Source organism: Acartia tonsa, chromosome 13 (genome assembly GCF_053477335.1).
Source record: "Acartia tonsa isolate MP-2025a chromosome 13, ASM5347733v1, whole genome shotgun sequence".
NCBI lineage: Eukaryota > Metazoa > Arthropoda > Copepoda > Calanoida > Acartiidae > Acartia > Acartia tonsa.
In genome coordinates, this window is record NC_137272.1 from 22,622,805 (window position 1) to 22,764,534 (window position 141,730).

General features: G+C 33.3%; 13 protein-coding genes across 22 annotated transcripts in view; 9 read left to right on the forward strand and 4 right to left on the reverse strand.

Annotated features, from left to right (window-relative positions):
* Positions 1-891: 891 nt before the first annotated feature.
* Positions 892-10,699, forward strand: LOC145304124 (protein NipSnap-like). Of its 5 annotated transcripts, none has more exons than XR_013873990.1 (11): positions 892-2,068; positions 2,719-2,780; positions 3,033-3,125; positions 5,106-5,181; positions 6,089-6,156; positions 6,683-6,728; positions 7,677-7,735; positions 8,317-8,397; positions 8,901-8,966; positions 9,335-10,082; positions 10,214-10,699. XR_013873990.1 is itself a non-coding variant. In XM_080145882.1 (10 exons), exons 1-10 carry the CDS (start codon positions 1,955-1,957, stop codon positions 9,483-9,485), a joined length of 816 nt encoding a protein of 271 aa, XP_080002008.1. In that variant the 5' UTR covers positions 892-1,954; the 3' UTR covers positions 9,486-10,699. The 5 variants fall into 5 exon arrangements, 1 of the variants encoding a protein (XP_080002008.1); XR_013873991.1 differs by having other exon boundaries at positions 10,578-10,699; XR_013873992.1 differs by having other exon boundaries at positions 9,335-9,676; positions 9,870-10,699.
* A 3,226-nt stretch (positions 10,700-13,925) lies between these two features.
* LOC145304126 (uncharacterized) lies at positions 13,926-16,171 on the reverse strand. Its single transcript, XM_080145883.1, has 4 exons — positions 15,629-16,171; positions 15,186-15,352; positions 14,647-14,817; positions 13,926-14,288 (listed from the first exon to the last, which is right to left on the reverse strand). The coding sequence occupies exons 1-4, from the start codon at positions 16,169-16,171 to the stop codon at positions 14,081-14,083; spliced, it is 1,089 nt and encodes a 362-aa protein (XP_080002009.1). The 3' UTR covers positions 13,926-14,080.
* A 5,050-nt stretch (positions 16,172-21,221) lies between these two features.
* Positions 21,222-22,885, reverse strand: LOC145304127 (uncharacterized). Its single transcript, XM_080145884.1, has 4 exons — positions 22,749-22,885; positions 22,360-22,553; positions 21,914-22,090; positions 21,222-21,539 (listed from the first exon to the last, which is right to left on the reverse strand). Exons 2-4 carry the CDS (start codon positions 22,411-22,413, stop codon positions 21,222-21,224), a joined length of 549 nt encoding a protein of 182 aa, XP_080002010.1. The 5' UTR covers positions 22,414-22,553; positions 22,749-22,885.
* Positions 22,886-29,300: 6,415 nt separating this feature from the next.
* LOC145304128 (uncharacterized) lies at positions 29,301-38,049 on the forward strand. 6 transcript variants are annotated; one of them, XR_013873995.1, is made up of 17 exons: positions 29,301-29,433; positions 30,012-30,088; positions 30,600-30,665; positions 31,044-31,230; positions 31,683-31,805; positions 32,150-32,321; positions 32,522-32,712; positions 32,926-33,141; positions 33,472-34,170; positions 34,511-34,570; positions 34,886-34,930; positions 35,191-35,353; positions 35,537-35,610; positions 35,773-35,925; positions 36,371-36,442; positions 36,600-37,510; positions 37,935-38,049. XR_013873995.1 is itself a non-coding variant. In XM_080145889.1 (17 exons), exons 1-16 carry the CDS (start codon positions 29,350-29,352, stop codon positions 37,449-37,451), a joined length of 3,234 nt encoding a protein of 1,077 aa, XP_080002015.1. In that variant the 5' UTR covers positions 29,301-29,349; the 3' UTR covers positions 37,452-37,495; positions 37,892-38,049. The 6 variants fall into 6 exon arrangements, 4 of the variants coding, with proteins under 4 accessions (XP_080002015.1, XP_080002014.1, XP_080002011.1 ...); XR_013873994.1 differs by having other exon boundaries at positions 37,947-38,049; XM_080145889.1 differs by having other exon boundaries at positions 36,600-37,495; positions 37,892-38,049.
* Positions 38,050-38,970: 921 nt separating this feature from the next.
* eIF2Bgamma (eukaryotic translation initiation factor 2B subunit gamma) lies at positions 38,971-45,637 on the forward strand. Its single transcript, XM_080145892.1, has 8 exons — positions 38,971-39,083; positions 39,852-39,922; positions 40,360-40,487; positions 40,920-41,076; positions 41,424-41,503; positions 41,866-41,978; positions 42,886-43,047; positions 44,459-45,637. The coding sequence occupies exons 1-8, from the start codon at positions 38,983-38,985 to the stop codon at positions 44,922-44,924; spliced, it is 1,278 nt and encodes a 425-aa protein (XP_080002018.1). The 5' UTR covers positions 38,971-38,982; the 3' UTR covers positions 44,925-45,637.
* COX7AL2 (Cytochrome c oxidase subunit 7A-like 2) lies at positions 45,592-47,731 on the forward strand. Its single transcript, XM_080145894.1, has 3 exons — positions 45,592-45,725; positions 46,389-46,474; positions 47,226-47,731. Exons 1-3 carry the CDS (start codon positions 45,647-45,649, stop codon positions 47,319-47,321), a joined length of 261 nt encoding a protein of 86 aa, XP_080002020.1. The 5' UTR covers positions 45,592-45,646; the 3' UTR covers positions 47,322-47,731.
* Positions 47,661-55,919, forward strand: LOC145304132 (cytochrome c oxidase subunit 6B1-like). Its single transcript, XM_080145893.1, has 5 exons — positions 47,661-47,800; positions 52,591-52,663; positions 53,599-53,721; positions 54,256-54,310; positions 55,645-55,919. Exons 1-3 carry the CDS (start codon positions 47,661-47,663, stop codon positions 53,719-53,721), a joined length of 336 nt encoding a protein of 111 aa, XP_080002019.1. The 3' UTR covers positions 54,256-54,310; positions 55,645-55,919.
* LOC145304129 (WD and tetratricopeptide repeats protein 1-like) lies at positions 55,897-68,475 on the forward strand. Its single transcript, XM_080145890.1, has 20 exons — positions 55,897-56,050; positions 56,179-56,266; positions 56,717-56,790; positions 57,566-57,686; positions 58,065-58,144; positions 58,643-58,728; positions 59,053-59,202; positions 59,439-59,509; positions 59,991-60,198; positions 60,561-60,664; positions 60,942-61,048; positions 61,577-61,724; positions 62,761-62,849; positions 64,215-64,314; positions 64,633-64,777; positions 65,133-65,256; positions 65,459-65,557; positions 65,987-66,130; positions 66,631-66,698; positions 67,432-68,475. The coding sequence occupies exons 1-20, from the start codon at positions 56,000-56,002 to the stop codon at positions 67,481-67,483; spliced, it is 2,109 nt and encodes a 702-aa protein (XP_080002016.1). The 5' UTR covers positions 55,897-55,999; the 3' UTR covers positions 67,484-68,475.
* A 514-nt stretch (positions 68,476-68,989) lies between these two features.
* LOC145304130 (AP-4 complex subunit beta-1-like) lies at positions 68,990-76,154 on the forward strand. Its single transcript, XM_080145891.1, has 10 exons — positions 68,990-69,106; positions 69,362-69,445; positions 69,875-69,961; positions 70,220-70,405; positions 71,785-71,883; positions 72,308-72,420; positions 72,726-72,872; positions 74,636-74,747; positions 75,000-75,164; positions 75,350-76,154. Exons 1-10 carry the CDS (start codon positions 69,026-69,028, stop codon positions 75,902-75,904), a joined length of 1,629 nt encoding a protein of 542 aa, XP_080002017.1. The 5' UTR covers positions 68,990-69,025; the 3' UTR covers positions 75,905-76,154.
* Positions 76,105-77,542, forward strand: COX8 (Cytochrome c oxidase subunit 8). The gene is made up of 3 exons (XM_080145895.1): positions 76,105-76,244; positions 76,546-76,648; positions 77,346-77,542. Exons 1-3 carry the CDS (start codon positions 76,172-76,174, stop codon positions 77,365-77,367), a joined length of 198 nt encoding a protein of 65 aa, XP_080002021.1. The 5' UTR covers positions 76,105-76,171; the 3' UTR covers positions 77,368-77,542.
* A 1,755-nt stretch (positions 77,543-79,297) lies between these two features.
* LOC145304136 (3'-5' RNA helicase YTHDC2-like) lies at positions 79,298-106,965 on the forward strand. The gene is made up of 44 exons (XM_080145896.1): positions 79,298-79,438; positions 80,576-80,638; positions 81,285-81,337; positions 81,804-81,873; positions 82,473-82,519; positions 82,798-82,912; positions 83,602-83,703; positions 84,204-84,359; positions 84,956-85,062; positions 85,453-85,558; positions 86,000-86,105; positions 86,437-86,515; positions 87,004-87,160; positions 88,117-88,195; positions 88,516-88,658; positions 89,209-89,320; positions 89,548-89,618; positions 89,968-90,048; positions 90,479-90,530; positions 91,693-91,809; positions 92,368-92,484; positions 92,748-92,799; positions 93,807-93,904; positions 94,063-94,118; positions 94,353-94,422; positions 94,689-94,776; positions 95,124-95,160; positions 95,261-95,332; positions 95,983-96,075; positions 96,553-96,609; positions 97,162-97,241; positions 97,632-97,735; positions 98,198-98,308; positions 99,531-99,598; positions 100,263-100,342; positions 100,832-100,900; positions 101,317-101,366; positions 101,954-102,044; positions 103,601-103,696; positions 103,971-104,061; positions 104,178-104,246; positions 104,923-105,051; positions 105,226-105,297; positions 106,232-106,965. Exons 1-44 carry the CDS (start codon positions 79,313-79,315, stop codon positions 106,277-106,279), a joined length of 3,840 nt encoding a protein of 1,279 aa, XP_080002022.1. The 5' UTR covers positions 79,298-79,312; the 3' UTR covers positions 106,280-106,965.
* A 3,194-nt stretch (positions 106,966-110,159) lies between these two features.
* Positions 110,160-117,973, reverse strand: LOC145304137 (uncharacterized). The gene is made up of 7 exons (XM_080145897.1): positions 117,889-117,973; positions 117,542-117,586; positions 117,114-117,270; positions 112,627-112,811; positions 112,084-112,163; positions 111,544-111,712; positions 110,160-111,412 (listed from the first exon to the last, which is right to left on the reverse strand). The coding sequence occupies exons 1-7, from the start codon at positions 117,904-117,906 to the stop codon at positions 110,543-110,545; spliced, it is 1,524 nt and encodes a 507-aa protein (XP_080002023.1). The 5' UTR covers positions 117,907-117,973; the 3' UTR covers positions 110,160-110,542.
* Positions 117,974-132,938: 14,965 nt separating this feature from the next.
* LOC145335206 (gastric triacylglycerol lipase-like) overlaps positions 132,939-141,730 on the reverse strand; it is a 17,503-nt gene continuing 8,711 nt past the window's right edge. Inside the window, exons 2-14 of the mRNA XM_080180940.1 lie at positions 139,097-139,203; positions 138,743-138,837; positions 138,414-138,515; positions 138,189-138,253; positions 137,913-138,016; positions 137,557-137,650; positions 137,035-137,130; positions 136,793-136,843; positions 136,365-136,458; positions 136,034-136,112; positions 135,066-135,132; positions 133,546-133,658; positions 132,939-133,005 (exon numbers count right to left, since the gene is read on the reverse strand). Of these exons, the coding sequence (XP_080037066.1) occupies positions 132,939-133,005; positions 133,546-133,658; positions 135,066-135,132; positions 136,034-136,112; positions 136,365-136,458; positions 136,793-136,843; positions 137,035-137,130; positions 137,557-137,650; positions 137,913-138,016; positions 138,189-138,253; positions 138,414-138,515; positions 138,743-138,837; positions 139,097-139,203 (1,134 nt within the window). The remainder of the gene's footprint in view (positions 133,006-133,545; positions 133,659-135,065; positions 135,133-136,033; positions 136,113-136,364; positions 136,459-136,792; positions 136,844-137,034; positions 137,131-137,556; positions 137,651-137,912; positions 138,017-138,188; positions 138,254-138,413; positions 138,516-138,742; positions 138,838-139,096; positions 139,204-141,730) is intronic.

Here is a 141,730-nt window from a genome sequence, read left to right on the forward strand (position 1 = left end):
TAGATGCATAGGATAATTATATCATACAAAAAGTTGTTGTCAAAAAAGTTAAAAATCAACACATTATTAACGTGCGTACGAACGGACCGAACCTATTTATAGAAGAGCTTCGTTTTTACATTCATGATAAATGTAATAAAATTCACAAAAAGCCTGACTTCTTTTATAATTTGCTTCAAACAAAATGATACCCAATAATATAATATAAGGTTTCGTGATTCTTAGAATTTTATAGTTTTAAATGTTGCAATATTAAGCCGCGAGATGTCGACACTATTGTTAATGACAGCTGAATTTCAACAGCTTGCACGGCCAACTAAATTTTGTAGCCAAATGTAATTATTAGATACCAAAATTATAAAAATAATTTACAAAAAATGAAAACTAATCAATTTTAATTAATTTTAATTCTTTAACCTTTTTCTTGGAAAATCCGATATTTTATAAAGAAAATATTATTTATCTGATTCGTCATGCTTTGGCAGTAAATTGAAATATTTCAAAAGTTTGATCTTAAAATATTATAAGCTGCTTAAAAAAAATTAAATTCGTAAAAATTCATGTAGATTAAGGGAATATTCAACATTTTAAAATCATTATGTTTTTATTCCCTTAAAAGTTTTATATAAACAAATTGATTTTTAAGGACCCGACTCTTTCTTTTGCGATTGCGCGTTTTGTATAGGGTTGCCAAAAATATATCAACACTTCTATAAAAATAAAAAATTTAAACCTACTTTTTATAAAAGAAAATTTATACCTACGTATTTGAAAATTATAAAAAAAAGTTTTAAAATTTTAAAATTATGTAAATAATATTGAGTTTTGACAACCATGTAAAGTGAAAGGTGTAGGGCTGGCTAGGCCAAGCTGCGACAGCTAACCACATTCTATTTTAATAACCCGTGCTGCGTACTTGTCATGGCGTTCTTTTGTAAAAAAAATATTCTTTTGTTCTTATTTAATTTAGTTTATGATGGCTAATGTGTGTTATTCTGTCGATAAAATGTTGAAACAAGTGAATATTTATTAACTGATTTATATATATTGTAAATATGTTTGAAATAAATGATATTTATTTGTGTTTTTCATATAAAACTTAAGAAATTGTCGATGTAAACGTTTTTGATGATACAATGCTTGAATCATGATGATTTTACCAAATTTCATCACTTTTTAAAATTTCATATTCTTTATTACAGTTGTACAAGTAATTATTTCACTAAAAAAAACAGACCGTGATGCTTTAAAATTTAGCAAGTCCTTTTTTTATAGTCTAAAACAGTGGCGTGCGTTAGAGGGGTTTCTAATTCGCCCCTAATGCAAGATTTTCTCCCTCTACTCCACCCCCTTTCTCCTGGTAAATCACTGTGAACGCCATCAGCTATATTCCATCAGGTTCATATATTTGTAAAGTTTTGATATTTCCTCGTTTTTTTCAGCTATTCAATAAATAAGCTTTATATTGAGTTTTAGCTAACTAGGTGGCGTTTTTTCTATTTGTAGTCAAAATTTCTTAAGGACTTTCAATAAAACCCATTTGAATTGAAAATTAATTATAATGTTCATTACTCCAACTAACGTAATAAATGAACATGAAAATATTGCTCAAATTTAACATTAATGAGAAGCTTCTATTTTTTTGTTATAAAGGTGTGGTATTTTTTGGGGGATTATATTTATCAAGTAGCTTATCTATGTCCCCTTTTCGTAACCTGCCTGTAGTTCCTATTCAGAGAATTATATAGTCGTTTAAGTGACGACTGAATGTGGACAGAATGATACTGTGTACCTACTATATCTCTTTATGACATCTATAGTGATATAATTGGATATTTTTAAAAACAATCCCATCAAAATATATGACATTAAATACCCTTCTTGGAACTTACCTACCTTTTGTCATAATGCTTAGTTTAGAAATCTTTTTCTAAAGATTTTGTTTTTCAGAATAATGTCGTGTAGACTAATAGGCAGACCTTTATTAATATGTAAATATTCTACTTCTGCAGCAGCTAGCAGAAATATTTCAACATCTACAAAATTGCCAGCATGGTTTTTCTCAAAGGTAAGAGATATTTCTTATGTGAATGATGGGAAGAGATAGCTTAGGTCATGGAAAGAAAACGAATTTGCTGGTTTAGTCGCATTTTCACGATATCTTTTGAAAGGTTATATTAAGTTAGGTAATTGTTAATGATTGCCTCGCAGGGTTAGAGCAAAAATAGGAGAAAAGCTACTGTGAAAATGCGACAAAACCCGAAACTTTGTTTTCTTTCCACGATTCATTTGTTAGTGTTGTTAGTTCTATTTAATAAAATTGACATAGAATTGAAAGTACACGATCCGGCAAAGAACCCCCCCCCCCCCCCCCCCCCTACTCTACCTCGTTTGAAATTAATTGTAAATTATGGGTGGGTGGTAGTTTTTCTTCAGTTAGATTATATCTTAAGTCAGGTTAGGGCCCCCGCAAGTTAATCATCGGATAACCCTTCCCAACCATTATATTTAAATTATTTGATAAATAGGGAGGGGGGAAGGGTTAATCGTTTGAGGGTAAGCACAATTTATTTTAAGCAAAACAAATTCCGCTCCACCGTACCCGGAATTAATTTTTACAACTTAGTACCTACCTCAGCTCAAAAATCTTGTAATTAAGTAATCTTCTGATTAAATCTTTTAATAAACTTTGCATTAAAAGCTTCTTTTTGTATTAAGGAGAAAGAAAGGAGTGCGGGACACTCTACATTAATTTCAAAAGACAATTCTGTTTATGAAATAGGAAAGCGATATTTTAGCAACGTATTAGCATTAGCCTAAAGTATTTCCTTAATATTTAGTTGAAACGTTCATTAATTTGTACAAAGTTTGTGGTCATGACTATGTTGGTTATTACGTCCATAAACTAATTCTGTATTTTCAAAATATAAATACCTACCTAATGTAAAGTAATCAAACATTTCAATTTTCTTCATGGTAACTACCCTTTTCCTTTATTTGTGAAACCTAAAATAATCGCTGTTCTAACTAACAGTCTCTGAACGAGTAGTACCTAAAGACTGGCAAAGTTATTTAAATCAAAAAGAAGATTTGATTAGCTGTATAAATTCTTCTCCTGACATCAAGTAGGTAGAAACATTTTATTTTATATATTATGATTTGTTGTCATATTATGTTTAACTTTACAAGATGTTCGTAGATTTTTTATATGATATCCAAATTCAAAGTAGATCATATGCATTTGTTTGTGTCTTGTAATGCCTAACCCTACGACTGGGGGACCTATTTCTTCGGTGCCTTAACCCTTCTAAGCTAATAGTAACTAATATAATCTGATCTAATGTATTTCAATTTACTAGAATTTAGTGGGGGGGGGGGGGGGGGTTCTATGTTCCACATGGCACTATGAGGAAAACCTACCGTATTTTTATCGCCGAATTGGACTTATGTTAAAATATCTTAGTTTGTCTGCATAAATCTGCGGATTTTGCAATCGCAAACCTCCCATTGTAACTATTGAATTACGAGTCTCCATATATGTCGAATTTAAATATCTTAGTTAATAAAATTGACAAAAGGTGAATAATGCAAAAGTCTTATCATAATACAAGCTTGTGATAAGACACTTGTCAAAAGATAAGAAGTTGCTGAATACTTTTCAATAACAGTTTATTTAAGTAATTTTCTCTATAAAGTGAAATAATAGTACCAATATGTCAGTGAAGCTACTCTATGTTAAATGTATTTATGTCCTACTTCAGTAATGTTTGATTAGCAATAGTTTTAAATGGCTGGGACATTAGGACAAACGCCAAGTATATCCAATATTTTGACAATAAAGTAAAACTTTGTTTCTTGTCTTACCATGTAAAAAATAGGATCATGGAATGAAAACAAAGGTGCGGGTTTTTGTCAATGTAGCTTTTCTCTTATTTCTAGCCTTACGGGACCGTCATTAAAATTTACCTAACCTAACGTAGAATAACCTATTAAAGGCAACTGTGAAAATACGACGTAACCCGCTACTTAGTTTTCTTTTTTGATCCAAAAATATTTTATTGTTTGTTGTATTGCTCATGAACATAAATATTCTTAGTTATTCAAAAATTTCAATTATTGTCATGGGAACGAAAGTGTTAAGTTTGTTCAATTTATTCACTGCTTTCTTTTTAACCTCGGGATGCACTATTATTTGGTGTGTGTGGACATTCCTAAATTGTATTTCTTTTTAAGTATTACAAGATTTGTGTTAGTTTTCAAAGAAAAACTGCTGATATTTTGTGTAAATATTATGATCACTTAGCATAGCTACTATATCCTTCTGTCCGTCAAGCACCCTTTTTATCTTCATTTACTTCGCATTGCTACTTTTAGATGTTTATTATTCTTGTTCGAAATTCAACTTTTTAAAAGTCGCTTTGTCTCAATAGCTACTTTATAAAAAAAATTTAATTTACAAGACTTTTCTGTGGGGTCAAATGTTACTTCATTGGAGACACCTGACATAAATAAAAAATATGCTTTCCATTAACTTTTAAGTAATGACTATAGAATAAAATCCTTATCCTTATTAATTTGGGATACCTGCCCTTTAAGGATTATAATATTTAGGTCTGAGCATATTTCTAGATGGATTACTGCACGGCTGACGGCTCAGCCGTTTTGCCATTTTTTGGCTATCTAAAGAGCAAATTAGTCACAAAACCTATCTCCACAATACTTTTTGTTGCTCAAAAACCTTATCAAACGGTTCTAGCCGGTAGCTGTTGGTGCTAAAAATTTAAAAAATAGTTATTGCTATCATTTAACATGAATTAAACCAAGTGTGTTTTAAAAAGCTGATTCTTACGTAATTAATGATGAATTTGCCCTGAAAATGGGCAATAATAAACCCGGCTAAACGGCTGAGCCGCCAGCGCTTACTTTTCCAACTTTTTGTTCGATTTAGGGAAAAAGACCTACCAAGGATTACTCATGAAAAATTTCAGATCAAAATTCGAATTCTAAGTGCCATTTAATCATTGATTACGAGATGGTTGCATTCCCCCCCCCCCCCCCATATTACTTAATTGGGACACCTGTCATAAAAGTAATATTATATTTAGAGCCGAACACAAAGCCAGTTGGAACATTGTTACTGGTGGCGAACTTTTCACAGCTGTACATCTCTTTAGATATGACGTAAGCATTTTTCTTACTCTTTTTAAAAGCAAAGCTTTTCTATAATTAGGGTCGGTCCGTCCGTACGTCCGAGATAGATAGCTTTTATTCGTTAATTTAGGCATGTTAGAATTGTCCTATCGATTTCAAACTTTGCATGATGATTCCTGTAGTAGTTGGGTACGATTTAGAAAGCGTAGCAACTCTATAATCATTACCAGAATGTCCGTACGTCCATTTTAAACATGTTGATTTTTCTACTTTTTTAACAACAAATTTTCAAGTGTTTTAATTATCCGTTTGATCTGATTTATGGTATATTGATTCCTGGGACAACAATGAACAACATTATAAGCGAAGCAACTCTATAATTAAGTCAAAAAATGTAAGTATGTCCATAAACAGTATCCTGTTTTTAAGCAGTTTTTCAACAAATTTACCTACAATTTTGGTTCGACATTTATACATTTATGTTCCGATATTTCAGTTCAGATACTATACAAGTGTTAATGTCCGTTTGTCCTACCGTTTCAGTGCTTCGCTTTTATGGATGTTGTCATCCTTGTTTTAGTAACGGCTCAACATAAACCAAACTAAAATTAAATGACGTATAGTATGTTTTTTAAATTATATTTTGTGGCAACATTTATTCAAAATTGTTCATTTTACTGTATAATATTCAACTGTTATTTCATTAAAAGTTTATTTTAGCGTTAATACTCATTCTTATGGCCAGTTGTTGTATTATCTTAGGAGTTAAATTTTGCCTAATTATGCCAATTTTCCATTGGATAATATTTTTTAAAGGGACTAGTTATGAATGAGTGTTAAACTTACAAGCTACTTAGTATTTATTTTTAAAAATACTGTTGTCATTTTATGAAGTTTTTACATTTTTTTGTAAAATAAACTAAACTTTTTTTGACAGGGCTGGAATGATATTGACAGCACTCGTGCTGCAGTTAAGAATAATCAACAATATCTCAACTTAGATAGGTACATTATTTAAGTAATAGACTTTTGGGATGAAGACGAAATTAAAGAGTTTTTGATAACTAAATAAAGGCTGCCAATGGCAAAGTGACCGGCCCAACCCAGGTATAAGGTATAACCAACAAATGTAATAAATCTAAAATAATATTTCTGGGGCAATTGGAGAGGTCGTCAATTTTACGATGTGTTGCCCCCAAACGACAGCTGAAAACCATTTATAGGTCTCGTGATTTTTTTCCCGAATTAAGTTCGTTATTGGTATAAGCTGGGTCCAACCCCCTAAGGTCTTTCTTTCATCAACACGTTGAATCAAAACAACAGGGCCTGCATTATTCCAAATATGACACATAAACACTCGACACAAAAACTTAAATCCAATATAAATGTAAGGGAAATTATAAATAAGTTTATCTAAAATAATTCAAAATTGCCTAAAATTTGATAAAATGTGCAGGAGTGAATGTATATAATGTTGTATATTCATTAAAACAACTAAAATACAAAGTAAAAATGTAATTTAATTTTGTAGATCTGGCTTTCCCTTCATAACTTCTAAGAAAATCGAGCTTACAAAGGTATTACTAAATAGTTTTATTATTATTCGCTTAAAGAGGGAGAGGTCATTTTCTAGTAAATCCCGTAAAGGTGTGTGTTATAAGGCCTAAAAATAGTAGTAGGACGATAAGGTGCTCTATATATTTGTATTTCCTATTGAATAGAACAATAGGGAAGAAATTTTTTTTTTTTTTTTGATAACCGTACCTGGAATATCTGAAATTTCTATCAAACGCTTTGTTTGGCTCAAACTGACACAAATAAAAAAAAATATAATTATAATAAATCAACCTGTAAAGAATGACTTCTTCCTTTGTTTAATGGTATAGATTGTTCTTAACCTTTACCTTGTACCTATAGAAAACATTATTATTATAATTATATTTTTTTTAATTTTTGTCAGTTTGAGCCAAACAAAGCGTTTGATAGAAATTTCGTATTTTTTTTAGATAATCCAGGTACGGTTATCAAAAAAAAAAAAAAAATTTCCCTATTGTTCTATTCAATAGAGAATACATATATCTAGAGCACCTTATCGTTCTACTACTATTTTTAGGCCTTATAACACACACCTTTACGGGATTTACTAGAAAATGACCTCTCCCTTTGTTAATTTAAATTATTTATTTATTTTAAAAGTAGCTAAAATTATAGCTTCTTATTTGACTTTGAAAATAGTACCTACTTGATTTATTAATTATAGGAAGCATTATTATATGTTGGGATTTTTTTTTACGCTGCGCTGGCGCTATCTTCCTTTTTGGGGCTTTTGCTACTCTGTTAAGCCCTAACCACCCTTATTTTGGAGGGCTAATTTTTTTTGTTTAGTTTATTACTGTAGGCAAGGTTATATAGGTTACTTGGTACATTGGGGTGAAAGCACCATACGTTTTATCCCACTGACAATATGTATAACGACCCTGATTATATACAAGATTTGCTTCTAAATGTGTAAAAATTAATTTTAGAATTTTTCCTTCTGGCCAAGTCCTGATGAAAGAATTGGTGATCATGTTTATGATATCAGGTCTGGCTTTACTTTTACTTCAGTAGCGTAGCTACTCTGTAAATTAATCATGTCCTTACGTCTATTGAGAAATATAATCGGATCGTTGTTAATAGACATTTTTAAAGACTTAATGTCAAAATTAATACTGCAAATTTTGACATACATTATGTTCTACACTTGTTAAACTAGAATTTTCTGCATTTAATTCTCATATGTTAAAAAAATATGTATAAAACTGATTGTAATATCAGTGCTTATTATTGAAATATGATATTAAAGGGTGTGCATTTACTTCCGGACATGTTACTTCAGAAACGTTTATTTTTTCTCAATTTTTTTGTATTTCGAGTTTAAAATGGCGGTTATATTAATATGCGGAAGTGAAAACACACTTAGAAAGTAAAATAATTTAATTTAATTAAAGTTTAGACTCTGTTACTTTTATATGGTAAGATTTCATTTTTTAAATTATTCTTAAAGTTGACGAAATGATCAATATTTAAAAAAGAAGTTTTAAATAAACCTGTTTGCTTCTTTTTATAAAGCTATTGTTTGTATTAGATCTTTGCTTCTTTTTATAAAGCTATTGTTTGTATTAGATCTTACAAGCTAACCCCTGGTTCTCTTTATGATTGGAGCAATTATTGGGCCAAAGGAATCAAACATCGTACAGCTGTCAGGTATTATGACAAGACTTATTTTCCAGAGAGGGAAGGGACATTGGGCTGTTAAGTCCCAAATACATTTTTCTTTTTCGTTAGCTCTACAATTTTGGGGATTTTTATTGAATTTTGATGGTTTGTTTTTTTTTTGTTTCAACGTTTCATCCTCTAATTGTAATCTAAAGAATGGGTAATTTTGTATAGCATCATTAGGTATGTATATTAATTTATTGGCCATTTTCCCTTTGGATGCCTGCTTATTTTCTCTTTTTTTTCATCAGTTTTCTGAGGTCATCAGAACACTTTTTTACTCTTGATTCCTTGAAAGCATTTAATTTCATAAAAAATAAATCTTAAAGAATTATAGCCTTTCTATACATCTACGAATAATAAATGTTTATAAGTGCTCTTTAAGGTTGCTAAAAAAAATTCATTTAAAAAATCTTCTAATGTAATCTTTTAAATCTCCCAATGTCAATTTTTAAAATCTATGAAATAATAAGAAAGATTTTGTGTTGTAGGAAAGATGTGCCTTATGCTGGATTATTTACCCAATTAGGCCAACTACATACCATCTACCATATTTGGTAATTATTTTTATTTCGCATTTAAAAAATTTATTGTATGTTTATTAATGTTAATCTGGTAATAACCCTTTAATTGCCATTGGAATACCAACCTCCTAATGTTATTAACTGTTCAGTAAACGTACATACATGCTGGTTAGATTATGTTAGATTAGGTACAAGAGAGCCCTATGGGTTACATCTCCCGCAGTGACTGAAGCAAGTTACAAGAAAAGGGGGGAGGTGGTGATTATTCACTTGTGATTAAAGGGGTATTACCTGATAAAACTTATGTTTTTTTAATTTAAAGCTATAAATTAAAAGAATTGGGTAAGACTTCGTTATCTTTAGTGCAATACACCAAAAAATAGTGATTTTGCTGCGTGCAGGTGCTATGAAAGTCTGGCTGACCGGAAGTCGTGTCGCGAGGGCACCTGGGAGCATCCGGAGTGGAATGAGGTCGTCGCCAACACCGTCCCCCTCGTCACACAGATGAATACTCAGATAGCAGAGCCCCTGCCATTCAGCCCTACTAAATAATCCAATATTTTAATCATATTCTAAAAAAACATCTGAATATTAAATCGTTTCAATTACAGTTATCTAGATCTTAAATTGCAAATGTTTGCAATTTTTAAAAATAAGTAGCGTTGATTAGCATTAAAACACCAGTTCTAGAACTAGACAATTTTAGAAGTTAATAAAAAGGCACTAAGTAATAAGCAATAAAGGTTTTCAATAACACTGAAATTTCATTGTATGACTTTCCATTTATTAGTCAACAGTTTTGGAGAAATCTTTTTTTTAGTCATAAATGCCATTTGGCGGATAAATCGAAAAAATATGGAATAATTTTTTTAATCTTGTTGAGTGATAATCTGGCAATTATACCTTGCAACCTTTATTTCTTAATAATAACACAAGTCAAAAGTGTTCATTATCCAAACAATAATATTCTTGCAGAATCTAAGTTATCTGATTTTTCATGTCTAACCATCTTCCAGAAAGATTAAGTTTTTATATATTTATACATTTTTACACAATTCTTTGCATTTTATTTCTATTTTCTATGTACCAACAAGTTTCAATAAATGCATTTTAGAGTTTTACATATCAATATTTGTTAAGCCTGCAATGGTTATTTGTTTTTATTTTTATATTTTAGTGAATTTTTGTGCTGGAAGTTTTAGCATAATAGTTTGTATAAGCTATTAAGGAATTTTTTAAGCACTGAGGATCTAAGAAATGTAAATTTTTATTTTATTAAGTTTGTGATCGAAACACAACCCGATGAAATACCCTGGTGATTTTATTTTTGTTATAAATGATTTTGAGTTGAGTGAATGGGAAGGATCAATAGGCATAGAGTTATCCGGAAAAGACATTTTAAGTAACTAGGACCCATGGAGTTTACTAGTTATGAGTACAGTAACCAGATTAAGTAATGTTAAAGATAGTCTTGATAATTGGAATTTTAAGGTGTTATGTGAAATCATTTGTTTTGGTGTATTTTTTCTTATATGGACTGGTTTTTGTATTTTTACATGTCAAATTCAATGGATCCATTGTTGAACATAACCTTAAGATGTCTAATCTAAAATATTATTATCTCTATGCATTTTTTGTCTACAGACTAACCGGTATGATATGTGTTTACTTAAATGTGATAGTTATCTTATTGTATGCAGATTTCAAGTGTTGTATTTTTGTACAATATCAAGAAAAAACTAAATTATTTGTTCTAAAATTACAAATTTTTCTTTTTTTTCGGTCGGTTTGGTGTAAAATTCAGAATTATAAATTCTATTCAACTATGATGCATTTTAAAAATTTATCCTAAAATTAAGATTTTCCTTTGTTTAAAATCCGTTTTCCTATAAATATTTCAGCTTCCCCCTGAATTCCGTAATTCTCAAAATAATTTTACCTTTATACATTTAAAATTCTATGTAGACTTGAGTAGGCAAGGCATCCTCATCTTTGATTTCAGCAGGAAATAAAAACATCCAACGCACATGGGAAGCAACTTGGAGATAAAGAGCCAACATATCAAACAGCTGTCCTCTAAAGTATCTGGTTGATGAGAAAAAATGTTCTCTAAAATTTGAAATATTTTGTACTGAAATAGGTTTTAAAAGATTATGTTAAGCCTGTTACAGTATTAAGATTTTAAATATTTGGATTACATTTTTTATTTTGTAGAAATGGAGAATTTTGGTTTCCAACATCCCGTTTTAAAAAACAAAAACACTCCCTTAAAAATATTAAGCTAATTTTTATACCAATTATGGTTGTTTCTTTTTTGTGTGCAAAGATTATATTCCTTAATACTTCATTTCTCTTAATTTGTTGATTGAAGCCATAAAAAGAAAATGTGCGAGAACCAAGATCCTGAAGCTGAATAAATCTGAAGGTGTAAAAATCCACCAATATCCAAAGTGAATTCTGAATTGTTGTGAAATTAGATGAACCGAATGTTAAAAATAAAAATATAGTATTTTAATATATACAATAACAAAGTGATGAAGTTTGTAGCCTCCCAAGAGATGTTGACAAAAAAAATAGAAAATAGTGAATAATTTTATTTTAGCTGTCTTGTAGACGTAGTCGCCCCCTCATAGCTCGATGGTAAGATATTCTGTAGTATTGGGATTTATATGTTAATTTTTTATTTTATCTAGTTAACATTCAAGATAGAGGTAAGATATAAACTAATCTAATATTGATGATAATAAAGATTTTCTATTATATTGTGTAAATAAAATTTTCAACATAAAAATGCCTATAAATGGCAGTTAATTTCGTTAACACCTGACCAATTTTAATAATCGATGTTTCTGTCAATTAGACCACAAATTTGATTTCAAGTAGGGGCACATTGGATCTTGTGTCGACGGTTGATTGGGCTCTTTTAGAAATGTAGATTCTGGAAATCGTACAGTTGCTAAGCTGTTGTCGAGGTGTAGGGTGGGTCGATTTTATTATTTCTCAATGATATTCGATTTTTCGTGAAATCACAAAATAGTTAGATTTTTACAAGTCTCAAATTAGGATGAATGGATTGGTCAATAGAGTATTTAACGGATTCGAAAGCTAATAAAGAGAAGTCTGAATCCATATAAGGATAGCTTTTAAACTCAAACTTTCTGCTCACTTTGTTACTGAAAATCTTGCATAACATGTCGGGGATCTTAAGGAATAAGACAATAATTAATAAATATTAAATAAAATTACTATTTCGAATTTTGATTATTTGTGGAGAAGTTTAAACTTGCAACTCGAGTATCCAAATTCATTATACTTGCTCTTGATTAAATGGGTTAATGATGCTAAAAGCTTTATCGAACTTTTTTTACAGTCATACCTTACATTCCCTTCCCTCTACTACTATGCAAAAACGATTATTAATGAGAAATGGGTTATATCGACCCACTCTAATGTGATGTTCGGCATTTTCTTAAAGGGTTGCTCTTTACTAACATTTTTCTAATTTATTTTTCAGATAATTTATTGCACGAGACATCGCTTGTACAGCTTTCTGTACCAAGTGACAATCTTAAATTTATTTTAAGATTTGGATGTCTAGAAATAGCTCGCAACTAAATTTTTTTCGATTGACTAGTGGCAACGTCCTATATTTAGCCTCTAGGGGCTTTGCAAATATTCGTTTTGGATTGGTATTTTTTTCCTGGAACGGGTGTGACCTAAACTTCTTTTAAACGTGTAATCGTCAACGAGATTAAAGTTGGGGTATTAAGGTGTAGGAAAGTCGCGCACCTCCTTTGTGCGCCAATTTTCTTTTTCAGGGACGATTTTAGTCATTTCAGTGGGTGGGTAGACTCCACGGGAGGGAGGGGGGGGGGGTCCACCCCCCTAGGACAAAATCTTTAGATTTTAAGAACAAGACTTGGTTCTGTTTTTATGGAAGCTTTACCTTGACCCTAGGATGGATTTAGGCTATTTTTTATCACTCCATCCGTACCCTGTTGAATTTAAAGCCCTCAGATTTATGGGGTCGCAGCCGCGCGCGCTAGTTTCAATATGTAGCTTATTATTTGTGTTGGTCAATTATGGGTATTTGTCCCGTTATTAGAACTAGTATAACCAGGTGTTCTGTCATTTTTGCAAATTTACTTGGAAGTCGACACACAACTTTCGTGTATTTTCGGATATAGGATGTTCGACGAGTAAGGCATACTCGTAAATTGTTAGTTTTTATGCCTGCATAAAAAATCTGCATGAGTATATTGACATTAGCTTGAAGCGCAGCCTCTCTATTGTTCACTTTTGCTTTTATTTATTAGTTTTATGTTTGTAGGTTACTCTTTTAGATTTTGGTGTTTCAGTCCAGATGCGATATTGTTTTTTTTGTATTAGTAGCGCTGCTTGTCATTAAGTGTTAACATCTCTTAGTCTGTCGCTTTATTTGATTTCGAACTAATTGCATTTCAATTTTCCCGAGGGGATGGTTTTATGATCAATCCTAACCCACACCTCTTTATAGCTTAAAACCATCACTTGAGACTTCACTGAAAAAAAATACGGAATGTTTACGTAATTTTTGGGTACAAGCACATAGATTTATTTAGGATATATATTTTTGTGTAGTGGTCCGTTGTCGTCCTTGTCGTTTTAAATTCAAGGTCATAATATTTTGTAACTTCATGTTATTCCATTAAAAACGTCTTATTTCGTTTCCTTATGCTACAATTAATATTTTTTATCGATCGATATTCCATAAATCACTAAAGAATCCGTCGAAAATAAGCTAAAAGAGTTTTAATATTGGGAAAATTCGAAGAATTCGATAAGTATTTAGGAACCAATCGAAATGAAACGAAGAAATTCGCGAGAATAATCGGATAAATAAAACCAGTTCGAAATCGAAAAATTTTATGGTAGGTAGTTATTAAAAATTTCTTTTTTCTTAAAAAAGAAAACATTTTTAAATAATCTGAAAAAATACTGAGAAAAGAACTAATATGCAATTTAAAAATTTCTGTTTTATTTAAGCATTTTTTTTAAAAAATGAAAAGCATAAATAAAAATAATACAAATGCATAATAACTTAGTTCGGCAGAGTTACTATGAAGGTTTGGGAAGACTCGATGGCTAAAAGATCTTCGCCGTTGGCTCTAACCTCCGGAACGTCTTGAGGGAGAGGATAGCCATCGTTGTTGAGAGGGCATCCTTGGGGGTCTAGATAACCCGAAGCTAACAAAATCTGGAAGATAAGAGCGCGGTTCAGAGGTGCTGAATGGGCTGAGGACCAAGAGGGAGTCGTCCGTGAAGCGATGGAATTGGAGGCTTGGTCTGTAAGGGCTGCTAAGGACCTGGGGACTGCTGTACTCGAGGATTTTAGCATAATTTTGGAGAAAATCTCAATAAGCGTTGTATCATCAATAGCTCGATAATGTTGAGCTGTAGCTATGGAGCGCCATCTGCCTAAGACTCGGATATGATCATCGCTCATACCTAATCGAAAGGCAGATGACACTCCTAAGCTTTTAGCTGATTTAGATGTGATTTTATGCTTAAGTCCTAAGTTACTATAAATTAAGTTTACATCCTTCATTAAGGTGGAAGCTGAAATTGCGTAACGTCCATCCGCGACTAGGATTCTAAAAAATATAATTACCGATAAAATTTGTGACAACTTAAAAAGAAAAAATGTATGAATGTATTATGCTTAAAAACTCGCCTAGAAGATTTCGAAGTGGTACCATTCCCTGTACGGGGCAGCAGATAGCTCGTATCCAGACAGGAAGTATCTGATGAATACAACCGGAGCCTATTGTAATACAGGACCAACAATGAATAAAGACAATATTCTGATCCATTGAAAATCACGTAACTGGTGGAGCCCTCAAATCTAGAAAAATAATGTTTATGTTTTTGTGTAAAAAACGACGATATTCTAAATGAAATGCAGAGTTGAAGAATGTATAATAAATTTGAAAAACGATTTTCTGGTATTTTCTGTAACACTTTTACGTAGAAAAAATAGGTATTGGTTAAGAAATTATTTGTAATTATAAATATTTTAAACTAAAACATTGAAAAACTTGAAAAAATTTGCAATAAGATAATTAGAAATTATTTTGCAATTATAATGTAATTTCTAATTTAATATTTAGTAAAAATAGATAGAAAAGAATGTCATATGAATATCTGAAAAAATTCTGGAAAGAATTTATGGAGAAAGAATTTAAGAAAGATTTTCTTGTTAAAAATAAGTACCTAGGGTCAGTCTTAGAAGATCTGAAGGTTACGCTCATGGCTGGCGTGTCTCCTAGTGTGGTAACCGCTAGATCACAGGCTCTTAATCTTAACAGGTCAGATATGCGCGCACACAAGCTGTACTGAAGGTGCTGGGCCACGATTGCTCGGAGGGTCACAATTGGAATCTTAAGAAAACAAAGTTTCTATTAGAAAAATAATATTAAAGAAAAATACAAAAGCGTAAAAAACTCCATGTTTTAAAATAGTTGGCCTAAAAAACTAAATTCGAATTTTAAGAAATAAGAATTCTATTGGAGATCAATGTGAATATTAGAAAAAACGTAAAAAACTCCGTAATATTAAATGTGGTTTGGTCCGACAACTTAAAAATAGCTAAATAATAAGTATGAATCGAAATTTATTCGAAAAAAGGATTTATTGATTCATATGAAATAAATTACCTGATCTGGATTTTTTAGAAAAGGTGTCACGTGCTTATCGATGGCCAAAGTCAGGTACTTTATGGGCAGTTTAGGCGCTTTCTTGGTCAAAGGCTGTTCTGCAGAGGCTCTTCTTGTGATTCCCTGATACATTCTTTCAATTTGGGGGGTCCAAGGGGATTTCATATCTAAAGCACTGGCTAAAAAATCTATTGCGCCTGCCAACCCGACTACGGCGGATTTTTTAGCTGCGGAATCCTCTAAGTATTCAATGTAGGCGGCTAAATCCTTTTTTGAAAAATTTAACAGAGATTTATTTCTGTTTTCGCAAAATATTTCAAAACGGCGTAATGTACGATTGTGGAGTAGCTGCGTGGACTTAGTTCTAGAAGACGCTGTCAATTTTATGTGGCGTTTCCTTTTTTCGGAAAGGTTGTATTTCTCTAAAACTGACGGAAAATACAGAGGGCCTCTTTTTTCTAGAGGTCTATTGTCTTTAAAGGTTTGTAACTGAGCATTAAACTTATGGTAATTTACAGTGGAATGTTTGAAAGACGTTCTCATTGTAAAGATGCTGAAAAAATTTTGTACAATTCATTAAAAAACATATTGATTAAAATTGTGGTAAAGGAATGGCATAGTCTTTACCGGTATGAATCAATAAAGCGAGAGTTTTAAACGTCTTATGACCGTTGAAAAGATTATTTGGCGTAGAAGCAATGTAGTAAGGATCCCAGAGCAAAAAATTTTTTACAAAAGAATTAAAATAAGATCCTTTAACAATACAATTCCAGAAAGGGTATGTCGGCCATAAGGGCAAAACTACCACTGCTGTTATATCCTCATATAATTTTAATTTATTAAAAACACGAGAAAGGAGAGAAATCGGTGGGTGGATGTAGTAGCATTCTGAACTGGTCAGGGAAACTGTGAAAAAATCAATATCAAAACAATTTAGTTGGGGGAAGGGGGAAATGAATTTCTCTACTTTACAATTCTTAGATGTTGCGAAACAGTCAATGGAAATTTTGATAGAAAAATAATTTTGAAGAAATTGAAAATCATTAGAACTAATCCCAAATTCATTTGAGGATTTAAAAAGCTTAGAGCCTAAATCTGCTAAAGTAATAAGTGAACTGTCTCGGGGCATCCATTTAGGTATAATACGAATTGCGTATTGGAATTCTAGAATTTTTAATTGAATTAATAATTTTTGAATAACTAAATTACGGCTTCCAATACGCAAAAAAGAGTAAAGGCACATGCTATCTGTTATCCAAATAACCAGCTGTCCTTTAAGGGTGGCGAAATAATTGCTATAATGTTCAAAAGCTTTAACTATACTTAAAAGTTCTCTATGGCCTGAAGATAATTCAGCCTCTTGTGGAGTAAATAAATAATCAGAGATAATCTTACAGTCTCCAGCTTTAAATGAAAAGGCTGAGTGGTCAGAAGCGTCTGACACAAAAATATTACAATGTTTATTTAAATCATTAGGATCAATGTTGTCAATCAAGAAAGATGTTTGATGGGGGGAAAAAACTTCTATTGTTTTGGATTCAGTACGAATTGGTTGCCCGTTTAAAGAAACAAAATGTTCTTTACAGAGGGACAGCTCTTGAAACATATCTGCATTGACAAACAAAGCTCCTTTCCAGCCATACTGTGAGGTGTAAACACCAAGGGCATGATTAGAGTTTCTTGCCACGACGCGAATAAAATCTCCATGACTAAAATATGCATGACATAATTTGCCTAGAAAGGAGGCTAACATAATAACATCTACAGGATCGTTAAAATCAAAAGCAGCTAAAATTTTATCAAGAAGAAATAAAACTTTCTGAATTTTAACAATGGGCAAAGAAATTATCATTTTACTACTATCAAGAATAAAACCTAAATATTGTATACGACGAACAGGTTCTAGTTGACATTTAGAAAGTTGAAAATGCCAACCTGCACATAGTAAAACTGATAGGACAAAGTGAGTACTAAGAAGACATTTAAAATAATTTACTTCGACAGTCAGGCCGTCATCAATATAGACACTCACGTCTATATTGTGACGGTGACAAAAATGTTTAACTGGGCGTATCAAGGCATCAACTAGAAATACGGCTGAGGCAACCCCGAAGGGAAGCCTCAAATATTTGTAAAAAGAATAGGAATTATCAGCATTTTTATAACAAAAACCAAAAAGTTCAGTAACGGCAGGATGTAGATGTACTTGATGGTACATGCCCCGCAAATCCCAAGATGTAAAAAATACATCCTGAGAAATGCGAGGCAGCACTGTCTTAATATCATTTAAAGAGACGTTCTCTGGCTGGAGAAGTAGATTAATGTGGCGAGATAAGTCGATGCACAATCTAAAAGCAGGAAATATTTCGAAAAAATTAAAAAAGGGGTGAAAAAAAATGAAAGAATTTTTTAAAAAATTTGAATTTGAACAAAATAAAAAATATTTGAGAGGTAGGCACTGGTCGCCGGAAGGGAAAAGCAGTTTTTTGAAACAGGCTCTCTGAGATTATTACAGATTCTGATATATACATATATAGACTAATGAAAAATGCAAAAAACAAAATCAAAAGCGTTCCTTCTTGGGAGAAAATGCGGGAAAAAGATTTTAGCTATTTTTAAACTAAAATTTACATTAGCAAGCCTGTAAAAAAATATTTAACATTTTAAACATGTCATTGCTCAGCACCTAGAAGTGGTAGAAAAATGTTACACATACCATTGTAAAGCTCATAACCTCTAGTTTTCATATTGGTATATAACGTTTTTGTACTATTATTAGTTTTTTAGCTATCCTCTGAAGTATACACAAGTTTTAAAATGCAGTTTTTTCTTGAGAATTTAAAGTTTGATACTTGTTACACAAACCTTTTTCAAATTATATTACTTAGCACCTATGAGTTATAATTATTATTAGTTATATAATTATTTTATGTAAGTAAAATTGTATATTTTGGGTACTTTCAATTTTAGCTTAATTAAAAGTTGTCTTTGAAATGTGTATAGTTTGTAGCAAGAACCAAGGAGGGAGGGGGGGAGTTTATACACTTATAGGAAATTAAATTAAATATAAGATTTTGCCCTGGATGTTTTTGGGCTTGTTTTTATAATTATTAACCTTTTTGTAAAATCTCTTATAAGATTAAATCTACCAGTAAAACTGTAAAAATTGAATTTTGGCACTTTTCTTCTAGGGGCTAGTGGGTTAAAACAGCTCCAAAACACTAAAATCTAAGGTCTGAGCTTTTTTTTGAGATATCAAGCCAATTTTTTTAATGTAAACCTTTTTTTTACATAATTAAGCTAAGTAGTAAGTAGGCACTAAAGATTTCATTTTGTCACTTTTCTTCTTGGGGTTAGTGGGATATAACACCCCCCAAAACACTAAAATTTAAGGCTTGAGCTTATTTTTAGAGATATCAAAATTTAAAATTTATTCTCATAATTGAGATAAGTAGCCACTAAAGATTTCATTTTGGCACTTTCCTTTTTGGGCTAGTGGGGTAAAACAACCCCTTAAACATTAAAATTATATCTCAGTATCATATTTTGCCCTGGCTGTTTGGACTTGTTGTTATAGTTATCAAATGATTCTCTTGAAAGAGTGTGCCTAATTGAAATCTATAGTGATTTGAAAAAAAAGTATTCATTAACAAAATCAGCCCTATATATTTAAAAATAAGCCCAGAACTTAAAGTTTTAGTAGTTTTTGGGGAAGTTTTACCCCACTAGTCCATAGAAGGAAAGTGCCAAACTTAAGTTTTACTGGTAGATTTAATCATATGAGAGATTTTACAATGATCAGGTTTATAACTATAACAACAGAGCAAAATTTTATACTGAGTAGAAACTCTCCTTCTCACCTTGGATCTTATAAGTTTACAATTGGGGGGGAGGTGTTTCACCCCACTATCCCCTAGAAAGAAAGTGTTAAAATGAAATCTTTAGTGGCTACTTATCTCAATTATGAGAATAAATTTTAAATTAAAAAAATCATCTTAATATCTCTAAAAATAAGCTAAAGCCTTAAATTTTAGTGTTTTAGGGGGTGTTATACCCCACTAACCCCAAGAAGGAAAGTGGCAAAATGAAATCTTTAGTGACTACCTCAATTATGTAAAAAAGGTTTACATTAAAAAAATTGGCTTGATATCTCAAAAAATATGCTCAGACCTTAGATTTTAGTGTTTTGGAGGCTGTTTTAACCCACTAGCCCCTAGAAGAAAAGTGCCAAAATTAAATTTTTAAAGTTTTTAAAGCCCAAAAACATCCAGGGCAAAATCTTATATTTTATTTCATTTCCTATAAGTGTATAAACTCCCCCCCCCCCTCCCTCCTTGGTTCTTACTACAAACTATACACATTTCAAAGACAATTTTTAATTAAGCTAAAATTGAAAGTACCCAAAATATACAATTTTACCTACATAAAATAATTATATAACTAATAATAATTATAACTCATTAGGTGCTAAGTAATATAATTTGAAAAGGTTTGTGTAACAAGTATCAAACTTTAAATTCTCAAGAAAAAACTGAATTTTTAAAACATGTGTATACTTCAGAGGATAGCTAAAAAACTAATAATAGTACAAAAACGTTATATACCAATATGAAAACTAGAGGTTATGAGCTTTACAATGGTATGTGTAACATTTTTCTACCACTTCTAGGTGCTGAGCAATGACATGTTTAAAATGTGTGTTTATTTTTTTACAGGCTTGCTAATGTGAATTTTAGGTTAATAATAGCTAAAATCTTTTTCCCGCATTTTCTCCCAAGAAGGAACGCTTTTGATTTTGTTTTTTGCATTTTTCATTAGTCTATATATGTATAAATCAGAATCTGTAATAATCTCAGAGAGCCTGTTTCAAAAAACTGCTTTTCCCTTCCGGCGACTAGTGTAGGGAAAAGAATTGAAAACGAAAAGAATATTTTATAAAAAGGGGGGTAGAAAAAGAGGGGAATCAAAAAAATTTGAAAAAGAAATTTAGGATAATATTTATGTGTCGAAAAATTTCCTGAGTTTAGTTGTGTTAGTTAAACTACATGTTCTGCTAGCTACCGTAAGAGGTGAACAACAATAAGGCTGATGATCGATTTGAGCAATAATACCTTTGTCTAGCAAAGATTGAATCTCTTGACGGACAAATTCTGGATTGCGGACAGCGCTATTGTTGTTCTTCTCGAAATACGGTAACACTGGAGATGTAAAAACTTAAAAAAGATAGATTATGGAGAATAATTGTAAAAAGAAAACAAAAAAATTTTTTGGAACAATTTCATATAAGAAATAAAATGTGAAAAGAATTATTCTCAATAATCTACCTGGTTGATATCCAAAGGTAAGTGTTTGCAAAACAAAAGATGGTGCATGGAGAATATTTTTATAGAAATTAATTGCTGTAAGTGAATGAATCGAATAAGCTGGCGAATAACTAGATAAAAAATCCGATTGAATATCATATAAACGTTTATAATGGTCATAATCTTCTGTGAAACAAAAATTTTTTAGAGAAGCGATATGAAAATTTGGAATGTCTGAGGTAGGTATCTGTAGGTTTAAATCTTGAATAGCGTAAAGCGGGGTGGACTCATTATTTGGGGTTGGCGGAAGGACAGTCTTCGACTTTATGACCTTCGCCGTTACATCCGTGACAGCGAAGAGATCCTCGACCTCGTCCTCGAGATCCTCTACCCCTAGGGTTTGAGCCTCCATTTGAGTTAAACCGGCCGTTAGAGAAGCCGCCACGTGCTCCTCTGCTATAGTCCCCTCGAAAGTCCGGCAGGGAATCCGAGATCCGTTGCTGCTGGGTGGTGAGGTAGCGTCTGTTACCTGCTAGCGCCACCCGGTTGGCGTGGCCGATGTTTTTCGAAAAAGCCAGTTCGATATACCCGATGGAGCTTTCAGCTATCTAGATAAAAATGAAAATCTTTATAATTTGGAAAAGATATGTTAATCTTTAGCTCAATGAAAAGAAATGTGTCGTAGGAATTATCTTTCCTGTAGATAAAAATAAATAAAACTTAAATGAACTGAAAAATAATGCAAATGTCACAGAATAATCTTATGAACCTTTTTTCTGTGGTGCGGGAGCTAATAAAACTGGTGTTAATCAAATGTTTGCACGTCTTCATTAAAAAAGCACATTTGAAAAAAATAAATGTCATAAATAAAAAACGATTCCTATTGATCGAATTTGTACGTAAGAAATAAGAAAAAACTAAAAATGGCATAGGTTTAGTTATTACAAAACGAAAAAGAAGAAAAATTTTATGAATTTCTTGCCTTTATTGCTTGATAGCAGGCTTGCAGTGACTGCTGTAGGTCATATAACAAGTTCTTGGGGGCTTTCAGCGCCACAAGACGCTTCGCAGCATCCTCGACATAATTCTTCGAACGGCAGGTGTCTCTTAAGACACATTTTAAAAATGTGAGAGAGACGTCATTCTTTTCATCCAAAGACTTAATAGAAAAAACTATTGTGAGATTTCCAAGAAAAGAATTTCAAATTTGAAAAAAGATAAACAAAAACTTAATATTTGAAGATAGCAAAAAATACTTAAATGTGGAAAAGAGAAAAAAAAAAATTTTTGTAAAGAAATGTAGAAAAGAAAATGCCCTTAACCCAAGATAACTGCCCTTTTTTTTGTTTAAATAGACTAAATAACCCCTACATATATTAAAAAATATATGTTTGACCAAAAAAATTTTTCAAAAAATGTTTTTCTTACGTTTAAATGTTCGAAGAGGCGTTCCCGTTCGGCATGTATGTCTGCTGTCGTCATGCCAATCCAAGCAGGTGGGTCTGACAGTATTTCAGCTGCTCGCCGGAGGCGACGTCTAGCTTTTCGGCCGCCTACTAGTTGGCTGCTACTGTCGGAATCGGAAGAGTGCTTCTTGCTCTTCTTCTTTTTCTTCTTCTTTCCTAAAGAAAGAATGTATGAAAGCATAATAATCCGAAGAATAACGTCAAATATTCAATCGGTGTTCATAGAAAACAAGAAATTTGTCTTTCAAATAATTGAACCAAAATAAATTTCTGTAATAATATCGGAAAATTTTCAAATAGTTCATACATGAGAGAAAGAAAGGATTTCCTTTTAAGTATTGAAAAAAGTACCTTTTCTTTTCCTTTTAGGTTCATCTGATTCCGAAGAACTCGACGATGACGAGAAAGAACTGGTAGAAGAGGAACTACTAGAGTAGCGTTTCTTCTTTTTTGACTTCTTACGTTTAGGAGAAAAATCATCTAAAAATAAAAAGATTTAAAAAGAATAAAATGGAAAAAGGTGTAAGGTAGTAAAAAAGAAAGAATAAAAAAGAGGGGGGGGGGGGGAAAATTAAAAAAGTTTGAGAAAGAAAAATGTTTGGAAAGGTAAAAAATTTGTTAAGAAGACAAAATTCATATGAACTTCAATTTCTAAATCAATGAATCAAAATCATGAGAACTAAGCATGAAATTTTACCTGAAGACACTGAAGCATGTCTGACAGGCATCTTAACTTTCTCAGATTCAATATGTGGAGCTGCTGACACTGAAGGTCGCGCTGGAGCTGCAGACTCTTGAGGTCGCGCTGTCATTTTCGGAGGCTGATTAATTTGTGGCACAAAACCTATCCCCGGCAAATATGAGCCCGCTGGGGGAAGGTTGTTTAACCCCAAGGGATCTTTAGGATCCTGGGGAATAATAGTTTGTGCGACCGATGACGGACCTGGAGCTACAACCGACGAGGGAGCTGAGGTATTGACTGGGGCTGAATAGGATCTAGCCGAATTTGTGGTTGGAACCACTGTGGATGCGGGGGGGGGGGGATTATTATCCTCATCTGAGGAGTTGTGTGAATGTCCTGTAGGAACAGGCATTTTTAGGTCTGAAGAGGAAATTTAAATTTAAAGAAAAAATTTAACAATAATGTTAAATTAAAGAAACATCCACGAAAAATTTCATGCAAAAATAATAACAAATAAAAACATGCTGTAATTTTTAACAATTCAGTATTTTGCAAGAAAAGAAAAATTGAAAAAGGAAAGAAATTTTAACTTATTTCAAGAAAATAGTGGTGAAACATTAATTGAAAGAAAAATAAGAATTGTTTGTAATAAGAAAGAAAAAGAAAAATTTTAGTAATTTAATTTAATCAAGAAGTGACAAGGTGTTGCGACATTCTGCTTCGAAATCTTTAAAAAACTGGCCAAAATTATCATAAACAGATTTTGCGGCGAAAAAATCGTCATCTAAAGTATGGTTAATTTCTTCTAATTGTTCTTTATAACAAGATGCACGATTAATCAACTCTCTAACTACTAAATGTTTATCAGTTTTACTTTGATAAACGACAAAATAATGCAGGTTTAAGCCTAAAATCTGCTTATAGGCAACTATATTTTGAGCATGGAATGACTTAACACTCCTGAGTTTATAGAACTCGAATGGTGTCATGATAAAAAACGTTGATCTGAAAAAATGTTAGAGACATGAATAGGTAAGTATGTCAGTTTAGAAAAAACAATATTAATATAAAAATACCGGAATTAAGAAAGCAGAAAAATAAAAAATTTCTAATAATAACTAAAGGGTTAGGGAGGGTGGGTGAAAACGTATTAAAAAGCGATGTAAGAGAGAGTACTAGCTCTATCGGTGTAATGAAAACGAATGAAAATATGAAAAACGTTTTGTATTAAAGTAAGTTTTAGGAGATTTCAACTCGTGTGCCGGCAGGCTATAAAAACGTGCGACGCGCAAATTTTCGAGAATGCTCCGTGATGTATTTCAGCAATCGATCAATAAAATAATATCAATATTCCTCATTAATTCAACAAAAAATGGCCATTTTGTAACTTCATGTTATTCCATTAAAAACGTCTTATTTCGTTTCCTTATGCTACAATTAATATTTTTTATCGATCGATATTCCATAAATCACTAAAGAATCCGTCGAAAATAAGCTAAAAGAGTTTTAATATTGGGAAAATTCGAAGAATTCGATAAGTATTTAGGAACCAATCTCCATTTACTATTTAAATTCTCTTGAATAATCCCCAAATGCAAATAAAATCCCCAACTGAAAATAGTAAATGAAAAAATACGTTGAAAAAACATATATATAATACACTAAAAACTAAAACTTACTGTTGAAAACGTATTAAAAAGCGATGTAAGAGAGAGTACTAGCTCTATCGGTGTAATGAAAACGAATGAAAATATGAAAAACGTTTTGTATTAAAGTAAGTTTTAGGAGATTTCAACTCGTGTGCCGGCAGGCTATAAAAACGTGCGACGCGCAAATTTTCGAGAATGCTCCGTGATGTATTTCAGCAATCGATCAATAAAATAATATCAATATTCCTCATTAATTCAACAAAAAATGGCCATTCTTGTGTTGTATTCTGGCTGTGCTGCTAGGGCCGTTTTAGCCAGGGAGGGAGGGGACATTAGGCTGTGGATTATACTAGTCCCCATAGTTTTCTTATTCGTTGGCTCAACAATTTTTCGGACTTTCAATTACTTTTGATTGGTTGGATTATTAAGCTGATAGTCCCTACGTTTCAACCGTTAATTGTAATTTACAGATAGGGTAATTTCATGTATTATCATTAGGGATGTACATCAATTTATTGGTAATATTCCTTTAGATTCCTGCGTTTTAGCTCGCCTATTTCGAGATCTAGATGATTTATTTCGCTGCGCCATTAGTCACGCTAGCGTCCTTGTTTTTAACTCCTATGTGGTCATCTCATTTTGAACTGGTTAATATTAATACTATACAAGGATGACAACATCCATAAAGTTAAGCTAAATAACTCTTTATTAAATCTGGTTTAATTTGATTAGTTTATTGATCACTAGCGGCTTCGCCCTTGGCCTCTAGGGGCTTTGCCCCAAGAGGTTATTTTTAAAAAATCATTTCGAAATTCGTAAAAGGACCAGGGAAATCTTAAGCAAATTAAAAATGGGATTTTATTGTTTTTGTGGAGGGGTTGGGGGTGTCCCATCCCCCACGAAAATAGGGACAGACATCAAGCTACTTTGTATTATGGATAGAGATTTTCAGCTTATTATATGATGCTTAATCGTCAAAGGAATTTCAGACCTGAAAAGTTTTATGACAATTTTAGAATGTCGAAATATACCCTGAAACCGTCGTAAAACTTCTATCAACAGTTTAATGCTTACCAAATTGTTTCGGTAATTTTGATTTAAAGATTAGAATCTATTCGACTATTCTAACATGCCTAAATTCAAAATTGATTATTTAGCTATACGTTACGGTCGAACGAACCGACCCTAATTTTTTATAGAATTGCTTTGCTTAGCACGGTGCGTGTGTTACGTTTTGGAGCGCGGACAAATCTAAAAAGGAGGCCGTATTTACGTGTGTGTGGACGTCTCCCATACCCTTTCTCATTCCCCCAATATCCCCACCTCTCAATTCTACTCTTTATCCCCTCTAATACCCACTTCCCCTTATACTTCCGTTGCTCTTTACCCCTCTCCCTTTTCGCTTTCTCTACTCTTATTTATCCCACATCCCTCCTTTTAGTTCCTTACTTCCCTTCTCATTTTCACTTTCATTTACGCTGTGCATTCACTTCCGCACTTAAATTTAATTACGATTATTAGAACTGCAATTTATCTATGATTATAGCCTTAGTGCACAAGTGTATTTGCTGCATTCTTATTAATGCCCTTATTAAAATTAAAATATATCTTATTTGGTTTCTATCGTGTCTTGCAAATAATGTAAAAATTTGCGGAAGTGAATGCACACTACATTTGTTGCAATTCTTAATATTCGAGTATAATATTCGAGTATTAATAGACTGATCACTTACAGAATTTTATTGGAGCCGGATTCTAAATATGTTAAGGTTTTATTTTGAGTTTACATCCGAACAGACTAAGCTTACAAAACTTTTAAAAAGAACTTTTTTCTAAAATTTATTTAAATAAGTTTATGAACAATAATTGGAATTAATAGAGCACTGAGATATCTAGTTTAACTCTGCAGTGTATTGATATTGTCCGTATTTACTATTTGGCTAATTTGCAGAAGAGCTTTAAAATAATTCGCTTACTTTTTTTTTCAAAGTTCACCTTAACTTAAAATGGTGAATGTACAACAAAAAATCCAAGTGTTGTTCATTCCATCTCCTGCTTATGTTAGATAAAAAAAATACTGAATAAAAATAAAAGCATATACCTATTGAGTTTAATTTTAATATTTTATTATATTAGCGAAGCTACTCTATATTGACTGTGGTCAGACCGTAGAATATTTGCAGTAACTTTGTACATGTTTAATTAATAAAATGTATATTAAAATTAATAAAATTTATATAAATATTTGGCAGAATGTCCTTCATTTTTTTGAGGGGGAAAACTTTTCTACATTAAGGTTCTGACAGGTCAATTAAATAGGGATGATGATTCCTGCTACAGACTGGTATTTAAACATTATCAGTAAGTCTACGTTCTTATTAAATATTACGATTTTTTAGTCTTCATTTTGTGTAAAGGTTAAAATTTTTTCTTCTATGTAGGTTTTAAATGATATTAAATATAATAAATGCGTTTTTTCTCTACTACTGAAGGTTTGTTTGTTTGACTGTCTTTTAATAAATTAAACTTCACTTTTATTGATATTGTACTATATGTTTAGTATGAAAAACTTTTCCATGTGTACTTAATTTTACTCTCAAAACTTTGCCATTGTCACTTTTAATCTTAATTGTCCACAAAAGCTCCCATAAACTATTCAATTGGTTATTGTATAAATAGCTTCAATACTAACGATTAATATAGTTTATCGTCTCTAGTCTCTAGGGCGTGTCGCTCCACCTCCCCTCTTGTCAAAAGATGTTGGGGTCACTTTTTTTAATCTGTTCACGAGATCTTCGCGGACATACATATTACATACATACATCCAGATAGATATCCTGTTACTTTAGAATATGAATCCCTATCAAATACTATGATGATGTATGTCCATTAAGATCTTGTAACAGCTATTCATATTACTAAGATTCGTGTTTTCGGGGACTTTAACTATCCTTATATTAAAGTAACATGTGTCTTTGTCTGTTTGTTTGTACCGGAGGATCTCGCTAACCGCTGAACCGGGTTCTCCTTAACAGGGTAGCTTAAAAGAGGTCCCGGTAAGGTTTATAACTATTTTTGGGGAGGGTACCACCACCCTCCCAAGAGAAATCGCCCCTAGAAAAAACTTACACCCCCTCCACCCCCCCAAAAAAAATTTTAATTGCAAAATCTAAAAAAAATAAATTGGGTTATCAAATTCGACTCTTCCCTCCCCTTCTCAAGTGCCCCTAGAGGCCTCTAGGGGGCGTAGCCGCTAGTTTTCTATTAAATTGTTTGGTAACATTTTATTAAAAAGTAACGCAGCTAGTAGTTTTCAATGACAATGATAAAGAAACAATATCAGTTGATCCCGTAACTCTTCCAGTAAAATAATAGTTATTTCTCCCATCGTATTATAAACAGCTTTCCGTGGATATAAAATACACAATTATAAGATTAAAACCAGTTTTTTTAGCCCTTTCCTATGGCATATGACTGTACATTTTATAAATTTGTAGAAAACTGGATATAATACGATGCTAGACATAATTATTCAGTATGACTGATAACCGGTTTAATCCACCGGATTTTAATCGGTTGCGAAGCAATACGGGAAAACAGTTTCCAAAACTTTTAACTAAATATACATATATAAATAACTTTTGTCAACATGATATTGTGCAATAAAATGCATCAACAATAATAGTAATACAACAAGCACAATGAAGAACCAAAGCAACAAAGTGAATGTTCAAAATCAAAGTAGAAACTGATCAAAGCACAAAGAAAATAGTGAATAGTTTTTATGTTTGAGTGAAAGAGAAAGTTGTTTTACTTTCCTACATTTTGAAGCGTAGCTACTCCATAGTTATATACGTCCGTTTTATACCATTAATAGATTTTTAAAATGTCATTCCATTTTATGGTTTTTCAAAATTGCTTGCTCAAAAATGATGATGCATTCAACGGGGATAATTAAAGTTTCGTCACAATGCAATGCAAAGCTACTCTATAGTGGTGTGTGTGTGTGTTTGTATACAACTTCAAATCTCTAGAACGGCAGAACTTCTAAAAGGTTTCAGGGAGGTTTTATGTTGTCATCAGTAGCACCTACCGCTGCTTTGTATGGCGTCTAACGCTATGTTATGTTACATGTATATAAAGTGCAACTGCTAATTCTTTTCACTACTTGCCAATGAATTTGGGATTTTAAGGGAAGTTTGTTATGGTCAAATTCATTTATGGAATGCACAATTCTTGAAGAGGGGGGTTTTGCCTTTATTGCCCCTTCTTTCTCGGGGGAGTGTTTGGCCTCTGTAGGCTAGTGTCATTGTAATATTTGTAGCGTAACTACTCACAAATTGTCCTCTCCGTACTTTTCCTATCTGAAATTACAACTTACTTTGTTCGTCGAGAGACAGTTTTATATATTGTTATGGAAAAGTTTCGTCTTTTCTACTATTTGTCTGTTCATTTATGACCGCCGAACATCTGCTGTATACAATCCGTTGTCGATGTTCAGTCCATTCATGTTTTTTTTTGTGCGCTTCGCTGTTTAAAGACTTTGTCATCCTTGTTTTTATTTTGATAGATCTTTCTAACTAACTAATATTTATTTTCAGAAATATATACCTATGTTACAATGACGCGAATAGATCCAAACCAGTTGTTAACCACAATGAGTGTGCTGCTAGCACCAGACGGAGGCATCAAGTCTATTGAGGAGGTAGGACGTTTGTTTATAGCGTAGCTTCTCTATAAGTTTGTATGTTCGCCGTATCGTCAGATACTTTATTTGTTTCATTAAGTTTAAAAACATTAATTGTCTAGATATATAAGTTAAATTAGTTTTCTTATGATTTGTAATTTTGTTATGATAAAAATTTCAGTACCCAAGGATTAGTATATACTTCCTATTTTCACGCTAATTTACAGGGAGGGTGGGAACATTGGACTGTAAATTATACTGGTACCCAAACTTTTAATAGCACAAATAATAAAGTATTCTTTGTTAAATCTAGATTTTTTGGTTCAAGCTAGCAGTTACTAAACTTTTCAACTAATAATTTTTATCATTCTTGTGCTTCAATTTTGATATATTTTCGGTAACCCTGGAATTCCAACCCATTCCCATCTTTGTGTGCAGAGTTCTGCCCTTGGTAGCTATTAATGTAGAGATTGTATAATGTATATTGATTTAACCGTTATGTCCCTAGTTTTATAGGGAGATATAGGAAAAAAGTGAAAACTGGGAACAAATATCACATTCAATTAAAATGTTTAAAATTATTTTTTTTTGTCCAGGTTCCCCGAATTGTTCAGCTAATGCACAAGTTCTCAAAGAAATTGGTTTCTAAATGTATCTACATTCATATTTTAAGGTAACTTATTTTAACCATTTAAAAATTTTAATGTTGCTTCTTTATTCCCATAATGTTCATACAGGGGTGTATATTCTGCATGGGATCCCCTGCTCAGGGGGGGGGGGGGGAATAAAAAATAAGTGGTTGGAGGGAAAAAAATGTAAAAATAAGAAAACTGAAAACATTTTTTCCATTTCGCCCCCCTCCTTGGTTAAAAAAACTAAAAAAATGTGTGGTAGGAGGGATAAAATAAATAAAATATAGAATTCTTTAAATATTTTTCTATTTCCCCCCCTACTTTTTAAGAAATATCTAGGGAAAAAAGTTTGTAGCAGGGGAAAAAAATAAATCTTGTGCAGAATATACACCCCTGTGTTCATATTATTCAAAAGATTGTTAGTTTATATCGTGTAATTTTATTTTTATGAAATTTAGAAAGTAAGTGATAGAATTCATTTTTACCTAGACTACTACTTACATTTTCAAAAAGTTTCGGAGCCTTTTTCTCAATTAGATTCTTTTTTTTCAGATCCTCATCGCCAGAGCTATTAGAACAGTTTTTAGCTAAGAACGGCTGGGAGCTTTTGAATCAATGGTAAGTGTCTTTTTAGTATTACAGTAAGCAGTATTTTATCGTCCGCTGTAAAAGATAGCACTTAAATGTTTTTCTTTTAAAGATTCTCTTTTACAAATCTAACATAAAGCTTTAACTCTCTTTGTACGATCGTAACTAACGTGATTAGGTGGAAATCTGGCTGCTGTATGAGATAAGTGTCTGAAATGTCTGAAGATTCCCTGAGGAAAAATAACATACATATTATCTTTTATTTAATATTTTACAGGAGCATTGAAAATTGGGAGGATGGGGAGGCTGTAGAAAAATAGCTTAAAACCATCCTTAGAAACAAATTAAGGTCCTAAATTACTCTTAACTACGTTATACAAATGATTTTAAAAGGTATTTTTTTCTTAGGTTTTTTGATGCATATACAAATGGCAACCTTTATCTTTGCGGCGACCTTGTCCGTTTGTTTGCCCTGTGCCCGATGACTGGGCACAGACTGAAGTCAGATCCGTCGACAAATCAAGCCCCAAGAATACTGAGACAACTCAGCACTGACACCAGGATTGAGGCGGAGATTAGAAATTTGTCCACACAGGTAATTGTGCTTGTTATTGTACAATTGTAGGAAGAACTAATATTTTGGAATGATACAGTAATAGGACAATGGCATAGAAATTTATCTTCTTTTCCTGTTATGTTATTGTTCTTCTAATGCTGGTGAAAGAAAGAAGTTAAAATAATTTTATTTATTTGCTTTATTCCTCTGTTCAGTCATTTCCTATGAGAAAAAATTGGAGGAAATAAATACAAATTTTTTGTCTTTCAAGTTTCATTAGACCTAATCATGTACATTTTCAGTTTGCAGGGAAATAACATTAGATAATAATATATTCCCCTTCAAATTCTTACCTGTAAAACTTTCTTTTAATAAATACCTTGTAATTATGCCAGGGTGGAAGGGGAATATGATACAAGAATTAATTCATCGCCGTAGGACTCTCCTTAATGTATTATGTAAAATGTTCTATAATGTCTATATGTTTGTAGGTTGTCCACCAATGGATCAGAATAGCCAGGAAGAAACCCTTGGACGATGATTACGCCGCCCCTGAAGATGGGGGTGGACAGGGTGGGGATTATTATAATATGGCAGAGGAAGAACCAGTACAGGTTAGTTACCTGGAGCAACATTGAAATGCTTAAACCAGGATATGCCTAATGTTGACAAACTTACATTTAGATACATAATTTTATATATGCTGTAGTAGATCAATCCCATTTTTAACATGTAATAAATGAATGTACGCCACGGACAAGGACATTCTTGTAACAAGTTTGGAGATGCAACGGTATTTCGATTCTACCTAACTGCCGGACTGTTACAGGAATCTTAGCCCAAAGTTTAAAATCGTTAGGAAGTTTCTGACTATAACATACTTAAATCGATTAACGATTAATCTAAAAAAACGTATTAATATTTACCTAATAATAATAACTTATTATTTATGTTTTAGGAATATGACGCGGATCATTCCGAAGACTATGTGCCTCCAGTCAAAACCAAGAAGGTTGATAAGAAAGATGGGGTGGCTGTAAAGAAAACTCAGGGTGTTAAGAAGGCCAAGGCACAACCCAAACCCAAAAATAATGCTCTAGAAAAATTGAAAAAGAAAGATGATAATAAAGGTATAAAGACTTACATATCGAAATTAAACAAAAATCTTGAATATTATTTAGTTATTCTTGGGCTCACTTGTATAGGTATGGCACTTTTGTAAATATTGTACTGTTCACTCAAAGAGGGGGGATTTGAATGATTTTGGTACCTAAATTTTTTTCTGAAATTAGAAATATATTATACATTTATCAACTATATGTTTGTTTAGACAATGATAGTGTAGATGACCTACTCGATGGAACAACTTCAGAAGACAGTGACAGTGATTCCGCGGACGAGATGGTTGAGCGGCAGAAGGCCATGGCGGCTAAAAGAGCCGCTCTGGGTGCTAAAAAGCTTGCAGATCTAACAAGTGTTAATAAATCGCCGACTTCGGCCAGTTCCAAATCAAAGTTTGAGGTAGGTTTTAAATTTTTTAAAATTTGGTCTTTTGTTCCATTGAAAGAGATGTTCTATCGGATTAAAACTTTGTAAGGTTTTAAGGAAAATGTATTTATTTTTGAATTTAATTTGATTTTTATTGTTAAATGTGAAAGTTTATATTTTAGATAGGACAATTCACCTTCCATTTATTTTTGTCTTTTCTTATGAAATATTTTATTCTTTTCAAAGGAGCGCGAGAAAGAAATTCGTCGAAGGCGCGAAGCGCAGGCAGCCAAAGAGCGTCGGGCTGAACGCGCGAAGCCATACTCGCGAACAGAACTGCGGGGAGACCTAGAGGATGGGGAGAAGGATAGAATTAAGAAGATAGCTGCTGCGCTGAAAGAACAAAATAAGAATAAATCTAAGATTTCTAGTCTTGGCAGAATTCCTAAACTTCCCAAAAAGGTATTTTTTGTTTGTTTTAAAGTATTTTCATGTTCAGTTTACGTACAACATAGATGTTTTATTATCTTTAAACTTGCATTAAATGTGTTTTGTTTACATTAAGCTTTAATGCAATCTTAAGTAACACATTTTAAACTAGTTTTTCTTGAATCGTCATATTTTATATGAGAATATTATGAAAAATTAAATTCGACTAGGTATTATTAATCTTTATTGAAATAGTGAATGTTTTAATGCCGTACAACCACTTCAGGACGTCCAAGCTTTTTTTTTTTTTGGGGGGGGGGTGATATATTTGCATAAATTTTTTTAAATCCTTTATTTTTATAGGAGGTACCTGCCGCCGCCGTAAAGAGCGAGACTGTCAACGGAGAAGTTGGTTTCAGCGCCATGCTGGGCTCTCTTGACACAGCCAAGCCCAAGCCCAAACCATCTCTGGTTAAGAACAAAAACCGAGACCTGCTGGAAACCCTAACTGCTAAACCTCGCTCTAAAGCAGAATTGGAAAAAGAACAAAAGGAGAAAGAGAAGCAGATTCAAGAGCGTATGAAGGAAGATGCAAAAATTGAGGAGAAGATTAAGAAAGAAGAGGAAGAACGAAAAAAGATAGAGGCGGAGAAACAACAGAAATTGGAGGAGGATAAAAAAGTAGAGGAGGAGAAACAGGCGGCTAAAGAGAAAGAAGCTGAAAAGAAAGATGAGAAAAAGACAGAAAAGAGAGAAAGAAAGAATTCCTCCTCAAGTAATTCCAGCAACAGTAGTGATGATGAAAGAAGAGAAAAGCGTAGAAAAGAGAAGGAGGAAGAGAGACGGAAAAGAAAAGAAAAGGAAGAAAAAAGAAGGAAAGAAAAGGAGAGAGAAAAAGATAAAGAACGCAGAGATTCAAATTCGTCAGATAAAGATAAGGAGAGAAGTAAGGATAAAAAGGATAAAACTAAAGATAAATCAAAGGATGATAAGGAGATAAAGTCAAAAGAAGAGAGAAAAGGAGAAAAAAGATCATCCACCGAAGAGAAACAAAGTGTTAAGGTATTTTTATTATCTAAAATTATTTCACACATTTTTGCTTCCAAAACTATTGTTTCGAAAAATAGAATATTCTACTTAAAGAAAATTTAGTAGTGAAGCTACTAAATACACAGAATTAATTTTACCATTGTAAAATTATCTTGTTTATTGGCAGATTTAAAAAATATTAGTAAAGATTGCTTTATATTTAATCTGGACCTATAAGAATCTTCACTTTTAAGAAGAACCAAATCGGTTCAATGATAGAATGACACGGACTCGGACATCCTGTAACTTTCATTATAATAAAATATTGTACCTAACATGTTCTTTGAAATTTTTAATTCTTTTTTTTATTTAGAAGGTTAAAGTTATCAAAGAAAGCAATATGTTTGGTGATATTCTCAGCTCAATTATGAAGGTAATTTGATAAAATTTTAGTACCATCGCGCAGCTACTCTATAACTTGACTAGATATTATTTTTTTGTTTGTCCTTAAATTACAAAAAAAAACAGTTAAAAACGCATTTAAATGAAAATTATTGAAGAGCAAAATTATGACATCTATTGATTTTACTATAATCTTCATCATAACTGTCCTTATTTCCTTTATTCTAAAGACTATACATACATATATTATTATTGCGTTTTTAAATCCACCATTTAATATATTTTGTTATCTTTTGAAAACATAATCCATATATAATATATTTGTTTAAAAAAATAAATAATTTAGGATGATAAAAGCAAGAAAAAGCGTAGACCCTCAGATAAAGAAAAGGTAAAAAATCATTTATATTTTTTTATCGCATCGTGTTATAGACATCTTTCCGCGGACATTAAAATGAAAAACTAAAACCAGCTTTGTTAGCTCCGAGGGCCCGGGCTCGGATACTATTGTTAAACCTTTATTGGTTGGTTGAAATTAGCAGAATCCATAAGTTTTAATCTAAAATTTTCATTAACATAATGATGGATTAACATAAATTTAATCTTCATTGTCTCATCCCTTAGAATCCCTGCATTATGATTATTTTTTAGGAAATGTCCAAGAGCAAAGAATCAGAAAAAGACTCATCTGACAACAAAAAAGATGAAGAAAAATCCGAAAATTCTGAATCAGCTGTTGAAGAGAGATTAAGCCCCATCAGAGAGGAACAGTCAGAGAGTGGGGACAGTTCAGTACGCCAGAGGGAAAAGAAAGGTAGGTTTTTAATAAGCCTTATTATTACAAGAATTGCCTAATCTCAAAGAAGAAAGAGGGACATAGGAAGACCAGTAGAAAATATATCAATATTAAGAGCATAAGTTTTCATAAAATCTAATCTTGTAATTTTTGAGTTGATTAACAGTAATAGAATATATTTCAATGTTTGTTTATTTTTAGGTATTCTTGTCTATGCCCGCGGATTTAAAGCAAAAAGATCTCTGAGATGGGCCAATGAAATGAGCTTAGTTCAGGTAAAAATCATAATTTGGGAAATTTTGGATGTGTTTGTGTTTTTCTCTTGAAAAAAATATTTTTTTATTAACTTATACTTATATACTTATTACTTATGGCTACCAACATGAAATAGTTACGGTCAAAAATGTAAGTTTTTATGAAAACTAATCTTGTTTTAGATTGAATATTTCGAGTTGGATGAAACAGAGAGAACCAATGTATTTAAACAGAAGTTGAACTTTGCTGAGCGCAGAAAGCAAGAACTTGTGATGGAGAAGAATAAAATGAAACATGGAGGGGGTGATGAGGGACTTCACAGTGGACATTATGAGGTAAGTTATCGTATCTGTCTTGTTGTGCAACGTTTATGCTAGCACAACATTTGAATGTCTGTTACCACCACCAGTGAGGAAGGAGACATTGGACTGTAATTTAAACTTGTAACCAAAGTTTTATAGCCACGTTATCTTATTTAATGGCTCAATAACATTAAGTACTTATATGAGTCTTGATACGCGGGTTCAAAACTTGTCCAAACTTTTCAACCATTAATTTAATCTACATATGGGGTAATTTTGTTTATTATCATTAGGGATGTATGAGAATTTATTGTCCTTTTTTTATTCTTCCTTGGTACCACAAAGAATTATAAACAATTTATACCTTCTAGCATTTCAGTTACATCATATATAACATCTGAAAGTTTTCTTTTATGTACCTGAAGACAACTCTGTACATGGTTGTATAGGAATTATTAATAAATATGGTTCTTTTTAGCATGAAGAAAAGAGGTGGAGCCTGTCTAGGCTGGATATTGAGCACCCTGTAGAATATGGCTGTGAGAGTAAGGTAATCACATTTATTTATTAATAGAAGGACGGACTTACAGATTATTTTGTGAATACACTATCTTCTTATCAACATATTTGTACTAGTTATATCTTCCTTAATTTATATTTTCTATTTTCACAAACTAATTTCTTCTATTACACAATTTATTTTCTAGGAAAGAGACGTGCAACGAGAACGAGAAACGCGTGTGTTGACGCAGCTCTACTTTGGAAACTCCATGCCGTCAGATCCCAGTGAGCCCGACCCTATGCCCAAGAGCGCGGGCACTGTGGAGCCCAAAGCCATTCCTCAAATCGACCTCACAAACACCAACTCAGAAACCGATTTTTCGGCCAACGGTTGGACATCAAAACTGCCACCGCCGCCTACCGCTTTTGATGCACTCATTGCAGCGCCGGTCAAGAAATCATCATCGCTGGAACGTACATCGCCAACAGACCACTCAGCGCCGCCACAAGCAGCAGCATCAACAGCTGCATCAAAGCCGCCGACTAACTTGCAAGAATTATTGTCTAGTTTAAAACCTGGTTTGTTGGAAAATATAGTCAACATGGCAAATACAATGTCTAGTTCTTCAAGTAATAATACAAGTGCTAGCGGACATAATAATCAAAATAACGCAAAAAGTGCCGTATCTCCCACATATGATAATAACTACCATAATAATAAACCGTTTAATAAATCAGAAACAGCGGGAAATAACCGACCAAAATTTACTCTACCCCCGCCGGTTAACCACAACGCCCCCTATCCCAAAGGACCCCAGCGCGGGTTTGAGGCCCGCGGCGGTCATCAATCGCGCGACCGGGACAATTGGGACAACCACCGTAATGACCGCAATAATCATTACAATAACCACCACCACGACAATTATCACAGCGGGGCGGGTGGCCGCAAAGTTTGCAATTTTTTCGCCAAAACTGGAAAATGCCGTTTCGGCGATAATTGCACATTTGCCCACATACCTTCAGATAATCATCATAATCATAATACAAGAGTCTATTAATTTGCATTCATTTTTTTGTATGTTATATAGATCATTTTTCAATAGTGGATAAGCAAAAAGTCTTTGAAATAGCGGCATAAACAACGCAAAGCAAGAACTAGGCAATAAACGCAGAAAATTATTTATGCAACAGAAGTACTTGGAAACGTCATATTATTCTTTGTAATTTAAAAAAAAGTATAAAAAGTAATAAAAGGGCGTTAATTATAAATTAAGTTATGTTGAGTTTGAAGGGTTAAAGTATTTTATGTCGAGTGCCAGTTAGTAAGCTGCAAGATTAGATTAGAAATCTCAAGTTTTAAGATGTTAATTAAGACGCTAGTAAGTATGAATTAATTAGGTTTAGATGGCTAGAAACTGGCAAAATGACATAAAATTAGGATAGGTTCTTTTCTTTTGCGCCGCTTTTTTCTTGCTTTTTTCAAGCCAATGCTTTTTAGAAAGTTCTGCTACTTCTATAAATTAAAAATATAAATGAAAAAGTAATTATCCAAGTTCACCTTTGAAAAATGATCAGAATGCTTTTCGTTACTATTTTGTACCTTTATGTAAAATTTATATTGAAACCTTCTCTAAAATAAATGTTATATATTAGAAATCCATCTTTCTTCATTAAAAGACGTAAATTTACCTAATACTTTATCATATGTCTAATGCATTTTTTAAATAAGAATCTTCAAGTCCTCTATAAAAATTAGAAATTTTCGGTTAGTTAAAAAATAAAGGTATTTCTTTATTGTTAATATTTCTATTGTCAAAAGAAATGATATAAAAAATTTTCATTAAGAATAACTTCAAGAACAATTATATTTATGATTTTAAAGATGTTAAACAAATAATTTATTGGATTTCTAAATATCTTCCTGAAATAAAATCATTATTCCAAAGGTCCTTATAAATGTCGTCTTCCATAATTGAATAATGCCGCGTATAATTATGTAAACTTCGCCATTATGGAGCTGCACAGCTGATCACGCGTAGTTGAGGTGAAAAAGTCTCTGTGGAGAAGTGCAGGGCGAAAAAACGAGTGATTTTGTTCACTATGGCCTTTCATATAATGTATTTTTTATTTTCCACAAGTGAAGTTTACCATGTAGCATTTAAAAATCCATAGAATAATGCAAACTTCATTTTTCAGTTAATTTTATTAGTACGTAATTAAGATTTTGTACTTTTAAGTGATGTTTTTGGATCTTTTTGAAAGCTTTGATTAATTTATTAGTATTTAATTAATATCTTAAATATCTACAAATTTATATATTTTTTAAGAACAGTCAATCTTTGGGGAGTGGGAGGGGGGGAATAGTTGTACCATGTTTGATCAATCGATCTTCGATCCCTCTGCCATAATATGTTTAATTTTTAAAACTATAATTTGTATTTCATTATATTTGAAAGTAGTAAATGTATTTTTTCGTATGTAATCTTAATTTAACTTAAAAGTGTCTATAAGTGATTAATGATTTTTCCTATTTTAATGTTTTATATACCCTAATTTTTATGTGTTTTATTTTTTTTCCAGACTCTTGAAATGTTAACAAGTGATATAGATTGTGTGATATTGGGGGCGGGCCAGGGGTCAAGAATGTTGGATTTAACGGGAGGCGGGGCCAAGTGTTTACTTTCTGTTGCAGGAAGGGATAATTAATGTGCTTTTAGTTTTTTTATGCTTTATATTACTTTCATTCTTATGAAAATTTTAAGGTATTTTAGTAATTTATTGACAATACTTACTCTAAATTAGTATTATATATATGGTAACTGTACACACATTACTGATTTTTACATGTAAAGCCACCCCATTTTCCCCTAATTTTTTTATTGTCTGACTTTTGTTATTAAGGGGGGGGGGAAGTTCTGACACATTTGCGTAAACCTGGTGTATAGGCTTTATCTTTGGACTGAGAGGATAGGTTATTAGGGATAAAATCCTTCTTATATGATGAACTTCCCCCAGATTTAAGATTTTTTGGATAGGCCTCCAGGTTCCGGAGCTCCAGGCCTCCAGGTGGTCTCTCTACAGGTAAAAATGAAAAAAAAATTTTTTTTTTAAGAGTTAGATGTCAGCTTATGAGACAAAATATGTATGTTTTTTTCTTCAAATATGTGAATAACAATCAAAAAGAAGCATATTTTGTTTTATAAGTTAACCTGTAACTCTTCAAAAAAAAAATCTTATTTTTAATTTTTACCTGTACAGAGACCACCTGGAGGCCTGGAGCTCCGGAACCTGGAGGGCTATCCAAAAAATCTTAAATCTGGGGGAAATTCATCCTATAAGAATGATTTTATCCCTAATAACCTATCCTCTCAGTCCAAAGATAAAGCCTATACACCAGGTTTACGCAAATGTGTCAGAACTTCCCCCCCCCTTATTCTTAATTATCCCTTTGCAATGATAGGTCATCCGTTACTGTATTATTCACTGAAGATTTTAGAAGCAAATGGTTTCAAAAATGTTATTGTTACAGGTTCGTATATTCGTATTTTTTAAATAGACGCTTTTATCGTTACTCTATGTATATTAGACATTTCCTATCAATTTTAAATTTGGCATGGTGAATGTGATTCCTATTACATTTAGGTACGTTTTATTAAGCGAAGTAACTTTTAATTTAACTAGAAAGTCGGCACGTCCGCTATTTTGATAACATTTTTGTACCTAATACAATTCTACTCTATATTTGTTAATCTTGGTTTGTATCATCATCTGATTTTGTTGAGCTTCGTTTTTATGGATGTCGTAATCCTTGTTGTAAAAAATTTAAGGAACATTTCATATTTTTTATATACTTAATAAATAACATTACTTGCTGTCATTTCAAAAATAATTTTGTGTTGTTGCTGCGATACTTATTAGTTCTTTTATTACAGATAATATTTTTCTTAAAAATAACTTTTATTTCAGTGCCTGATAGTGTAAAGAACGAGGTACACAAACTGTCAGACAAGTACAAGTTAGGTCTGAAACTAGATGTAGTTGGTATCCCTATGGCAGAAGAATGGGGCACCCTGGACACATTGAGACATATTCAGGCAGCTTATCATAATACTTCTGATATTCTTACACTAAACTTGAAGGTTCGACTTAAAACTAATTGCAATTAGTCTTCTTGTCAAGTTGCAGCATTTTTTTGGTTAATTTTTATGAACAATATTTTTTATAAGGCCTGGGATAACAAAACTGGTAGGTATTAATTTATGAACTTTTAATCATTCGTTATGAATTGTCTATTATACGATATGACACATGTTTTTTTTCAGTGTGGCTTAGAACCGGTTCCAATCAAGCTGATATAAATCGGTTTAAAAGCCATACTGGAAATAAAACATCACAACACAAAAATAGAAACTGTCTAGACATAACAATTGAATTGCCTAACTTTGTAGAATGAGCTTACTGTCAGACACTTGTTAAAGATCAGAAGCTTTACGTTAATACATACAAGAGTATTATGGCTTGAATAGGACAAGTTAATTGGACGAGATACCCTTCTGATGTCGGCAGACCTCATCACAAACACAAGTATAAAGAAGCTAGTGGATTACCACCGAAGCAAAGCTTGTGGTCTTACTGTCCTGCTCAACAAACCTATCACAGATCTTAAATCTAGGATTACGCCAGGTCAGTTTGAACCCCCCCTTCCCCAAAATATCTTGGAATGATTCAGAAAACTACCCTTAAAACAAGGACAATCATGTCTATTAGTTGTGCAACAATGATTGTCTAACAATGTGTTGATATGGATGATAATATTCAATAGTGTGTGTATGTAAGATTGCTGTGACAAATTTATATTCGATGACTCTGGTAACTCCAAAACCTGAAAGAACATTAAATAATTTATTTATTTTGATTGTTTTGCCGTTTTCACTTGTTTGTTTTTCTCCAAATGTAAAGTTTAAATGAGTCAATTTTTCAGCTTTTTTAGCTGTTATATTCTGTAAGTTGTAAGTTATTTTGTATTTCAGGTTCTAAAACGACAAAGTTTAAGTTAGAGAGGGATTTAATTGGACTTTCTGAAGACGGACAATCTCTTTGTTTATTCCAAGTAAGTTAGTTACTTTTTTTAGAGGCGAGCCATTCTATGATTATAAAAAGCTCAACTGATAAAATTACATCTGTTGCAGTGTAAAAGAATGAATTTAAAGTAAGATACTGTAAAATGCTTTGGCCCATAAAGTGCACATTTTCAATATCATTAACAGATATCACGTACAGATACAAAAAATGTAGTAGAATGTGAATCGTACCATAGGACCTTTTCAAGAGCATACTTTAGTTTACTGTTATCAACCCGCCCTCTAGGTGATTGTGGGATTGTGATAATTGGAGAGTTCTCGTAATTCATGTGATTTGGAAACAGAAAATGATAAGTGTATACATACTTGAACTTCAAGAATTTCTTTATAGGCGGAAGCGGATGTAGAAGAAAAAGTTCACATACCCGGAAAATTGCTTCATTCACAGCCTAGATTCACTATACATTCAAACCTTTTGGACGCTCATTTATACATTTTCAACAGGTATTACTTGTAGAATAGCTTTTTGCCAAAGTATGTACTTACGTCATAATGTCAAAGCCGTTTAACGGTTTAGCTTAGTTTTTTGTTGATATTTGTACAGGGGAGAATACTAGAAAAGTATTAGGGAGGGATGACAAAAAAGGAATAAAATAAAGCCGGGGGGAGGGAATTAATCTTGTGCATTCCGCACTGTATTTGTAGCTGGAACAAATAGATTGAAGATAGCTTGAGCTTTCACTCAAAATTCTAAGGGGGGGGGGGTTAATGCAACCATCTCGTAATCTATGTATAAATGGCACTTAGAATTCGAATTTCGATCTGAAATTTTGCATGAGTAATCCTTGGTAGGTCTATTTTCCCTAAATCGAATAAAAAGTTGGAAAAAGTAACGGCTGGCGGCTCAGCCGTTAAGCCGGTTTTTGGCTATTTTCAGTGCAAATCCGTCCTTAATTTCGGAGGAATTAACTTTTTGAATGATAGTTTTACATTATTCGCTCTAAAAATAATACTCTTGGCATTTTATAGCTTCTACTAGCCTTTTTTAGTCGATTCTAGCTGTTAAACAGCTGGTACTAGAAATTTTTAAAAAGTTTATTGGTGTTATTTTCGATAATTTTGCCCTAAAAAAAGCCTAAAAACGGCTAAACGGCTGAGCCGGCAGCCGTTAGCCGTTACTTTTCCAACTTTTTGTTCGATTTAGGGAAAATAGACCTACCAAGGATTGCTCATGCAAAATTTTAGATCGAAATTCGAATTCTAAGTGCCATTTATACATTGATTACGAGATGGTTGCATTAAACCCCCCCCCCCCCCCCCCTTATGTCCAAGTAAAAGTAAGTTTTTGATCGACTCAACAGTATTATCTTTTGAGCTTTGTTTTTATGGATGTTATTATTTTGTTATTTAGGTGTTCCCTAAACTCACATCTTTCCAACAAAAGTATGAGTACAGTGAAGGGAGAGTTAATACCTCGCATGGTAGCCAATCAATTTAAAAGTAAGAAAGAAGAATTGACCAGCAAGCAAAGTTCTTTGAGGGACAGATATTCTCTTGATAATAACGAACCAAGGTAGGATTTTTTAGTATCTTTACTAGGGATGGCAATCCGTCTAATTTTTGGCCCGGATTCGGATTCTTATGAGAATCCGTCCAAAAATAAAACGAATTCTTTGCGGATTCCGGATTATTTTTTTTTTTTTTGACGGATTCTGGATTCTACCTAACAATAACAATATTTCAAAAAGCTTTTTTTAAAGATAAATTAAGGGATTAAGACGCTAATTTTAGCCTAACAATTAAGGTCCGTATCCGCTATAAAAAAAAATGATTCCGGATTTGGATTCGGATTGCCAACCCTAATTTTTACGGTCTAATATAACTTTTATAAAATTTAGTTAACACTGAGTTTTGAGGAATCTATCTAAAAGCAGTTTAGACTTTATTGGCAATCAAAATTGTTAAAAATCTTAAATTATATTTTCTTTGATTTGTCCAAATGTCTAAATTACAAATAACTTTATCAACAGGATGACAACACGTAAGAGATCTAGACCTTAAATCTAGTTTAATATATTAATCAGACGGACGGATAAAGTAAGTTAAATAGAAGTCAATCTTTGAGAAGTTTTAGCCAAGTAGATCACATTTTTAAAAATAACATCATAGATTTAAAAAAATTGGAGATTTGATATAGATATCTTTAGAAGCCTAGAAACACGTTATGCACTCCTTACGTACAGACTGACAGACCTCTAAGATAATAAGAAGCTTCGCTACTAAGAATACTAACTTTCCCATAGAAAATAGTTAACTTTTTTTTGTCTTAGATATGTTTCACGTCTTTTAAACATCTCCTTTCACTTTCATTGTGTTTTACTTTTATATAATATCTGTTTTTTTGTCTCTCTCTCCTTTATTTCTCCATTTCTATTTAAAATGCAGAAATTTTGTAGCTTTCTCATACAAATTGTGACTTTCCATCAAAAAAAGAAACTGATATTGTTAACAAAATATATCAAAATAAAGTTAGGAAACATTAGGGCTGAAAATTTTCAATATTTTTTTAATCTGCAAAAATTGCGAATGATTCAGATTGTTGAAAAGATTTTTTTTAAAAATCCTATATCATGAACTTTTTTAAATATGTTTATTTTGTGTATGTTGTCTTATTTTCTTTATCAGAAAACTTTCCTTTATCTGAACGTGACTTTCCACACAAAATGCATATTCATATAAAAAAATTATGTTCATTTTTTTACTTCAGATTTTTAAGTAGCAAAGCTACTCTAACTCATTGTCATTCTAATTTGACATACTTGCTGTTATTAAAATATTTTATCTTTCAAATTGAATTATCCTTATTTTACTTTTTATTCTAAAGTTCTATATATGTGTGTTGTATTTTTAAAGTAGATTCAGTGATTTTCCTCAAAACAAGTATGTTAGTGTTACTGTCGTACTATTGAATATTTTTTGTTTAGGCTTAAATGTCACGCGACCGTAACAGAAGAGCCGACTGTTCGTGTAAACAACATCCCCAACTACTGGCAAGCATTTCAGCTCATAAAATCCAACACCCTGATACCCAACCTCAGCGACCACCAGCACAAGGACGACGCTGCTATAGTAGCGGATAAAGCCCACGTCGACAACTGCTCTTTTGGCGCCAAATGTAATGTTGCCGCGAAAACTACGCTGAAAGGCAGCGCGGTATGCGTGAATGCCGTTGTTAATGAGAAAGTTAAGATAACAAACAGTATCCTTATGGAGGGAGCCAACATAGCCTCTACTGTTAATATAACAGATAGTATTATATGCGAAGGAGCGGTGGTAATGCCTGGTGCCGAGGTCAATCTATGTATTGTCGGCAAGAATTGTAGGGTTGCGGAGGGGGTCAGTGTTAGCAATCAAGTTTTGCTGGATTCAGATAGCATGATGCAATTATAATCAAAGTTGGGAGGTATAGGAAAAAGCCAACCCATTCTTTATGACAATAATTTAAAGCTATCAAAGGCAGAATTAGATATGACGAACAGAATTTTGAAGTTCATTTTCAAATATCTGGTTTATAGATTAAAATATTTAACATTTTTGAGGTCTAAACTGTGATATAAAACAACCATACATATTTTTTCTCCCCCTAAATTATTTTATTTATCACAAATTAAAGTATTATCTAAACTTGAGATTGTAATACATCTTATTTTGTACCTTTTTTCTACCTTATATTTATTATCATTATTAGACTAATATTTTCAAAAAGTAAGTGGGAACCATTTCTACCTAAACACTTAATGTAATTTATACATGTGATTAAATCATTAAATGTATGATGGAGATACTTATGTTCAGGGACGTCCAAGCTTTTATTTTTAGGAGGGGGGGGTAACATGAGGGGTTTCAACGGTTTTTTAGGGGGGTGGGGAGAGGGGGTCTAGTGTTATTTTTTTTTTAATTTTAAGGGAGATATAAGGGTTTTAAGGGGGGGCACTCCTTTATCTCTACCCTTAGACGGCTATGCGTATGTTTCAAAGTTCATTTGATTCTTTGCCATACAAAAATTTCAAATTATGTGTAAATTAGACAAGGACGGTTAGAGATGCCCCTTCCCCTTCTCAAATATTTATCCGCATTTAATTTCACTTGTATCTGCTTTCAGATCCGTAAAAATGAACTCCACAAGATTTTTGAACCTGGCCAGGAATGTTGTCTCCAGGAGAAGCATGGCCACCGTACCTGGTGCACCAGGTAAAATCCTTATAATAAAGTAACAGGATGTCTATTTGTTTGTCTGTCTTTATGTTTGTGCCTAAGTATCTCGCTAACCGCTGAAACGATCGGGTTCTCTTTTACAGGGTAGTTTCTCATAGGTCCTGGAAAGGTTTATAACTATTTTGGGGAGGGTACCACCACTCTCCCAAAAGAAAAATTCTTCCCATCTAAAACATTTTTTCTTTAGGTAACTTTTTTTTAAAACCTATAATAAAAAAAATGGGTATCAAATTTAACTATGACTCCTCAAGAGCTCCTAGAGGCCTCTAGGGTGGTAGCCGCTAGTTTTCTTTACAGTAGCACACATTTTTTTTACAGTTCATTATGGAAAAGCTTAGGTTAATCCTTTTAAGAAAAAATGTCTCCTCCCAAAAAAAATGATTATTTTTGTTTTTACTAATTAGGTTTATAACTTTTCTTATTTCTATTCTTTGGACTCACAGAAGCCAGTTTGAATTTTAAAACTTACGTATCATTTAAGTTTTACGTCTGATCTTTTACATAAACCAGAATGTAATTGAATTTCCTTATTTTCCGGTTGATCGGTTGATCTATGGCTTTATGGAGTATGAATGTTTTTATACACGAAGATTCAGTTACCTGAATGATTTTACAAAACTGATCTGAATATTTTTTCAGCCCCCAGAACAGTCAAGGAAAAGCAAAAGATGTTCCAGATTGACAACGGACTCAGAGTTCACGAGAGAGGAGGCCAGGGCGATAAGGTACAATTTTATTTACGATTTAGAGTCAGCCGCCAAACTGCCAAATTAAAAGATTCAACGCTTTGCAGTTAAAATGTTCCTGACCTATAGCCAGGGCCCAGGGGTGTATATTTTCAAAATTGACCCTGCTCACGGGGGGGGGGGGGGGGGAAGAAAAAATAAGTGGTTGGAGGGGAAAAAATGTAAAAATTAAGAAAACTGAAAACATTTTTTCCATTTCCACCCCCTCATTGGTGAAAAAAAAATAAAAAAATGTGTGGTAGGAGGGATAAAATAAAGAGTTCTTTAAATATTTTTCAATTTCCTCCCCCCCCCCCCTTCTTGGTGAGAAAAAACTAGGGGGGGGGGATACAAAATTTTGTAGCCGGGGGAAAAAAAATCTTGTGCAGAATATACGCCCCTGCCCATAGCAAAAAGTTACAGAGCTCTAGCTTGAATGTGGGCTTCAGATCACATTGCTTACATGAAAGCGTACAATCTTTAACCCCGCTTGTTTAAAAAATCAGATGAATACATACGAAAAAGTATTGTTAATCAACATGTTTCAAATGTTAGTGAAAGTTATAGAATAGCCAACACTTTGTAAATTGTAAAGTTTGAAATTGATTTGACAATTCTAACATGCTTAAAAATAACGAATCGTGACTTACGGACGTAAGAACAGCCGAACGGGAGAACGTACAGAGCCTAATTATAGAAAACCATCGCATTTAATAACCCTGTATCGATAGCAAATCTATTATTATTTCAGCTGTTGTACATCATCACCACCGGTGTCATGGTTCTTGGTGCTTACTGGTGGTGCGAAACTGTCTTCACCCTTGCATTCCCCAAGAAGGCTGATTAAATTAGCATTATTAAGTGAATTATATAAGCTAGAGGATCCATACATTTGGCATGTTGGACTATAGAAACCAAACCATGAAATATAATTGAGAAGATAAAACCAATCATTTAGGTGTTTACCATTTCTTTCATATTATTTGGTATAGTTTTTGTACTCTAACCTAGCATCTGTGGGTTCTCTATTATAAACTGTATGTAAAATATTGTTAGTCTATAATCTGTGGACAGTTCATTTAATTATTTTTCTTTCATTTACGGATCTAAATTAGAAACAAAATTTAATCTTCATCTAAAGGACTGTTATAATATTGTTTTTGACGTGTAGTATGTTTTTAATTTAATGTACTATTGTAATTTTTTTTTCTTCTGGATATTAATTTTTGCCAACTGTCTATGGACCCTAGTTTCAGACAAGATGGCGACCGTGTCCGTCCAGGAGTTGATGGCTGGCACCCAAACCCCTCTCCCCTTCGACCCCAGGTAGGCTAGGTGGCTGCTTGATATATTATAGTTGCACAGCTAACCCAGAGCTAAAATCGCATCCCCCCCCTCCCCCAATATTTCAGCAGTGAATCTAAATATTGTTTTGTTGCATATGATATACTAGGGTTATGATTTACATAGTTATATCGACTAAGAAATTAAGTTTCATTATGGATTTAAATTGATAAAACTTTGAAATATCAATAATTTTTTGTCGAATTGTCATCAAATGTTTCGTTGAGTTCAAAAAGTCAAATAAAGTAAAACTTTGAAACCATCCCTTTTTCTAAATAAACAGATTTATTGGAAAAGTTTACTTTTGTGTCAAAGCATTTGACAATGCAGTTTGAAATAGTATTAAACACAACACTAGTATATTCGGAGTGGATACAAAACCGCGACAAACAAAACCGCGACAGGGGGAAAAACCGCCCCAGAACAAAACCGCGACAATAACAGAAATATAACTATGTAGGAATACATAGCCGCAGCGCTCGGCCCCCTGGCCTGCCTAGCCGCGGGCGCTCGGCCCCCTTGCCTATAATCTAACCTAACCTTACCTAAATATTGTAAAAAAATATTAAAAAGGAGGATGTGCTTAAGGACCATTTGGTCAGGGGGGGGGGGGGGGTTTACTCAAGAACCCTTAGAGCTAGAGGGAGCTAATTTTGGATTTAAGCTTCTATGGCGCCAAAGTTACTTTTAAAATTTTTTTGGGGGGGGGGGGGGTAAAAATTTTTTTTATTGCATTTCTCGCCGAATTAGGCAATTTGGAATCATTTGAGACCATGTTATTTTTTTCAAAAAATTTTCGCCTTACAAGCAACCCTTAGTCATTTTTTTCAAATTCTCGTTTATGAAGGTATATCTTAAATACAGTATGCTACTCTCTTAGTTTTAAAGATAATTGGATGAAATCTTTTTGATTGTGTCACTAATTACCCCAAGTTTTGGTATCTTTAAAAAAAACGGCGGCGGAACCGCCGCTCCCGCCGTCCGCCGCCGTTTTCCGCCGCCACCAAAAAAGAAATTTTTTATTGCATTTCTCGCCGAATTAGGCAATTTGGAATCATTTGAGACCATGTTATTTTTTCAAAAATTTTTCCCCTACCAAGCAACCCTGCGGGGGGGACTTTTTTTCAAATTCTCGTTTATGAAGGTATATCGGTAGATTCCTCTTAGTATTATTTTTAGCGATTTCGAAAATTTGAGTACCCCCCCCCCCCCCCCCCCCCCGACAACAAAATAATAATTTAAGTAAACTATTATTAGGTTGGACAGGAGGAAGGGAGGGAGGGTATATAAGGCGAGACACGAGCCTTGCCTTGCCTCCATAGTCAACCATGCCAACCAGTCTAGGATCGCAGTCCTTCGCTACAAGGCAGTCGACTAGCAAACAGCTTTAAGCTTTCAGTCTATTTATATACAACCCCCTTATCCCCGCCCCCTTTATGTTCTCCCTCTCGTCCGCTACGTGTCCGCGTTTTTTTACTGTATTGTTTACCCCTTTCCTCTCCCATCTGACCAACAACCCCCTTATCCCCGCCCCCTTTATGTTCTCCCTCTCGTCCGCTACGTGTCCGCGTTTTTTTACTGTATTGTTTACCCCTTTCCTCTCCCATCTGACCAACAACCCCCTTTTCCCAGTCCCCTTTATGTTCTCCCTCTCGTCCGCGTTTTTTTAGCAAGAACAATTTTATTTGTGGGTTGCGTAGCAATATTTAAAAGAAATAGCCGACAACGAACATCTGTGGCCGCAGCGCTCGGCTCCCTAGCCTATAACCTAACCTAACCTAACCTAAAATAGTTTTTTGAAATTTAGAAAATTAAAGTACCCCAGACAACGAACATCCGTGGCCGCAGCGCTCGGCTCCCTAGCCTATAACCTAACCTAACCTAACCTAAAATAGTTTTTTGAAATTTAGAAAATTAAAGTACCCCAGACAACGAACATCCGTGGCCGCAGCGCTCGGCTCCCTAGCCTATAACCTAACCTAACCTAACCTAACATAGTTTTTTGAAATTTAGAAAATTAAAGTACCCCAGACAACGAACATCCGTGGCCGCAGCGCTCGGCTCCCTAGCCTATAACCTAACCTAACCTAACCTAAAATAGTTTTTGAAATTTAGAAAATTAGAGTACCCCGACATCAAGTTGTGGACACAGGAAAAAGGCAAGCTTCAATTTAATTCAATAACGTGCTGTGGAGAAGCCTCGCTTCGCTCGGCTTCCCCACACAGCACGTTATTGAATTAAATTGAAGCTTGCCTTTTTCCTGTGTCCAAATCTTTTCCTCCTCCCGCAGACTATCCAGACTGTCGGGGGGGGGGGGGGGTACTCAAATTTTCAAATTGATAAAAAATTTTGTAACAGGAAAACGCCGGTATATCTTAAATACAGTATGCTACTCTCTTAGTTTTAGAGATAATTGGATGAAATCTTTTGGGCTGGGTCACTAAGGGGGGGGGGGAAGTTTGTACAGTTATAGGAAATGAAATTCAGTATAAAAGTCTGGGAGGGCCGTGTGGGCTTGTTTTTATAGTTATCAACCTAATTCTTTTTGTAGGCTCTCTTATATGACTGGATGTACACATAAAACTTTGAAAATTGAATTTTGGCACTTTCCTTCTTGGAAATGAGTTCTGAGCTTATTTTTAAAGATATCAACCTGATTTTTTTTAAAGAATACTTTTTTAACATAACTGAATCAACGAACCATTACAGATTTCATTTTGGGACTTTCCTTCTAGGGGCTTGTGGAGCAAAAGACCCCCAAAAACTAAAAATATGCGTTCTGAGCTTATTTTTAAAGATATCAACCTGATTTTTTAAAAAATGATACTTTTTTAACTTAACTGAAACAACGAACCATTACAGATTTCATTTTGGGACTTTCCTTCTAGGGGCTTGTGGAGCAAAAGACCCCCAAAAACACTAAAAATATACGTTCTGAGCTTATTCTAAAGATACCAACCTGATTTTTTTTAAATAATACTTTTTTAACATAACTGAATCAACGAACCATTACAGATTTCATTTTGGGACATCACTTTCCTTCTAGGGGCTTGTGGAGCAAAAGACCCCCAAAAACACTAAAAATATGAGTTCTGAGCTTATTTTTAAAGATATCAACCTGTTTTTTTTAGGAAACTTTTTGAACATAACCAAATTAGGGAACCATTACAGATTTTATTTTGGGACTTTCCTTCTAGGGGCTTTTGGAGCAAAAGAACCACAAAACACTAAAAATATTAGTTCTGAGCTTATTTTTAAAGACATCAACCTGATTTTTTAAAACAATACTTCTTTAACATAACCAAACTAGGAAACCATTACAGATTTCATTTTCGGACTTTCCTTCTAGGGTCTACTGGAGCAAAAGACCCCCAAAACACTAAAAATATTGGGACTTTCCTTCTAGGGGCTTGTGGAGCAAAAGAACCACAAAACACTAAAATATTAGTTCTGACCTTATTTTTAAAGATATCAACCTGATTTTTTTAAGAACACTTTTTTAACATAACCGAACTTGGTAACTTTTACAGATTTCATTTAGGGACTATCCTTCCAGAAGCTAGTGGGGCAAAAGACCTCCAAAAAGTATTATGTTAAAAAAGTATTATTTTTAAAAAAATCAGGTTGATATATTTAAAAATAAGCTTAGAACTCATACTTTTAGTGTTTTTGATGGTCTTTTGCTCCACAAATCACAAGAATAAAAGTCCCAAAATGAAATCTGTAATGGTTCGTTGATTCGGTTATGTTAAAAAAGTATTATTTAAAAAAAATCAGATTGATATCTTTAAAAATAAGCTCAAAACTCATATTTTTAGTGTTTTTGGGGGTCTTTTGCTCCACTAGACCCTTAAAGGAAAGTCCGAAATGAAATCTGTAATGGTTCCTTAATTCAGGTATGTTAAGAAAGTTTTCTTTAAAAAAAATCAGGTTGACATCTTTAAAATTAGCTCTGAACTCATATTTTTAGTGGTTTAAGGGTCGTTTGCTCCACAAGCCCCTAGAAGGAAAGTCCCAAAATGAAATCTGTAATGGTTTGTTTATTCGGTTATGTTAAAAAAGTATTATTAAAAAAATCAGGTTGATATCTTTAAAAATAAGCTTAGATCTCTTATTTTAAGTTTTTGGGGGTCTTTTGCTCCACAAGCCCCTAGAAGGAAAGTTCCAAATAAAATCTGTAATGGTTCGTTGATTCGGTTATGTTAAAAAAGTATTATTTTAAAAAAACAGGTTGATATCTTTTAAAATAAGCTTAGAACTCATATATTTAGTGTTTTGGGGGGATCTTTTGCTCCACAAGCCCCTAGAAGGAAAGTCCCAATATGGTAAATCTGTTTTGTCATGTGCAAATGCCCTTTAAGTTTTTCAAGTCCATTTTTATCAAAAATTTAAGTTTTAAAACCTTCAAAAGTCTAAAATAAAAAATATTTTTTTTTATGGGGAAAAAATATGTCTAGTTTTTCTTGATTTAGGTCGGAGCCGGAGCCGTATTTCCAGATACGGAGCCGGAGCCGCACCAAAATCAAACGGCTCCGAAACGCTGATAATCACACACAAAAAAAAACATTTAGATTCACTGCTGGAAGGTGCTTAGAATCATTTGCTCTCGTTCATGCATAGTTCCCTTTTAATATTTAAAAAAAGTGAAGATCCGACACCCACTTCCCTCCCTAAATTGCCACTCGATACCTCAAGGTACGTTGCCGCTTTTTCCAAATAATCGTTTTACTTCTTGATCATATGGCTAATATTATTTTAATGTATTGCTTAGGTTCCCCAACCAGAACCAGACCAGAAACTGCTGGCAAAACTATGTCGACTTCCACAGATGTCAGAACATTAAGGTAGGCTAACAGGGTTATTGAGCCCGCAATGAAATCCGTAATACGTTACTATGGGATGGGTTTTAAAACCAGACAGGGGTGTATACTTACTTACTTGGGTATACTTTATTTCTCTGCTCTTTATTTAAATTCATTTTTCTCCCTCTCACATATTTTTCTTGTGTTTTCCACCCAAGGAGGGGGAAAAAGAGGGAAGAAATGTTTTCAGGACTTAATTTCTTCATTTCCCTCCCCACATATTTTTCTTACCCCCCCCCCCTTTGCATTGGATCCTATGCAGAATATACATCCCTGAAACCAGAGATATTAAGGGACAAGACAATAGACGAAATATTAATGTATACCCAAAATTATTATAAAAACTTCAAACTCTGTAGATTAGAATTAATACTTATTCAACGCAACCATCTCGTAATCAATGAGTAAATGGCACTCAGAATTATGAAACTTTTCAGCCGTTTAGCCGTTTTTTGCCTATTTTTAGGGCAAATTAATCATTAGATAATTACTTAGGAATCAACTTTTTAAAACATATTTTTGGTTTAATTCATGTTAAATGATAGCAATAACCATTTTTAAAATTACTAGTACCAGCAGCTACCAGCTAGAACCGTTTGATAAGGTTTTTGAGCGACAAAAGTAATATGTGGAGATAGGTTTCGTGACTAATTTGCTCTTAAGATAGCCAAAAAAATGGCAAAATGGCTGAGCGTCCAGCCGTTACTTTTCCAACTCTTTGTACGATTTAGGGAAAATAAACCTACCAAGGATTATTCATGCAAAAGTTCAGATCGAAATTCGAATTCTAAGTGCCATTTAATCATTGATTACTAGATGGTTGCATTACCCCCCCCCCCCTCCCTTTTTATTAATTTGAAATATAACTTTTTTTTATTTGTGCCAGATTACCACAAGTGTAGCAACTCTTGTTTTAGGGTGAGGACTACGAGGCCTGCGGGTACTTTAAAAGAATCTTTTCAACTATGTGCCCCAACGCATGGGTTGAGAAGTGGGACGAACAGCGAGAGAAGGGAGCCTTCCCTGCTAAGCTGGATTAGGTCAGTATTCAGTATTTAATTTTAACGTGAGATACATCAAAAGGTTGCAAAGTAATATGGGCGTTTTCACTAAGTACTTAGAATATTTAAATAAATTGAAAAAAAAGAGAGTGGTGAGGCTTCATTTTTGTTTTGTATATTGCTTTAGATCATGTTAGTTTAGGTTGTATTGGATAATGGGTAGCTACGTAAGATAGAAACAGGGAAAAAATATTTTAAAAATAAGGGAAGGGGTTTTAATGTTCTATACCTAGGTATTTTTTTATTGTTAAAGTACTGAAATATTATTCGACAATTTCTTGTGAAGATTTCCAGAAAGAGCTTTTACTCTCAATAAATTTTTGTCCGTCTCTTCGTTCAATACGCTTTTGTTGTGAATTTTTCGCATTGTTGCGAAAATAGATACAGTGTATTAATTTTCTATAACCTAATCAGCATCTACTCACATTGTCCATTAGTATTTGTTGTTTTTCTTCTTACATATGAATATTACCTTCATTGTTTTAAAATGTATTAACAAATTTGTTTTATCAGGTTTGAGCCATACATCCAATATCAACCCTATTCGGCGAAGCCACCTCTTGTGCTGGCAGGAAAAAAAAATATTTTGTTTTTTAAAAACTTGAAAATATGACTTGAGAAAAGCATTTGATAGTGTACGCTGTAAATTCTTGGTTATAAGAGCTACAATGTGGCCAAAACAAGGATGACAACATCTATAAAAGTGAAGCACTGAAATGGTAGGACAAACGGACATTAACACTTGTATAGTGCCAGAACTGAATAATCGGAATATAAAAGTATAAGAGTCGAAGCAAAATTGTTATGTTGAAAAACTGCTTGATACAGGATAATGTTTATGGACATACTTAAAGGGTGTGCAAAAAAAAATGCGGACGTTTTTAAAATTTAGATTGCGCGGCTTGTGTTAATACCTAGTAGAAAAACGTTATGCATACCATTAGAACCGCTATGAAGTCTATTTTTTGGAAATATAAAAAGATTCCTGTGCTACGTATAGTTTAGGAGCTATGTGGTAAAATGTCCCAACTGGCTTAAAACTTGACTTTCGAGTAAATCATTAAAGATTGAATTAAAGGGTATGCAAATAAAAATACGTACATTTTTGCACACCCTTTTCTTTATCTTTAATGATTTACTCGCAAGTCAAATTTTAAGTCAGTTGGGACATTCTACTACGTAGCTCCTAAACTATAAGTAGCACAGTAATGGTTCTTATATTTACATAAAATAGACTTCATAGCGGTTCTAATGGTATGCATAACGTTGTTCTACAATTAACACAAGCCGCGCAATTTGAATTTTAAAAAGGTACATATTTTTTTATATACTTCAATCTTTAATGATTTACTCGCAAGTCAAGTTTTAAGGCAGTTGGAACATTTTACCACATCGCTCCTAAACTATACGTAGCACAGGGGTCGTTTTTATATTTCCAAAAAATAGACTTAGCAGTATGCATAACGTTTTTCTACTATTAACACAAGCCGCGCAATCTAAATTTTGAAAAGGTCCGCATTTTTTTGGCACACCCTTTACATTTTTAGGACTTGATTATAGAGTTGCTTCGCTTATAATATTGTACTTTATTGTCCCAGGAATCTGTATACCAAAAATCAGATCAAATGGAAAATTAGATCATATAAAAATTTGTTGTTAAAAAGTAGAAAAATCAACACGTTTAAAATGGACGTACGGACATTTTGGTATGATTATAAAGTTGCTACGCTTTCTAAATCGTACCAAACTACTACAGGAATGACCATCCAAAGTTTGAAATCGATAGGACATTTCTAACATGCCTAAATTAACGAAAAAAGCTATCCGTTACGGACGGACGTACGGACCGACCCTAATTATAGAAAAGCTTCGCTTTAAAAAACAAAATAATTTTTTTATCAGAAAGAACATCCTTTTGTAGAGAAGACTGTAGTTATATCAAATAGTTAAATAAATATTTTAACATCATTGTATAGGCAAAATTTGAGTGTTAAATTAGTCCGATTGCATTAAACTTAAGTTTTTTGTGCAATTTGCCTAATTTTTCATGCCTTACAAAAATAAATATAAACTGTATAAAAACAATATAAAGTAAACATAAAAATAATACTTTAGGTAGAAAAATTTGTGAATTAATGTGAACACGTCAAAACCTTAAAAAATGCACATTTTGCAGATTTGAAAAATGTGTAACTCAGCCACGCCTACAGGTTGACAGCTGTTGAAAATATGTAAAAACGCAAGAAAACTAAACAAAATGGCGGGAAGCCAAAACACGCGGCATTTGCTCAAACACAGACAGTTAGGGGTGAGTTATTCTATGTAATTTTTTTAGTAGTACAGCTATTCTACAACTATTTTATAATTAAATTAAATGATATGGGAAGATAATAATTCCTGTTTTGTTATGTCAAATAAATTGATTTGTTAATTTAGGGTTCCTGCACTGCAAGAGAGTTTGAATCCAAGAAGCATGTGACCCCAGAATTTATTGAAAGATTGGGACTATTCAAAGAATTAGAAGGTATACACAGTTTACTTTAATCTTATACATTGTTGCTCTGTTTAAAAACAAGCCTTTAATTAAGCCTGTCGATAAATCCTTCTATTAAACAAACTTAGTTTGGAATTTTTAACTGTGCATGGCAATTGTACTATTACCATGATTTTAAAATTTGTGATTACTAAAACGACTAAGCTCCAAGTTAAAAGTGAAGAATCTTTATAATGAAGTCTAAATACGTTGATATGTCGAGCTATTTAATGGTGCATTTTTGTCAAATGTTTGCTTATTTTTCGAAATAATATTTTGTTTTTTTCAAATATACTTGTACGGCTACTCTTTATTTGTCAATGCTCATTCTCCATCTTATTTATTAAGTTTCTTTTAAATGTTTTAATCCTTGTTTTTCTGTAATTTCATTTGTTTGCTATTTAAGATCTATGAAATGGTAAATTGTTAAATTGTGTTAAGGTCACGAAGGATGTGTAAACTGTTTGGAATGGAACAAATCTGGAGATATTCTGGCATCTGGCTCTGATGATCAGGTACAGTGTGTGTGTGTGTGTGTGTGTGTGTTTGGAATGGAACAAATCTGGAGATATTATGGCATCTGGCTCTGATGATCAGGTACAGTGTGTGTGTGTGTGTGTGTTTGGAATGGAACAAATCTGGAGATATTATGGCATCTGGCTCTGATGATCAGGTACAGTGTGTGTGTGTGTGTTATTGTGTGTGTGTGTTTGTGTGTGTTTGGAATGGAACAAATCTGGAGATATTATGGCATCTGGCTCTGATGATCAGGTACAGTGTGTGTGTGTGTGTGTGTGTGTGTGTGCGTGTGTGTGTGTGTTTGTGTGTGTGTTTGGAATGGAACAAATCTGGAGATATTATGGCATCTGGCTCTGATGATCAGGTACAGTGTGTGTGTGTGTGTGTGTGTGTATGTATGAGAGTGTGTGTGGTTGTGTGTTTGGAATGTAACAAATCTGGAGATATTCTGGCATCTGGCTCTGATGATCAGGTACAGTGTGTGTGTGTGTGTGTTTGATTGATTGATTGTGTTATTAGCCTCAACTGTTAATAATGATCATGGTCCCCTGGTATGCCTAGCCGCGATCGAACGGCCCCCCTTGCCATATAATCTAACCTATAACACCTATGTAATTTTTTATAATGTCGGTCTTTCTGTATATTAGAGGCTATTTTGTACTAGAGGCTGATCGAGGCTATTTTGTATAAGATCCATTCTTACTAGATAATAAATATTATAATCTTTTAAAATTGCTGCACTTATCTGCACAATTGTCCTTGTTTATTTAGACTGTGATATTATGGCAAGGAGAGACAGGTTCAAAGTTGACGCAGCTCTCTACTGACCATCAGGGGAATATATTCTCTGTAAAGTTTATACCCTACACATCAGACTCTATTATTGTTACAGGTTGGTTCATTTTTATAAGCAAAACTTAAATATCTTGGCTGCTATTTAAGTAAGAATGCTGATTTATTGTAAAGATTTCCTCATACCAATAAGCATCCAGTCTCTAACTGCATTATTTTAGGTCAAAATAGATTTATTAACCTATAGGGTCAATCAGACAAAAACCGGTCCATTTCAAAAAGGACGATGACTTGAGTTAATATGAAGTCACAAATTCAATCCCATAAAACAAGCGACGAAGTCTTGTACGATTTGATACTCCTAAACAAAGTTTTAACCATTAATGTGGCCGGGTTGTTCTTAAATGTTTTCCAATTGGTCTAATTAAGAAATTTACAATCTAGACTTTCCTTATTTATTTATTAGTATGTTGTTTAGGATCTCAAGACTCCCGAGTATGTATGATTGACGTGGAAAAGAAATGTTCCGTGCAAAGTGCCGCGCTGAGTGTTGGAAGGGTAAGTTCTTCCATTGTTAATCAATCTGCTTCTTTTTCACCTGATTGCCGTAGCTTGTATTTCATGGAGGAACATCCTAGGACCTATAAGAAGCATTCCTAAAAAGGAGAACTCAATCGGTTAAGCTGTTTTTCAAGATTCTATAGGACAAACCCCAAAAAAATACTATTCTTTTTAAAAAAAACTAGAATGACAAAATCCATTACTAGCGAAGCAATACAATTCATGGAAGTACAAATAGACAAAATGAATAGTTAGAGAATAAGTTAGAAATCACGAAACCTTTCTGATAAAGTAGGCAATAAAAATATTTCAATATCATTAGTGCATGACCGACAGACTGATGGACAAAGTAAATTATACATTTGATGCTCATTGATATTCACCAAAAATTTCACCCGTCTATCTTCAATAGCAGCCGACAAAATCACGAACGGACTGATTGACGGACAGGCTTCGCTAATAAATAAAAACTGAAATAAAGATTTCCATATTCAGGTAAAACGGCTGGCTGTATCTCAAGAAACGTCTGGTATATTCTGGTCTGCTTCAGAGGATGGAACTGTTATGCAGTGGGACACGAGGTAGTTTTTTAGGGCAATTCTGATCATTATTTTAGATTCGTCCTATCGATTTCAAATCTTGAACGAGTTTACTAAAGGGTTCTTCAGTTCATTAACATGTTGACTGTCTGTCAGATTTGAAATAACATTACTCTGCATTTAATACCTAAGATTTCTTTGGTTGTGAATTCTAGGACGATATAAACTAATTTAGATGCGTTATAATTCTGAATCAAATTTAAGGACGTGTATACTGTATACCATATATTGACCATTATATCAAGTTTTTAAATAATATTTCATTGTTATTGCTACGTGACTATGAGCTTGATGATGTCTATTTAGGGAGAAATGGACTGAAGCTACTACGAGTATATTGATAGATCTAAACACGTATTGTGCGCGGGCAGAAGTGAAATGCATAGCGGTCAACCCGCAGAGAGATAATATTCTGGCTATAGGAGCGAATGATCAGTTTATTCGTCTATATGACAGGTATATTTAATTTTATCTTTGGTAGGTACTTTTTAATATTTGAAAAGTTGTCGATTAATTGGCTGTCGTCGAATAAATTCGAGTTTTTTTTGCATGATTGATACTGTTATAAACACTTTTATTTCATTGTTATTAAATTTTTATTTATGCAAATATTGTTTTAATTCGCAGGCTTTTATTTATGCAAATAAAACGCAAGCAGTGATTTTAGCACATGTGAATCGTATTTTATATAGGAGAAAGCTAAAACTGAAGAAAATGGGTAGCCGTGTTGAACGGATGAACTCTCATAGATCTGCCCAATCAGGTGAATTAGACATACCCCATCACTAGTTATAGAGTAGCTACGCTTTAGTAGATTATTTTATTTAGATATCAAAGGAGATAAAGCGTGGAAAGAGAGAACCAATTTTGCTAATATAGATTTGGACTAGCCTTAATTATTGAAACATTTTTATATTCGTAGAAAGCTGTATATAATACGATGCTAGACATAGTTTTTTCGTATGGATGAGAACCGGTTCCTATCCACCGGATTCGAATGAATACGAGAAATAATATCATAAGTTTCTATTAAAAATAATAACAACTCGATTCTTTACCAAGACTTAAAGACGAAGGTTTGTGCAATGAAAGGGTTGGTTGTCTGTTCGGTGTTAGAAAACTAAATACCTTAGTTAAAAGTGCTGTGGGTCCCTTTACAATAAATATAGACCTTAACATGGGATTTGACTACGACCATAAAAGTGGGTGTTTTGTAGTATTTTTACCAATAAAATGTTTACCAGGTTGCACCGCCGAACCAGAAGACTCGATACCCACCGAGGCGGTCAAATACTTTGTACCTGGACACTTGGCGGGCATGGATGTGTCCCGGTCAACGGCCAAAAGCTTCTTCCGGCCGTTGACAACGACGTACCTGAATTTCAGCTGTAGCGGGAACGAGCTGGTGGCCAATATGGGCGGAGACCATGTCTACTATTTTGATAGGAACAGGTATTTTTAAATTGCATTGGCACCTGTTCAAGATATTTAAATACTATGACCGTTACGTCCGTCCATAGGTAATAGATTGAGGTTTTTGATATTATGTGTGGTAAACCTGGCTGCCATTTAAGATAGACTGTTGAAATATTTCTTCAAGATTTACTTTGTCCACTAAATATCTAATAAATAAAATTGATTTAGACTCTTGCTATTTACTTGGGATTAAACAAACATCCTTACGTTACTAAAATGTAAAAAATGTAAAAAATGTAAAAATTTTTAAACATTTCTTGTCTCTACGTTTCTTTGTTCCATCTCATTTATTTGCTTTGTTCCCATATTGATATGTCATCCTTGAAATATTTATTCAGTATTTTTGGTAATGCCAGCCTTCCTACTGTGATGGAAACTCTAAATGTGATAAAAAGTTGTGCAACCTCTCCCTCCACCCCTGGAACCAGCAGTAAACCTCCAGGTAAAAAAGGCCGCAATGATTTGCATACTTATAAAAATACTCAAATTAATCTGTTCGTTTTGGCTTTGTTCGTATTTCTACACCAGAAATACTACGAGACAGTTATTTTATTTTAAGTCAAAAATTTTCTATAATACGTTACAAAGCATGATTTTTCTGCTTGACTCAGAACCGGTTCTAATCCAGCATATATTTATCAATTTCGTAGCGAGACTGGACATTTATTTCATTGAAATGTCGAGGTTCAGTGATATTATTGCAACATTTATGTTTCTAGGTGGATTTAATGGAGGTGTACCAGGATTTGCCAGTTCTCTGTCAATAGAAGTGGATGCCATCAAAGCCATGGCAAACGCTGAATTTGAACGTGGTAATTATACAGAGGTAAGGGAATATGGATAGAGAATATGTGGATATTGTGACAGGTGAATTTTTGTCGTCAAAATAGGTTGCCAATATAGGCCTCATATATTTGTTAAATGTTTCTTCATGGTTAGGGGTGGAGGGATGAATCAAAGTCTTCAGGTTATATCGTTATATTAGCTAGATGGAAGAAGCATTTTATCAGGTAATGCGAGAATCTCTCACAGTCACAATAATACCCACGTATTCTATATCCATTGGAAAGGTTTATTTAGAACTTACGGATTCTACCAGAAACCTACCACTCTCTTTTTAGGAACACAGATTCCAAGGAGTTTTTTTCTCCCTACATATAGCACTTTTTCTAATACTTTGATGTTTAGAGCGAGCCTCGAACGAACATTATATTTACTGCATAAGTAATTAGCAGTCAAATATTATTTTTCAAAAGTTCCTTTTATCCTTAATATGGGGTTTTTGTTTCTATTTAAGATGTTTTAAGAAAGTTATTCTTAGTTTTCCTGGAACTAATCATCCTTGTTTTTTCAGGCCTTGAGGTACTACAACGATGCCTTGTTGAAAGAAAGCCACCCTATCCTGTATGGTAATAGAGCAGCTGCATACATGAAAAGAAAATTTACTGGAGATATTTATGCTGCCCATAGGGACTGTATCACTACGCTTAACATGAATCCAGGTAAAGGGGGTTTAATTGGCCAGATTTCTAAGGCAGGGGAAGTGTGTGTGTGAGTAGCTATTGTTTCTTAGTGTTTGGACCTAGGTAGTCAAGTCATGGAGTTGGTGGTTTAACTCTTATACTAGCATCGAACTTCGTGTACTTAATGTTAAACCGCGATAGGTTGATTAATTTTTCAACTAATAAATAAGAATTTAATCTACATAAAGGGCTATTGATTATAATCATTGGTGATTAACGTCAATTTGTCGTCAAGGGGGGGGGGGGGGAGTTCTGACACATTTTCGTAAACCTGGTGTATAGGCTTTATCTTTGGACTGAGAGAATAGGTTATTAGGGATAAAATCATTCTTATATGATGAATTTCCCCCAGATTTAAGATTTTTTGGATAGGCCTCCAGGTGGTCTCTACAGGTAAAAATGAAAAAAAAAATTTTTTTAAAGAGTTAGATGTCAGCTTATGAGACAAAATATGTATGTTTTTTCTTCAAATATGTGAATAATAACCAAAAAGAAGCATATTTTGTTTTATAAGTTAACCTCTAACTCTTCAAAAAAAATCTTATTTTTAATTTTTACCTGTACAGTGTACAGAGACCACCTGGAGGCCAAGAGCTCCGGAACCTGGAGGCCTATCCAAAAAATCTTAAATCTGGGGGAAATTCATCATATAAGAATGATTTTATCCCTAATAACCTATCTTCTCAGTCCAAAGATAAAGCCATACACCAGGTTTACGCAAATGTGTCAGAACTTCCCCCCCCCCCCCTTGTTTTATCTCTTAAGATCTCTGGACAAAAAGAAAGATTTTTAGTTCATATGTTGTTGACAGTAATTTCAACCAATATGAAAAATGTGTGCTTGTTCTCTTAAAATTTAATCACTAAGAAAAGTGCAACTTTACTTGATAAAATGCGAGTTTTAATGGTTTACCCAATGAGAGAGAGAGAGCATTACTAGCATATTAGACAGACACTGAAGGTCACTTATAGGAGTAGCTTCGATTCTAAAAATTTACAAAAATGTACTTGTTTAGGCCATATAAAAGCCTTACTGCGATTAGCCAAGTGTCTTCATGAATTAGAAAAATACGAAGAAGCAAATACGTGCCTTGAATATTTTAAGGTGAGAATTATGTTTATTTTTTTATCAAATACTATTTTGGAAATTGCTTGGTAGGAAACGGTGGAGAGGGAGGGGGGAGATATATCATACATCCACTCGCAGCATGAAATACCGGTAATGATCTAAATTCAATTATCTCTAAAACTAGGGGAGAAGGACACAAAATGAAATGACTTTAATTCATGCTTTGAAGGGTTGTATTCAACTCCCCCTCCCCCCTCCTCCTATTAGATCAATACAAGCCATGGCCTTAGTCATATAAGGGGGGGGGGGGGGTTATGCAACCATCTCGTAATCAGTGAGCAAATGGCACTTAGAATTCGAATTTTGATCTGAACTTTTGCATGAGTAATCCTTGGTAGGTCTATTTTCCCTAAATTGAACAAAAAGTTGGAAAGTAACGGCTGGCGGCTCAGCCGGTTAGCCGTTTTTTTGCCTATTTTCAGGCTGAGCCGTTAGCCGGTACTTTTCAAATTTTTGTTCGATTTAGGGAAAATATACCTACCAAGGATTACTCATGCAAAATTTGAGATGGAAATTTAAATTCTAAGTGCCATTTGCTCACTGATTACGAGATCAGATGGTTGCATTACCCCCCCCCCCCCTTAGTTGTCATTGTTGTCATTGATGAATATAGCTAATCATTGGTTTGTACAAACATATCCTTGTTAGAGTAGCTGCGCTACTTAAATTAAAACGTGTTAGTTGTATGTCGGGTGTTACTTAATTATAGAGGGGGGGGGGGGGGGGCGAAAGTGACACTTTTTGAAACCAAAACTAAAAGTCAAAGGAACTCAACTAAAAAAAGAGTTACAGGTCTGAGATTTTGCATGGCAGTTGCTTTATAGGGGTACAATATGGAACTGTGAAGAAACGGCGGCGCAACCGCCGAAAACCGCCGAGAAAGGGCAAAAAAAATTTCGGCGGGAAACGGCGGTTTTCGGCGGTTGCGCCGCCGTTTCTTCACAGTTCCATATTGTACCCCTATAAAGCAACTGCCATGCAAAATCTCAGACCTGTAACTCTTTTTTTAGTTGAGTTCCTTTGTTGACTTTTAGTTTTGGTTTCAAAAAGTGTCACTTTCGCCCCCCCCCCCCCCCCCCCTTTATAGATAAGATAAGATTTTATTTTCTCTAAGGTGCATATAATTAGGGCGAGTTACTAATAAAGTTACAATTTTTACTATAGATTTCTTCCTGAAAGAGAATGCACATTAATAAAATTATTAAGGTTTCTTCCTGAAAAAGATTGCATTTTCATTTTATTAATATATATCTTTCATAACATACAATGATGTGATATAAAACCATAATTTATTAGTGGTTTGATTACAATATTTAGGTTTATATATTATTATAATTTTAGAGTCGTTACCCTGACCATGGGAAATCATCAGTATGCATTCAGCTTGAAAAGGATATTAAAGCCGCTCAGGCTGAAAGAAACGACGTACGGAAAACTGAAGGTTAGTTTTAATTCAATTAATCTACAACACTGTTTTGCCCCAAATTATTAACAGCAACCAATGATAAATGATACTTTTAAAATTTCATTATAATATGTTGTTTGGTAATTTTTTAAAAGTTACATCCTAGAAAGATAAAAAGTCATATGTAGAATAGATAAATAGCTTGCTTTAAATTGGTATAAGAAAACCCTTTGGGAACGTAATTTTTTATTTTCAGAAGTGAATTTCTTGCAGGTTGCGGGATCTTAAGCTATGGACAGGCAAACATCGTTGTACTTTTTATAATAGATGATACTATAATTTGAAATAATTTAGAAGATAATGAAAAGGATGAGATACAAACAACTGATGAAGATACAGAAATGATGACCTCCACTTCATCAGAGGAACTGGAACCTGATACCCCGCCAGGTGCTGCTGCCAGTAGTCCTACCAGCCCGCCAGGACCTTCCACCTCCAGGTAATGCTGTTATTATAAACAGCAAAGCCACACTAAAGTTATGTCATGTCTGAATCTGTCTTTCTGATTGCTTTACCTCATCGATTGCAAATGACTTATTTGTATTTCTTATTGTTAAAAATATACTATGATAGTGTCTTTGCTATTGTACTAGTTCATTGCAGGTTTTAGGCTATTTTTCTGTGGGACATATCAACCTTACTCAACCATCAGACCTTTAACGAGAAAAACACCAAACTTATTAGCCATTAGAATATATGTATTAATATTTATAGGGAGGGGACGTGAAAGAATCGTACGGAAATATTAAACTATCGTTCACTGTCATTTCCCTGAATTATTTATGTGTTTTTAGGTCAACCTCTCGAGAAGGGCGAAAGCCTACGAGTTTATCTTGGCAAGAAATTGTATGGAGGCAGGGAGCGGTGGATTATACATCCAGATATGTCGGCGCTTGTAATACTACCACAGATATCAAGGTATTAATGAAATCATTGATATAGCGTCATGAAAAAATAGATTAATAACAGGCTTGAATAGATTATTATCGTTAAAAATGTGTGTCCAAACTTTTTCTTTAATGAATTAAATCAACGTAAGGCACATGAGTTGAGTTAGTCAGTTTATCTGCCATTGTCTTATCGCTTAAGAACCCTGAACTCTAAACATTTGTATATTTAGGAAGCCAACTTCTTTGGAAATGACAACCAGTTTATAATGTCGGGTTCTGATGACGGAAAAATATTCATTTGGGACACTAAATCTACTAATCTAGTCAAGGTATAATAAATAGATAGATAGAAGGATAGATAGATACAAATAGACGGACAGACAACAAAAAAGACAATTGAAAATGGGAAAACAGGGTGGTAGGGGATATTGTTTCGTGATTTGTACTTTTACTCAAAGTTTTGTAAAGCTTACAAGGAATATAAATTACAAAAATTGAAAGAATAGGAGGATTTATTGCATAAAAATATTAAAAAATACTAAAATCATGTTCCAAATAAACATATGGACTGTCTGAAATTGATTATGAAGTTGCTTTGCTTTATAGTGTACCTGTGATAATTAGGAATCGTCATGCCAATCGATAATGCATGTCTAAAATATAAATTTACCATCCAATCACAGATGTATGAACAGACTGATCCTATTTGTAGAAAAGTTTCCTAAAAGTTCTAATAACTAAATATCAATGCTGTTCAGGTGCTGTCGGCTGATAGCTCAACGGTCAACTGTGTGCAGGGACATCCAGGTCTACCTGTGCTGGCCAGCAGTGGTATAGAGAATGTGGTCCGGCTCTGGCATCCCAGGCCGGAGGACGGACAGGATGAACCCAGAGAAATTAAGGTAAAATCATTTATAAAAGTGGAAGCTAAATTTGGTAGAGGAATTCCAAAGACAATTATAAAAAATCGTGCAGAAATACAATACAGCTTGTCCAAATCATGACTATTTTTGTCGGGCTAAGAGTTTCCAGTATGGCTTCGAAACCGATTAATATCTGCAGGTTTATAGCCATATTGTAAAAAACATTTTTGGCATTGTATTATGTTACGAACAATTTTAATCTTATAAATTTTCATTTTAATATCGACGGAAAGCTGTTTTTTATTTGATGCGATAACTAACTATTATCATTGAAAAACTAGCCTTAGACTTTGAGTTTTATATGCTAGAACATTAACTTGATAGTCAATTTGGGATATTATAACTTTCCATAACAATGGCAACGGTAAAAGTAGAATATTTTAAGTAAGCCTAATCTTAAATATTGAATGTTTTGTTCAGGCTTAAGCTAAATAAAAAAAATGTATTTTTTTTATCTTTCTAAACTTATTATTTTTTAGAATTTGGAGAAAGTGATAAAAGATAATCAAGATAGAATGGGACAAGATCCATTTGAATATTTTATAAGGTAAATTCAGATTACTATACTTTCCTTTCTTATAATATTGTTAGCTTGTTGCTGTGCCTCTTTTGGACACTTTTTATCCTTGTGTTGTCAACAAGTAGATAGGGTTGTGTTTTCTGCATGGGATCCATTGATAAGGGGGGGGGGGGTTCATAAAAAATACGTGGAGAGGCAAAAAAATTCTCCTTGGGGTAATAAACTTGAAAAATATGTAGAGGAAGGAAGAGTTAAAAAAAAATGATTAAAACAAAGAGTACTAAAAGTATGGACACTTTTTATCCTTTTGTGGTTAACCAGTAGAAACTAATCAGATGATAAAAATTAGCTGAACCAAAACGTAAAAAAAAATAATATTTATTCATAAACTAGAGCAAAATGACAATGTTCAGTTTAATTCACAGATGAAGTGAATTTGATAAACATTCTAATACTTTAAGTGTTTTTATGTAGATATCTCTTCTCTTTCGCTGGCCTAAAATTGTTTGCGAATTTTATTAAATTCTGATTGGGTTTTAGAAACTATCAGTGTCCAAGCATTTCCACCAATCAAGTTAAACAATTTTTTGTCCATTGTCTTGTTTAAGATAACCTATTTTTCCGTTAGTAAACGTTGTTTATAATAAAATGAGAAACCAAAATTTCATTTTTATTAGGTATTTTTAATATTGCACACATTGTGTCAAAAATTATCCTTGTATAAAATTATCCATTTTAATCCAATTTTCTTTATTTTCAGCAATGATCAGATACGAGACACAGTGTCCAATGTCCAATGTCGAACAAGTTAGAAAATGTTGCTAGATGTAAGAGTCTGACTGTCAAGAATTATTGTATAGCTTTGCTGAAATTAAGTGCCCTATATCTTCAACTACAGTGTCGTTGTTATCCAAAATATTAGATAATAGGTAGAGTTATCATTAATGAAGAATAACTATTTTCCCTTAAATTTTTCCGCCATTCAAAGGTAAAACTTAATTTAATTATCGGGAAAAATATAATATAACCTTAAAAATGGTTGTTAAATTTATTTATTTAAAGTTTTACCAAATGTTATGTTAAAATTTTTGTATTTTTGCTTCCAATGAAAATTTGCATTAAAAGTCTCGATTAGAAAATGTTATCCTTTTGGGGAGGGCCGTTTTTGTAGACTAACCGTATTCATTGATCTAGTGTTTAAATCAGTATTAACTGTACTTGCTAAATAAGTTTATTTTGATATATTTTAATGACTAAATGAGGATGTGCGACTAACTTTCACTTAAAGAATAGGTGCGCTTCTAAAACTTTATTTAGATATAAGTATAACTATACAAAAATGAGCCCTCCAATAAATTTTTAGATATGTTATTGTACTACTTCATGTGATTATAAAAAAATGCTTTTAACTAATATGGTATGTATCTTTCAACTGATAAGTGGACCAACAAAACCTCACTCACAGTCACCCCTAGACCTTTACCTGTGGGATCTCCTAATCATTACCTAAAAAAATATTTTTTTTTTGTATTTACAGGGTGCACTGAAGCACTGAGCCCCCCCCCCCCCCTTACCCATTACTTCTAAATTAGATTTAAAATAAGAGTGGTGTGGGGGGTATATGTTGTATATCCCTATCTCCTGTTGGAGGCCTAACCTTGCGGGGCTTTTCAGTATCCAATATAACCCAAACCAACTTATTTATATATTTTTGTGGTCCATTTTCGGTTGAAGGGAAACTTTCATTATTATTGATATTTATTTATGTAAATTTATGTTAACAAGGATGACAACATCCATAAAAGCGAAGCACTGAAACGGTAGGACAAACGGACATTAACGCTTGTATAGTATCTGAACTGAAAAATCGGAACATAAATGTATAAATGTCGAATCAAAATTGTAAGTTAATTTGTTGAAAAACTGCTTAAAAACAGGATAATGTTTATAAACATACTTACATTTTGGACTTGATTATAGAGTTGCTTCGCTTATAATATTGTTCTTTGTTGTCCCAGGAATCAATATACCAAAAATCAGATCAAACGGATAAATAGAACACTTGAAAATTTGGTGTTAAAAAGTAAAAAATCAACATGTTTAAAATGGACGTACGGACATTTTGGTAAAGATTATAGAGTTGCTACGCTTTCTAAATCGTACCCAACTACTACAAGAATCATCATGCAAAGTTTGAAATCGATAGGACAATTCTAACATGACTAAATTAACGAATAAAAGCTATCTATCTCGGACGGACGGACGTACGGACGGACGTACGGACCGACCCTAATTATAGAAAAGCTTCGCTTTTAAAAATGAGACTTTATATTACAGACTAGTAGTGAGTAAAAATGAACGAAGCGCTAGTGTCAGATTTATCGAGTATGGAGACGATTAGGGATGCGGACAAATGTTTGAGACTTTTAGACCAGGTATTAATATACTTATGGAGTAGATACGCTACTTGTTCTGTTAGGTTAGGATTTCCCTTGTTATTGCTATTTGATTTAAAAATGCATTTAAAAAAGAGCAGTAAACTCTTATACAGTATTATTGGGAGTAATTTTCATAATATGTACAATAATAGTTGTACTTTATGCTTGGTTAAAGGTTGAATACATATTATGTGAAAATTAAATCTTGTCGTCTAGCGACTAAAAATTGAACTAATTTCTTGTTTTGTTTAGGTTGATAATTTGTTGGAGACCAACAGAATGGATATTCAAGAGTGCGCCAGTTTATTTAAACTCACTGCCTCTAATAATGCTAAGGTGCGTTAGTTTTGTATTAAAATAGGAGCAATATTTCTAGAGAGGAAGTGCACATTGGGCTGTTTATTACACTAGTCTTCAACGTTTTTAAGAACGTTTTATTTTATCGTTTGCTTAACAACTTTGGGGATTATTATTATTTTTTTAATTGGTTGGAGCATTAAATTGAGTGTCCAAACGTTTCAACCACTAACTGTAATCTACAGAAGGGAAAATTTGGCATGTAATCATTGGGGATGTACATCAATTTATCTGCCATTTTCCTATTCCATTAGATCCTTGGATATTTTTTCTTATTTTTCCGTAATGGTATACATTCAGACATTTTCACTGGAGTAGAACCCTAGAAATTGAAAGTCTATTGGTGGGGGGGGATTTTTTTATCCCATTGTCCTATCCCTGTATACCTAATTAAAGTTTTTTACTTAGGTAAAATGTCGGGTGTGGAACCTGATGGTTAAAGTTTGTGAACAAGATAAAGATTTTAGCCTCATGTTAATAGCATCTTTAAACAAGGTTAGTTATCATATTAGCGTAGCTACTTAAGTTGTCCATTGTCCCTATGTCCTTCATTTTAATTTCAAGTTGGTGATCGTTTAGAGCACTTGCTAACAATCTATTAAAAAATCAGATAGCTGGACGCAAAGCGCATACTAAAAGCATTCCTCACCTTCTTATGGTTGTCTTCCAACCCTTTACATAAAAATAAGAACAATCAACACCACAAGAACTCGAACTAATGACAAGAATAAAACAGATTGCTTAATATTTTAGGACCTCGCGGACCCAAATCCCCTAATACGAAGTTCGAGTCTCGGCACCCTGGCATCCATACCTGGCCTGGACCAGTTTGCTGTTCCTGCCATTAGACAAGGTTTAGAAGATGATAACCCTGCTGTGAGAATAGCAGCTGTTACTGGTGTAGGAAAATTATGGTTGCACTCCCCTAGCTCAGTACAGGTAAGAATAGCAGCTATTACTGGTGTAGGAAAATTATAGTTGCACTTCCCTAGCTCTGTACAGGTAAGAATAACAGCTGTTACTGGTGTAGGAAAATTATGGATGCACTCCCCTAGCTCTGTACAGGTAAGAATAACCGCTGTTACTGGTGTAGGAAAATTATGGTTACACTCTCCTAGCTCTGTACAGGTAAGAATAACAGCTGTTACTGGTGCAGGAAAACTATGGTTACACTCTCCTAGCTCTGTACAGGTAAGAATAACAGCTGTTACTAGTGTGGAAAAATTATGCTTGCACTTCCCCCTAGCTCTGTATAGGTAAGAATAACAGCTGTTATTGGTATAGGAAAAGTATGGTTGTACTCTCCCCTAGCTCTGTACATCTAAGAATAACAGCTGTTACTGGTGTAGGAAAATTATGGTTACACTCTCCTAGCTCTGTACAGGTAAGAATAACAGCTGTTACTGGTGCAGGAAAACTATGGTTACACTCTCCTAGCTCTGTACAGGTAAGAATAACAGCTGTTACTAGTGTGGAAAAATTATGCTTGCACTTCCCCCTAGCTCTGTATAGGTAAGAATAACAGCTGTTATTGGTATAGGAAAAGTATGGTTGTACTCTCCCCTAGCTCTGTACATCTAAGAATAACAGCTGTCACTGGTGTAGGAAAATTATGGTTACACTCTCCTAGCTCTGTACAGGTAAGAATAACAGCTGTTACTGGTGCAGGAAAACTATGGTTACACTCTCCTAGCTCTGTACAGGTAAGAATAACAGCTGTTACTAGTGTGGAAAAATTATGCTTGCACTTCCCCCTAGCTCTGTATAGGTAAGAATAACAGCTGTTATTGGTATAGGAAAAGTATGGTTGTACTCTCCCCTAGCTCTGTACATCTAAGAATAACAGCTGTTACTGGTGTAGGGAAATTATGGTTGCACTCCCCTAACTCTCTACAAAAAGAATAACAGCTGTTACTGGTGTAGGAAAATTATGGTACACTCTCCTAGCTCTGTACGTACAGGTATGAATAACAGCTGTTACTGGTGTAGGGAAATTATGGTTACACTCTCCTAGCTCTGTACATGTAAGAATAACAGCTGTTACTAGTGTGGGAAAATTATGCTTGCACTTCCCCCTAGCTCTGTATAGGTAAGAATCACAGCTGTTACTGGTGCAGGAAAATTATGCTTGCACTTCCCCCTATCTCTGTATAGGTAAAAATAACATCCTTCATTTTGACAAAACAAAATAAAACTGCCCCATAAAACCAATGGTTTGATATGGCAGTTTCTCTAATCTGGAACTGTTTAGAAAAAGCCTTAAAACCGCTGTTGCCGCCGAAAACCGCCATTGCAGTGATAACGTCAACCTATTTTAGGAATACAATATGATAGATGATCTATATGCTGCCCTGAGAGATATGAGCTCTACCGTAATTGTATTTACTTTACAAACACTGGCATTTCTACTAGAAAAGGTAAACTTTTTAGAATTTTATACCATTATTCAGAGGGATAAATTGATAAAATTATTTTTTCACTTCCATTCATTCTGTTACACCCATTCTAATTTGTCAAATTTCGCCTATTGGTAACCCAATATTACTACCTAGGGGAATAAAAGCAGTGTTGAATTTTCCCAGCTGTCTTATCCATCCTATCTAATTATGCTTTAGTAATCCAGAGCTGGATCTTTAAATCATTTTAGTGGTGAGCCAGATCGGGGTGAGCCAACTTTCCACCAATGAGAGCACAGCATTTTATGAAATGCCGCGCTGTGATTGGCTGAAATTCGGCTCACCCCAATCTGGCTCACCACTAAAATGATTTAAAGATCCAGCTCTGGATTACTAATATATATTTGCCAGTATTCTCTCTTTGGTTATCAACATATTGTTTTAGACTGGGGGCATTGTCATGACAAGAAAAATGGTTTCACACTTTCTCTCGCGTCTTCACACATTTCCCGACCAAGAGTATTGCTGTCTGGCTGAATATTTGCCTGCTTGTAAAAGGTTAAATGTCTTACATGTTATTTCATTTGTAGCGAAGCTACTTTATAACTCGTGTATTTACATACTTCATCATTTATTTTTCAACCATTGAATTTAAGGATCCATAGAATATATACCAACTTACAAGAGATAACAAGTTAATACTTTGCAGCTAGTTGCTATGAAATTCCAGTAATTTCGTCGCTAAAATATATGTACAGATAGTATGATATCAAAGCAAATATTTTATTATGAACTTTAAAGACATTTATAACGTGAAAATTCTTGGGTAGCATTAATTTTTAAGATATATATTTTCTGTCTAGGGATATTGATAGCGTGCTAGATATCCTAAATCAAGTGGACAGCTACCTGGATAGCAAGGATGCTAATATTGTGCTAGCAACAGCAAAATTGTTGACACAATTAGTTCACCCCCACCACACACAGCTGGAAGCTAGTTTGACAAACAGGTTAATATCTTCCAGAATATATTAAGGGAAAAAATTCACTCACTTGATTATTAGAATAAGCTATTAAGGGTAGGTGACAATAAACTTGGTATAAATCATCCCTAGATTTTTATGTTTTTACCAGTAATATTTATTAGCCAAATATTATTTGGGAAGAAATGTTGATAATGAGGGGGGGGGTAGTTATTTTATTTCTTTATTACTTGGCACAGTTATGGAATCTCGACCACAAAGATTTTTTTATCCAATCTTGACAAGTGAGGTATTTTTGGAAAGAGGAATATATATAGAAAACGCCTATGAAAATTAGAAAATCCGCAGAAATCATATTTGCAAGTTATTTGAAAAAATCTGCAATGTTAATTTGCAAAATTAATTTCATGCCTTAAATGACTTATTTAGAAAAAATCTTTTTATGAAATGTGTTTATTTATAAGTTTAGAACATACTTAGGGCAAAAAAAAATTCTTTAGTGTTACTTTTTTCACCTTATATATGAAAAAAGTAGTTTCTCACATTTTATGATAAAAAAAGGTATGGGAACAAAAAATATGATTTTTCTTGATGTAAACACAATAATTGGCATAAAATCTATCATCCTAAATGTAAAAATTAGATATAGAATCCTTTTTAGAGATAATATAGTGCAAAAAGTAACCAAGACATTTTTGCAAAGTATGAAAATCTGAAGAAAATAGTTCTTTTTGCTTTTGATATACATATCAGATAAATGTATATAAAATTAGTGATTAAAAACTATAAAACATGTTATAAGTTTTTTCAACACTGTCATTGATTAAATTGCGCTTTTAGGTTTAAGAATTACCGAAGTAGTGCATAAAAACTCTTTTTATGATGTAATTAAACAAAATAAATGCCAAAAAACCAACTACAAAATGGTCTACTGCATTATAAAAATCGCCTAATTGTTGATTTGAATTTATTTTGTTTAATAACTTAATAAAAAGAGTTTTTATGTGCTACTTTGGTAATAAGTAAACCTAAAAGTGCATTTTAATCAATGATAGGGTTGAAAAAGTTATAACTTGTTTTATAGTTTTTGATCACTAATTTTATATACATTTATCTGATATATATATCAAAATCAAAAAGAACTATTTTCTTTAGATTTTCATACTTTGCAAAAATGTCTTGGTTACTTTTTGCAATATTTTTGTTCTAAAAAGGATTCTATATCTGATTTTTACATTTAGGATGATAGATTTTATGCCAATAATTGTGTTTACATCAAGAAAAAACATATTTTTTGTTCCTATACCTTTTTTATCATAAAATGTGAGAAACTGCTTTTTTCATATATAAGGTGAAAAAAGTAACACTAAAGAAATTTTTTTTGCCTTAAGTATGTTCTAAACTTATAGATAAACACATTATAAAAAGATTTCTTTCTAAATAAGTCATTTAAGGCATGAAATTAATTTTGCAAATTAACATTGCAGATTTTTGCAAATAACTTGCAAATATGATTTCTGCGGATTTTCTAATTTACATAGGCGTTTTCTATATATATACCTCTTTCCAAAAATACCTCACTTGTCAAGATTGGATAACAAATTCTTTGTTGTCGAGATTCCATAACTGTGTTGGGTAGTTCTGCATGGTTGGTTAGGCCTCCGCACGCACGGGTTATGAATTAGGAACTCTTTCCCCCCCCCCCCCCCTTTATTTCAATATATTTAGGGGGGGGGTATTAGTGTGTAATAGGCACTTTATGATCTAACCCTGTATCCTTCATTATTTAGGTTATCCCCAGTGATATGTAAATGGATTAGACAGGCAAAACGAGATTTTCAGTTCGACCTCATCAAGTTCGCCCTCACACTTGGGGATCAATATTTCAATAATTTTGCTAAGGTAAGATTATTTTAGTTTTGTTCATGTTCTCTTTAGGTAAGGTTTTTATGCAGGAAGAATGGGGACATTAAACTATAAATTACACTCATACCTAAAGTTTAATTATCGTTTTATCTTATTTGTTGATTCAAAAACTTTGGTTACTTTAACTTGATATGCTAGTAGTGTTTAAACTTTCTCACTAATAATTTTCACCTACCTGGGGGTAATTTGTCTATCATCATTCGGTATATAACTTATACTATTTTTTAGGAAAAAGATTTGATAAAAATCAAATCCAAAGACAGCGAAGATTTAAAAGCGATGAAGGTGGAATTTTTACTTAAATTATCCACTGCTGATTCATGCAGAGAAATTATGAACATGCTGCTCAATCTTTTACCTTCAACACCCAGACTTAATTCCTTAATTGTGCAGGTAAACTATTTTAGACTTGTGAAAATAACATTAACCTGTTTTTTTCACCGCCATTTAAAATTGAAAAACTTCACATTAAAGATAATGTTACTTTAGGAAAATTTGATTAACATTAGATGTTCGTTTTAAACAACGAATGTAATATTTGGCAATAAAATTATATTCAATTCTTGTGTTTTACTTAGGCCTCTTGTGATGTAAGCCAACTGGATTCCCAAGTTCGCCTAGACTGTATCAAAAACCTGGATCTCCTAGTCAAGTCCGAGCCTGCCAGGTTTCTACCTGTCATTCTGGAGGCTGATTTACATCTGGATCCTGTCCTGGATAAGGACAACAAACCTGTCAACGACCTTATCCAAACTATACTTACTAAAATAAATGCTGAAAATTGTCCTAAAAACTGCCTATCCCACATATTAAGCCTCCTGCAAGATTTTGGCAGGGTGACAAAAAATTCTCCATATTTACTAGAGGATTTATTCCGGCATCACGTGACGTTACCAGTTCCCGCGCAAAAATCAGCTGATCTGAGTTCAAGTCACGTGACAACAGCTGTAGCAGCTGACACAGCATCCTGCTTTCTCAGTGCAGCTGTTGCGCTCTTTGATGCATTTCCAGCTGTCATGCAGCCCATTTTAAGCGAAATAATGCATACTTGTGCAAAGATAAATGATTATCAGTTACGGTTACAAGTGCAATCGTATTACAAAATTTTGCTTATAAAATCCAAAAATGCTTAATTTATTTTAGAAATTTACATTGCTGTGATAACTAAACAATGAAAACTGTGATATTGTTGTATTTCAAGGAAGGTGACAGTGGCACCTTAAGAGAACTAATTTGCCTCCAAATTTTTCACCTGTCAAAAATCCATGTTTTTGTTGAGTTTAATTAAATTCAGATAATCGTTTTTACAGAGGCAAATTACTTTTCTATGGGTGCCCTATCCCTGTACTACAAAGAAATTTATATATTAAATAAAAATTTCAGACCCAGAAATCCTAAAAATGGCCCTAAACTTGGTTAGAACTGTTGCCAGACAGAACATCAGAATGTTCCACCACGAGACCTGGGTCTCAGGTACAAAACACATGGAGTGACTGTTGAGGGACTGGCGGACAAACTGACAGATAGACAAATAGTTGGATAGCCTTGAAGACTGACAGACAAGTAGTTATGGAATCACATAGATGTGGTTAGACGTGTTTAAAGACAAGATTAAAACCATATTTTTAGCTCGTGCCTTCGGCATCTCAGGGCTTAAAAAAACTGGTTTAATCTTATATATAATTGTACATTATATATCCGTGGAAAGCTGTTTATAATACTATGTAAGAAATAACTACTAAAACATTTTAGAAATAAATTAAAACTAATCTAGGACCTCCCCGTACCCGTATCCCCTTCGCCGAGAAGGTTGCCCATGGTGTTCTCATCTCTTGTGGTGTCATGGCTGCCCCCATGTGGATCCTTTATAACCTCCAGTAAGTATACACATAGTATTGTACCTTGTTGTCATAGGAATTATCTCTTTTGGTGTCATGGCTACCGCCATGTGGATCTTGTATATTTAACCTCTAGTAAGATGTATATTATTGTACTTTGTCGTAACAAGAATTATCTCTTGTGGTGTCATTGCTGCCCCCACGTGGATCTTGTAAATTTATAACCTCTAGTAAGATGTATAGTATTGTACTTTGTTGACACAAGAATCGTATCGTGTGGTGTCAGCACTGCCCCCATGTGGATCTTGTAGAACCTTCAGTAAATTAGAAAAAAATAATTAAAATTAGAAAGTATGTTAGGGAATTAGAAGGCTTTTGATTAGGCTAGTCCTTAAAGTTTTATAATAAAGTTTTCTTCTTTGTTGAGGTTTAAAAACTTTCTGGACTTAAATTTTGATTGGTTGGTTCATAGTGTCCTAAAGTTTCAACCAACAATTGTAATATACAGTAGGGGGTATTTTTGTGTATCGTCATTGGGAATGTACATTAATTTATAGGCTATTGTCTTATCCCTTAATATCCCTCAACAAGTAGATGTATAAGTTATGCTCCCAGCACAAGCACTTACAAGCTTTCTATTCGAATGGGTTGGGAAGCAGAAAATAGCCTAAAATTACTTACTGCTTAAATCTAAAAATTACAAATTTTCATGAAATTTAATCATGGGTTTTTTTAGGAGCTACAAGCAGAGAGATTAAGTGTGACGACCAGCCACAGACAACCAACATTTATCTCCAGTAGTAGTGAATATTTTAGAAATGACTGTGTCCGTAATATATAAAATCAATTTTGAAATTTTCCAAATGTGTCATTTAATCATTTGTGTTTAGTTTTATGTTTTAAAGGTAAATACAAATAAATGATATGTTTTTATTTTTTGTTTTTATTTTAGTTCAAAGCATTTTACTTTATGCTTTATGTTTTCTTTTTTCGTTTTACTTTTTTTTACTATAAAAAAGTATTTTTTCTTGTCATGAAATGAAATTTGATCGTAGTCTTTTAAATATTAGTTTCAGATAATTGTAAAATGAAGAAAATGTTATCTTAATACTGGAGGATTTTTCTTTAAGTTTTGAAGATTTTAAAGCTGAAATTTTAAACAGTTGAGGACTTAGATCAAACTTAATAATAGGATTAAAGTATGCCTACCTAATTCCCTAAAATATAATTTTGGGGGTCATAGTTTTTAGGTGACTGAATAAGGCTAAACTTTATACTTCCCCCCCCACCACACACTTTCTCCTTATATTGAAATAAATTGAAAATAAGGCGGGTGAAAGTTTGTTTGTTTATTAAGGATACGTTATATTGGGTACTGGGTGGCCTCGTAGGGTCAGGGCCCCCTTATTTACTATATATTTTTAAAAAATAAAGGGTGGGGGGAGGCAGTATCATTGGTCAACCAGCACTTTGTAGGAAAAGACTAACACTTTTCTAAAGCGTTCTTGTTGTAACAAATATTAGGTATCTTAGAAAATTTAAAAATTGTTATTAAGCTTCTTTTAAGTCTTCAACTGTTTAAAGGTTAGAAAATGAGTCGAGTTGGAGAAGGGGAATGGGGTAGGAAGGGTGGTGGTAAAAACCGGAAGCCCCGCAAGAAGCGTGGGGATGGATTTGGAAATATTAATATCACAGATTCAGGCAGATTTAATGGAAATAGACTTAATTACTAAAAAGTTCATCGGTTTCAAGACATTATATAGAGAAGCCAAAGGCATCAACCGTGTAATATGAAGCGATACACTAACAGGCAACCTTCTCATCGCACGATCTTTGTCTGGAAGTCCTACCACTGCAAAATATTTTTTTTTTTTTTGTGTGTGTTTTCAGTACTCATCATTTTATTCAGTTATTACCCCTCCCACATATTTTTCTAGTTTTTTTTCCCAAGAAGAGGTTTATTATGAGGGAAGCCCATGCAAAATATACACCCCTGTCATTCCCCTATAAGGCCGGTTTCATACTAGACATAGCAAAGGGTAGGGCGGATGTGTCAATTTTTCAACCATTGTGCGTTGGTTTCAATGTGCAAGCACATAGAAGAAACTGCAATGTAACCATCGTTCTTGCCGAAAACCGCTCTAACAGAAAAGAAATTTGGACAAATAAAAATATAGAAAGCTAGTCAGAATCTACTTTAACATTCTGTTATATATATTTCAAGTAAAAATAACTAGGTATTATCAATCGCAATTGGAAAAAAAGTAAGTTAAACTTTAATTAGATTATATACTAAATAATTTTGATTAAGTTTAAAAAACTAGTGCAAATAAGAAATATGAAAAAATATAATGGGTGTTACCTAACATTTACTCTAATAGCTTTGACTCTAATTGACTCTAAGGGCACTCTCGTCTCTCATAGCATGTACTCTAATAGATAGTGGTATAAAACTTTTCTGTTGGAAGGAGTGAGTCAATCAGTGTGAGGGAAGTAGATACTTATAGAGATGTTACGCATCGCAAAATATTTAACCTAAGAACAGACCTATAGTAGAGATGTATATACACACAACTACCTCCCTTCCATTTACCACTTTTGTCTGCTTCTAAATTATTTTCTGCTACTTGGCTGTGTTAATACAAGCTACACCATTGGTCGATTTTCAATGACCCAATAGAAAGGTTGCACAAGGTGGTTGCGATGGGGAGATACAGTTATTTAACCCTTTTTCCCTCTAGTGTTTTTACTCTAATAACCCAAGTCTATTTCTATAATTTAACAGTGAGAATTGGAGTAACCCTGACCCTAGACAACTTTAGAAATTCGGTAGGTACCTTCACCTTCAAGATATAAAATATGATTTTTAGCGGGGCCATTCATCATTATTAACGTATTTCATTGTCTGTCCATATGAATTGTACGTTGTAGGAACCAGGGTGTCGGAGCCGGGAGCCGGAAGCAGCAACATTTTTGGTGGAGCCGGATCCGGAGCCGTATTTTTCTATAAAAACGGCTCCGGCTCCGGATTAGCTAAAAATGATTTTCTTAAGTAATATTATAATTTGGCAACGGTCTATTTCCATATAATAAACTGAAAAACTATTGTTACTTAACAAATAGACACACATCCTTCTACTTTTATATAGCTTTAATCAAATAAAAGCAAAATATTTTATATTATTTATTTATTTTATCAAATACAATAATGAAAAAAAATTGATATATTAATTTTAAGGTAGGAGCCGGAGCTGGAGCCGGAGCCGCATCAAAATTATACGGCTCCGACACCCTGGTAGGAACTCGCGACTATTGCTTAAAATTCAATTGTAACGGATACACGTCATTAGGAAGGCTGCTGGGTTCGAATCTCTTCTATAAATGAGTCATAGGCCTAGATTTTAAAAAGTATATATTTCTGCAGCAAGTTTGTATATTCTGCACAAGATTAATTTTTTCCCTTGCTGCAAATCTTTTTATTTTTTCCCCTCCTAGTTTTTTCCAGCAAGGAAGGGGATAAAATGAAAAAAATATTTTCAATACTCTTTGTTTTATTCAATTCATATTATCCCCCCTCCCACATATTCTTTATTTTTTTTCACCAAAGAGGGAAGAAAAAAAAAAAAAAAAAATGCTTTCAGTTCTCTGAATTTTTACATTTTTTTTTCCTCCAACCACATATTTTTTTATACCTCCCCCCCCCCCCCCCTCAGCAGGGTCAAATTTGCAGAATATACACCCCTGTTCTGCAGTTCAAAGAGATAGCCTTGGCTGATAGACAGGCGCAACCTTACAAGTTAAGAATTCCAGGCAATGCAATTAAATCATGGGTTATTAGGCAACATTGAATGTACTAAAAAGTATTTTTTACTCTATTTCTACTTTGTGAGATGTTGTTTTTGGTGTAGTACAAGATAGTTATTAGGAAGAAAAAGGATTGTAGAATAATTTAATAACAATTTTTAGGATGAATCCGAATACGAGTTCCCTTCCTCTTTTTCAAATGTTCAAAGAGCTTATGTCCACAAGGTAAAATCTAATAACAAGGATGACAACACCCCTGAAGCAAAGTCAAAATTTGTAGCAAAAGGAAGATGCACAGAAGATGGTTACATAGTTTTTTTGAGCTATTTTGATTTGTAGAAATGTTTCGTTATTTGGGGTTTGACGCCTATTTTCGAAGTTCAAAGATTCTTGAGGTGTAAACTTGTAAAGTCATAAGTGTTCGTAAAATATGTTATTTTTAGGGTTGGCAATCCGGAATCCGCCCAATTTTTGGTCAATTTTGAAATCCAAATCCGGAATCCGTTTTTTTAATAGCGGATTCGGATTCTTAATTGGTAGGCTAAAATTAGCGTTTTTTGAAGACAGAGATTGTCATCATAATATATAAAATCTTTTAAGATCTGGTTCGATTCTCGGAAATGAATTATAGAGAACATCAAGAACATTAATTTTTAGGACATATGTTAGTAGCACTTAATTTTTCAAATTTTTTAAAAAGGCCTTTCAAAATATTGCTAGAAATTGGAATCCGCCAAAAATAAAAATCCGGAATCCGCCATTTTTTTTGACGGATTCATGTAAGAATCCGAATCCGGTCCAAAAATATGACGGATCACCATCCCCAGTTTTTTTAAGATCATTTATTTTATAAAATATATTTTTATTTTAGATGTGCTTGAAATACGGACTCAAGTCAAAAAGTCGTGGTAAAGGAGAAACTAGGTATATGAATATTATTAATAAAACAAAGATATCATTATCCATAAAAATTACTAGTTACCCAAAAAGTTCTTTGTCTGATAAATATACTTATTATAATTGAACAGAGAAAAATATTATAAATAATGAATTATTACACCTTTAAATTTCTATTGCTTAACTACCCTTCTATGAAAAAGCTATCTGTTACTCTGCACAGACAGATTTACTTTTATAGATATTTTGTCCCCTCAAAGTTCCTTGTTGCACCTCCTTAATTTTAAAACCAAATTAAAAAGGGGGGGGTAGGAGGAATTTTTTGTTATCACTTTTTTTAGGTTAGGTTATGTTGCCGCAGGTTTAGGTCCCATAACTAATCCCGCCCCCCCCCCCCCCTAAATAAAATTGATTTAAAGAATTCGGATGGAGAGGGTAGTGAGTGTTTAACAAGCATTTTGAAGGAAAACACCATAAAAATATGTATTTTTAGGTATGTAACTGTATATAAAGTGGACGGAAGTTCCATTGTGAAACAAGATGGTAATTTAACACTAGAAAAGGTACACTTTTATCCTTGTAATAAAGTAATAGGATTGTGTGTGTGTGTTTGTCTGTACCAAAGGATCACGCTTACCGCTGAACTGATATGATTCTCCTTTTCAGGGTAGCTTCTTGTAAGTCAAAACTATTATTGAGGAGGGTACCGCCATCCTCGCAAGGAAAATCGCCTCTAGAAAAAAATTACCCACCCAAGAATTATTTTTTTTAAAATCTATAATAAAAAATGGGTACCGAATTCAAATTTCCTCCTCAAGTTTTCCTAGAGACCTCTAGGGGCGTAGCCGCTAGTAAAAAGTGTAAGTCGGTGGAAGATAAAAGATTTTGCTTTAGTAATCTTATTTCCATTCTCCACTTGATTTGTTATTTCATACAACTTTTTAAATTAAGATTCCTACAATGTCAAATAGAATTAAAATGCTTAATCCACGGACCCTAGAACTTTATAGTAGTTTTGTTCTAAAACATTCATTATTATATAAAAAAATGTAAAAAACCTCAAAATTAAAAAGTGTCAAAATTCTTAGATTTTAGATGATTCAACGTTACCTAACAAAATGTAGGTATCAATAATAGAAATTCAATTTTTGTTGTTTTTTAGGAAAGCAAAGGAATGATTGATCAGATACTAACAAAATTTCCAGTAAGGTAGGAATTTTCATGTTTCAATTCGCAACTATTAGACGTAATTACCCTTGTTAAAAGAAAGAATCACAAGCTCGGCCTTGCCCCCAAGTCTTCTATTGGCTCTGTATTCGAAGGGGGAGATAGAATAATAGCCTTTAACTATCCAAAGATTTAAAAATAAGATACCTAGCCTTAAACCTTTCCAGGACCTTGGGTACTAAAAGCTTACTACATTTTAAAATTGGAATGTTACCTACTTAAGATTTTTAAAAAATATCTTAATAGTTAACCTTATTCAGCACCAAAGAACGAGTAGACTTGTTACCAGTATCAGAGAGGAGCCAAAGTTTGGTGAATAGGGACCCTTCCTCCTTTAGAAGAACAGTTGGACGGCTGGCAGCAATTACGCCTAAGGTATATAGCAGTAGCCATCAAATATATTATTTATAATGGTGTAAATTTCAGAGATCTTCAGGGATAATACAATGAACCAAAAGTTCATGTACAATAATGTACATCCCCCAAATTACGATAAACAAATTTACCCCCTTCACCTTGTAGATTAAAGTTATTGGTAGAATAATTTTGACAATGCTAGTTTGAACCAACTAATCAAGATTTATTAAACGCATCTAAAGTTTTAAAGCCAACTGATAAGAGAACGTATTTATCAAACTTAAGGTACCAGTATAATAACAGCCCATTGTTCCCACCTTCCCTCCTTGACTAACTAACACATTATAGTTAACATGAAAAATTTAAATTATGAAACTATTTTGAAATTATTTGTTGTTACAGTAGTCCTATGACCAGTCCCAAAAGATTTATAATGAAGTTTTTCTTTCAATGGCTTAATAACTGTACTTTTATCGTATTTACGTTTTAACCACAAATTGTAATCTGGAAGGTATCACTGTATTTTTGCTAGTGGTAAATCTGCCATGTACCCTTAATTTTGTGTATTATCATTGGGAATGTACATCAATTTATCAGCCATTGTTCTATCCCTTTAGATCCCTGAATTATGAAACTTTTACTTTTGGAAGCTAGATCTGAAATGTTTATCACATATATTACATGTAAATAAAATTTTAATAATTTAGGTTCCAACGTCTTGGGGCGGGAAGAGTTGTCTACAGAGACGAAAAGATTTACCCATCTGGGAGTTCAAATCAAATATTATTCAAACTATAGACTCAAACCAGGTTTGTAGACGTTTTACGTGGATAAAGTTCTTTTTTTACAGAGACAAACTTTAAAGGAATTGAAAAAAGTAATTAACGTCGTTTTAAAATCATAATCATTTTTAAGGCTCTGAAATATACCTATAGCTAGCGCGTTTAGTTTACATAAATATGCTACAATTTTCGCGATATTTTGAACCGAACAATTTTAAGTCGTTCTGTCTAAGGTATAAGATGTATATTTATCTATTTTCTATCTGTATATAATATAATTTTGTGTACTTTTTGCCATTTTTTTTGTCGGATTGATGAACAAATATCATATTGTCATTAAGGGATGATTCGTTTTAAGATTTAAAATGTATCAGTTTCTCATTGGTTTTAATCTGATTCTTAAATTGAAAGCAATTTCCTGTCGTGTTGTTGGGTTTGTATTTTGTAAGTCTTCACGGACTATACACTTTTTATTTTCATAAGTTTTTATAAAATCTAATTTTATTTCTAATTCATTCTTTATACAGATTGTTCTGGTAACCGGAGCCACTGGCAGCGGTAAGACAACTCAGGTGCCACAGTTTATTCTCGAGGATGCATTTGTGAAACAGAAACCTGTCAGAATCATTGTGTGTCAGCCGCGGAGGCTGGCGGTCACTACTGTCGCCGAAAGGGTTGCTCAGGTACTGATATTGATAGATACTACAAAATAGCCTTGTAATAGGTTAGGTTAGGTTAAGCAGGATTATATAAGATTTAGAATAGTTGGTTTAGGTTAGGTTACCATATGGTTTTGGCCACCTGGTAAGGGCTGGGGTGCAGTTAGTTGGTGCAATCCTGCATGGTTGGTATTTCTTTACTATATAATATAACCGAACAAACACATGAACATTGAACAATGGGCATATTATCTAATAGACGTCAAGCTAAGACTAGGTATTATACAAAGTAGATAAATTAAAGCTTATCCTTATAATAAAGTAACAGGATGTCTATTTGTCTGTACCGATGGATCTCGCTAACCGCTGATCCGATATGGTTCTCATTTGCAGGATATCTTCTCATAGATCCTAGTAAGGTTTATAAATATTTTGGAGAAGAAGGGTACCACCAACCTCACAAGAAAAAAAATCCCCACTACAAAATATTGCGGAAGCTTCTCATCCCTTTTTGATTGGTTGGTTTCAAACTAATAGTGTCCAAACCTTTCAACCAACTACAATCTACATAAGGGACAATTTTGTTTATCATCATTCCCTACATTATTCCAACCTTTCAGGAAAGAGATGAAAAGCTTGGAGAAACTATTGGCTACCAGATCAGGCTAGACTCAGTTACATCACCAAACAATATTGTTACTTTCTGTACATATGGTATTCTTCTCAGGTAGGATATTAGTAGCGCAGCTGGTCTATAGTTAGGTCATGTGTTGTCTGTACGTCTCTGTCCGATAAAATTACTTTTTTCGAACATGTTAAAATGAAAGAGATTGAATTGCTTGAAATGATTTGAGCTTGCTAAGAATAAATAGTGATTTATTGGCAATAATTTTAGGAGACAAAGTAAAACAATAGAAAGGGCATGAGCTATATCATGCATCTGCCCACAGTCTGGGGACCCTGTTCCGATTTTGTATTAATAGAGTCGGAAATATAAACACAGACAAGTCCCCACAAAATAACAGAAAGCAATTTGCTAGCAGACGAAAAGGGTCTCCATTACTTGGGTCAGGTAGTTGTCTAGATTATACATCTATACTTATACATTTATTATTAGGAGTCTGATGGGAGGAGATAACTTTTTCAACAGTGTGACACATATAATCATTGATGAGGTTCATGAGAGAGATAAAATGTGTGATTTTCTTCTTACAATTCTGAAGGTAACAAAAACAAGCATGACAATTTCCATATTCCATACAAGGGTGTAAATTCTGCATGGGATCCCTTGCTAAAGGGGGGGGGGTAAATTGAGCCATAATTTGTTCAAAACTAGGGGGGGGATAAGTAAAATATTATGTAGCAGGCGAAAAAATGAATCTTGTGCAGAATATACACCCCTGATTCCATAAAAATCAAATCTCATTATGTAAAGTAGGAAGTTTTTTTGTCTTTAGCTTAAAAATTACGGATTCGATTGAGTTCTTCATATTATGTAAGCTGTTCACGTGTCCTAGGGTGATTTAAGGTATTTTACGTTTATATGTAAGTCGTGAGAAGGTTTTATGCTCTTTTTTGCTTTTCAATTTTGAATTTCTAGCTATTCAAATATAAATATAGAATAATGAAAAGCCAGGTAACTATTTAAAGAACCCTACTTGTAGGACACAGTTGTATGGAACACAAGCCTCAAGTTTATAATGATGTCAGCCACTGTGGATTCACAAATGTTTACAGAATACTTCCCCACCTCGGCCAGAGTTGATGTTCCAGGAATTATATTCGAACTTTTAAAGCAGAGATCTTAGGGGATAAGACAAAAAACGATAACTTAATGTATGATAAATCCCATATTTTTAAAAATAAAATTACCCAATCTGAAGATTTTTACAGTTATTGAATCAAAGGGTTATGACCGGTATTGCTAGTTTGAACCAACCAAACAATATTCAACAAAAAATTAGGTAAAACATCTTATGTTAATGCTTTTAAATTTTTTAAAAAAATATATGAGAACTCAATAACGCTCGATAAATCTCTTGCTACAAGCAGAAAGCCATTCAATGGATCTTAAGTTACATTTCTATGAATATAATAAAAACAGGACGAATGTTTCCGGTTGAGGAATTCTTTCTAGAGGATATTTTGTATTTGATCAAGGGAGATAAAACTGAGAGAAGGTAAATTGTAATGTATTCAAGGATAATTAAGTACATCAGAAGCGCAGCGATGACAATGAATAACTCTGCTTTTTGGGTGGACTAAAATATAGCACACACACACACACAACTTATATCCATATACATTATACACTGTATATTATACAGCTTCAAATTCCATCAATAAAGCTAATGAGCAATTTGACTGCCACTTTTGTTTAGTATTTATTTCAAAAGGGCTGCTACCTTGCATTTGTTTAGAAGTAATTTATGAAATATAAAGACTTAGAAGACAATAGACTGTAAATATAAACACACAAAATAAAACATTAATAAACATAAACAAGATTATGATAAAACATACGCTGCAGCACATGGGGATCTAGCAGTGCTTGTAGGTCAGGATGTCTTCTCCATCCTATAAATGATGAACAACATGTATTTAATGACTATTTCACACATCATCAACCATTGCATTGTTCTATCCCTGAATCTAAATAAAAATTTAGGAAATCAAAGAAAAATCCGCTGCTAGAAGCAGAAGACCCTAAACCATCCAATAGTGGTACATCTGCTGATAATAATGGCGATGAAGATGTATTTATAGAGCCTTTTGCTGCAGATCCTGAGCTGGATAAAGTTCTGGAAGACAGTTTTCTTGATTGCACAGGAAAAATACATGTTATTTTTTAAATAGGGATGAAATTCAATCATTGGTTTTTAAGTAATGTTTTCGTTATTTATTGGTATAAAAAAAAATTTAAAAATTCTTTTTTAAAAACATAATGAAAAAAGGGATGTCTTCCCCCACCCCCCCCAGGGCTGTGCAAAACCCGGGTTTTTAAAAAAATACCCCGGGGTCGTGGAAAATAGGGGTTTTACCCGGGTTTTAGGGGTTTCTTGGGGTTTTTGGGGTATTTTGGGTTTTTATAGTTTTTATACTGTAAAAGCTTGAATAATATATTAAATATAATATATAATAGACGATTCTTTCTATGGCGCAGCGAGTTTCATAGTATTTTCACAGTATCTTTTCTCTTATTTCTACCCCTGCGGGGCAATCATTACCCCTTAACTAACCTAACCTAAAATAACCTATTAATAGTTACTATAAAAGTACAAAGAAAACCACTGTGCCATGAACCAATTAGGTCCATTCTTTTAATATTTAGAAAGAGGCTAGGACATAAGAAAGATGAAAAGTTGGCTGCTATATACAGGAAAAACAGAAAAATGCAAAAATCTAAAGATCCTAAAATTGTTTTCTTGCTGGTATATCTCTTCCTTAGCCCATGCCAATGGCAAAATCAGGCACAAGTAGTAATAGCAGCAGTCTATTCCTTTGTTAAATACAGGGGTCAATGAAAAACATATTTTTTTATATAAACAATGAAAAATAAACTTATTTTTGAAACAATTTTACTTTTTTTTAATAAAACCCCCAAAACCCTAAACCCCATGGGTTTTTTAAGGTGGGTTGAAGGGCAAAAAACCCGGGTGGGTTTTGGGGTGGGTTTTTTGTCTGCCAACCCTGCACCCCCCCCCCCCCTCCAACCTAAAGTGCCCCTAGAGGCTTCAATTGCGTAGCACTTAGTCAAAAATAATATGTGTATGTGTTTAAAACAGATGAGTTGACCATTGAGCTGACATCAATAGTTGAAAATGATGCCTCCAGAGTTGACTATATGCACTCAAGTAAAGGTAATAATATCACCTAAGAATAAATATTTTTTTAACCTTGCCGTGAGTCAGAAACAGTTATATTGAGGCCAAAATTTATCGTCTTTCTGCATATTTCTGAACATTTAATAGCTACTTATTTACAGAAAAAGGAAAAGAGATAAAAGCTGATGGCAAAATATTTTTCTTCAGGTTGGAATCCTTGCCTGAGAAAATATTTCATAACTCAAGGATGGTCTTATGATTGTTTGAAATTTTTGTGTCAATATTTCAATATTTGTGATGTATTTATCTTATTTAGCAAAACACATGATATTTTTAATTAATTTTTCTTCTGCAAGGTGTCAACATATTGATGATAGCTGCCGCCTGGGGTAAAATAGACTTGCTGGAGTTGTGTCTCTCCCTGGGAGCGAAGCTACACGCCACTGCTCCCAATGGTTGGACTGCCCTCGAGTTTGCCATGAAAACTAATCAGACAGAGGTAAAGATTTATTTATTTACTTGTTTTAATCTATTTACTAAAGTAACAGGATGTCTATGTGTCGGTCTTTTTGTCTGTGCCGAAGGATCTTGGTAATTGCCGCGCTGAATTCATATGGTTTTCATTTACATATAGCTTCTCATAGAGGTCCTGGAAAGGATTAAACTATTCTGAGATTGGGTACCACTTTTATTCTAAGAGAAATCCCCCTTAGGAAAAAATGACCCCAACAAAAAAATATTTTTCTTTTTAAAACTAAATTTGAGGCCTCTAGGGGCGTAGGCGCCTGTGTATAAATACTAGAATAACAAAAGTGTTTTTGGTTGTTTGTGTATTGCGTGAATATTGAGAAACTATGTAATGTCTGTAGACTGCTTAGAAACTGTAATATTGAATATTCATTTATCAGATGCCTTTCTTAAATCAAAAGCTAATCTTTTGTACATAAACAATAAATACTCTAAATGACCTGACCAACTAAAGTTGATGATATGTAAGATATGATGGAATAGTATCGAATGCCTTTCTCGAATCTAAAAACCCAATTTAGGCTGTAAAGATACTGAATGAACATTATGCCAAACTCGATGATTTTCACAATTCGGAAGAAGATAGAAAATTGTTAGTCAAGTTGGATGAAAACAAACTCAAGATGCTTGAAGGTAATTTTTTTATGTTTTTCTGTCAATCTTTTTTCTTATTATTAAGTAGTGGGGATGTCTAGTATCTGTCTGTTAAACTTTAAAACTGGTTTGTTTTTGCCATTTCTAATGTCATTTTTATTTCTTCTAGTTTCAAAAAAAAACTATCAGAATATACCATAACATACCCAGTACTGAAAATATCTAATATTTTAAATTGAAAGTAATCTATTTTTTTTCTTGTTTAGAATATCAAAGCACTTTTGACGACGATGAAATTGACCATGTTATGATAGTCAACATAATTCATTATTTGCAGGTAAAATATTTTTTTTTTCGTGCAGCTATTATATAATTCAAATGTTTGTCCGCTGTTTGTCAGAAACTGACCGTCGACCAAAACTGAAAATTTTAGTCAAAAATTATTTTCATAATGTATTTAGGGAATGGAATTCCTATGTATATTTATTGGATCCTATATTATCTAAGCTTCTGATTTTTTTTACAGATTCTCTTTATCAATAATCAATTAATCTATAACCTAGAAAGGTTGTTTTAGGGGCGATGCACATTTCCCCCTCCCCTTCCCTGATTTGGCTGGTTGAAAGATAACTATATGCAATACATCCTTGACGCATCTATGAAACGGTTTTTTTTATTAATTTCAGACGAAGCCGCCAGGTGGTGTTTTAGTGTTTTTGCCGGGCTATGACGACATTATGATGACACGTGACTACCTACAAGCCGACAGGAACTTTCATGTTTGCAATTCTTTTATTTTCATTGTATTATTTCAGTAAATCGTTTGGCTATTCTAGATGTAGTCATTCTCGTTTAAATGTACTATGAAGCTAAATTGATAATGATTTAATATATAGATTTAAATATAAATTGGCAATATTACACTATAAATCATATCAAAAACAGCTAGAAAATTTTTCTTCTGTATATGACAAGAAAAATATCCGTAAAAACAGTACCTTAAATAATCATAAATGTGTTGCTTTTTTAAATTTTTCTTTCAAAAAGCTGCATAATCAAGTCTTAATTTTTTTGTTTAATCTTTATAGATGAGGTGCTAAAAATGTGTGGCTATACAAGCTTTCAGTATGAAAAGTTACTTCCCAAGTTCCTAGACACTTTTAATACAAAATAATTGCAACATGATATATATTTTTTAGGCGTATTAAAGGAATTGATGTTTTTACTATGCACTCGCAAATTCAATCCTCAGGGAAAAAATATTCTCAAATTTTTGGGGGGATTTTAGGTGCAGCTTTCATACAAGTCTTGTTTGTCGTTGAGTATGTACTTTTATTAATTTGTGATTGGTTGGCTTCAAACCCAAAGTAGAAACTTTTCAGCAAATAAATTTTATCCACAGAAAGGGTAATTCTGTTTCTCATCGTTGGATGCACACCAAGGGGGGGGGTAGAAGTTTGTACAGTTATAGGAAATGAAAATTCAGTATCAAATTTTGCTCTGGCCGTTTGGGCCTGTTTTTATAGTTATCAACCTAATTCTTTTTGTAAGCTCTCTTATATGATTGGATCTACCTGTAGAATTTTGAAAAATGAATTTTGGGACTTTCCCTCTAGGGGCTAGTGGGGCAAAAGACCCCCCCCCCCCAAACACTAAAACTTGAAGTTATGAGCTTATTTTTTAAGATAGCGAGCTGATTTTTTAAATGAAACCTTTTATTACATAGATGAGTTGATTAATGAAATATGGAGTGGCTAATCAACTCATTTATGCAATAAAAGCTTCCATTTAAAAAATCAGCTCGATGTCTTTAAAAATTTTAGTGTTTTGGGGGGTCTTTTGCACCACTAGCCCCTAGAGGGAATGTTCCAAAATTCAATTTTCAAAGTTTTACAGGTAGATCCAATCATATAAGAGATGTTACAAAAAGAATTAGGTTGATAACCGTAAAAACAGGCCCAAACGGCCAGGGCAAAATTTGATACTGTATTTTCATTTCCTATAACTGTACAACCCCCCCCCCCCCTTAAACATACATTGTCTTATCTCTAAGATTCCTGGTTAGTAACGCACTTGTTCCAGTAAAGGTTTCTCGACTTTTTTAAAGAACAAGATAGATGTCTGATCTTTCAGTGGAAGATTCCCATAGCTAATTAAGTTACCTTGCTTTTTCTCAGTAATTAGGGAGGGAGGGGACAATAGACAATAAATTACTCAAAGTTTCATACGGACTCTATCTTATTTCTTAGCTCAAAATCTTTGGGTTCTGTTATTGAATCGTGATTTGCTGCATCTAAAGTCGTTGTGTCCAAACTTTTCTATTATTTTTTAATGACCTTCGCTACTTTTGATGTTGTCATCCTTGTTTTTATGAAAAAAACCTCAAAATTGAAGAAATATTTTTTAAAAACCAGAATACAGAAAAGCATTTCAGCCGAGCAAAGCTGGTATTAGAAAAGTGATACTAGCCACCAATATCGCAGAAACTGGTATCACTCTCAGTGATGTTATCTATGTTATAGACGCAGGTATTTCATCTTAATACTAGCGGCTTCGCCCCTAGCCTCTAGGGGCTTTGCCCCAAGAGGTTTGATCAAACCAATTTTTCGTATTTTAGATTTAAAATAAAAAAAAAAGAATTTTTTTTTTTTGGGGGGGGGAATTCGACCCCACTATTTTAATTTTAGTTTTAAAAATAAAATTTTTTTTTTTTTTTGGGGGGGGGTATTTTTCATTTTTTGGGGGGTTAGGGGTGTCCCACCCCCCCAAGAAAATAGTTATACCTTCCCGGGAACTATGAGAAGCTACCTTGTAAAGGAGAACCCGATCGGTTCAGCGGTTAGCGAGATCCTTCGCTACAAACAAACAGACAAACACACAAACAAACAGACAGACATCGTTTTACTTTGTATTATAGATGTTAAAATTTGGCGCAGAATTGACTATTAATATATAATGGTCAATTCTTGTAGAATTCTTAGTGATGTTATCTGTTATTAATTGGTTTTTAGTTTGTTTGTTTATTGCAAAGTAATTTTTTTCATAGGCAATATCTTTCAAATAAAAAATATTATTTGCTATTTTAGGAAAAGTGAAGGAGATGACATTTGACGCACTGACAAATTGTTCCCAGTTGCAGAATAGCTGGATTTCTAGAAGTTCTGCCATACAGAGGAAAGGACGGGCGGGCAGGTGCAAGCCAGGTATGAAGTTTTTACCTGGGTTATTCTATTAGGATTCGTATCTGTAATGTTTAGTTTTGATCTTAAATATATCTATTGCAGCCAAATACAAAGTTGACTTTCAAAATTCTAAAATAATTTGAAATAGAAAGATAACAAACAACTAACGAATGTATATTCTCTGTTTCTTATCGTATACAAAAAAAAACATAAAAAGATGAGACTATTTAACAAATAATTTTGATGGCTGTGCTACTCGTATACATAACTGTCCTTGTTTTTAGGTGAAGTGTACAGATTGTTTTCATCCATCAGATTTAATCACATGTCTCAATTTAGGAAATTATTACTTTAATACATAATAGCAGCTACGCCCTTAGAGGCCTCTAGGGGCACTTGAGGAGGGGGAAGTCGAATTTGATAACCCAATTTCTTATTTTAGATATTTAAAAAAAAGTTAAAAATTTTTTTTTTTTTTTTTTTTGTGGGGGGGGGGGGTATGCCCCCTCCTCATTTTTAATTTTAGTGAAAAAAATTTAATATTTTTTTTGGGGGGGGGGGTATTTATCATTTTTTGGGGGGTTGGGGATGTCCCACCCCCCCAGAAAATAGTTATAAACCTTCCCGGGACGTATGAGAAGCTACCCTGTTAACGAGAACCTGATCGGTTCAGCGGTTAGCGAGATCCTTCGATACAAACAGACACACAAACATCGTGTTACTTTATTATAAGGACTAGCGGCTTCGCCCCTAGCCTCTAGGGGCTTTGCCCCAAGAGGTTTGATCAAACCAATTTTTCGTATTTTAGACTTAAAAGAAAAATTTAAACAAAAATTTCTTTGGGGGGGGGGGCGGAAGTCGACCCCACTATTTCAATTTTAGTTTAAAAAAGAAAAAACAAATTTTGGGGGGGATTTTTCATTTTTTTTTGGGGGGGGGGGGGTTGGGGGTGTCCCACACCCCAAGAAAATAATTATAAACCTTCCCGGGACTAACCTGAGAAGCTAACCTGTAAAGGAGAACCCGATCGGTTCAGCGGTTAGCTAGATCCTTCGCAACAAATAGACAGACAAACAAACAGACAGACAGACAAGCTTACCCAAAATGAAGCAGAATTGTTAAGTAGGTAGTCAAATCTTTATGGACAATTTTTATAATTGGAATAAAGTAACTCAATTAGATAGTATTATTTAAAATATGGTCATCATAAAAAATTTTAGTAATTTCTTCTGAATCAGACAAATTGTTAGATATAATACCTGACATGACATTTAGACTAAAGCTTTGTTATTTAACCAGCTTTGAAAATTATAAGAATATTAGTAATAATAAAAATACCGCCACAGTACACCTGAAATCATGAGAACACCCCTGCTGGACCTCTGTCTCCAAACAAAGCTGCTGGCGCCGCCGAGCACTCCTATTGCGGATTTTCTTGCAAAGGAATTTATTTCACTGATTAAAATGATACGCGCTATTTAGCTTTTATTGCACTAAATGTAGTACAATCAAACGCTTTAGTTTAGTCTAACAATACAATTTTTAAAATCAAAAAGCCTTTGAATAATATGTGAAATAAGTATATTCTGTCTGTATTGTAGGTTCCAGAACCCCCGCCATTCGTCGTTACCCGCAATGCTGTTCAGTATCTTAAGGTTGGTATTTTTATTAAGATTTTAGTTTCAGGGAATTAGTTATCTTATTATATAAAACAAGTCGCTTCGCCCCTGGCTTCTAGTGAAGGCGTGAAATGTAAGGATTATAGCTTAAGATATTTATCAATTTTGATAGGTGAATTCTGAAGAAAAAAACAAAGACTTGTTTGTTTATCTTAAAATATTATTGATGGTTAAATGTATTTTCCTATCACAGATTTCCTGTTTGTTTAGACAATTGAAGCTTTGGATCAATGGGAAGAAGTTACCAGCTTAGGTTGCCATCTGCTTGACATTCCTCTAGGTAAATATCCAGTTTCTAGTAACGAAACAACTCAATTATTCGAAATGTCCGTCTGAAACATTTAAGGGTAGATAGTTTTATTGTTGAAAGAATAATAGACAAGTTGATGAGCATTATCTGCCACTCGGGGCCAATAAAACAGAAATCAATCCTTTAATTTTTATTTTGCTCTCAACGGAAAATTGTCTCTATGAATAACTAAATATTATATGCAAAGTGCAATGTCAAATGCCTTTCTCAAGTCACAAAATTATCTATATTTTCAGATCCTGTTTACGGTAAAATCTTGTTGTACGGTGTCATGCTTTGTTGTTTGGATCCTGTTCTTACCATTTGTTGTTGTATATCATACAGGTAAAGAAATTAAATTGAGCATTTAATATTATCACATTCAGTTTCATCTTCGCCTGTAAGTTTAAGAGAGTTGTAAGTGGTAATTGCTTTAAAGAGTTTAATCTATCCCATAATATAAAGTATTAAAGTTTTTTTTATGTCACAAGCTAAAACACTAGAAGTTGCATGGTTTGTACTTTTCAGGAAAGTTTTAAATGCATAGTAGTAGTTTTAGGTTATTTTCCTGAATTCCCCCGCTTTCAAGGCAAATGTTTTCGCCTTGAAGTAGCTCAAAATCAAGTTCTAAAGGGATACATTTATTGTTCATTGTCATTTGATTTGTTTGCCTAATTATTTTTAATTTTCAGGGATCCATTTTTGATTGAAACAACAGGAGGAGAAAGGGTGAGTATTCTTGTAAACATATTAAATTTTATTTTACTACTTGCGGAAACCTGTCTATAAAACGATGTTATATATAACTATTCATTGTTAAATATTTTAGCCTGACAAAGTGCGGAAAAGACTAGCTGGGGATTCCAACAGTGATCATCAGATCCTGCTGAATGCCTTCCAGGTAGCATTTTTGCCTGATTTTTTGTATGTGCTGCAAATACATTAAATTAAAGCAAGGTTTGACAGGCGTCTTTAATGATCAACTGCTCTCTCACAATCAACAGCCGCCCAGAACATAAACAATCTGAAGCTGAGCTAAGATTAATTTACTTATTTTATCTTATCAACATTTCTACTAGGTATTTATTGTTGAAATTTTACCTGTCTATCAAATGAATTGTTTTATTTAAATACTTTCTTTAATTAGGAATGGGAGTCCCAAGACAGTAATATCAATGACCCTGCAATACTATTTATATTAAAAAGGTTTTCTTAAAATCAAAAGGTTTTATCAAATGCTATGTTAACACTAATATTTTTATCAAAGTAAGAGGATGTTTATCTGTGTATGTGCTTGTAGCTTCAGACCCAGCTTGACCTACACATATGATATTCATTTATAGTGTAGCTTTTTTGGGGGGATGATATCTCCACCTTTCCAAGTGCAATCGCCCTTGGAAAAAATATCCCCACATATAAATTTTCTTTTAAAAACTAAAATAGAAAGTTTACCTATCCCCCCCTCCTTCTCTCTCAAAACCTCTTGTGGAGTAGCCGCTAGTAATGTATTTCAAATAGGTATTTTGTATAATATAAATTAACTAAAATTAGGAATGGGAGAGTGCTAAAGACAGGCGGGCCTGGTCTAGAAGAAACATGATTTCCCACTCAACCATGGAGATGATTGCTGGCATGAGACAACAGGTCAGCATCTTGTACTGTGTGGTCTAATGTATAGTGATTAGATACAACCTAAGGGTCCAACTGATAGATCTAGTTCATAAGCTTCCGTTATACAAACACAGCTTACTTTTTATTTCTCAACGTTGTGTGTGTAAGATGTCCTACCTATGACTTAATATTCAATTAAATGATGGGAAAAAAAAAGTATTTCCCCATATCGCTTCGAAACCGATTAATATCCGGTGGATTACAATCGGTTCTCAGCCACATATCTAGTTTTCTGCGAATATAAAAATGTACGATCATAAGATCAAAATAAGTTATTTTAGCTCGTGCCTTCGGCATCTCAGAGCTAATAGAACTAATATTAACCTTATGATTGTACATTTTTATCCACGGAAAACTGTTTACAATACGATGCGATAAATAACTATTTTTTGACATTATTTGGGAGGTTCTTTTTAATTTTGACGAAAATTATTGTGATATGTTTTTCAGGTTTTGGGAAGTTTAAAAGACAATGGTTTTCTAAAAGCAAGAGGAAACAATAATCTACAGGAAATTTTTATATCATTATTTCATTTTTTTGTTAATGTTTTGCTGATTTGTTTTCTTATAAATTTTTTTGTGTATTATCCGTAAAGTTGTAAGTTGGTGTTTAGTCCAATGCGCTTATTGTTCAGTGAAACTGTTCTTAATTTTGACCATTTCATATATGTATATGGTCAAAACTATAAACAGTTTGACTTAATAAGCGCATTTGACTAAACGCCAACCCACTTTACGGAAAATGCGCTTTAAAGCGGGTGAGCCGGCAATTTTTCTAGGGATGCTTTTCTCTGGATAGTGGTGTGTCCTCCCCCTAAACAGTTTTAAAACCATCTTTGGCCAAGGAGTACTTTACTGTGAAGAAGAGCCATATCGGTCCAAGAGATCATTCGGAACAGACAGACATCATGTTACTTTTGTACAGGGATAACGATTGATATAAAAGTAGAATTGATGATTCTTGTATTTGAGTCTAACGGAAGCACGGACAATTTACATGCCATTGTTAAAGAGTAGCTGCGTGTGTGTGAAAATATTTAATGATATAAGAATGTACTGCAGCCGTACAATGTAAACAGTGGAAACTGGTCTGTTGTGAAGGCATGTCTTGTAGCGGGACTTTACCCCAATATTGCAAGGTATATAGTAGATAGCTGAAATTTTATGTAAAGATTCCCCCATTCGCTGTGGAACTGTTCTATAGTTTAAATGTCTGTCATTCATTTCTAATTTTTGTGTGGGAAAACGTTTAAGAACCAATTAAAATGTTTAAAACAGGTTCCTGAATTATGAGCATCTGCTTAATAACGTTGTCCGTCCTTTTTCGGCTCATCTTCTTCTTTTAAACTTTTTATATTAAAATCTGGACTCTTATCTGTCATGTAGGTAACTTTTTATGATGAAAGTTTCGAGATTTTCCATGGTTGATAGCATATCCTTTCTTTTTAATGATAGTCCGCTTGTCTGTCCATTTCTACTATTGCTACTTGTGGATGTTGTCATCCTTGTTATAGACTTAATTTTTCCAGGTATGATCCTGACGCCGGACAGCTGCGAACAGCCCAGGAAACCAAGGTGAAGATTCACCACTCCAGCATAAATAAACATTTCACCAGGAAAACTATTAAGAAAGGTAATTCACCGTTACTAGGATAACTTGAAAGTCCTATGTTTTAATCTAAAAGCTGTAAAAAGGGATATTAAGATGCAAATTATGAATTACAAACTTGTTGTAAAGGTAATTTTATTAGTTGATTTAAATTTGATGTATTAAATACCTATGTCGATTTATTTTTAAAATGTAAGTTAAGAGTGCAATATAGTAAACTATTAAGTTATTAACTAGTAATGAAATTTCTTGTTTTATTACCAATATAATGAATAAGACGGTGGGTAAACAATTTTCTCAATGCGTAACCCCTGGGGGGCTCTGATCCTGCGGGGCCTTTACCTGCGATGCCTTAATCCTGTCGAGCTACCCAGTTCTAAACTAAACCTCCCCTCTCCCCCATTATTTCAATTTATTTTTAAATTCGAAGGATAAAAGGGGGTACAGAATATGCTAGCGCCGACTTTTTTATTGGTCGTTTTTCAGATGATCTGCCCTCTGATTGGTTAGTTTACACTGAAGTGACTCGCATGGGTAGAAATGCTTACCTGAAAGGCGTAACTTTTGTATCCCCGGCTGTTGTAGCACTCCTGGCAGGTAATATTTTCTTTGCACAGTTATTATTGGTGGAAAAGATTGGATACTGTTACTTTGTATCGACCAATCATAAATTAATTTAGACCTTCATAGTTTTTTTAGCTAATGTATTACGAATCAAAATCCAATTTTTTCCAATGAATTATAGCTGATTCTTAACCGTAAAAATATTTATTCTGGTTTTCAATGAATTGTCCACAGAAATGTAAATATAAGGGGGGGGGGGGGGGGGTTTAATGCAACCATCTCTTAATCAATGTATAAATGGCACTTAGAATTCGAATTTTGATCTGAAATTTTGCATGAGTAATCCTTGGTAGGTCTATTTTCCCTAAATCGAACAAAAAGTTGGAAAAGTAGCGGCTAACGGCTGGCGGCTCATCCGTTTAGACATTTGTTGGGTATTTTCAAGCGAAATCCATCACGAAACCTCTCTCCACATAATGCTCTTTTCCTATCCAAAACGTTTTCAAACGGTTCTAGCCGGAAGTTGCTGGTACTAGAAATCTAAAAAATGTTTTTTTGTATCATTCAGGGTTGTGCAAAACCCGGGTTTTATTAAAAAAGCCCCGTGGTCGTCAAAAATAGGGGTTTTACCCGGGTTTTAGGGGTTTTAGGGTATTTTGTTTTTTTTATAGATTTTACTGTGAAAGCTTGAATAATATATGATATAACCACTGAATCGATTGAACTCTACTCTACAGGGAATATATAAATTGGTCCTGTGGTGGTTTTAATCTATTTTCTTGATGGGTGGGACACCCCCAACCCCCCAAAAAAAACAAAAAATCCCCTTCAATTTTTTTTGGTTTCGCTGTACATTAGATTATCTCTTGGAGCACCTAGAGGCTAGGGGTGAAGCCGCTAGTAATATATATTAGACGATTCTTTCTATGGTGCAGCGAGTTTCAATCATTACCCCTCAACTAACCTAACCTAAAATAACCTATTAATAGCTACTATAAAAATACAAAGAAAACTACCATACAATGAAACCAAATAGGTCCATTCTTTTAAAGCTAAAAAGTTGGCTTCCATTTACAGGACAAACAGAAAAAATGAGCCGTTAGCCGTTACTTTTTCAACTTTTTTTTCGATTTAGGGATAATAGACCTACCAAGGATTACTCATGCAAAATTTCAGATCAAAATTCGAATTTTAAGTGCCATTTATACATTGATTACGAGATGGTTGCATTAAAAAACCCCCCTTTAAATTGCAGGTCCTGCAAAGTTACCTGCTTCTGTGTGGGAATCAGGAGAGAAAACTAGTCAGAATAATGCTTTAGAGGTTAGTAATTCTTACCAGTATTCTTCATAATACTCTGTAAGAACTGGCCTTTAAACTATCTTACAATAGGACGAAGGAAATAAGGATGCGAAAAGATGATTAATTCTATTGTACAGTATGACACTGTGTTGTCTATCATTTAAATTAGCGGCTGGGTTCGTAGCATCAAGGGAATCAGTATTCGAAGGAGTATTAAAATAGCCTAAAAGCTTTCCGGGAACCTCTTTAAATTTTTCAAAAATGGAAAACTCCATCTGCAAAGTTGTTACCTAAAACTAAATCCAGATCCTGTGTATAGAGACCCAATTCGGTTCAGTGGTTTAGTTTGCGAGATCTTACCACTTCAAGGCTTCAAGCAATTATTTGTTAAACGTCCAAGGTTTGACCTACCAGTCAGGGATCTAAAGACAATGGCCTAAAAATTGATCCCCAATGATGTTACAGAAAATACACCACTTCTACAGATTGAAATTAATGACTGAAACGTTTGAACACTCAATTTAATGAATCAACCAATCAAAATTAAATAAAGTCTACAAAGTTGTTAAGCCAACGAATAGGAAAGCATTATTATAAAAACTTTGTGGAATAGTGTAAAAAACAGCCTATAGTCATCTCTATCTCTCTGCCTACCAGTACTTATCTTTGGTTATTGATATTTCAGGATTCTAGTGATTCTGAGGAAGAATTGGGAGATTTTCAGGATCTTACTATTCTCAACCTGGATTCCTGGATTTCTTTCAGGTTGACTTAATAATTGAAAAGTTCATCTGTCTGTCTGTTTTACTCAGATCAATGTTTTCACTTAAAAAAATATCCCCCGTGCTTTCACTAAAACTTATCTTTGGATGGCCTAATCCCCAAAAAAACATATTACTAGTCCCTCTGGCGACCAATATCAATAACCCTTCAAGGTACTCTCCCTGCCGGGCTTTCCTAACCTTTACCTAACCTAACATAAAATAAGCATCATATTACGTTATTTTTCAAAAAGTTAGTTTGTTGTGTATAACATATCAATGCAATTTAAAGTTCCTTCTGCCCCCCACAAAAAGGGGGAGAGGGGGTTGTGCTACCCTCTTTGCCTATCTTTCATGTTTTGGGTTTGTTATTCTATCCACCTCATCCCGCTACTGGAGTTTCAAAATAAATTGCAGAACGAATAATTTTTTATTGATTTCAACCAAATGATGTCATAACCGATTCCTTTAATATAAATTATGTTTTTTGTAGAATGTCAGATGAGGATGCCCAATGGCTGTTACAACTCAGACAAAAGATTACAAGCATTTGGCTTAGAAGGTATTTTTAAATAACATAAACAAATACGGAGACAGGCAACTGGTTAAAGTTTTTCTTATGTACATCACATATGTCCGTAAGAAATACAAAAATTTCGAATGTAAAAAACGACTAAAATTAAACAAAATACTTAAAATAGTATTAACATGTCGCGATATTTCGTAGAGTTAGGTGCAAGCTTCCAGTCAAATGCGCTTTTTAGGTCAAATTGTTAAAAATAATGACAAAACGCATAATATAATTAAACGCATAATTAGGAACAGTTTACACCCAACTTTACGGAATATCGCAAAAAATGCCTCCCTTTGTACACTATTTTCTTTGTCGATGATAACTATATCATATCATTGACATTGATATAGAAAAGTTATACTCAAAGAGTCAAAAGTTTAGAGAAATGTGAATGTTTTTTTTAGATTAAGCAGTGGCTCACAAAGCTTGGGAATGGGAAGTGGAATTCTTTCTAACAGGAAACAAAACATTTAAATACATAAAAAAATCCTTCTTGCAATTCCGAATAGTGTTTCTCAAGTTTCATATTTAGAGAAAGATACACTGTATATCAGGGGTAAAAAAATGTCATTTAGGTAATTATTTTAATGCCTATTGTAGTTTATAATTGAGGTTTTTAGTTTCAAGAGGGTTAGTCTTGAATTTTTCATAAACCTATTTGACTCAAAAAAAAAAAAAAATTTCTGTAAATTTTTAACAAGGTTTAATCAAAATTCAGGATAAATCTTTTTTTAGTTGAGATTTTTCTTGTGTATTATTTCTAAGAAAACTCCACTTAGCTCATTTATTATTTTTATTTTTTAATCTTGCGCAGAATATACACCCCTGTACAATATTCTAGTCTTGTCTTTACCCCCACTGTGTAATGGCACATAAATGAAAAAAGAGAGTGCCTTGGCCTAAGAGAAGCTTCCATAAAAGATAGAACTTCATTTGTTACCGAAATCTAAAGCTAGAGTAAAAAAATATAATTTATATAATAGGATCTAGATTAATACTGCCTAATCAAAATCATATGATAAATTTTAATGATTGTTTTGCACAGAGAGGAGATTGATCGACAAGTGATTAGTTGTCTTGCGGATATTCTCAATATTCAGGATGTTGTACAGTTCAACCAAAACTCTGCAAGGTAGCCTCTATTACTTTGATCAATCAATCAATTGAAATTCTTAATTTTATCATGCCTTTTTAGTTTTTGCTTTTTAAACCAATACAAATTTTAAAAATGCTTACTCGTTATTTGTATGGCCCCCAAGGACCTCTAAAATAATGGTGTGTATGTCCGTTACAGTATTTACTGCAATGTTTCGTGATTATGTTCATATTAAGATTTCCAAAATCTAAAAAGTATTTACCTACAAAATGAAAATTGTGGAGGTTGTTGGTTTAAAAATATGTTAGTTTGTCTTTCTGTGTAAAAAATATATTTTAGCTGTGTTTGATCTAATTTGAAGAATTTAGGGGTGCTAAAAGAAATGAAAGACACACATAGGCGTCCAAGGGGGGGGGTAATGGGCCATTTGGCACCCCCAAACGATTTTGGGGGTGCCGTAGGCACCCCCAAAATTTTTTGAACAATACCCCCCCCAAAAAAAAATTACCCCTACCTTGGGGGTGCCGTAGGCACCCCCAACGATTTTGGGGGGGGTATTTACCCCCCCCAAACCATTTTGGGGGGAGTAATTACCCTCCCCCAAAATAAATGTCTTTTAAAAAAATTTTTTTGGGGGGGGGTATTTACCCCCCAAATTGAATGTTCTTAAAAAAAAATTTTACTGAAAATTTTTTTTTGGGGGGGGGATCTATGATGTAATTGTAAAGCACTGAAGATTCCATAAAATAGATAGGTACCTAACTAAATTAAATATTTCATTAAATAAAAAAGAATTTCTATAAGCGATTTCTTTTGGGAGGATGTCAGGGTGTCTCAAAACTAGTTATAAAACTTACCAGGACCTATAAGACGCTTCACTTTAAAGTATAATCATATTGGTTCATTGGTTAGTGAGTTAATTATTGTATTTTTATGTTCTAAAGAATGAGATACTACTATATATTTGAATAGTAGTGGCGCCCTTAGCATCTAAGAACTCGTGTTTTCTAAAGGGTAAAAAGGGAGGAGAAAAATAGCCTAAAACCACTCAAAGGATTGACCTATAATAGTGTGGAACCATCATGGGATCTATGTGAAGCTTTCCTAAAAAGGAGAACTCAGTATTAAAAGTAATGAAATCTGAAGCTATAGTCAAATAAACCTTACTTACTACTTTATGTTATAGGATAGTACTTATTAACTTAATAGATTAGGTAGGTGCTTTTTTTACATAATTAAATTACCCCCCCCAAAAATTTTACCCCCGGGGTAAATTAGTTTGGGGGGGGTAATTACCCCCCCCCCAACAGATTTGGGGGGAGTATTTACCCCCCCCCCAACAGACTTTAGGGGGGGTAATTACCCCCCCCAACCAAATTTTACCCCCGGGGTAAAAATTTTGGGGGGGGTAAAAAAAAATTTCGGCGCGCTTCGCGCGCCATTTTACCCCCCCCCCAAACACGAATTACCCCCCCCCCCCTAAAATTTTTTACCCCCCCCCCAAAAAAAAAAGCTTGGACGCCCCTGAAGACACAATTTATTTATTATTTTTAAAAAGGCATTAGGTAGTTTAAATTTTTTCTTTTTTTTAGTTTGGTCCAGATTAGAAGTCGAGGGATGTCTGTAGCCCCTGTTCCCGACTTCCAAGCTCCTTGGGAGGAATGGCCAGCTGTTTTCTTTATTGTCAGGTAAAAATGAACGCCAACTTTTGACCTTAGGACATTTTTTCTATTTCCCGCTCAATTTGAACAATTGTTAAATTGAAATCGATTTAACCATTTTTAATAAAACTCAAGCTTTGTTTTTTTGTGGCGTTTTCATGTATAGGGATGAAGTCCAAGAGGAAATGATTTAGGTTTGAGCTCTATGTACTGAAATCACTTAAAAAGTTTAACATAAGACTACCCTAATGAATTTAAATGAAAGGAAATGAAAACTTATTAACAAATTTATTCTGTTTAGACCTAGTCCAAGAAGTTTATCAGCTGTTGAGGCTGCCAAATCAAGGGGGAAAATGTCCATTTGGTCTTTCTCACCTGGAGTTGAAAGAAAGGTAATAATGTTTCTCGTTCAAGAACTGTCTGTTTTAAATTGATGAATGGTTTTTCTGATGATTAAAGAGTTTTTCACTTTTAAGATCACTTGTAATTGTTGATTTTCTTTGCTTAGATGTTTGAGGCAAGCAATGGTAAGATTATCTATGTCTTCTTCTGTGTTATCACCAGTTCTTCAATACAGGTAATTATGTTCCTAGTAATAAGTTCAGTTCTTATATATAATTTTCTCCCTATTTAGTTCTTGGATATGCTTCCTATCCGGTTCTTTCATGTGCTCTCTATTCAGTTCTCATATGCTTTCTACTCATTTCTATCATGCTCTCTACTCAGTTCATTTGTATGCTTTCTATTCAGATTTCTTAAGTGCTCTCTATTCGGTTCTATCATATGCTCTCTATTCGGTGCTCTCATATGCTCTCTTTTTGGTTCTCTAATATGCTCTCTATTTGGTTCTTTCATATGGTCTTTATTCAGTTCTCTTACATGTCCTCTATTATGTTCTCTCATATCATGCTCTCTATTCGGTTCTCTGAGATGCTTTAAATTTAGTTCTATGATATGCTTTCTATTGGGTTTTTTCATATGTTCTATTCCCAATTTTTTAAAATCTAAATTTAGTTCTTTAATGTTGTTCCCGTTTTAGGTTTTCTCATATTTTTTCTATTTCTTTTTAAGGATAAATATATGTCATGGAGTCTGCTTGAGTTGGTGAGATACTCCATGAGGGCAGCCGTGTATGTCAACTTAATAATTGTAATATACCTGCCTAGGGATGTGATTGTGCAAGTTTGACTGGAGAGATATTCCATGAGGGCAGCCGTTGAGGTCAACTTAATATTTGTAATATACTTGCCTAGGGGTGTGCTAGCTTGACTGGAGAGATTGTCCATGAAGGCAGCCGTGTCGGTCAACGCATACATTGGGTAAACAAGCAACCGGTTAATGTGGATAACTTTACACATCTCATTGATCTCAGAGACTACGAGGTAGAATATATTTATTTTAAAGAAACTTCATATCAAGTATTATGTTTGGAACTTGTGTTTGATTTAAGATATTTAAGAATATTTTTTATATTAAAAAAATGTAGGGGAAGGTTAATTTGTCACCCCTGTGTTTATTCGAGTAATAATGGTTGAAACTTCATTTTGAATGTTTAGGGTAAAGATTTGATTCCCTTGACAAGAGAAGCTGCAACACAAATCCTGCAAAGAATGCACACTTCTGGACAGGTAAAGAATTGTGTTTATATGAATTGAGAAGCACACTTTTTTGTCTGTCTTTAACCGCTACTCTATAATTCACTTTGTCCGTCCGTCCGTCAGTCCGTCCGTCAGTCCGTAACGCTATGGGGGAAATGGGATTTACTCAGCTCCTATAAAAGATAGAATGCTGAAATTTTTTGACAACATTCCCATCATTAAGGAGCACAATTAAGTATAAAACATCAATGGCGGTAGGACCGCTTTTTTGCAGGTTTTAGGCTATTTTTGTATTTTTCACATTTTTCTCCATATCTTCAGTGTTTATGGTCCGATTTTCAAAATTTTTTCAGTTATTGATATTAAAATTAAATTTCCTGTCGTTTACAGTAAACAATCATGACGGTCAAACTGCCATTTTGCAGGTTTTAGGCTATTTTTGTATTTTTCATATTTCCACCATATCTTCAGTGTTTATGGTCCAATTTTCAAAATTTTTTCAGTTATAGATATAAGAATTAAATTTCCCGTCGTTTAAAGAAAACAACCATGACGGCCAGACTGCCTTTTTGCAGGTTTTAGGCTATTTTTGTATTTTTTCACATTATTCTCCATATCTTAAGTGTTTATGGTCCGATTTTCAAATTTTTTTCAGTTATAGATATCAAAATTAAATTTCCCGTCGTTTAATCATTAAAAATAAAACAAGGTTTCGTGTTTATTTTCTCCAATAAATCTATTCTTGTTTTTAATAAATACACTTTAAATCTACTTTTACGTATTTCCATCCACGATTTTTTGTGCTTTGCTACTTATGGATGTTGTCATCCTTGTTTACTTATAATTGGCACCCACTACAGATAAACCTGAACATTTTAATTAAAGAAATGCTTTACTCTCAAAAAAATTAAGATTGAGAGAGTAAAAATAAACACGAATATCTGATTAGTAAATTTTATTTTAGGCTAGCTATGATCCATCAATAAGAAACAAGCAATTCAGGAGATTCTAATTCAGCAAAGATAGGACAATGGAATATGAATCAACCATGCAATCCAAAGTCAATGAAATATGAGGAATTCTCCTTTTGAGAGACAGCTGTTAAAGTTTTGGAAGAAGGGTACTAAATTAGTTTAGCTACATTGCCCCCTTCCCTCTCAGAATTAACACTTTTAGTTGAAGATGATTTTAATATTTGATAAAAAAACTTTTTGCCTAAAACATTATCAAAGCAATATACAATAAATGATATTCAAAATTCCTAATGATTGGAAGGAAAATAGTTATTTATTAAGATGTTTTCCCTTTTTCTTTTTTTATTGATTTGAAATAAATATCCTAAGTTTTACTAAAAATTCATAATAAAGATGTCATAATAGACCAGATTTTAAACTTTTTAATAATATTGTGATATTTAATTAATAGGTACTGATTATGTATAATTTTTCTACCAGTGTTTTTTTATTGTTCTTTATTTTGTAAAAGGGTAAATTATATTACCATCTAAATTTAAGGTCGGACAATTGATTATAGATTAATCTTCCTTTTTAAAAATTTGCCAATTTTGTGGTATACATTCTTGTTGTTTGAATAGTTAATATTTTATTTCCATGACCTATAAACTTTGAAATTTGTCTACGTAAATTTTTGTTCTCATTTTAAAACCTCTCGAAAATTCCAATAAAACTATGATTAAAACTGTTATTTTATGTTATGTGTACACAGGTCTCCTTAGCAAAACCTTATATTAAAAAAAATCTTGAAAGAAACGGACAACAGGGCCTTCAAATAGGATACAGTGGTGGTCAGAATCCGTTGGAGATTAAATCTTCAAAATCCTTCTTGCCAGATATTGCAATTTGAAGTTTTGTGGTAAAAATGCCTAAAATTACAAGAATTCCAAGGAAATATGCATAAGTGAACACCTTAATTCATCAAATAAAAAGGGCAAGTTTAACATTTGAGGAGTTTAGATATCTCTTCATTTGTAAACTACACACTTCATCCCCATTTAGAACAATTTTTACTTCTATAAATGATGTTTTTAACTTCAATAAGAGTAATAAATAAGGTACTATAAGCTTAAAGAGGTTTGCCCAATTTACAACTTTATCCTAAAGGCTGTTACCCTGGAAAAAACTTCAGTTTAAGTTTACATATGGCCCAAGTTACTTTTAGTAATTCTGCTTCCCCCCCCCCATACTCTCACAACCTACAAACTTTAGGGTGGAGGGGGGGGGGGAGCATGGTAATACTATTATGTGTTTCTCAAAAACTAATTGAAGTATAGTGGGAAAAAATTTTATGTAAGGTTTTTAGGCCAAAATTTTGTAGAAATTATGTTGACCACCTTCTCTCCCCCTTGTCCTGACATAATTGGGGGGGGGGGGGAGAAGATCATTCCAATGTGTTTTAAGAAAATATTAGAGATACATATAAAGCTTTTGGATTTGTATTGTTGTGGGACCCAAAGCACTTTTACATATATTGCTGACCTCTTCCCCTCCCCTCATAAATCAAAAACATAACATTTTGTAAAGAGAGAATGGTTGGGTTGCAGTTAAAAGGTTACTACTAGGGTGTGTTACTAAGAAACCAATAGAATTGTAGCAGCAAAGCAAATATGCTTTATTAGGTCAAAAGTAATTTTAACAAATTTTGCTGAATTCTCCTTCCAAGCCCCCTTTCCCTCCCTATTGCTTTACAATCTCTCCCCCCTTCCTCCCTCCAAATAAGTAATAGAAGGGAGTATAGCAATACCCTTGTGATTTACTTGTAGATACTCAAGATATAGAGTGCTTTTGGGTTTAAACTTTAGTAGGTCCATAATTACTTCATAATTGGACAAACATTGCTGACCTTTCCCCAACCTCAACCAACCCCATCCAGAAAAATTATATTGCTGCTCAATTTCCTTCACCCCCATAAAAAAAAATTAAAATATTGCTTGCCCTCCCCCTCCCTCTCCAGCTACCCTCCATACAACCTCACCGCCTGTGTTTTAATCAGAAACTACTATAGCAATAAGGAGCAAACATTGGAATAAAATTAGATTTTAAATTGCTTCATATGTATTACCTATTCAATGTTTGGGGAAGGAGCAATGGGTTGACAATAATTATTTTATTAGTCCAATAGGCTGGAGGAGATTATATAGCAAAATAGTTGTACTAGATTGGGAGGGTTGTAGTTGAAATAGATATTTATAAAATTAAATATAGCCTACATAAGTTAAAATATCGACCCTGAATATCTCCAGAGGTTTCTAATAATATACAATATTATTTACCTATGCCACTGGCCACTACTTCCAACAGATGGAGGGGGGGGGGGGGGGGGGATGAAATCCAGCAATATTTGTAAAAGTAACTAATATCCCAAAAAAAGCTTAAATCCAAAGTTTGCTTAACATAATTCAGTGATTTCAAAGTAACACAAGAATATTTTCCATATCCACTGCCCCCCTCCTAATAATTTGTGGAGGGAGTGGGTTGGTTGCAGCATTATTTGCAAGAGATTTTGATGGCTACTAAAGTTTAAGTACTAAAGCTTATATTTCCAGAAACTTTGGGCCTAAGAATCTTACATATAATGTTTTCTTTCAATACTTCAACTAGTTTTGAGTAAAACATAATACTATTACTTTGCCCTCCCCCCTAAAATTTATGGGTTGCAAGAGGGGGTTGAGAGTATTTTAAATATTAACTTTAGCAATATGTAAACTAGAACTGAGGTTTTCTTTACTGGTTCCAGGGTAACAGCCTCTAGCTTAAAGTTGTAAACAGAACAATGTACCTTTTTCATTAAATAATTTCTTTAAAGAAACAAAATTTTCTAAATGGGGAGGGACTGTGTAGTTTACATATGCAGAGACATATAAACTCCTCAAATGTTAAACTCACCCATTTTATTTGATGAATTAAGGTGTTTTCTTATGCATATATCCTTGGAATTCTTGTAATTTTAGGCATTTTTACCACAAAACTTCAAATTGCAATATCTGGCAAGAAGGAGCAGCTAAGATTTAATCTCCAACGGATTCTGACCACCACTGTACCCTATTTGAAGGCCCTGTTGTCCGTTTCTTTCGAGATTTTTTTTAATCTAAAGTTTTGTTAAGGAGACCTGTGTCTATTTAAAGGAGAAAATTGCATAGGTATACTTTTTACTTTTTCCACCAATTCCAATTTTTTAAATAAATTTTTTATGCATTCTCGTCATTTGTATGGCCCTTGAGACCTCAGGGATGTATATTCTGCACAAGATTTATTTTTTCCCCCTGCTGCAAATTTTTTTCATTTTTTCCCCCTCTTAGTTTTTTCCACCAAGGAAGTGAAAAAATGGAAAATTATTTACAAGACTCTTAATTTTATTCAAATTATCCCCCCCCTCTTGCATATTCTTTTAGTTTTTTACACCAAGGAGGGGAGAAAAATGGAAAAAAATGTTTTCAGTTCTCTTAATTTTTACATTTTTTTCCCCCCAACCACATATTTTTATTTTTTTTGTCCCTCCCCCCTGAGCACTGAGCAGGGTAAATTTTACAGAATATACACCTCTATGATACCTCCAAATCAGTGATTTCCAGAAAAATTTGTCCGTATTTATTATAATACTTGTGGGGTTGGGAAAAGTCGACTACCACACCCCCAACCCCGCCAAAACTACAAAAATCCCCCCCCCCCCCAATTTTTTTTATATAAAGAATTTTTACAAATTTTGCGAATTCGCCATTTATTCGCGAAAATTTGCATCCATTCACATTATTTTTGGCTGGGTAGGTAATAGAAGATGTAATTATACCTCTTGGGGCAAAGTGATTTAAAAAGCACCTATCAGCATTAAATAAGTGAATTCGAAACACATTGTTATTTTTAAATAATTAAAACATATTTTAGCATAATCGCTTTATTAAACCACTGATTTAATTAACAACAAATATCCCATTCAATTTATAAATAATACAAAATTTATATGTTAAAAATAGACTAGATAAAGAATGTATCATGGCGGCTTCAAATCTTGGTTTTGAAGGCATACAATGAGTATTATAAACTAGCTGCTAAATGGTATTGCAGAGTAATAACATGTTCTCAGCCACTTCTTTTGGAAAGCTGCAGCTGAAAACTGTATTTAACTTTACAAATATTTAGCAACAATTTTCTAAACAGCTTGCATAATGTTACTACAGTATTGTTAAGAGAACCTAACAGAGAGCAGCAACTGATTTCTATTAGGTTCTCTTATTTTTGTACTCTTTGTACATTTGATATTTTTACTGTCTGAAGGCAGTCTGGAAGGCGGCCAGCTGGTCGAAAGCTCCATTGGCAGAGGTGGGAGCTACTGGCTGGGGAGCACGGAACTGAGGTCTTCCGGCGGCACCAGGCTGCTGCTGCTGGGTGCTGAACTGTGTCTGGAAGCCAAACTGGCTCTGCTGCTGTTGGGGAACAAAAGATTGCTGGGGCTGGGGAACAGGCTGTCTCTGCTGCTGGGTGAAGAATTGAGATTGTTGGGACTGCAGGGCCTGGAAAGACTGCTGAGCCTGGAAGTCAGGCTGCTGCTGCTGGAAGGCAGGTTGCTGTCTTTGCTGCTGAATGAAAGCAGGTTGTTGCTGCTGGAAAGCAGGCTGTTGCTGTTGGAACTGTTGGGGGAATGCTTGGGTGGGAACGGGCTGGGACACACTGGCTGGGAGGAGATGAGCGGGCAGAGGATCAATTTGACCATCCTGGTCTTCGTCGCGAGAGAATCCCTCAAGGGCAATCTGTTCACGGGTCAGCTCAGAGATGGGAACAAGGGCGGGACGGGCCTGGAATTGCTGTTGACCCTGCTGGGGAAGGAATGCGGGAACTTGTTGTTGCTGCTGTTGGGGGGCAAATTGTTGCTGTTGCTGCTGGGGGATAAATCTGTTTTGCTGTTGCTGCTGGGGAATAAATCCTTGCTGTTGTCTAAATTGTTCTTGCTGGGAAAAAAGTTGTTGTTGTTGTGGGGCAAACTGCTGCTGCTGTTGCTGGGGGAAAAACTGTTGCTGCTGCTGTTGGGGGGCAAATTGCTGTTGCTGCTGGGAGAAAAATTGCTGTTGCTGCTGGGGGGCAAATTGCTGTTGCTGCTGGGCAAATTGTTGTTGCTGGTTAAATCTGCTGAAATCCTAGATAAAGAAAGTTTTATTAAGTACTCATTTTTAGCTTGAAAAATTCAAAATTATAGTAGATCTACCAAAGGTCATAATTGAGGAGAAATCTGGCCTTGGAATATTTAAGTATAGAACAACTTTAATACCTGGTTGAAAGACTGTTGGTCAAACTGCTGGCTGATGGGGGCATTGGGGTTGAAGTTGGCGGCATTAAAGACAGGTCTTCTCTGACCGTTGGGTCTCTGGTTGGCAAAGGATTGTCTCTGTAGGGCAAGCTCATTCTGGGCCTGGATCTCCTTCTGTTTCTCTACAACTCTATATACAAAAAATTTTTTATTAAAAATCCTATTCTACATATTAAGGTATTTACATTAGTTCTTATTTTTATACGCTCTATTAGGTTCTCATTTACATGCTCTCTATTAGGTTCTCGTTTACATGCTCTCTATTAGGTTCTCACTTATTATGCTCTCAGTTTGGTTCTCCTTTTAATTATCTAATAGGTTCCCATTTCTCATGCCTTCTGTTAGGTTCACCAAAAAAATTTATGCTTTCAAATTTCTTTTTGATCTGTAAGGTTCTCTTTGAAAGTTGGTCAACAAAGATTTATGTTCTTTATTGGATGCTCTTATCAAGCTCCTTTAGTTGTGAATGGTTGTAAGAAATATTGAATTGTTGACCATTACCTTTTCTGGTGATCCAGTACGGCCTGATGCCTTGCCCTCTCCTGAACAAAAGCTGGGTCCTCAACAACACTGTTGCTCAACTGAAAAAACAGGGAATTTTAAATAATTTTTTTTTCATTTTATGTTGGTAATTTAGGAATGTTAGAATTGTCTTTTCGATTTCAAACTTAGCATGACTATTTCTGTATCAGTTAGGCGTCATATTTTAGAAAGCTTAGCTCCTCTAAAATCGTTACCAGGAAGTCCGTACTTCCATTTATATTATTTTTTTTAAATTGACAACAATAATCATCCTATTGATCTGACTTTTTAACAAGATTTTAAGCAAAGCATCTCTATAATCTAGTCTTAAGAATGTAAGTTTGTACTTTAACAGTATCCTGTATTTACACAATTTTGCACCAAATTTATCAAATATTTTTTAGACCTATAAATCAATTTTCTACTTAATAAGTTCTGAAACTCGTTTATAAGTTAATGTTTGTTTGTCATTCTGTCCGGTTGTTGATGGAGGAACCATTGAGAAATAAAGAGTTGCCTTACCTCTTCAGGGTTGAAGGTTGGGGCCTGGGGAAGCCTGTTGTTTGTGGTGAAGCCAGTGCTGTTGTTGCTGGAGTACTCAACAATCTCAATCTCTCCATTCTCGTTCAAGAATCCGTAGGTGCCCTCAACATTACCCTCAATGTCTCTGGTCTCCATCTTGAAGGTTCCATCCGCAGCCTCGTAACCTAGACAAAGGAATAATTTGTTTCCATCAATCTATTAATGTAAAGCACTGCAATAACAAACTATTAATTCTTTTATTCAAAGTAGTAAGGTTGATATAGAACAGATTGTATCTCCCTTTTTGGGAAGTTTCACATAGCTCCAGGATTGGTTTGCAGCAAATTATTTTTTTAAATTTTAGCCATTGGATGGTTTTAGGCTATTATTACCCATTTTAAGTTAAATGTCCCTAGATGCTTAGGACGCAGCTGCTATACCTTACATGAAAGAAGAATTACTTTTTTTCTGTTTGTACTGTAGGATCTCGCTAAGTGCTGAACCGATATGGTTCTTCTTTCAGTGAAGCATCTCATAGTTTTTTTTATAGGAAGGTTTTTAACTAGGTTTTGGGAGGGTACTACGCTACAATTCTAAGAAGCTTTCAAGAAAAAATGTTCCCTACCTCAAATCAATTTTTTTTACTTTTAACAACAATTAGCAAATTCATTAATTCTAATATGATTTAAACAGTTATTGATTTTAGAACATTTGTACAGTAGACTTTTTACTTGCAATTTTAAATAATGACATATCAAACAATTGTTGCATTTGTTAAGTGCAAAAAATGCACTGTTATTTACAGGGAGGGAGAGGACAATTCATAGAGGGAAGGGACATTGGGCTTTTAATTACACCATTCCCCAAAGTTTTATAATAACGTTTTCTTATTCGTTTGCCTAAGAACTTTAGGACTTTTATTGAATTTTGATTGTTTTGTTCATTAAGTTAAGTGTCCAAACGCTTTAACCACTAAATTGTAGTCTACACAAGGGTAATTTTTTGTATGATCATTAAGGATGTACATTAATTTGTCGGCTATTGTCTTATCCCTTTAGAACCTGTCTGTCACAGGTACTGTCACAATTCATATAAACAATGATTATCATATTATTAAGTCGCTTAAAGGTGCATGCAATGGCGTGAATTCAAATTGACAAAAAAAAGTGGTTAGATCAATCCTTCGCTTTGCACAAACATTCTGATTCTTTTATATAATGAATTGTTTTAAATTATCCAATTGTTAGGTGCAAAAAGAATTATCAAAAATCAGAATTATTTCCTTAGTAGATAGTTAAGATTTTAATTTTTTTTTATGAAAATTTAAAAATTTTCCTTATATTTAGAAAGACAAAGACTGATTTCAACATTATTCTAAAACCACAAGGTAAACCAATTAGAAAATTCAATGAAAATCCTTTATTTTGCTAGCATGTCGTTGTAATCATCCCTTTTCCCATTCCATTGAATTATAATTACTATTTCTGGGGTGGTTTAAAGGGAAACTTAATTTTTTTTTAAATGAATTTTAAAAATAGGTACCTCAGCAAGTATGAACATGAGAATTATAGGAAGATAAATAAATCCTCCATTGTCCTATTCCTGTAATTTCTTTTGGGGGATCTATTTCCAAGAGAGGGTGAAAGGAGTACCCAACCCGTAGAAAACGGGATTAAACAATAAAAAAACTCACGATTCGGTGCAATATTTATTTTTTTATTTCACCTTTTTAATTTTTTTTTCTCATTGTCTTTGTTAAAATAAAATAATAGAAGATTTTGAATTCAAGCGAATCAGAAAATTATTTATAAATTCACAAGATTAGAAATTTAAAGGATTTTTTTCCTCATTTCTTTATTGCGAATTTTTTTTATTTTGACAGTTTCTTGCAAATTTTAAAAGCATAAAATTAAAGTAATTTTTTGTTTGAGAAAAAAAATTTTCTGCTCTTTTACACTTTTCATACAGTTGGCATTCTATGGAATTTGATGGGTTTATTTTAAATATAGGGATTATATAAAAAAGTGGTAATGGCTGACATAATTTCGTCAAATTGACAGTCTAATGACACATAACTACATAAAACTACTAGAGTTGGCTCGATATAATTATCTCCCTATTGGCTAGTTTTCTATATGCATATCTATTTCTCAATAAATCTATTTTCCTCACCCGGCATTACTATCTAAAAGAAAGTAAATATTTAATAATTTAAATGATTTTTAAAAGATTTTTTTAAATTATATTTTTTTCTTTACATTACCATCACCAAAGGGTTAATGATGATGATTACAATTTTAGTTTAATATTTGAACACACAAAATGTCGCCACAATCGAATTCTTTTAAAACATAGTTTTCTTAAATTTATCATATTATAAATTTAAATTTTCTTTTTTATGATTAGAAATTAAATACATCAATATAAGGTAAATAGCAACATGAAATGAAAAAAATGAATTTATTTTTAATAAAGTAAAATAATGGGTCTTATCGTTCTGGGCAATGAGAGTTTATTATGGATTATTGGAGCACTATGAGTTTTAATCATATATTCCTTGGAAAACTTGAGCTCGTTTATAGACATTTATTTCCTATATAGATCTGACATGGATCTTGAAGCAATTAAGCAGGCCGTTTTGTACATGTTAAAAATTGGAAGATTTCATTAAATAAAAGTAATCGCAAATATACTTAGTAAATAATCTTATGTTAACACAATGACAACCCAAAAGTTTAGTAATCTTGCCTTTAAATAGAATCATTTAATCTAATTTCAATGTCATGAAATGGATGTTTAAAATTGTTTTTCAAATATCAAAATCATGACTGTACCCATTTCAAGTAAATTGCCTGACTGAGATTTAACAAAGATGACAATATCCAAAAAAGCGAAGCTTAACTAAGCAGACGGAAAACGAACACCGAGTAAAAATTGGTTGTTCAATAAAAATGTTAAAATTATTGGTAAAGATTAAGTATGCTTTCTTAATGATTCCGAAATGTTTCAAATGAATCACCATGCAAAGTTTAAAATAGTTAATACAATTCTAACATGCCTAAATTTATGCCCATAGCTATCCCTACAGACGAACGGACCCTATAATTGTATATTTCTTATCTTTTTATCAAAATAATGTTATTATTACACATTAACAAAAACCAATTTGCTTAAATCTAATAAGATATATTCATGATGAACGTGATATTCATTGATTTATTGACAATGCCTACTAAAATCTTTTTGAAAAATGTTACGTTAATTATTTACATAATTGTCCTTATTCATTTTTCGTAATCTCAGTCTGTGTGGATGTAGAGAAACTTAGACATTTAATGTGCATTCAACGAAATCTTTGTTTGAGCTACGCAAAGCGTAACAATTGCCTGACGCGGCTTTGCGTCACTATTAGGGCGTGGCAACAAGAAGGGCGTATCATGTACGCAATAGTGTTTATACAATATAGTTCATTTTATGTATTTTTGATAGCTAGAATTACTTTAAAATTGTAATTGAAGTAATTTTGGTATAGGATACCTTTGAACAAAAAAATATCTTCATTCAAATTTCTAATTTGGGAACTCTCTTTAGTTAGTTTTAAATTATTGGAAGGTTTATAATTTTAAGAGCCATTTCATTCCCCTCCCTCCTATTATGTTTAAATAAAAAGAAAATCATTTTTTTAAAAATGGGCAATAGATAAATTTAAATGATATATTTTTGCTTTACTCTAAAACAAACTTCACAATTTACGAACATTTTGGCGGTTTTTAATGACACAAAAATTCATTGTCTAAAAAATAATGTTGCTATCTTTGAGATTTTAAGATTTAAGGGTTGGGTTAAATACGCCCCCGGTCTTTGTACGCTAAAATCATGGTTGCAGGGATCTGATAATTGATTGTAATTTAATCTCCCGCTCAATTTTTATGTGTGAATTTTTTGACTTAAGTAGCTTGGAAATATTAGAGAGGAAAAGAAAAAAATAGAAAAAACAGCACAACAATTTACTGTATTCTTTCATTAGAATCATTTTAGTCCTTTTTTTTAGGAATTTTAGCTTTTATTTGGATTTAATTTTAATTAATATCTGAAGAAAAAATATCGCTAGAATTCTTAATTAAAAATGTCTGAATTAATTATTTAAACCTTATGTGGTTGGATTTATATTATATTTTCATATATAAAAGAAACAGGCTGTCTTATGTGTCTGTCTGTAGCTTAAGATCTAACTAACCACTGGACCGATATGGCTCTTTTTTCCACTGAAGCTTATTATAGGTCCAGGAAACTATTTTGGGGGAGGATATCTCCACCCGCCCTGAGAAAAATATTTTTTCTTTTAAAACTTAAATTGAAGTTTGGGGTCGACTCTCTCCCTCTACCCTTTCCCTCAAGTGCCCCTTACTGGAAAAGCATCTAGATGGACGTATGGACATACCTTAATTATAGAGTAGCTGCTATTAAAGAAAATTATTTAAACTCACCAACAGTATAACTGCCATCCTCATTGATTTCATTGATATACTTGATAATAACTTCGGCGGTTGTGGTGGATTCCTTTTCTGCGGGAGCCGCTGTCACAGGAGCAGCGGTGGTTGGGACATTAGTAGTGGCGGCTAGCGTAGTAGCTTCTCCCTCCTCCTACAGACACAAATAATTAGACAAGAAGGATAAAATAATAAGACAATAACCGATAAGTCTATCTCCAAAATTACCCTTATGTAGATTACAAATAGTGGTTAAACCGTTTGAACACTCAACTCAATGAACAATTCAATCAAAATTCGATAAAAGTCACCAAAAATGTAAATATTTCTTCTTTTAGAATAACAATTTGACAGAAGTAACAAAGTTTTACATATTTTGAATTATTTTCATCAAGAAAGCTTTTCCTCGAGTCTAAAATTTTTACCTGGGGTGCTGAGAAGCTGCTGTGCGCTAGCAACAACAAACATGCCTGAAAAAGTGATGGAATTGTCATATATTTTTAAAACTTTTTGCAACAATTTTGTTAATGATAAGCACTTTTTTTATATTAAGACTGAATATAACTAATAATTGATTTAATTTAAAGCATTTCTAAAATTTTTAATCACAAGATTAGAAATAAGAAAGTTGTTTCCATTTTTGCCTCCGCTATATAAAAAGCATTCATTTTTAACATAGAAATTTTCTTAAGAACTAGAAATGTTACTTTACCTATTTCAGCTTTTTAAAGTAAAATTTTAACTAATATATTATTTTCAAATAAAAACTTACAAGACTGAGTCCTCTCATGTTTAATTGTTCACAGATCAGATGTTTCTGTGCCGAACATCAGTCTTCCCGCCCTTTTTATAATTTTTCGCGCGTAAATTGTGTACGCACAGCGCGGCATGGCCCACCGTCAGAGCAGTGCAGTGCTGGAGCAACCAGTGTGTTTTAGCATATCCACTATATTTGCAAAATTTTTTGAACACAACACAGAAACTACGTAAATAATCTAGAGGAGAGAAAAGGCTCAGATACTGTTATATTAATTAAACTATGAAAGTGTAAGAACTGTTTAGTCAAGAATTCTTAGAACAGTATAGTATCTAGACTGCGTAGATACTGTATCATCAGGACTCTGAAGATACTGTATTTCCAGACTGTAGATAAAGACAGACAAACTATGTTTCTTCTTACGGAACAATGAAACAAATGTCTATAAAAGAAAAGATAGTGTAGTGACTTATTGAATTAGGAAGGGAATTGCTATGCATTTTGCAAAAAGATTTTCTTGTATTATTTCAGCTGCATTGCATGAATTTCGGAGCAAAGCCCAGAGCGGTGCATAGAAAGATGGCGCTGGGCATAGAAAGATAGCGCGGCAAATCACTTGCAAGGGAGGAGGATGCATATATTAGCTCTTCTTCTAGTGGTTGGTGTGGCAAGGGACTTGTCTTCTTAAAGAAAAAAATTACTATAGAGAAAAAGACCCTTTCATTGCATGACCTTTGGAAGTTCAGATTTCTTAATAAAAATTAAAATAAACATGTAGCTGCATATTAGCTTTCATCTGTTTTTATTGTGATATAATGCTAACTTTTGAAATATTTTTTTGGGGGGTGGGAAAGGGGCGGGGGATATCCACCCTTTGCATCTCTACTTACGTCTAATTAATACATAGTTTGATATAGACTAACATACAGATACTTCGTTATAGAATCTCTATTCCTTTTTTGGCTTCTAAATTATTGAAATTTTAGACATTTTTAGACTAGCACAATAAAAATATTTTTAGAAGAAAAGCAATTCTAAATTTTATTTTGTTAATCTAAAGTTTGGTAAAATTGAATTAATTAATATTTTCCAATAATGTTATATAGATTTTATCCCATTTTTCCTTTATATTCTACTATCCCCTTCTTTTTATCTTGCTTTCTCTGTTTTCCTATTTTTAATTTTCTATTTTTATTATCTCTATATCTTATTTCATCCATTTTTGAAGATTATCTCCTAAAACGGTGGTTAAAATATCTAAAAATCACAAAAAAAACATTTAATCTCATAAAACATCAATAAAAAATTGAACAGGGATGGTAACATCCATCAGCAACCAAACAAATGGACGGACAACATGGATTATAGACTAGAAGCTAAATTATCATTGGAATCTTCACACAAAAAATATGAGACATCTATACCTAATAGCAGCCAAGAAAATTATATTTTCCAATAGACATAGAGACAAACCGAGGGTATTATGGAGTTAAAGAGATGCTTCGCTCTTATAAAGACAATCCACCCTTATACCAAAACTTCTTTTTAAGTAAGTACTATGCCTCTCTTAAACCGCGCCCATTTTTCATATCAAATTTATCAAAAGGCTGAAAGACTAGATTAGGTGTGTTAAAAGTTGAGTAGCTTTGTTAAATCAAGAATAGTGATTTATCTCATCGTGTTATAGACAGCTTTCCTCGGATATTACTGAAAATTTGTCAATTTAAAACCAGTTTTGGTAAACCAAGGGTCCGGAGGCCCGGGCTAAAAAAAGATATGTATTAATTTAATCTTAATATTCGTGGAAAATTGTCTATAATACGATGAAATACATGATATTTTAGTATGGCTGAGAACCGGTTCTAATCTATCGGATATAATCGGTTTCGAATCCATACTGAAAAGTTGTTTCTAAACAAAAAAAAAGCTTATGTTGTGTTGATATAACACGTCGTCTATAAAATAAAATTGCCAGCTGACATATTAGCGACAAAACAATGTTCTACGGACATTATGATTGAATACATTCTGTGTTGATATAATAACAACATAAAAGTTTGTGAGGATGCACAAATTTGTAGAGAGGTGTTGCAACAATGCAATGTATGTAGAATGTACGTGTGGATATTATGAAAAGAGAAAACTGTCGTCAATTTTGGTGGCTCCCCCCTAGATATACCACACTTTTCTGGGATCTTGCTGTGTCAAGTATCAACTGTTGGGAATATCAAAGGATGACTCCATGCAAAATTTGAGCCGGATCCGGCCAAAACCGGCCGTGAATTTTATGAAAAACCGGTTTTTTCCGGTTTTTATGGGGTATCTGTAAATCGATTCAGCTGGAGCAAAACCGGTTGGAGGTACAAAAAATTTTACTTCACATGAAATTTGGCCAATGCAATTGCCTACAAAAATGTACTTCATCATCAACTTGATTGGACAACTCTTTCCCCTCCTAAATGTCCATTAAAACCTCGGAAACGGCAAAAATCGCCAAAAATCACGCCTTCGGCGGCGAATAACGGCTAAACGGTCAGCCGGAGGCGAATAAAACATAAATAAAGAAATGTCCGCCTCTAAAATTTGTTCAACATCAAAGAGATGCTTGAAGTCTCTAAAACGACTCCTTCCCCTCCTTTAAGGGGAAAAACTGAAAAAACGTGATTTTCAAAAGTATGCCCACTTCGTGGGTGTGGGGGGCACTGAACCCGTCACCCCAGGGTCACCAAATATAAAGTCTAGGCGGCCCACAATGCTGAATTTTCACCAAGTGAAAGTCTTGTGTCAATATCTCTTATGAGAAAAAAGTTATTAATTAATTAAAATTTCAAATTGTGATTTTTTGATGGATTTCTTTGATGAAATGACAGGCTGGTCAATTTTTAGGCCATTTTTTGCGGTTTTTGGGCTGTCACGTCCAAACGGTTTGATATAATCTCACGGGACCTTTTGCCCGACCTAAGTCTGGTTATTTGTGAGGTCTAGGAAAAAAAATCAGACTTATGCAAAAGATTATAATTATAATCTTTACACAGAAAAATGGCACAAGGTGAGGGTTTGAGGGGGCAAAATGAGCCAACCAGCGATTTTTGACGGCGCACAGCGACGGTGTGCTTCATCCAATCCGGGATTTTTTTTCTTAGACCTCACTAATAACCAGACTTAGGTCGGGCAAAAAGTCCCGTGAGATTATCTCAAACCGTTTGGGCGTGACGGCCCAAAAACCGCAAAAAATGGCCTAAAAATTGACCAGCCTGTCATTTCATCAAAGAAATCCATCAAAAAATCACAATTTGAAATTTTAATTAATTAATAACTTTTTTCTCATAAGAGATAATGACACAAAACTTTCACTTGGTGAAAATTCAGCATTGTGGGCCGCCTAGACTTTATATTTGGTGACCCTGGGGTGACGGGTTCAGTGCCCCCCACACCCACGAAGTGGGCATACTTTTGAAAATAACGTTTTTTCAGTTTATCCCCTTAAAGGAGGGGAAGGAGTCGTTTAAGAGACTTCAAGCATCTCTTTGATGTTGAACAACTTTTTGAGGCGGACATTTCTTTATTTATGTTTCATTCGCCTCCGGCTGACCGTTTAGCCGTTATTCTCCGCCGAAGGCGTGATTTTTGGCGATTTTTGCCGTTTCCGAGGTTTTAATGGACATTTAGGAGGGGAAAGAGTTGTCCAATCAAGTTGATGATGAAGTACATTTTTGTAGGCAATTGCATTGGCTAAATTTCATGTGAAGTAAAATTTTTTGTACCTCCAACCGGTTTTGCTCCAGCTGAATCGATTTACAGATAACCCTTAAAAACCGGAAAAAAACCGGTTTTTCATAAAATTCACGGCCGGTTTTGGCCGGATCCGGCTCAAATTTTGCATGGAGTCATCCTTTGATATTCCCAACAGTTGATACTTGACTCAGCAAGATCCCAGAAAAGTGTGGTATATCTACTCCCCCCCCCCCTTTCATTTATAGGTCAGTTCGTTCATTCAGTATGAGGAGAGAGATTGGGTTATTGGTGGGTGTTAGGGACATCGTTAGTTTAGCCCGTGACAAGGTTCACTTTCTTAGAGAACATAGAAATCTGGTGCAAGATCCAAGTAATAATAAATCCATTGTTACAACCCAAAAAGACATTGTGTATGTTTGTCTAGTTCTTTAATAATGTCAATTATGAGCTTGTAGTGAAAATAATTGAGCTATAACAACAAAACAACCATCGTGTTAAAGTAAATAAGGTATACTTATCTTCCGTTAATTTATCCAGGTCTACCCAGGGACTGTGATTCAGCAAATCAATTCAATTTAAAATTGATGGAAATTTGGATATTTATGTGGCGTAATACTTGTTTTGTGTTGTAAGTCAAGTGGAGAAGAGGAGGCGAAAAGAGGGAAGTTACATGTTGGAAAATTTTCAATTAGAATTGTTTGTCAGAATCCTGATCCCTTATCCCTGAGGAGTATTTTTAGAGACAGAGAAATAAAATAGAACAAATAAGAGTGTTAAATATGCCTGTTTCTGGGAGAAAGTATTACTCTTATATACACTATAAGATTCTACTGTTTAAACATACGGTTGAAATGAATATAGTGTTGTTGATTAGTCTATTTCTTGTTGTCTAATAGTTGCATTTTATTGTGTTGTCTTATCTCTAATCAAATTCACAAGAGTATAATCTTAAAATTAAAAAGAATTTTGACATATTTGCTTAGTTCTTTTTACATCAATATGTTACAAACAGAAATTTTGAAGAATTTTTTGTTTGTTCCAGTTTGGTTAGGTTGGTTACCAATGTAATTTACAGTTGAATGCCCCTCCCTCCCTGATTGATCTGTGAACTAATTAATCTTGTTCCTTGTCCCCAAAAATTGCACTGAAGCAAAGCTGTTCTACAATAAGAGCAATTCGTACGTCCTTCCGTAACAGTTAGTTAGTTAGTTATAATAGTTAATTTAGACATGTTAGAATTGTCTTATCGAATCTAATTTTCTTGTGATGTATCCATAAAAATTAGGTAAACGCGCACCAATTTTATAATCATTGGTAAACAGTCCATTTTTATATGATGTAAATGACCTATAAATTTTTTTTAGAATATTGATTTTTATGTCGTTGGAAGCAAAGCATCTCTATAATTAAGTCAATAAATGTAAGTAGTGAATTTCAAACATCCTGTATAAATGTATTTTTGGGTAATAATGTTCAAAATTTGGTATAGAGAAAATATTAAATTGGAGATTAGATGCGATGATATTCTATGTTTATTAGAGTTCATTTGTCTGACGGTCTCGTCTTTTGAGCTTTGTTTTTTTCTGGATGTTGTCATTCTTGTTGCAACTAGTCTATATCTGCACAACAAGTAGTTTAAAGGACAGAAAGCGGGTAAAACGAAATTACTCTTTAAATTAAGTTGTCAGTCTGAATTATATATCTGTCTGGTTTTCTGTATGTCCATGGGAAATTTTTTTTTACCTTAGAAATTAAAAGCGTAGCTATAAAATCAAAATGTTGGACAAACAATCATTAATACATCTACAGTATCAGAACTTAATAAGCAAAATATAAATTTAGAGGCATTAACAAAATTATATGCAAATCTGTTACAAAGTTGCTTAAATACAGGATACTGTTTAAAGACATACGCATATTGTAAGATTTGATTGTATACAGATGCTTTGCTTATAGAATTGTACCCAATTGTCCCAGAAATCATAAATAAAAACTTGGATATTATATCTGGTATCGATTACAGAGTTGCTCGCTTTCCATATTGTTACTAAATATTACAGGAATCAGCCAGGTTAGAAATTGATAGGACAATTTTAACATGCCTAAATTGACGATAAGAGCTCATCGTTAGAAAGACAATAAGTCATTAAAAATGTATCAAATACATACTTAAAATTTTCAACTTAAAGAATACAATGACAAAACAATAAACTTTTTAGCTCTACCTCGAATAAAAGATGATAATCAAAAATGGGCGTTCTGACCATTTTTTTATGGGAACCGTAACAAATATTTAAACAAGGATGACAACATCTATGAGTACATAAATACATACAAATTTAGTGCTTTCTCTAGAATTATCTAGCGAGTAGGGAAAACACTCACTTTATTTTCAAAAAATTAAAATAAGGATTGGAGGGGATAGTTTTTAAAAGCGATGCTTTTCTATAATTAGCGTCGGTCCGTAAGTCCGTCCGTAACTGGTAGCTCTTTTAAAAGTAAAACACAAACACACAAAAAAAACTCCCCCTATTTTATTTGATAACTATAATATATAAAAAATGTTAATATGGCTGACCCAATAACGACATATCAATAGTCCAATGACATTAGAACTACATACTCATGTTGACATAATAATCATACAATTTACTGACAGAGATTTAGTATTAAAACGCTGTAAGCGAAAAAATAAATGGGTTTGGTCGAAGAAATCTTCACATTAATTTAATTTTAAAATAACTGCATGAATTGAGTAAGAAACAAATACATGTTAAGAAATACTATCGTTTTTATATCATCATAAGTAAATATGTAGTTTCATTAATATGTTATGTCAGCCATCCCCACATTTTATTTTAGCCATAAAGTTGACGACAAATTATTTCAAAATAGAAGGTCAACATAATGTCAGCTAAGATCCCTTTTTCTTAAAGCAAATTGATTTTGAAAAGGGTTGCTTATAGAGATGCTACACATCCTAAAACTGTGCAAAGTCTACGATAGTCTAAAAGAAAGCCCAATTAATCATAAAACAAGGGAGCTAAATAAACATTCTAAATTATTATATAACAATTTTCAACAATTCTAATAATACTTTTAGTAAAAATAAGGATTTTCTAAGTCTTACATATTACTTTATATCTAAAGATACCCTAACTCCTAGGCTAGCCTGAAAAATCTTAAAGGGTTTGGCCTATGTTTTATAGCAGACTTTTTTGAACATTTACTAGCATGAATTGTCTTTGGTGCGTCTTGCAAGTCGCCCTTAGCCGCAGCCACCAAATTGTGTTCAGCCGTAGCTAATACCACTACTATTTTCTACTTTTCTACTCTCTCTTATCCATGATTACAATTATCCTTGTTCTTTAGAATATTTGTCGCGAATAGTAAGTTCTTTGTTATTAGCAGATATCTAAAGAGATAAATTTATGTACATCCCAATGACGATACACAAAATTGCCAAAAATGAACCAATTAATCAAAACTTAATAAATGTCCCCAAAGTAAACTTTATTATAAAACTTTGGGGACCCTTCCTCCCTGGTTAATAGCCGGATACCCCAAAACTAACATCACTTCCAGACAATGCTTGCAAAAATGTTGCACAAGAATCTAGAGCTCGGCAGTAGAGATAACTTTTTGGGAGGGGGGGGGGGGGGGGGAGAACCCTCCACACCTTGTAAACCACAAAGGTTGATTATTAATTTTCAAATAAGATCCCCCACCCCCTTAAAAAAACACTTGTTTATTGTTTGTCCGTTAAGATCTTGCTAAGGGAGGACCTGATTGAGTTTTAATTTTAGTGAAGCTTTAGATTGCTCCAGGAATGGTATAAAGTTATTTTGTTTATAAGTCAAAGTCTCAAATTCGCTCCCTCTCCCATCAAATCATTATATATAATCCACTAAAATAGAAAGATTTTTAAAAGCGAAGCTTTCTTTAATTAGGTCGGTCAGTCGTCCGTCCGTAACGGTTAGCTCTTTTCGTTACTTTATACATGTTAGAATTGTCCATTGATTTAAAACTTTGAATGATGATTCCTATAATATATTTAGAAAGCGTAGCTACTCTATGATTGTTACCAAGAAGTCCGTACGTCCATTTAAAGCATGTTGATTTTTAACCTTTTTGACACTTTCATTGATGTGTTCATTCTTGTTCTGTGTGAATCAAAAGGGTCAACTTATAGTAGGATAGTTGAATTGTTGCTATATACCAAAATTTATCTTGACAATACAAGTAATTAAATTGTTATATTTTCTAGACTTTTTTTTAAAGACGAGATGTCTGGCAATGTTTAAAAGAGGGCATTTTTTTCTAGTAACAAGAGCAAAAAGAGCCCATATAAGCGAAGAGGTATATATTGGCCAAAAAGAAAAAAAAAACAAGTAAGTAAAATGGCCAAAGTAAGACTCCCAAAATACAAATATAAGTAAGTATATGGGTGGCCCCACCGTAATTTCGGGGAGGATCCCTAAGAAAATGGTTGGGGACTCCTGTCATCTTATGGTTGAAGTCCGTCGAGGTTACAAAATAGAATCAAGTCAAAGAAAAAAACGATGATAATCTATAATACAAAGTAGCTTGATGTCTGTCCGTCTGTCCCTTAAGATGTTGGTAACTACTGAACCCATCGGATTCTACTCTTCTGGTAATATACCTACTGGTACTGTGGTGGTTTTAGGCTTTTTTCTTGGGGGGGGGGGGGGGGGGTGGGACAACCCCAACACCCTCCCCAAAATGAACCACCCCCCAATTTTTTTTACGAATTGTTTCGAATTTTGCAAATTCTCAATTTATTCGCGAAAATTTGCGATCCGTTCGCATTTTTTTCCACTGGGTAGGTAATAGAAGATGTAATTAAACCTCTTGGGACAAAACCCCTAGAGGCTAGGGGCGAATCCGCTAGTATAATATTAACAATACATTCAATGCTTTTTAAAAATAAAATTTCAGTCAAAGTAAGCAATAGAAAATTAATCACGTAGTCAAAAATTGACCTAAACATGTTAATCCACTTTTTTTGTATGTTAGTACAGCTACTCTATATCATTTATTAGGGTCTGTCCGTACGCACGTCTCACACAAAATGTGAAGTAATACTAATAGTGATTTAAAGAATTCGAAAAATATTGTATATTTGAAAAATATCATGATATGATTATGTCTATATAATTACCTGGGAGGGAGGGTAAATTGGACTGTAAATTACACTGGTATCCAAAGCTTTAAAACCCCTTTTCTTGCTAGTAGGCTCAAAAAACTTTGTGATTCTAAATTGGTATATTTTAAACTTTTTAATCGACCAATGATTTTGACCTACAGAAAGGGGGAATTTTGTTTATAATCATTGGGGATGTAAATCAATTTATCGTCCATTGTCTTATCCCCTAATATCCCTATTATTTTCTGTTATCTTAATATTGCTGCGCCACTACTGGTCAAAATTGTCCTAGTTTTATTATTGAAACCATAAGAGAAAAAAATTTAGTGCTTGAAGCTAATTTAACTAAACTGCCTTTTTGTCTACAATACACATTTTTAACTGGAGTGGAGTATAAAACAGCTTAAAACTTAAATAGTATATTTATTACAAAGCTTATTTCAAATATTATAGAACTACAATAAGTAAAAAAAAAATTATTTGGCTCACTAAGCGCTGAACCTTTAATTCTTCTTTACAGTAAAGTTTTTTTTTACATGTCCAGGGAATTTTTTTTAACTATTTTGAGGAGGGTATTTTCACCCTTCGAAAAAAATACCCAATCTCTATAAAAATCCTTATTTTTTCATTTTTTTTTAAAAACGTAAATGAAAATGGGTGAGGGGAGGGTCGACTTCTCCCCCCACCCCACCTTAAGTGCCACTAGAGTAGTCTAGGGGCGTAGCCGCTAATATATCAATATTTTAATGGAATTATATTATTCAAAAAATGCGCTAAAAATAATTTGTTGTTGAATGTCTTATACCCTAACAACAAGCACACAAATACTTTATAGACCAAACTAAGATTGTGCATCCAAAACATATTTTATCAGGGAAAAAAGGGGCGGTTACACTTTTCGCACATGGAGTAACTAAACAAATTGTCTCAAACATCAGCCATGTGACGTCATGAGATGAAAGAAGAAGTGGGAAAGAAAACCCCTAAAAAAGAGATGGATAATCCATCATTTTTTATGACGTTACATGGCTGATTTTTGAGACACTTTGTCCAGTAAACACATGGATCACAACTAGACTTTAAAAAAGGTATTTTCGATGCCTTTTTTTAGGTTAGTTTAGGTTAAAAAGACTGACAGGATTAGAGACTCTTAAAGCCACTATTATAGAATAATTCTAATCATTGGCTTGCGCAGGGTTTTTTCAAGATGAAAATTTATTCTCTGATGGAAAGTATAACGATATATATCATCTAGTTAATAGTAATGTTTTTTTGTCTAAGTTTAGTTAAAGGGCCATCCTATTATATAAAGTATTAAGTTTCTTTTTGTCTGAAGTTAATGTTTTTGATTGATCTGATTGATTTCTTTATTTTAAGGAAGATCTGCTTATGTCCAAAGGATGGTTTAAGGTTCTTTTATTTTTAGATCAAAGGAAGGTTTTAAGTTATTTTTTCAATCTTTAAAGAAGATCTTCTCGTTGTCAGGGGCAAAGACATTAGTAAAAAAAACAAGAGTTAGATTTCTGAAAATTTTTTTGATTTTTTTTTATCCATAAACCAATCTATTTATCTCTTAACGCGAACAAAATAATAATTTTTTAAAAATTTTTTCACCCCCTTTCCCAATTGTTAACATTACCCTTCTAGTGGTTAACTCTCACTTACTTTGTCTGACAGTACATTTATACATGGAGGGAGGGGACAATTGAATTTAAATCTACACCAGTTTCTTTCCCTCAAAAATAATTCAAAAATAAGAATTTACACATAAGAATTGATTAAAGATTAATTTAATGTCCCCTTGTCCTTTCCCTGCCGTTTCATTGATTTTAAAATGTTTACTTTTCAATTAAATCAAACATTTTATAACACCTTTTTTGTTGTATGTTTCTTACCTCCTGACAACCCCCTCGATTTTGGTTTCAGAGGGGTGTCAAACTTTTCGGTTACGCTTCGCGCACCTCCTGGTAAAACCCGGTGCACGCCATTATAGTTTTTATCATGGGAACTTGGTTGAAATCATTCAAATATAGACAAACATTTTTTCTCTCGATTTTTTAGAATGGTTTCTAAATTGACACGTGAAGGGCTCACATTTATTTCACCCTCTTAGATTTAAGGGGGTGAGACTATCCACTCTCCTAGTCCAGAAAAGTAGATTCAAGCACTGCTTTGATATATTACCAACAATAGTTGCACATTCAAGTATCAGTAGTAGTATTTTAGCGGATCATTAAATTTGGTTTGTCATTCCATTGGCATAAATTTTGCAGTTGACACTAATGATATATTATTTAATTTAAAATAAGAAAACTCGTTCAATAGATAAAAAACAAGAATGAAAAAATCCCCAAAATCAGACAGCTGGACAAAAGAACACTATAGAGCTTCAACAAAAGAAAAAATCAAAAAAATAATGCTTGAGGACAGGATGCGATGTATAATAGGGACATCCTTACCTTTAAAACTCAATTATAGAGATGCTTCGCTCATAAAATTGTGCATGATCTTCCTAGTATTCATAATTTTTTTAAAATCAAGATGTTAGGATAGTATTGTCATTTAAAAAACTGCAGAGGTCTAAATAGTTTTAATATCAAAATGTTATGTTGGAACTACGGGCGTTCTGTTAATAATTACAGACATGCTAAACTTCCTGTAATAAAAAAATAATCAGTCATAGTTTTAAATCAAGAGAAAGATTCTAACACGCCTAAATTAATGATTGAAAAAGAAAAAAAAGTATTTTTTTTACGAACTATGTATTAATTAAAGGAATAGAAGAAACTATGAAAAAAAGCAAAAATAAAACATCCAATAAGTAAAGGATAATTTTTAAGCATTACAGAAATACAGACCGATGACTGTAGTAGAGTAGCTTTGTTAAAAAACTTTATTTGTCTGAGGATAAATTAAATAATGCGTGAAATTGGAACACTTAATTATTTCTGATTGCACTGTAATGTAGAGAATCTACACTATGTTTGGTACAGTTCGTCTGGTTCTAAATTGCTAACGGATAGCTTTTTAAACACAGGTCAAATAATATGTCAGTTATGACCACTTTTGTTCAGTGAGGGAGGGGACATTTAATTTTACCCAATGTTTGGGTATAGTATAGTCTCTTTTGTGGCAACGCCCCTTAAGGGGCGTTTCTTTGTATTTTCACAGTAGCTTTTCTCCTATTTCTAGCCCCTGTGGGGGGCTCTAACCCTGCTGGGCCAATTGCCTAAACCTGTGGGGGCAATCACCTAACCCAATATAACCTAACCTTACCTATCAAAAGCCATTTTAAAAATACGACGAATCGTCCCATAAGGGTCGTTGCCACGAAAGGGACTATTCCCATACTTTATAGTCAAAGGACAATCATGGTATTTTCTTTAATGGGTTGTAAAATTATTATAATATATTCTATACGATTCAGCTGTGCTCTAAATAATACATATGTCCTTGTTATTAATTAAATATAAACAAAACTGGCAGATCTATTGCTTTCATTGTCTAAAAATGTACCTTTTTTCGGTTATCTATCACCAAAATTATTTTTTGGTTATCTTGCAATGTAGCACAGTATTGTAAATAGCAAATTATGCAAATATTTTTGTTTACTGTCAGTTGCTATTAGACATTAAAGAGCAATAGAATCGTCCTAAAACTTTAAAATATTGTCATAATAGCACATAATTAACTGCTTTAGAATATTATCTTTTTTAATTGAACACCTGTTTTTGTAACAATATTGATGTGACTTTGTTTTCTGTGCCTACCTTTTATGGTCACATAAAAAGTTTAACATTTTCCTCAAGTACTTTTAATCCCTCTTCCTCCAACATACAAGCTATTTAGTTAATTACAGTGTTGTGTCGATTATATGGTATTGAATAAAAGTGGTCACAGCTGACATATTATTGATATGGCGTAATTTTATGATACAGAGTTGTCTTGATATATCTATAATACAAAGTAGCTTGATGTCTATCCGTCTGAAGCTTAAGATCTCAGTAACCACTGAACTGATTAGATTCTACTCTTCAGGGTATATACCTATTGGTCCTGTGGTGGTTTTAAGCTATTTTTGGGGGTGAAACACCCCCCCCCCCCAAAACAAAAAATGAAAATTCCCACCCCCCAAAAAAATTGTTTTTTGGGGAAACTACTATTGGCAGCACCAGATATACTTAATCTTTTTAGAATTACCTCTAGGGAAAAAGCCGCTAGTATTATATAAAGTAGTAAAGTTTTTTTATGTTTAGTTTAAGATTTTGTAAACTACTGAACCAAATGAGTTGAAAATCAGTCGTCTTAAATAGGAGCTTAGAAAATCATATTTCTCCCTAAAAGTTTTTGACGGAAATACAGACTTTTTGAAATACAGAGTAGCTTCGCTTAAATCAGGAGAAGATTTATTTTACTCTATACGTGGGTTGCATTTATTTCAAACTAAAAAAATATTCAAATTTTTCTGTTAATAGACAAAGTAAAACTCCTTAATTAACTAAAAGTTAATTTTTACAATTAAACAATGATTTAAAGTAAACTCTAAGTCTTATGGGATAAGACAATGAAAGATGAATTTATTTTCATTTTTTCAGTTTCACAGTAAGTTACTTACATACATTCTGACATACAGAAATATTCTAATTACAGAGTAACTGCACTATTAAAGAAATGCAATAATGGATTTAGAATACGTGGATACATTGACAGGGGAATATTTGTCGTCGATTTATGTTGCCACAATGGTCCTCATTTATTGGTCAGTTCGTTCATCCAGTAGGAGGGGTAAATGGGGGTGTTATTCGAGCCAGCTAAGCGTTTCATTTATTTAGAGTACATAAAAATGTGATGCAACATCCAAGTATTGATATATCAATTAATGCAAGGGTGTATAAAAGTAGGCGCCACGCCCTGTCTTATTAAACAAGTTTTGTGTTAAAATATATTGATAGCATACTAACAAGGATGAAAATATCCTTAAGAAGAGAAGCACAAAAAATCACGAATAAACAACAGCAGATGTTCAGTGGTCATGAAAATAAATAGAAACTACAAAATCACGCAACTTTATTGAACAACATATTTATACGTCTTTTGTAGCATTAGCATTAGTGGATGCTTTGCTTATTAATACAGGAAATATTATTTAAAAACTTAAGCTGTCTATCTTAATTAGCAGCCGAGAAAATCACATTTCCCCAATAACAATATAGACAGACTGATGAACGGACGAGCTAAAAGGCAAAGCGAATTACAGAGTATCTTTACTTACTAGAAAATCCCATTTGTCCCTAGTGTTACGGACACACTGACGAATTATAGATTAGCCTTGCTATTTAAAAGAAGAGGGAGAATATTAATGTCTTAATCAATCAAGCTTTACAGAAAGCTTTCCTAAATAGGCAAGCATTTTTTTAGGGGGGGGGGGAGTTAAGAAAATTATAATTCCTGGTATACAAATATTGACTTAGTATTTAAGACTAGCGGCTACGCCCCTAGAGGCCTCTAGGGGCACTTGAGGAGGAGAGTCGAATTTAATAATTCAATTTCTTATTTTAGATTTTAAAAGAAAAAGTAAAAAAATTTACGTTTGATGTTTGTTTTTCGTTGAACTCTCTTTCTAAAATTGAGAAATTAAAAAAAAAATTATTTTCTCTAGGGAGGGTGGTGGTACCCTCCCCCAAAATAGTTATAAACCTTCCCGGGACATATGAGAATCTACCCTGTTAAGGAGAACCCGATCGGTTCAGCGGTTAGCGAGATCCTTCGGTACAAACACACAAACACACAGACACACACAAACATCCTGTTACTTTATTATAAGGATAAGATAATTTAACAAAAACATCTAAAGCATGTATGAGTATTTTAGTATAGGAAAAATTTTAGACATGTTTCAAATTTATTTAATTCAAAATTTATTTCAAAGGTTGCGTGATTTTAAAGTAAAGCACTAAAGGTGAATTTTAGCGACAAATCTGTACCTTATTTAATATCTTTATTTGTGAACTCAATATAGGAAAACCAACTGATTTTTAAAAATTATATTTAGATTCATTTTGACCTGTAATTTTGCCAGATAAAAAAAAATACTTTATATAAAAGGATGCTGACAAACTAAAATTAAAAATCATTACAGAATTTTATTTTTGTCATTATAAAATTACAAATTTGTACAGTCCTGAAGACGGCACTTTTCCATATTTTCCATCAGGGGCTTATACACATATCTAAATTATGAAATTAATTTTAAGGTTTTTCAAAAAAGGAAGCAATTATGAAAACAGCTGAATCTTCGGCAAAGGTCCTAAAATAAATTTATGTTCTAGTTGGCTCGATGAGAAAAAAAAACATGTTTAAAGAGGGGCGTTGTTAAAGAGGTGATTCACCCCCCCCCCCCACTCACAACAAAATTTGACATAATTTTACATTTACTCCCCTCCCTCAAACTCGAAAAAGACGAAGCCCAATCTGTCCCACTGTGAGAAAGACGATTCCTATATGACGTCATATAAAGGGAAAAGAAAAAGGGAAAGGGGGAAAGAAAAACTCTTCAAAAGAGATGGGAGAAAAGGGAATCGTCTTCCTCACTATGTGACAGATTGGGCTTCGTCCTCGAAAAAAACCTTCTATTGAGGTTTTATATCTCTTTCCTTGTCTGGAGGTATGCTATTAGAGCTTTAGCATCCAACAAAGAAAAACATATTGCAAATAAAACTAAATTTTTTTTTCTCAACATATGCTAGTTACTTATATTAACAAAATTATACTTGTCTGCATCAATAGCCCAGAGGAAGTCCAGGTGATTCCAAGCTGGATACTCCACAGCTATCTCCATACCAGGTACAAGGTTAGGCAGCTCTAATAGTGTCCTCTCTACATCCTAATGATAGGTAGTTATTATGAAAACAGGGATGGCAAAATCCATAAGAAGCGAAGCACAAAAAAATCATGGATGGGAACACAGACGAGGATATTTAAAGATCAAGAATCACGCAACCTTTCAATTTTTTATATTTCTTAATATTTATTTTTGTAGCATGACTGACAGACAAAGTAAATAGCATACCTGATGCTTATTCATTGGTATAGAGAATCTTCTCCAAAAATAAACCATTTATATTGGATAATACCTGAGTGAATCATATTTTTTCCATAGTTGTACGGACTGACAGACGGAAAGACATAGTGAATAATAGAATAGCTATTAACCCTTACAGATCGGGCCCCAATTCCCACCTTAATAGATCGGGGGGGGGGGGGGCTCTAAGAGCCCCCCCCTCTATCTCGGCTCCTGGTACAGATAAAGACGTACAATTTTTTTCTGGTGGTTCATGTGTATTTTTAGTCATAGCGGTCAGACCGCTCCTTAGCCGCTTTTTAGCGGCCAGCCGCTAAATTTTAAAACAGCTGTAGAGCGGCCAATTTTGCAGCTAGGATGACCAAATTTTAGGACGAACTTTTATTTTTCATAACAAAAAAATTACTTTTTCTGATCATCGCCGAAAAACGGCAAATAACGGAAACCGCCATTTTCAGCGGTTACGGCTGTAAAACACGGCGGTTAGCGGCGCAAATTAATATTTTTATCTGTTTATTATTGCTCAAGGATTTACCAAAAAAAATTATAGGTCTCTAGCTGTAATAGAAGCCACGATATTCATGATATATGTCTGTAGTAAAAGCCGGACAAAAATCGGTCATAAAGTCGGTCAGGGAGCGGTCAAACGGTCATAACACCACTTTTCTCAGAAGGTCATTGATATCTAAGTATTCACCAAAAAATTTTTAGGTTTCTACCTTATACACAAAAGTCATAATGTAGAAATTAAGATTTATTTAGAATTTTTTTCTAATTTTTTTTTGCTACCCAACCGACTTTGACCGGACACCACGACCGACACAGACCAGATATCCTAATAAAATCAACTCTTGCCGGCGTATAATTACTAAACTTAAAAAGTCATGAAGTTACAGCTCTCCATCTTACCTACAAAAAAAATGAGATTGAAAAAACTAAAGGAGGGGTCTCTTAGTGCCCCCCCCCCCCTACCCGATCTGTAAGGGTTAAGAAATGCTATTGCAATAGGTAATGCACAGTAAAATTAAATAAAAAGCTGAAATAATAGGATGTTGAAGTTCTGGACAGGTAACAAATAATAAAAATAATATCTATTATTGAAAAAAAGTTAAAGTGAAAGAACAAGACTCCTAAACAAACTTTATAACGATTTGTGGTTTAATCTTATTGCAATAAAAAAGAATCAACATAAAATGATGGATAAATTACCTCCTCAGCTGCAAGCCAGTCATTGAGTCCCCAGTACATGGCTACAGGTGATGTAACCTCAGACAAACTAAAAAGGTTTCATATTGTGGTGTGATGCTCTCACTTATAGAGGTGTTTCACACCCAAATTTTAATTTTAATTTTGATGTGACTGTTTGCAATCCCAGCAGGCCTATATCTATTTTTTCAGGGAGAGAATATCCTCCACACCATGAGAAATTGACCATGAAAAAGGGAGAGGTAGATTGTGCTAAAATTCCGTAAAGGTGTGAGTTTTAAGGCTTAAAAATAGTAGTAAAATGATAATATTCACTAAATATGTGTATTCCTTATTGAAAAGAACTATAGACAAAAATTCTTTTAAAAGTTAACATTACCTGAAAATTGTTAAAAAAACATGAAAATTTCACTGATAGCTTTGCTAATGTCAAAGTGACAAAAATTCATTTTTAACGTATAATACATAGATTCGAGAATTAACATTGACAATTAAATAATGTTTTAAAAAATTAATATCTTTGTAATAATGGGCATTACTTTTAATTTTTGAAACTCTTTCCAATAATTTAACTGCCATAAATTTTTGTCAGTTTGACATTAGCAACGCATTCAGTGAATTTCTCGTTTTTTTTATAACAATTTTTTAATTATCCTTAACTTTACATTTTTTTGTCTATTGTTCTATTCAATAAGGAATACACATATTTAGTGAAAATTATCGTTCTACTACTGATTTTAAGCCTTAAAACTCACACCTTTACAGAATTTTAGCACAATCTACCTCTCCATATAAGCCCTCAGCCTCAAATAAATTTAATTTATTCTTTACAATTTTCAAAGCTAAAATGATGTTTTAGTTGAAACTCAAACCCCTCTAGGGCTGTAGCAACTTGTTACTTAAATTGGTGGACTGATTCATAATGGTGTAATGAAAATCTAACCCCTTCTTGGGCTGGAGCCATTAGTTACCTATATATTGGAGGACTAATTTGTCCATGATGTTGGAGATTTGCCTCCTCTGATCCCCAATCATAACCCGCAAAGTTATCTGAAACATTTATATATCATAACAATGTTTGTATACAAAATTTTAACTCAGAGTATCATAAATTCTCTAATAAATTCTGGTTTAGTGTTATTCTTCAACAGTGTTAGAAAAAAAGTTGGAATTTCACAGTAGGGTTACTTTTTTTTTGAAAATATGGGAAATTTTATAATTTTTATAATACAACTTTTATTGAATTAGGATAAAAATCATGCCAGTAAATTTTTTATTTGTAAATATTTGTAAATCAAATACCTGAGACAACTTCCTGAGCATATTGAAGAATTGTTGTGGTAGAAGACCCTGCAGGGGTATGGTGAAGAACTGTTTCAAGCAGGGTTTTATTCATCTAAATGTGTTTAGTTTTTTAAATTATCAAATACTCTTGGCTTCTAGCATCTATTTGAAAGGACAGAGGGGATAGAAAAATAGCTTCGAACCATCTCAAGACTGAAATCTTTAAATAAATAACCCAAAACCAATAGAGAACCTATGTGAAGCTAACCTAAAATAGGAAACCCAATCGATTGAGAAGTAAATCATTATCTTCAGACAAAAAAACCTTATCATAATAGTATATTAAATCTTTGTTGTAGTAATGAATATTTCATAAATTATTTCCTAATACAATTTAGTAATTCAGGAAAGGTCTACAAAAATATAAAAAAAACTTTCTTTATTACCTGTGGCTCATCAAACCCACAAAAGATGAACATAATATTTGAGCATATTCCCTATAAATCACATAGTAATTAAATATAAAAGTTATATGGTAATCACTGAGGAACTTATCTCTTTTAAACAAATAAATGAATTAAGGTAAGCTGATAAGAAAAAAAACTGTACACTTTAAGTAAAACAAACTACATGTCATATAAGATTTATTGAATTTATTAGAACAAAATAAACTAATGTCAGGTAAAACCTGGGTCAGTCCCTCTTGGCAGAACAAGGATGCCAAACAATCTACAAGAAGAGTGTTTGGAAGAAATTCTCCAATTCCTAACCATTCCAGGATAATCTGAAATAGAAATAAGGCAACTTTATTATTTAGTATTATTTTAATCTATATCTATAATAAAAAGTAGAACGACTTCTTTCCATCTGAAGCTTAATTGATCTCAGTAACAGCTGAAATGATTGAGCTCTATTCTTCAAGAACAAATATGTAGATTCTGGTCCTGTGGTAGTTTGAAGCAGACAAAGAGATGAGATTATACTTTGTCAGACATGATTAAATTTTGGGACATTATAATTTCATCAATCAGATTTTTTCCGCAGAAATTACACTATTAGGAGATGAAAGGGATGAAGTAAAAAAATACTGCTGTTTTATATCAAAATGTGTAAACTTTCTAAAAAATAGTTCAGTAAGATTGTTCTTAAAGTGAGTTCTAATTCTTCTAGATTTTGTCAACATTAATTTATCGAATCATATGACACTTACATGAATTGGGTTTCCAAAGCCAGCAATCCATGCAATGGGACTTTCCATGTGACCAACGTAGGCAACTGGAGCCATCAAATGTGCCAATCTGATCCTGATGTCAAATATTTGTATCTTAATGTGTTTTTTAGTAGCAACACTACACTAAAACTTACATTTTAGTTGATTATTAGTTGTTGTGTCGATTAGTCAAAACTTAAAGCAAATAAGTTAGTTAATAGTAATACTAAGACACATAGCTACAACCAGATAAAAATTTCCCCAAAACTAAAGACTAGACTAAAGTTGAAAATTTATCAGTTTTCATATGCTACCCCTATAAAAACTTTCATATATTCTTTTATACAAATGCATACTTATTCATGAGGTCAGGTCTGTAGTGAGGCATAGCAAAGTATGTGGAAGTTCCCATAGAGTGACCTATGTACTGCAAGTCCATAGAACCTGTGTGTTCCAGAATCTAGACAATAACAACTAAAAAAACCAAGCTTTAAATCTTGATTATATTAATGGACCAAGCATTTTAAAATCCATATTTTTTTATCTATTATGTACGTCTAGGTCTAAAACTACTTTTTATGATAACAAATGATATAGTTGGTTAAAGACTGAAGGAGAATAAAGACCAATACCATTTCAATCATAGCAGGAGTATCATATTTAGCCATCTCATCCCAGGAAAAGTCCCAGAATCCACCTAAATAACAATTTAGGTAAAATCCTGAAATTCTAGTGAACATATAAGATTACTCATGCTAACTACATATTTGGTCTTAGGTTATAGTATAATAACAAAACCAGATAATCAAAAGAACTTTTCAACATTGTAACTTAACATGTGGTTAAATAATTCCAACCTGATTGGTCATCAGGATCCAGGTAGGTATGGTTTCTGCTGTATGTATTTCCTCTGTAATTTCCCAGCCAAACATCGTATCCTGCATCAGCCAACAGGTATCCTGGATAAAGTAATAAGTGGACACATTTCTTATTTTTGTGTTTTTGACTTAATATATTCTTAAAAGACAAGCTATAATTTGCATGAATGATCTTTAATTTGATAAAAACGAATACTCCGCATAGTTATGGTGAAGCATGTGCCAATAACCTTTACTATCTTGGATGTTCGACTATGTCATTTAATGCTCAAATAATTGATGTTAAAAAAGAATGAATCATGACATACCTAATCCTTTAGAAGGATCTGAAACAACAAAATCTGCTGAAGAACAGAAAAGTCCATGAGCAACAAAAACAACAGGTCTTCCTTCTTTTGGTCCCCTGTTTTATGATTCATACTTTTAATAATGCATAAAATCAATTGGTGGTATACACTGTAATTGACCAATGGTAAAATTTATAATGGCCTCTCATTGGTTAATTTTTTTTACGTCATAATCAGAGTCAGACACTTTTACTAGCTTCAGAATCCAGCTTAGGATTTAAACACCTTTAGTATATTTAGTCTCCTCTGAGTAACCAAACATTTAAATGATCTTCCCCGCTTACAATTATCTTCAAATCCTCAAATAAATTATACCTGTCATCCTTGCCAGCCGGAATCCTGTGAAGGGTCAGGATATAGCCATCATCAGTAGTCACATAGTAGGTCTCTTCGGGGTACCCATTCATACGAATGATCTCATCCTTTAAAATTAAATGATCTATCAGTGGTTTCCCTCAAAGTACTTACTTTAGCCCTGCCTGGTTTTTCTGGTATGTGTATATGTGTATATGCCTTATGCTTGGTTAGGGTATATTTGGTAAAAGATAGCCCTGCAGGTATAGGCCCTGCAAGGTTAGAGCACTGCAGGTATAGGCCCTGAAGGGTTTGGGCACTTCAGGTACCCTTCCTTTCGAGAAAGGGCTTCTTTGCTCTTTGGGCAATTTAAAAGAAAACACCGTTTGGGGATTATATTGATTGTAGAAATTATGCCTCTTTTGAAAACAATTTGATAAAAAATATGCACATGGAATATGTCAAACAAAAATGATAAAATACATGAATGATAGACAATAACAATTAGACTATACTCACAGTGGGTAGGTTGTGCTTGATATGGGGATAACTTCTTCTAATGTCAAACTCATTTGAACTAAATTAAATCATTCTTATACAAATAACATTTAATTCAATATTTTTTTTAATGTTGACTGACTTGCTTAATGCTTAGTATTTAAGTCTGTAACGCTTATATTCTATTGAAATTCTGTACAAATGTTAGAACTATATATTACCCTTTAAGAGCCTGAAAGAGATCCTCATATGACGTTTTTTTGTAGTCACAGAAACCAGCTTAAAATAAAAAAATAATATTATTGTTTTCTCGTATTCATTCGAATCCGGTGGATAGGAACCGGTTCTCATCCATACGAAAAAACTATGTCTAGCATCGTATTATATCCAGCTTTCTACGAATATAGAAATGTACAATCAAAAGATTAAAACCAGTTTTTTTAGCCGGCAAAAAGCCGTTTATAATACGATGCGAGAAATAACTATTATAGGTTTTTAAAAATTTTCATGAAATTAACCATAACCATGCTTTCAGTAAACTGACCAAAATTTGCTCCAATATGTAATTTTTGATTATGCATACTTTTATAGTTGTCAAATTGGAATCTGACATTGGGAAATTGCCAATTGTAAGGTTATTAATTGACTTACAGCTGCAGTTTTACGTATTTTAGCGGCAGATTATAATTATAAGGTTGATAACTGAGAATGGTTTTATAGCAGCTTATTAAAATAAAAAGTGGCTGGCTGAATTTGGCTGTCGAAATTGAATTATACATGAATATGTAAAAAAAATAGTGACTTGCCTAAGGCTGTAGAAAATAGAAAGAAAATTGAAATCAACCTGATATACAATATTCTAAACTTCAAATATAATCTTTTATAATTCGCACACGGCTTCTACGGCTATAAAAGTCTTGGGAATTTAAAACCGATTTATTTCCGTTTCATTTGGACCGGTTCTGAGCCAGATTGAAAAAATATGTATTGTATCGTATTATAGAAAAATTTTCAAAAATGATCAAATAAAAATTTATTCATTAAATCCAGGTCCTCTAAGACCAACAAAACTGAAATTTATCTTACAATTTTTCATTTTATTATCCACGGAAAACGGAGTATAATAGTGCGATAAATAACTATTAAATATTTTTAAAAGTCATATTTAGTAAATGTAATAATTAGATAACCTTGTGAGCAAAGTTATATTTATTATTTACACATTACTTACTAACTTTTACTAGTAATAGAGTTTTGAAATGAAAAAATGTTTTTTAATGTTTAGAACTCCTAAAGATCCACATTTGTAAAGGAACTGATTACAAATGAACTTTTATCTCATTGAAGTTTATGTTTTAATAAATAAATAAGTTTACTGATAAATAAATAAGAAAAGTAAATAGTCATACATTCAACAAGGATGATAATAACCATGAAAAGAGAAGCTTAAACAAAATAAAGAATGATTATAGAGATGTTATATTTTTGCCCTATAGTCTTAGGAATTACCAGTTTTAAGTCAGGACAGTCAAAAAAATGGTGTTTCTGTATCTGGTTATTTAACAACACCTTGGCGTCCGCAAGGACTGTTACTTACTGTATGAGGCATCTCTATTAAAGTTTAAAGTCAATGGGATAATTTCAACATGCCTTATTTACAGCAGACCAATCTTTTAGGGACGGACGGACCAACTTTGAGTGTAAAAATGCCAGGGATTTAGGAGACATTTTTATTAAAAGTCACCAAACCTATTACTATTCCTTTTTTTTTTTGAAAATTTCATTCTTATATATCCTATTATTATATAAAGAAACCCCCTTAAACACCCCTTGCATCTAGGGGCTTTGTATTCGTAGGGGCAGAGAGGAGCTTTGATAATATCTTCAAACCATCCCAGTGCTTGAATCTGAGTAGCCTAAAACCATCACAGAAGCAAATCACACCTAAAATAAAAACCTAGTTTGTTCAGGAGTTATTGAGATTTTAAGCTGCAGATATTAAGTCCTTACTACTATCTTAAGATTTCGATATCTACTGAACCGATTAAGTTCTTCATTTTATTAAAGCTTTACTTAGGTCTTGTGATGGTTTTAGGCTTTTTTCTGTTTTCCCTAACCTTCGAATGCGAAGCTACAAGATGCAAGGGGCTCAGCCGC

Bases quoted from the DNA above. Each gene is read 5' to 3' on its own strand.
- COX8 (XM_080145895.1), top strand. From the start codon at position 76,172: ATGGCCCTAAACTTGGTTAGAACTGTTGCCAGACAGAACATCAGAATG. The intron at 76,245-76,545 runs GTACAAAACACA...AAACTAATCTAG, and splicing joins CCACGAGACCTGGGTCTCAG to GACCTCCCCGTACCCGTATC. The intron at 76,649-77,345 runs GTAAGTATACAC...GGGTTTTTTTAG, and splicing joins TGGATCCTTTATAACCTCCA to GAGCTACAAGCAGAGAGATT.
- LOC145304129 (XM_080145890.1), top strand. From the start codon at position 56,000: ATGGCGGGAAGCCAAAACACGCGGCATTTGCTCAAACACAGACAGTTA. The intron at 60,199-60,560 runs GTATTTTTAAAT...ATATTTATTCAG, and splicing joins TACTATTTTGATAGGAACAG to TATTTTTGGTAATGCCAGCC. The intron at 61,725-62,760 runs GTAAAGGGGGTT...GTACTTGTTTAG, and splicing joins TACGCTTAACATGAATCCAG to GCCATATAAAAGCCTTACTG.
- LOC145304127 (XM_080145884.1), bottom strand. From the start codon at position 22,413: ATGACGACAGCAGACATACATGCCGAACGGGAACGCCTCTTCGAACAT. The intron at 22,091-22,359 runs GTAAGAAAAACA...TTTTCTATTAAG, and splicing joins GCCTCTTCGAACATTTAAAC to TCTTTGGATGAAAAGAATGA. The intron at 21,540-21,913 runs GCAAGAAATTCA...ATTTTTATCTAG, and splicing joins CCTGCTATCAAGCAATAAAG to ATAGCTGAAAGCTCCATCGG.
- LOC145304128 (XM_080145889.1), top strand. From the start codon at position 29,350: ATGACGCGAATAGATCCAAACCAGTTGTTAACCACAATGAGTGTGCTG. The intron at 29,434-30,011 runs GTAGGACGTTTG...TTTTTTGTCCAG, and splicing joins GCATCAAGTCTATTGAGGAG to GTTCCCCGAATTGTTCAGCT. The intron at 32,713-32,925 runs GTAGGTTTTAAA...TTCTTTTCAAAG, and splicing joins GTTCCAAATCAAAGTTTGAG to GAGCGCGAGAAAGAAATTCG.
- LOC145304130 (XM_080145891.1), top strand. From the start codon at position 69,026: ATGAACGAAGCGCTAGTGTCAGATTTATCGAGTATGGAGACGATTAGG. The intron at 72,421-72,725 runs GTTAAATGTCTT...TTTTCTGTCTAG, and splicing joins TATTTGCCTGCTTGTAAAAG to GGATATTGATAGCGTGCTAG. The intron at 74,748-74,999 runs GTAAGATTATTT...ACTATTTTTTAG, and splicing joins ATTTCAATAATTTTGCTAAG to GAAAAAGATTTGATAAAAAT.
- LOC145304132 (XM_080145893.1), top strand. From the start codon at position 47,661: ATGTACTATTGTAATTTTTTTTTCTTCTGGATATTAATTTTTGCCAAC. The intron at 47,801-52,590 runs GTAGGCTAGGTG...TGTATTGCTTAG, and splicing joins CCTCTCCCCTTCGACCCCAG to GTTCCCCAACCAGAACCAGA. The intron at 52,664-53,598 runs GTAGGCTAACAG...CTCTTGTTTTAG, and splicing joins ACAGATGTCAGAACATTAAG to GGTGAGGACTACGAGGCCTG.
- COX7AL2 (XM_080145894.1), top strand. From the start codon at position 45,647: ATGAACTCCACAAGATTTTTGAACCTGGCCAGGAATGTTGTCTCCAGG. The intron at 45,726-46,388 runs GTAAAATCCTTA...ATATTTTTTCAG, and splicing joins CACCGTACCTGGTGCACCAG to CCCCCAGAACAGTCAAGGAA. The intron at 46,475-47,225 runs GTACAATTTTAT...TTATTATTTCAG, and splicing joins GAGGAGGCCAGGGCGATAAG to CTGTTGTACATCATCACCAC.
- LOC145304124 (XM_080145882.1), top strand. From the start codon at position 1,955: ATGTCGTGTAGACTAATAGGCAGACCTTTATTAATATGTAAATATTCT. The intron at 5,182-6,088 runs GTAAGCATTTTT...TTTTTTTGACAG, and splicing joins TACATCTCTTTAGATATGAC to GGCTGGAATGATATTGACAG. The intron at 6,729-7,676 runs GTATTACTAAAT...AATTAATTTTAG, and splicing joins AGAAAATCGAGCTTACAAAG to AATTTTTCCTTCTGGCCAAG.
- LOC145304137 (XM_080145897.1), bottom strand. The intron at 117,271-117,541 runs GTAAAAATTTTA...TTGTGTCTGTAG, and splicing joins GCAGCTTCTCAGCACCCCAG to GAGGAGGGAGAAGCTACTAC. The intron at 111,413-111,543 runs GTATTAAAGTTG...TTCTTTATCTAG, and splicing joins ACCAACAGTCTTTCAACCAG to GATTTCAGCAGATTTAACCA.
- eIF2Bgamma (XM_080145892.1), top strand. From the start codon at position 38,983: ATGTTAACAAGTGATATAGATTGTGTGATATTGGGGGCGGGCCAGGGG. The intron at 39,084-39,851 runs AGGAAGGGATAA...CTTTGCAATGAT, and splicing joins AAGTGTTTACTTTCTGTTGC to AGGTCATCCGTTACTGTATT. The intron at 40,488-40,919 runs GCAGCTTATCAT...TGGCTTGAATAG, and splicing joins ACACATTGAGACATATTCAG to GACAAGTTAATTGGACGAGA.
- LOC145304126 (XM_080145883.1), bottom strand. From the start codon at position 16,171: ATGAGAACGTCTTTCAAACATTCCACTGTAAATTACCATAAGTTTAAT. The intron at 15,353-15,628 runs GTAATTTATTTC...TGTTTTCTTAAG, and splicing joins TTCTAAAAAATCCAGATCAG to ATTCCAATTGTGACCCTCCG. The intron at 14,289-14,646 runs GCGAGTTTTTAA...CCTCGAGTACAG, and splicing joins ACCACTTCGAAATCTTCTAG to CAGTCCCCAGGTCCTTAGCA.
- LOC145304136 (XM_080145896.1), top strand. From the start codon at position 79,313: ATGGGGAGATACAGTTATTTAACCCTTTTTCCCTCTAGTGTTTTTACT. The intron at 82,520-82,797 runs GTAGGAATTTTC...AACCTTATTCAG, and splicing joins CTAACAAAATTTCCAGTAAG to CACCAAAGAACGAGTAGACT. The intron at 91,810-92,367 runs GTATTTCATCTT...TTGCTATTTTAG, and splicing joins TATCTATGTTATAGACGCAG to GAAAAGTGAAGGAGATGACA.